General features: G+C 47.1%; 7 protein-coding genes across 10 annotated transcripts; 4 read left to right on the plus strand and 3 right to left on the minus strand.

The window, feature by feature from the left end:
* Positions 1-3911: 3911 nt before the first annotated feature.
* LOC139405768 (protein Wnt-4-like) lies at positions 3912-8649 on the plus strand. Its single transcript, XM_071148192.1, has 8 exons — positions 3912-4000; positions 6487-6640; positions 7117-7201; positions 7363-7494; positions 7664-7806; positions 7918-8058; positions 8192-8354; positions 8480-8649. The coding sequence occupies exons 1-8, from the start codon at positions 3912-3914 to the stop codon at positions 8647-8649; spliced, it is 1077 nt and encodes a 358-aa protein (XP_071004293.1).
* A 1772-nt stretch (positions 8650-10421) lies between these two features.
* Positions 10422-19534, minus strand: LOC139389589 (cell division control protein 42 homolog). The gene is made up of 6 exons (XM_071136426.1): positions 19477-19534; positions 13591-13695; positions 13247-13319; positions 12929-13038; positions 11526-11723; positions 10422-11365 (listed from the first exon to the last, which is right to left on the minus strand). The coding sequence occupies exons 2-6, from the start codon at positions 13693-13695 to the stop codon at positions 11276-11278; spliced, it is 576 nt and encodes a 191-aa protein (XP_070992527.1). The 5' UTR covers positions 19477-19534; the 3' UTR covers positions 10422-11275.
* Positions 19535-21905: 2371 nt separating this feature from the next.
* On the plus strand, positions 21906-25770 carry LOC139389595 (myeloid leukemia factor 2-like). 2 transcript variants are annotated; one of them, XM_071136448.1, is made up of 8 exons: positions 21906-22576; positions 22990-23101; positions 23456-23491; positions 23636-23689; positions 23922-24050; positions 24185-24344; positions 24584-24798; positions 25278-25770. In XM_071136448.1, exons 1-7 carry the CDS (start codon positions 22533-22535, stop codon positions 24793-24795), a joined length of 747 nt encoding a protein of 248 aa, XP_070992549.1. In that variant the 5' UTR covers positions 21906-22532; the 3' UTR covers positions 24796-24798; positions 25278-25770. The 2 variants fall into 2 exon arrangements, with proteins under 2 accessions (XP_070992549.1, XP_070992540.1); XM_071136439.1 differs by having other exon boundaries at positions 22310-22576; positions 24584-24791; positions 25278-25521.
* Positions 25771-28915: 3145 nt separating this feature from the next.
* On the plus strand, positions 28916-43654 carry LOC139405769 (gamma-enolase-like). Its single transcript, XM_071148193.1, has 11 exons — positions 28916-28938; positions 31340-31425; positions 31653-31748; positions 32120-32178; positions 32314-32383; positions 32534-32667; positions 34406-34628; positions 36291-36488; positions 42465-42666; positions 42904-43071; positions 43196-43654. The coding sequence occupies exons 2-11, from the start codon at positions 31341-31343 to the stop codon at positions 43263-43265; spliced, it is 1305 nt and encodes a 434-aa protein (XP_071004294.1). The 5' UTR covers positions 28916-28938; position 31340; the 3' UTR covers positions 43266-43654.
* A 1263-nt stretch (positions 43655-44917) lies between these two features.
* Positions 44918-88863, plus strand: LOC139389609 (atrophin-1-like). 2 transcript variants are annotated; one of them, XM_071136467.1, is made up of 10 exons: positions 44918-44938; positions 49536-49679; positions 50584-50688; positions 52197-52316; positions 52423-55217; positions 59154-59370; positions 59479-60949; positions 61139-61282; positions 87618-87798; positions 87941-88863. In XM_071136467.1, the coding sequence occupies exons 2-10, from the start codon at positions 49653-49655 to the stop codon at positions 87972-87974; spliced, it is 5094 nt and encodes a 1697-aa protein (XP_070992568.1). In that variant the 5' UTR covers positions 44918-44938; positions 49536-49652; the 3' UTR covers positions 87975-88863. The 2 variants fall into 2 exon arrangements, with proteins under 2 accessions (XP_070992568.1, XP_070992560.1); XM_071136459.1 differs by lacking the exon at positions 44918-44938 and adding an exon at positions 45319-45536.
* Positions 88864-91609: 2746 nt separating this feature from the next.
* On the minus strand, positions 91610-95361 carry LOC139389622 (uncharacterized). Of its 2 annotated transcripts, XM_071136480.1 has the most exons (4): positions 94762-95361; positions 94333-94500; positions 93903-94010; positions 91610-93813 (listed from the first exon to the last, which is right to left on the minus strand). In XM_071136480.1, the coding sequence occupies exons 1-4, from the start codon at positions 95317-95319 to the stop codon at positions 93493-93495; spliced, it is 1155 nt and encodes a 384-aa protein (XP_070992581.1). In that variant the 5' UTR covers positions 95320-95361; the 3' UTR covers positions 91610-93492. The 2 variants fall into 2 exon arrangements, with proteins under 2 accessions (XP_070992581.1, XP_070992589.1); XM_071136488.1 differs by lacking the exon at positions 93903-94010 and having other exon boundaries at positions 94714-95361.
* A 7945-nt stretch (positions 95362-103306) lies between these two features.
* Positions 103307-105463, minus strand: LOC139389635 (zinc finger protein 37 homolog). Its single transcript, XM_071136500.1, has 2 exons — positions 105102-105463; positions 103307-104947 (listed from the first exon to the last, which is right to left on the minus strand). Exons 1-2 carry the CDS (start codon positions 105295-105297, stop codon positions 103749-103751), a joined length of 1395 nt encoding a protein of 464 aa, XP_070992601.1. The 5' UTR covers positions 105298-105463; the 3' UTR covers positions 103307-103748.
* Between the last annotated feature and the right edge of the window lie 3774 nt (positions 105464-109237).

The raw sequence follows: 109237 nt of genomic DNA on the forward strand, positions 1-109237 counted from the left end.
CCAGAAGTTCAGTGAGGATCTCTGAATGATCCAATGTTGACCTAAATGACTAATGATGATAAATACAATCCACCTGTGTGTAATCAAGTCTCCGTATAAATGCACCTGCACTGTGATAGTCTCAGAGGTCCGTTAAAAGCGCAGAGAGCATCATGAAGAACAAGGAACACACCAGGCAGGTCCGAGATACTGTTGTGAAGAAGTTTAAAGCCGGATTTGGATACAAAAAGATTTACCAAACTTTAAACATCCCAAGGAGCACTGTGCAAGCGATAATATTGAAATGGAAGGAGTATCAGACCACTGCAAATCTACCAAGACCTGGCCGTCCCTCTAAACTTTCAGCTCATACAAGGAGAAGACTGATCAGAGATGCAGCCAAGAGGCCCATGATCACTCTGGATGAACTGCAGAGATCTACAGCTGAGGTGGGAGACTCTGTCCATAGGACAACAATCAGTCGTATATTGCACAAATCTGGCCTTTATTGAAGAGTGGCAAGAAGAAAGCCATTTCTTAAAGATATCCATAAAAAGTGTCTTTTAAAGTTTGCCACAAGCCACCTGGGAGACACACCAAACATGTGGAAGAAGGTGCTCTGGTCAGATGAAACCAAAATTGAACTTTTTGGCAACAATGCAAAACGTTATGTTTGGCGTAAAAGCAACACAGCTGAACACACCATCCCCACTGTCAAACATGGTGGTGGCAGCATCATGGTTTGGGCCTGCTTTTCTTCAGCAGGGACAGGGAAGATGGTTAAAATTGATGGGAAGATGGATGGAGCCAAATACAGGACCATTCTGGAAGAAAATCTGATGGAGTCTGCAAAAGACCTGAGACTGGGATGGAGATTTGTCTTCCAACAAGACAATGATCCAAAACATAAAGCAAAATCTACAATGGAATGGTTAAAAAATAAACATATCCAGGTGTTAGAATGGCCAAGTCAAAGTCCAGACCTGAATCCAATCGAGAATCTGTGGAAAGAACTGAAAACTGCTGTTCACAAATGCTCTCCATCCAACCTCACTGAGCTCGAGCTGTTTTGCAAGGAGGAATGGGAAAAAATGTCAGTCTCTCGATGTGCAAAACTGATAGAGACATACCCCAAGCGACTTACAGCTGTAATCGCAGCAAAAGGTGGCGCTACAAAGTATTAACTTAAGGGGGCTGAATAATTTTGCACGCCCAATTTTTCAGTTTTTGATTTGTTAAAAAAGTTTGAAATATCCAATAAATGTCGTTCCACTTCATGATTGTGTCCCACTTGTTGTTGATTCTTCACAAAAAAATACAGTTTTATATCTTTATGTTTGAAGCCTGAAATGTGGCAAAAGGTCGCAAAGTTCAAGGGGGCCGAATACTTTCGCAAGGCACTGTATATACACAAAAAACCATAGTGTCGCAATTCCTGGACGAGGGGTGGGTGTAGTCATCTCTATATCAAATCACATTTTATTTGTCACATGCGCCGAATACAACAGGTAGAACCTTACAGTGAAATGCTTACTTAAAGCCCTTAACCAACAATGCAGTTTTAAGAAAATACCCCCAAAAAGTACGAGATAAAAATAATAAATAATTAAAGAGCAGCAGTAAATAACAATAGCGGGGCTATATACAGGTACCAGTACAGAGTCAATGTGTCAATGTGCGGGGGCACCGGTGTCGAGGTAATTGAGGTCATTTTGAACATGTAGGTAGAGTTATTAAAGTTGCTATGCATAAATAATAATAGAGAGTAGCAGCAGCGTGGGGGGGGCAATGCAAATAGTCTGGGTAGCCTTTTGATTAGAAGCTGTTTATAAGCCTCTTGGACCTAGACTTGACGCTCCAGTACTGCTTGCCTTGTGGTAGCAGAGAGAACAGTCTATGACTAGGGTAGATGGAGTCTTTGACAATTTTTAGGGTCTTCCTCTGACATCACTTGGTATAGAGGTCCTGGATGGCAGGAAGCTTGGCCCCGGTGATGTACTGGGCCGTACACACTACCGTCTGTAGTGCCTTGCGGTCGGAAGCCGACCAGTTGCAAAACAAGGCAGTGATGCAACCCGTCAGGATGCTCTCGATGGTGCAGCTGTAAAATCTTTTCAGTTTCCTGAGGGGGAATAGGTTTTATCGTGCCCTCTTCACGACTCTCTTTGTGTGCTTGGACCGTGTTAGTTTGTTGGTGATGTGGACACCAAGTTGAAGCTCTCAACCAGCTCCACTACAGCCCCGTCAATGACAATGGGGGCGTGCTCGGTCCTCCTTTTCCTGTAGTCCACAAACCTTTGTCTTGATCACGTTGAGGGAGAGGTTGTTGTCCTTGCTCCACACATTCAGGTCTCTGACCTCCTACATATAGGCTGTCTCATCGTTGTCGGTGATCAGGCCTACCACTGTTGTGTCATCAGCAAACTTAATGAACATGGTGCTGGAGTCGGGCCTGGCCGTGCAGTCATGAGTGAACAGGGAGTACAGGAGGGGACTGAGCACGCACCCCTGAGGGGCCCCAGTGTTGAGGATCAGCGTGGTGGATGTGTTGTTACCTACCATTACCACCTGGGGGCAGCCTGTCAGAAAGTCAAAGATCTAGTTGCAGAGGGAGGTGTTTAGTCCCAGGGTCCTTCATCTTATGCTGGGTATTTATTACAGGCCACAGTAACCACTGCACGTTTCAGTCAAACACACAATGTAGCATCAGTGAGAACCTGTAGCTAGGACCCCTGAATGACAGGTGCTTTTAATGTTCTTGGAAACTGGTGAAACAAACAAACAAACAAACAAACACACACACACACACACACGCACGCTCTAAATGAACCATTCAGCATAATTCTGTTCAGCTCTCCCTCTCTCCAGGGTCACATATTATATTATGTCTTGTGCTTAACATGCACAATGGAACCCATGCCATTCATCAGTGTTAATGTACTGCAGTGTAACCATTACACAGTGTCCCCTCCCTCTGACTGCCACCCTACATCTCTTCTACCTCCCTCCCTCCTTTATAACCCATCACTGCCATCTCACCATTCTCACTTTGTTTCGGTCTTTTACGGGACTGGACACACATTCGTTTTCTTAAGAGGGGAAGCAACCAAGGGACAAACAGCAGAGAGGAAAAATGCTTTTTTACATATTTACCTATCGAAATCTTAGGGGCTCTTTTGGATGTTGAGTTTCCCTCACTTTTGTTCTTTGTGTTATAATATTAGTCTCTCTCTCTCAAACATTTTCTAGAGAGAGAGAGAGAGAGAGGGGAATCAGACAAACAAAAAGTGTCATCATTTTGATCACTGTCTGCCAAATCATTCTAAAAAGTAATTTTATTTGGTCAAGAACCATACTATTTGGATATGACCTTTTTTATTTTCTAATTTAGTTGTTTTTAGACGTGTACCTGGGTAACTTTACATGACAATACCTTCCTATAGGCATGTTTCTGCTATCACAGAGGTGGAAATTGTTCATCTATAACATTGATACCGTTCACTGAGAAATTGGATTTGATTTTCAATCTGGTCAGACACAGAGAAAAACTACTGGACAGTGCTGGACATGAACTGGTAAGAACCCACGTTTATTACTAAGCTGTACTCATCCAGAGAACTTGTTATGTATTATACATAGCATTTTTCAAAGAAAATGAAATAGCACCCTCATCTACAGTCTTGATCACAGACCTGATGGTTGTGAATAAGTTGTAAGAGGGAGAGATGAGCTTCTCCGACAGAACACATTACTTAACTAACCAGGTCAACCTTCTCCTATCTGCAGATATGAGGGGATCATCCCCAAGCTCGGAACCAGAAAGATATAACTAACTGACACACTGACGGACAACGAGGCTTAACCGTGGAAAAAGGCAGACTGCCGCCCAAGGACACTCATTGACCCACGGAGACGGACAGACAGACAGTCTGATGCCAACTGTCTCCGCTGTCAATCTCACGGCACAACTCCTCCTGCTGTTGCTATGGGCAACCCACCCGACCATGGCAACCAACTGGCTGTAAGTCTGGCGTTCTGGGAGGGAGAGAAAGAGAGAGTTTGTTTGTCATGCTATAACTTTTAAAAGATGGTGACGTGCCTCTAAATCTCTTTCTGTCGCTCCCCTTTCTCTCTTTGTCTCTCCCTTGCTGACCGTTTCTCTCTTGTCCTCTCTCTCTTTCTCCCTCCCTTCACTGTGTCTTCTCTGTCCCTTTGGTCTACTGGTCTCTCTCTTTCTCTCTCCCTTCACTGTGTCTTCTCTGTCCCTTTTGTCTGCTGGTCTTTCTCTTGTCCTCTCTCTCTTTCTCCCTCCCTTCACTGTGTCTTCTCTGTCCCTTTGGTCTACTGGTCTCTCTCTTTCTCCCTCCCTTCACTGTGTCTTCTCTGTCCCTTTTGTCTACTGTTCTTTCTCTTGTCCTCTCTCCCTTCACTGTGTCTTCTCTGTCCCTTTGGTCTGCTGGTCTTTCTCTTGTCCTCTCTCTCTTTCTCCCTCCCTTCACTGTGTCTTCTCTGTCCCTTTGGTCTGCTGGTCTTTCTCTTGTCCTCTCTCTCTCCCTTTACTGTGTCTTCTCTGTCCTCTTGGTCTACTGGTCTTTCTCTTGTCACTGTGTCTTCTCTGTCCCTTTTGTCTGCTGGTCTTTCTCTTGTCTTCTCTGTCCCTTTTGTCTATGGTCTTTCTCTCCTCTCTCCCCTCCCTTCACTGTGTCTTCTCTGTCCCTTTTGTCTACTGGTCTTTCTCTTGTCCTCTCTCTCCCTCCCTTCACTGTGTCTTCTCTGTCCCTTTTGTCTGCTGGTCTTTCTCTTGTCCTCTCTCCCTTCACTGTGTCTTCTCTGTCCCTTTTGTCTGCTGGTCTTTCTCTTGTCCTCTCACTGTGTCTTCTCTGTCCCTTTTGTCTGCTGGTCTTTCTCTTGTCCTCTCTCTCCCTCCCTTCACTGTGTCTTCTCTGTCCCTTTTGTCTGCTGGTCTTTCTCTTGTCCTCTCTCTCCCTCCCTTCACTGTGTCTTCTCTGTCCCTTTTGTCTGCTGGTCTTTCTCTTGTCCTCCCTCCCTTCACTGTGTCTTCTCTGTCCCTTTTGTCTGCTGGTCTTTCTCTTGTCCTCTCTCTCTCCCTCCCTTCACTGTGTCTTCTCTGTCCCTTTTGTCTGCTGGTCTTTCTCTTTCTCCCTCCCTTCACTGTGTCTTCTCTGTCCCGTTGGTCTGCTGGTCTTTATCTTTCTCCCTCCCTTCACTGTGTCTTCTCTGTCCCTTTTGTCTGCTGGTCTTTCTCTTGTCCTCCCTCCCTTCACTGTGTCTTCTCTGTCCCTTTTGTCTGCTGGTCTTTCTCTTGTCCTCTCTCTCTCCCTCCCTTCACTGTGTCTTCTCTGTCCCTTTGGTCTACTGGTCTCTCTCTTTCTCCCTCCCTTCACTGTGTCTTCTCTGTCCCTTTGGTCTGCTGGTCTTTCTCTTGTCCTCTCTCTCTTTCTCCCTTCCTTCACTGTGTCTTCTCTGTCCCTTTTGTCTGCTGGTCTTTCTCTTGTCATCTCTCTCTCTCCCTTCACTGTGTCTTCTCTGTCCTCTTGGTCTACTGGTCTTTCTCTTGTCCTCCCTCCCTTCACTGTGTCTTCTCTGTCCCTTTTGTCTGCTGGTCTTTCTCTTGTCCTCTCTCTCCCTCCCTTCACTGTGTCTTCTCTGTCCCTTTTGTCTACTGGTCTTTCTCTTGTCCTCTCTCTCCCTCCCTTCACTGTGTCTTCTCTGTCCCTTTTGTCTGCTGGTCTTTCTCTTGTCCTCTCTCTCTCCCTCCCTTCACTGTGTCTTCTCTGTCCCTTTTGTCTGCTGGTCTTTCTCTTGTCCTCTCTCTCTCCCTCCCTTCACTGTGTCTTCTCTGTCCCGTTGATCTGCTGGTCTTTCTCTTGTCCTCTCTCTCCCTCCCTTCACTGTGTCTTCTCTGTCCCTTTTGTCTGCTGGTCTTTCTCTTGTCCTCTCTCTCTCCCTCCCTTCACTGTGTCTTCTCTGTCCCTTTGGTCTACTGGTCTTTCTCTTGTCCTCTCTCTCCCTCCCTTCACTGTGTCTTCTCTGTCCCTTTGGTCTACTGGTCTTTCTCTTGTCCTCTCTCTCCCTCCCTTCACTGTGTCTTCTCTGTCCCTTTTGTCTGCTGGTCTTTCTCTTGTCCTCTCTCTCTCTCCCTTCACTGTGTCTTCTCTGTCCCTTTTGTCTGCTGGTCTTTCTCTTGTCCTCTTTCTCCCTCCCTTCACTGTGTCTTCTCTGTCCCTTTTGTCTGCTGGTCTTTCTCTGTCCTTCTCTTTTTCTCTCTGCAACCCTGTCCCCTGTGTTCTCTTCTCTTTCACCCATCATTGGCTCTTTCGCCCCTTCTCTTCCTCTCCCTCTATCCTTAATCACACCCCTTCTCGCCATTTACACCCTCGCTCTCCCTCAATCCCCATCTCCCCACTTTCTCTTCCTCTATCTCCCCCTCTGCCCCTCCCCTCTCTCTCCTGCATCGTCCCCTCTCCCTCTCTTTCTCTCTCTCAGCTCCCTGGCGAGGATGCCGCGCTCGCGGCCCGTGTCGGGTGCTGCCCCCTGTGGGCGGCTGAGGGGACTGTCCGTGGGGCAGGTGGGGGTGTGCAGGGCGCGAGGAGAGGTCATGGAGTCTGTGCGCAAGGCAGCCGAGATGGTCATAGAGGAGGTATGAGCCTGGGGCAGAACTGACATCGGATGTGTTACAAAAGTAGTGAAGTCCATGTGGAAGAGTTTCTTTAAGATCAACCATTGACTTTCTCAAGATCATCTTCAATCAGCATCATCAGCGCTGTTGTTACAGTCATCTTCAACATCATCATCAGCGCTGTTGTTACAGTCATCTTCAACATCATCATCACCAAAATCATCTTCTTCAACCGATATCCATATCAATCAGTGTGGAGGAGTGTCATCATTAACCTCCTCAATCATCCTCATCATTTGTATTTATTATTATTATCTTCTTCTTCCTCTTTAACCAGCATCATTAACATCCCCTCATCTGTACTCAGTAAAGTATTAAACAATTGCACCAGTTTGACCAAAGTTCACTCTCCTCAGCACCTTTGTAAAATGTCTATCTGCCTGTCTATATGAACCCTGAACCCTTGGTCCCATTGGCTTGGCTGTTGGTCGGATCAGTGCCAGCACCAGTTTCGTAATCGCCGTTGGAACTGCTCCACCACCCCACGTGGAGTCAACGTGTTCGGTAGAGTCATGAGCCAAGGTGAGGACAGCAGGGCCTCTCTAGTTACCACTGGAAATCTGTGGTTGTACCACAGTCATTAACATGCTGGTAACCGTTGATTCCACATGGCTGAAATCAGAAGGACATGTGATGACATGGTAAATGACTCAATTGCTGTCTTGAACTCTTCTATAAACCAGGCACCCGTGAGGCAGCCTTTGTGCACGCCCTTTCCTCGGCGGCGGTGGCAGTTGCAGTGACGCGAGGCTGCAGCCGGGGGGAGCTAGAGCGGTGTGGCTGCGACAGGAAGGTCAGAGGGGTCAGTCCCGAGGGTGAGTCTGCGGTGTGGACCTCTGATCCTCTGTCTACGCTTGTGTCTAGACATCAGTCTATAGGTCTGTCTCTCTTTCTGTCTGTCAGTTAAACTTTGTCTCTATTGTCTTGAAATACATAATTGGAAAATGTGCAGATGCTGTCAACATCTTTCTGTCTGTCCTGCAGGTTTCCAGTGGTCTGGGTGCAGTGATAACCTGTCATATGGTGTGGCCTTCTCCCAGACCTTCGTGGATGAGACGGAGCGTGCCAAGGGGATGTCGGCAGGGCGACCCCTCATGAATGTCCATAACAACGAGGCTGGACGGAAGGTTGGTGGCGGTGGGGCACTCTGATGACATCTTCAATCTTCACTTCTATCATCTTTTTTTCCTTGTTTCCTTTGACTTCCTGATTGTTCTTTTACATTCCTCCATCCCCAGGCTATCCTCCATAACATGCAGGTGGAGTGTAAGTGTCATGGTGTCTCGGGATCCTGTGAGCTGAGGACCTGCTGGAAAGTCATGCCCCCATTTCGGCGCGTCGGCGCCGTGCTGAAGGAACGCTTTGATGGAGCCACAGAGGTACAGCCATATATTTGGGATATCATCTTCATTATTCATTTAATAGGTGACAAACCATTGGAAATTAGTGTTTTTTACTGCTTCCAGTCTTTTCAAAATCTCTAACATTCAACAAATACCCCCACTCACCCAGGTGCGTCTGTCCCGTATCGGCTCCAGGACAGCCCTGCTGCCCCGGGACCCCCAGGTCAAACCTCCCGCCGCCAGGGACCTGGTGTACCTCGCTGTCTCTCCAGACTTCTGCCGTCTCGACCCCGACAATGGGATCCCCGGGACAGCCGGCCGACGCTGTAACGGTGAGATTCAGTCACATCAGCAGCACTGGGATAAAGCATTTACGTTTTATTAGGTGATCAGGCTGTTTTGTATGTTCACATCCTTATTTCCTTTCCTCTACCTCGTCTACATACTCCCCTCCCAGGCACCTCCCGGCTGGCCCCAGATGGCTGTGAGCTGGTGTGTTGTGGGCCAGGGTACCGGGCAGGCCGGGCCGAGGTGGTGCAGCGCTGCTCCTGTAAGTTCTCCTGGTGCTGCTCGGTCCGCTGCCAGCAGTGCAAGAACACAGTGATGATCCACACCTGCCGAGAGTGAACCCAGTCTATGCAGAACCCAGAATACTGAGCAGACACGCAAGAACCTTACACCTGTCCAGACACTCTAGAACACAACAGTACCCAGACACTCTAGAACACAACACTACCCAGACATTCTGGAACACTACTACAACGACCAGACAAGTGGAGGCTGCTGAGGGGAGGACGGCTCATAATAACGGCTGGAACAAAGTAAATGGAATGGCATGGGTTTGATACTAGTCCACTAATTCCGCTCCTGCCATTACCACGAGCCCGTCTTCCCCAGTTAAGGTGCCACCAACCTCCTGTGGACCAGACACTCTAGAACCAGGGTTCCCAACCTAGGATGCGCCAACGTTTCTTTGGGGGGGGGGGGGGGGGGGGGGGGGGGGCAGGACCTTCCTTGACTTGAGGGTTATATATTTTTTAATTGTTTATACCTATCTAAAACAACGCATCCATCTGTGAAGCTTTAGGCTAGAAACAAACGGTAAAATGCCCGAGGGAGATGCGAATATAGGAATATCTTTGGTTTGTCTCCATGACATTCAGAATCTGAGCTACAACCTAAAGTCAAGGAGTCAAAGAAATTGGACTTTGCTTGGGAAGTAATCTTATACAATGTGACTCTGTCGCTCTCTATTGATCTATTCACATTCTGTAAAATATAATATGTATAATTAAATTGAGGTTGATATGCATTTTAATAAAACATATTTGGTAGTGGAATAACATTGTGGGAAATCGGTTCAAGACTTTATTTTCCTTATGCTTTATTATTATAATCATTAAATTGCCTACCTAAAATCCTAGATCCCTGAAATTAAACAAAGTTACATTTTTCAAATGAGAAAAGTGGGGCCCTGGGGGAAAAGGTTGGGAACCGCTGCTGTAGAACATTGTCCAGACGTGGTAGAACAACACTTTGATGACATGTTCTACAAAACTGACCTGACATACACTTTAAGACTCTGGCAAGAACCGTGTGGATAGTATAAGCTAGTGCATTATGAGAGTGAGGACCTACGTATGACAGAAACCTCTGCAAGGGAAGGCAGAAAGGGTGGAATGACCTCGCCCATTACCTCTAACGCCAGAAAGTAGCGAGATATACTAACAAGCATGGAGAAAGGAAACTCCCTGCATAGAGCAATATTCACACTCCCATTGAACATATTACACTCATGATGTACTCTTTCAACCTAAAAGGAACTATAATGCAGCATTGCAAGTCAGCGTCCTACACTGTGTAGGTGATTGTCTAGATCATAATAGCACACAGCCTACAGCGAGCACACACACACACAACAATTTAACTGACAAAGCGTTTAAAGCCGAAATTAACCTCAACTAACATGGAAATTATTACAGCCCTTTTCTTAAATGCATTTGATTTCAGTATAGTAGGTAGTTGCAAACTTTATACATTTACTGTATTTATGATTCTTGATTTCACTGTATTAGGTAGTTGCAGTCTTTATACATTTACTGTATTCATGAATCTTTTGCCACTATTCTGTCTTTTATTTATTTGTACATCAATCATCCTGTGGCCCGTCCTCCTACCCCTCAGATTCTACCAGTGAGAATACCTGTCCTCTCCCCCCAGTCCGTCTGCATCCATGTTGCTTTAGTCCAACACTAATAAAACAATTGTGATGCATGTTGCTCGTGTTCTGCAGTCGACTTGATCAAATAAACTTGTTTTGACTACAGTTTCTTCTATGATGTGTGCTGTATAGGTCACGTGAAACATTAAGAATTACACACTAACTCAATGACCAACTGTGTCAGTTAAACTATTTTATTAAAAACATTCTGCAATTACAAACATCCAGAAGTTGACTAGGAAACGGTTATAATCTCACCATCATTGTTATTATCAAGATTAAGATCAGCTATTGAAAATAGTACAGCTTAATGTGTTATACTATCAACCAATCACAATCAAGTTGGTAGTCAAGCAAAAAAAAAAAAGACGTTTTTAATTACTCCCAAAATAATATAATATACGCTAAGAATTTCCCAAAAGAAAATTATAAAATGAATACATCATACATGACACAAAAAGAGATAAAAAATAATATATATTCAGTTCTGTGTTGCCTTCAGAAGGCAGTAAAATCTGAGGCGAAAATGCACTTGGTGTGTCCCAAAATAAAAAGTGACCATTCTAGCATGCTAGCCTGGTCGGGAGTGGAAACAAATCTTGTGTTCTCCCCCTCCCTCCTCAAAGTAGCAACAAAAGAAAATGTCAATTAAGTGTTTCCCCAAGGTATTTATTTCATTTAAGCTAGGCACAAAGGCAACATGACAGGCAGGTAGGAGAGCCCGCCCCACAGAAGTAATGTTAGGGTAAACACTTCAGATGTCTAAAGTGTATCTGGAGAAGGAGACTAGATGAAAGTTCTGTTGATTCCTTCCCCACTTGTATTCTTTACTTGAAAGACCAAATCGCTCTCCTCTCCATTTTTCAATACATATTAAGAAGGCACAGTGCATGAATGTATTGGAGTCTCGATGCCATTTCATCTCCTTCCTTTTCACTCTTTTTTGTCCTTTTTCAAGCTGTTGATCTGCTTCTCTTATTTGTAACCAACTCGCCTATTCTTAGCCCTGCCCCTCTACCACTCCTTCTCCCTTTATAACAGGACACAGCGTTTCTTGGGTTTAGTCTCAGGAGGTTCCAAAGCTGCCAGGATGGCCTCGTCAAACACGTTCTTCAGCCCCCTCTGAGAGAGAGAGAGGAGAGAGGGAGAGATTGCATTGACTTTTCATGGTTTATAAATGTATTCTAACCTATTTTGTGAAGTACAGCACTGTTTCAGCCACCATGGGTCCTTATCAGCTCTTTTCCCCTCTAACCATGTAACATTATCCTTGGCCCCTTACCTGCGTGAGGGCGGAGCACTCCACATATTTGACGGCCCGGAGGTCCCGGGCCAGCTTGTCTCCGCTCTCAGGGGACAGGGGCCGCTGTTTGTTCTTGGCCAGCTTCTCCACAGTGTTGCTGTCGTCCCTCAGATCCACCTGGGTGCCCACCAACAGGAAGGGTGTACGAGGACAGTGATGGGAGATCTCTGGAACCCACTACAGGGGCCAAAGGATACACAGAGGTCAGAGTGTGTACAGAATCAGTTCATATGCTCAATTCAAAATCATTTTTACATGTTAGTCATTCAGCAGACGCTCTTATCCAGACGGAGTTACAGTTAGATTCATCTTAAAATAGCAAGGTGAGACAACCACACACCTCAGTCGTAGTAAATACATTTTTCAGCAAAGTGAGTGCTAGTAGGAAAAGACAAGTGCATGCTCTTTTTTTTTATTACCCTGAGCCCCTAGCCATTCTGTTTGTAGATATCAACAGAGATAGATGTAAGCCAGGAATGGGCAACTGGAGGGCCGCGGATCAATTTCCCCAAATTAGTTTTAAAAATATATATATATATATATATATATATATATATATTTTTTTTTTTTTTAGGAACTCATTCAGGGTCTCAACTTACTGTTGAGAGTTACAATAGTATAATACAATTTGCAATATTGAAATATGGTTGTGAATCAGAAGTTTATTGTGTTATGTTAGTCACTGACAGCCACTGAATTAGCTAAGATTGGTAAATTTAGAATGGTAAATTAGTCTAGCCATCTGTAGTAATCATTGTCGAATTACCGACCGGGAGGCCCCCATTAAATTGTCACGCTCACTCAGATATCATATTAAAAACTGCAAACATTTCTATCCACACTATGGCAAAGTGTGTAGAATTTAAGAACATTTGCTGTAAAGCTACACGTTCTTCTCTCCACCCCATGGCAAAATTAGTAGAATTGCATGAAATGAGTTCTAAAATTGTAAAATCTTCTCTCTGCCCCATGGCAAAATGTATAGAATTGAAGCAAACTTAATTTAAAACTACAACATTTTATCTACACTCCATGGCAAAATGTGTAGAATTTCAGGAAACTAACTAAAACTTCAATCTTTTGCTCGCAAGACAACTTAGGGCCCCCGAAAGGCTATGGCTGGCTCTGAATGCATGTGTTGGAATGGATGTGGGTACACAGACCCGTGTGCCACTGCGGCCCCATCAAAGTTGCCCATTCCTGATGTAAGCAATATGAGGATGACTTCACATAGCCTTCCAATGGGCTTTGGGAGATCTTCTCCCATAACAGAAGGTGAAGTGGCTAAGGAAAGGGTTCAGATCCATCATCTAGAAGTTTCTCTATGGGTAATAATACAAGGTAAAAAGTTGAGGTGTGGTGACTCAGAGACCAACACCGACCTTCTCTCGGACATTCTCAAAGGATGAGGGTGAGACGCAGGAGAAACAGACGAGGAAGACATCCGTCTGCGGGTAGCTGAGAGGTCGCAGCCTATCGTAATCCTCCTGACCTGAGACGACCAATCAGAGGAAGAGAACGCTGTGACAATGAAACTAATGTGATATTGAACGATTCAACTGGTTGAGTTGCATTTACAAGACATCATATGTTCTCAAGAATGAACAAAAGCAGACTAGGATTGAGTTGTAGCACAGCGACTGCTTAACAGAAGGAGGTACAGACATAAAAGCATAAATTGACAGACAAAGACAGATTACCTGCTGTGTCAAAAAGCCCAAGTGTGTAGGGTTCCCCTCCGATCATCACCGTCACTGCATAATTATCAAACACCTGCACACATGAGACACACAAAATAATTAGTAAAAAAGTTCAAGGGATGTTACCCGTCTTTAATTATTTCATGAAGCAAATGTAAATCAATAAGCTAAACGTTAAATAAAAGGTTCAAATCAAACATTAACCCAACTGGCAGGCTGGTTATGTTGTTAAAGCCCATTCTACCCTCCCACTCAGCTCTCTGGACATCACCCCACTGACCTCCACAGTGTTTAGGGTGTGACTTGTTTGCCCCTACTTACACCCTCCCCTGCCCACCTCTTACCGTAGGCACGTATTCTGAGGGGAACTTGTTGGTTGTGTAGGAGATAAGTAGACAGGTCTTTCCTACAGCTCCGTCCCCCACCACTACACACTTTATTGTCTGCATCTACTCGGCGAGAGAGACAGACACAGATAGACAGGACACACATACACCAGTCATAACATAGTAGAGTTAATATCTTATGAAAGATATAATTGAGACCTTGCTTGTAACTCCATACAATAACAGTAACTGGGAAACTAAAAACAACACAACCAGACAGAGAGGAGATGACAACAGCACCGTGATTTGCAATAAGACTGTCTGCCTTGCCTGCAGCCTATTGATGTACAGACAGGTGATGTTTATGGTGTGTTAGGCTAATGCTCAAAACATGGGCATCTACTGATCATCAAACCACAAATGATGCTTGACCGCATTTGAAACATGTTGATTGTCACTAATGGATCCTTTATGGGGGGCGGAACTTCTAATAGCCAACGGAAGGAGGTAGAGACAGACAGGTAAACAGACAGGGGTCCAGGCAAATCAAAATATGCCTGGACTACCCAAAAAGGTGTGTCTCTGTAACAAACTTGGTGTTATGTAACAAAAAGTTATTTCCAGTTACTGCTAGACAACGTTAACTTCCGCATACTTGCATAGCAAAGACATGGCAGGGAAAGGGAAGCGACATGATGTAGTCATGGCTATTTGTTGCGTTTTGCCTGATTTAAGATTCTAATTTCAAATCGTTACTTCTGCTGAATAAGTAGATAAACACATTAGAAACGGGTAGTCTATATCTAGCTGCTTTTAGCAACGCTAGTATTTCCACACTAGTGATGCTAGGAATTATCTTGCAAAAAAATGCTAGTTTCCGGTCACAACTTGTAGACTTGTTTACGTGCGGTTTGTTTTTAATGTTTCTTTGCTACCTGCCAACTTTATGGCTTTTACTTTTTAATTACCGTCTTATATTTTTACCTCGTTTTTTCATTCAACTTTTTCACCCCGGACACTTTATCTGGACATGGTTCTACAGGACCTCCACCAGCCGAAGCTAAGTAAAGGATGAAACATTGTCTGTACCACCAATAAGTATAGATAACGTGAGTAGTATAAATCCCCTAGCACGGTCCCCTCAACCGGACAACTTTCTCAAGGCTTCTGAAAGGAAATGCTGTAGGAACGCTCAACCGGTGTCGCTCATTCAGCAGACAGAAACTTTCAACCGGTTTTCCCCATTAAGCAACGGGTCAGAGGCCGAGCCTTCTCTGGTCTCTACTCCTCCCGTTACGGGGTCTGAGACGCCGAAGCCTCCCACCATTAGCTATGACAAATTGAACACCCTAGTCATTGGCGATTCCATTACCGTAGTATTAGATTTAAAACTAATAATCCAGTGATCATACACTGTTTACCAAGGGGCAGGCTACTGATGCTAAGGCTAATCTGAAAATGGTGCTGGCTAAGGCTAAAACTGGCGAGTGTAGAGCGTATAGGGAGGGATATTAGGATGAAACAGTCAGAGATCACCAAGCGCAACATAGCTTAATCGTTTAAATCAGCTAGAAAGATGTCAGCATCGAGTAATTGTCTCTGCCCCCCACCCAGTCAGGGGGAGTGATGAGCTCTACAGCAGTCTCACACAACTCAATCGCTGGTTGAAACCGTTTTCTGCCCCTCCCAAAATATAGAATTTGTAGATAATTGGACCTCTTTCTGGGACTCACCCACAAACCGGACCAAGTTTGGCCTGCTGAGGAGTGATGGACTCCATCCTAGCTGGAGGGGTGCTCTCATCTGATCTATGAACATAGACAGGGCTCTAACTCCACAATGAGAGAGGGTGCAGGCCAGGCAGCTAGCCACCCTGCCAGCTTAGTGGAGTCTGCCACTAGCATAGTCAGTGTAGTAAGCTCAGCTATCCCCATTGAGACCATATACATACATATATATACATACATTTATGATATATAATGTTATATAGATATATATATATATATATTTTAAATATTCTTTATGTTCGTTCAAAACATAATGTTAACTTTCATTGCTATGCGGAGGTCCTTCACGGTTTTATTTGAGATGACTGTAGAACCATCAAGATTAATTGCCCTCCCTGGAAGCCTGTGTTTCAGACCTAGGAAGTGGATCTCGGTTTTGTTTTAGTTTTAAACTAAAACATTTGCCGCCATCCACTTCCTTGTCTGAAACACAGGCTTCCAAAGAGGGCAATTTTGGGGCTTCACCATGTTTTATCGAAATGTACAGCTGTGTATCGTCCGCATAGCAATGAAAGTAAAATGTTTAGGACCTGACATTACCAAGAGGTAAAATATATATATATACGATCGATACACATAAAGAATATTTAAAAGGACAACTTTCTTCCATCTTCGTAACATTGCAAAAATCAGAAACTTTGTCAAAAAATGATGCAGAAAAATGTATCCATGCTTTTGTCACTTCTAGATTAGACTACTGCAATTCTCAACTTTCCAACCACCCGGATAAAGCACTCAATAAACTTAGTGCTAAACACGGCTGCTAGGATCTTCATTAGAACCAAACCATTTTATCATATTACTCCAGTGCTAGCCTCTCTACACTGGCTTCCTGTTAAGGCAAGGGCTGATTTCAAGATTTTACTGCTAACCTACAAAGCATTACATGTTGGCTTGCTCCTACCTATCTTTCCGTTTTGGTCCTGCCGAACATACCTACACATACGCTACAGTCACAAGATGCAGGCCTCCTTACTGTCCCTAGAATTTCTAAGCAAACAGCTGGAGGCAAGGCTTTCTCCTATAGAGCTCAATTTTTATGGAATGTGAGAGATGCAGACTCGGTCTCGACCTTTAAGGCTTTATTGACTTTAAGACTGATCTCTTCAGTAGGTCCTATGATTGAGTGTAGTCTAGCCCAGGTAAGGCACTGGAGCGACGAACTTCCCTTGCCTGGCCGGTTCCCCTGTCTCCACTGGGATTTTCTGCCTCTAACCGTATTACAGGTGCTGAGTCACTGGCTTACTGGTGCTCTTCCATGCCGTCCCTAGGAGGGGTGCGTCACTTGAGTCATTGACGTGATCTTCCTGTCCGGGTTGGCGCCCCCCTCGGGTTCGTGGGCTACACTCAGCCTTGTCTCAGGGTAGTAGGTTGGTGGTTGAAGATATCTCTCTAGTGATGTGGGGGCTGTGCCTTGGCAAAGCGGGTGAGGTTATATCCTGCCTGTTTGGCCCTGTCCAGTGGTATCGTCTGACAGGGTCACAGTGTCTCCCAACCCCTCCTGTCTCAGTCTCCAGTATTTATGCTGCAATAAGTTTGTGTCAGGGTTATATCTGGAGTATTTCTCATGTCTTATCTGGTGTACTGTGTGAATTTAAATATGCTCGCTCTAATTCTCTCTTCTCAGAGGACCTGAGCACTAGGACCATGCCTCAGGACTACCTGGCCTTTTGACTCCTTGCTGTCCCCAGTTCACCTGGTCATTCTGCTGCTCCAGTTTCAACTGTTCTGCCTATGGCTATGGAACCCTGACCTGTTCACTGGACGTGCTACCTTGTCCCGGACTCTCTCTACCGCACCTGCTGTCTCGAACTCTGAATGCTCTGCTATGAAAAGCCAACTGACATTTACTCCTGAGGTGCTGACCTGTTGCACCCTCTACAACCATTGTGATTATTATTATTATCTGACCCTGCTGGTCATCTATTAACATCTTGGCCATGTTCTGTTATAATCTCCACCTGGCACAGCCAGAAGAAGACTGGCCACCTCTCAGAGCCTGGTTCCTCTAGGTTTCTTCCAAAGTTCTGGCCTTTCTAGGGAGTTTTTCCGAGCCACCATACTTCTACATTTGCATTGCTTGCTGTTTGGGGTTTTAGGCTGGGTTTCTGTACAGCACTTTGTGACATCGGCTGATGTAAAAAGGGCTTTATAAATACATTTGATTGATAGTCCGCTGGAAGCCAGAGGTTAAATAAAATTATATTTAAACTTACCCTGCCGATTGTCCTTAAGGGTAAACCTTATACTGGGGGAAATTGAGAAAAAACATCTAATTGAACAAATTAAACATACTTTCCAAAAGTGGGTCTGTTGTAGACCCACTTCCTCTGCCCTTACTTCATCCTCTGCGCTTACTTCATGTCAAAAGTCCTGCACGTGTGACATACATGCACACAAAAAAAGCAAGATCCTGTTGGGGATTTTTATTTTGACATGTAAGCAGGGAGGAACTGACCTCGCTGAGGAACTGCACGGGTCTGTAACAGACCCACATTTGGAAATGCTGGTTAATTAAACGTTCCAATAGATGTATTTTTTCTCTCACAAATTCACCCCCTGCATAAGGACCAAGCCTACAGACAATCAACAGAGTAAAATGAAATGAATTGTATTTATCTTCTGGCGGACCAGTCAGGTTTTTTGAAAGCTAATTCCCAGCAACGCTAGTGTGTAAATACTAGCGTTGCTAAAAGCAGCTAGTCTATACCTAAATATGTGAAAGGAAATGGCATCACTTATGAATAAACAATCAGCTCTACAGTTATGGCTTAACTAAATTTGGCAGACAGCAAGTGAACTGGACTGGGGGGCACCGGACATAGGCTGCGCTTAGACTGGTTGACTAATTCTGATATTTTCACCAATCAGATCAGCTTATGAAGAAGTTCTGCCTGTGATTATTATTATTTGACCATGCCGGTAATTTTTGAACATCTGTTATAATCTCTACCCGGCACAGCCAGAAGAGGACTGGCCACCCCACATAGCCTTGTACCTCTCTAGGTTTTGGCCTTTCTAGGGAGTTTTTCCTAGCCACCGTGCTTCTACACCTGCATTGCTTGCTGTTTGGGGTTTTAGGCTGGGTTTCTGTACAGCACTTTGAGATATCAGCTGATGTACAAAGGGCTATATAAATACATTTGATTTGATGTGATTGGTCAAACGACCAATTAGTAGAGGAAAAGGTGGACTTGCTTGTCTAAATACACTCATATTTCCCAGAAAAATGCAAGGACAGCAAGCATGCCATTGCATAGCTACAGATTGTTACACCAGATAATGTGATTTAACCATAGATTTTGGGGATCCATTACTGGGAGTTACAGGTTGGGTACTGTTTGGCGTAGCACAGAGAGTTTTCGACCAACCTTAATTTGGCAACACTAAAATGGCGCCATACACATTATTTTAATAACTGAGCATTTTCTAAATTCAAACGCACCTGCAACTGGACACAGTCATTTTAAAATATACATGTTAGACCGAATTGACAACGAAGTTTGTAAAGATTATATCATTAAGGTTGGTCAAATTATCTGCGCTAACGTTACAGCATACAGTAACCTGTAACTCCCAGTAATGGATACCAACAATATTTGGTTTCACACATTATATTGTGTAACAATCTGTAGCTAGTCATTAAAGTCTCAGTCTAAAAATGAATGTGAAAGTTAAACCTTAGAATTTGCTCTACACTGTATGAAGTGTCAGGCAAAAATGTAGCAATACTTTCATACCAAACGTTAGTTACCGGCTTTCGGGAGACACTGACATGAAGCATACAGCTAGCCAAATAATTATGGGTAAAGTTAGATTGTCACAAAACATTGCCGATATTTGGTTATTTTGTACAGTCCAAAACATTCGAGACTGCCCGCATATCATGAAACTTTTCAAAGTTATGACAATGCGGGTTGGCTGGCAAGCATTGCCCCTCGGTTAGCCTGTGATTACTAATTTCCTAAAAAGTCGCTTATGGTCGTTAACGACAATTCAACGTCTCTTACGTGAGTAGGCACTAATGTATAACGATGGACGAATCTATACTACAACTGTGTTCACATTTATTCAACTAAAACAATTTCATTATGCCCGTTTTCAGAAAAGTACTCACCGTTTTTCTCCGGCAATTAGGCGTTGGTTACATCCGGGTTTGACTAGACCACTTCTGCGCAGCTGCGAGCGAGGATTCTCCCCCCCCCCCCGGTCCTTGTGGCAGTGCTGCCATCTACCGACACAATAGAGTAATAAATACAATTCAATCTAATTGTATGATCGCATACATATTTAGCAGATGTTTTTGCGGGTATAGCGAAATGCTTATGTTCCTAGCTCCAACAGTGAAGTAGTATCTAACAATTCACAACAATACACACAAATCTAAAAGTAAATTAATGGAATTATATAAATACTAGGACGAACAATGTCGGAGTGACATTGACTAAAATACAGTACAATACAATATATACATATGAAATGAGTAGAACAATATTCTAAACATATGTCTATGTACATAAGCCTCTAAGGTGCAGGATTGAGTGACCTGGTGGTAAGCTGGCATCTAGCCAGTAGTGTGTATGAGATGACTTGCAAACATAATATCAACAACAAATAAATCAACTTCATAAACGTGACAATCGAAAGGGTGGAATGGACTGGAGTGAAAACTGAACCACGTGAGGATAGGAGTACAGTGGAAATGCACACCATCTAAAACCACAAAAAAACACTACAGCTGCACCATTGAGAGCATCTTGACTGGCTGCATCACCGCTTGGTATGGCAACAGCACCACCCTCGATCACATGGCGCTACAGAGGGTGGTACGGACAGCCCAGTACATCACTGGGTCCGAGCTCCTTGCTATACAGGACCTCTATATCAGCTGGTGTGAAAGGAAGGCCCGGGAAATCGTTAGACTCGAGCCACGTAAGCCATAGACCTCTCTCTCTGCTTCCGCACAGCAAGTGGTACCAGTGCATCACGTCTGACACCAACAGGTTCCTGAACAGCTTCTATCTCCAAGCCATAAGACTGCTAAATAGCTAACAGAATGGCTGCACGGACTATCTGAGTTGAACCTTGTATTTAAAAAAAATAATGTTTTGCACTGTCTCTATGCACAGTCACAGTATTATACACACTAACTGACACTCCAACACACACATAACATGCACACACATTTACACGAACTTTAGACAGTCTTGATACCTATTCACCTTACCCCTATACATACAGTGCATTCAGAAAGTATTCAGACCCCTTCACTTTTTGCCCATTATGTTACGTTACAGCCTTATTCTAAAATTGATAATTAAAACATGTTCCTCATCAATCAATCCGCAAAACAGAGCAATCGGGGGATAAGGGCCTCGGTCAGGGAGGTGACACTGACAGTCTGACAGAGCTCCAGAATTCCTCTTTGGAGATGGGAGAACCTTCTAGAAGGACAACCATCTCTGCAGCACTCCACAAAGGCCTGTATGGTTGTGTTGTTAGACGGAAGCCAATCCTTTGTAAAAGGCACATGATGGCCCGCTTGGAGTTTGCCAAAAGGCACCCAAAAGAACTCTCAGACCATGAGAAACAAGATGCTCTGGTCTGATGAAACCAAGATTGAACTCTGTGGCCTGAATGCCAAGCGTCACGTCTGGAGGAAACCTGGCACCATCCCTGCGGTGACGCATGCTGGTGGCAGCATCATGCTGTGGGGATGTTTTTCAGCAGCAGGGACTAGAAGACTAGTGAAGAATTATTATTCAGATTTTTTAAATCCATATTAGAATAAGGCTGTAATGTAACAACATGTGGAAAAAAGTCAAGGGGTCTGAATACTTTCCGAATGCATTGTGTCTACCTCTATCACTCCAGTATCCCTGCACATTGTAAATATGGTATTGGAACTGACCATGTATATAGCTTATTACCTTGTGTTCTTATTTTTATTTCTTGTGTGTTTTTGTTCTAGCTTGTGTTATCTTTAGTGCTACTTTGATATTGATCAGTGCATTGTTGGGTTTGGTGCTGCAAGAAGGCATTTCACTATGCTTGTGCATGTGACATTAAAACTTAACTTCAAAAACATATTTGACAGTTGGCACAACTTTTGAGCATGCATGCATGCAACAGCAGTTTGATCCTCAAAAGCAAGGCCTGTAGAGAGCAGTGTTCTCACATTTCTGTAACTTCTGGCAATATTTTGATCCCTAAAGCTGTTTCTGAGCCTTGTTTTAAAATGTTCTGTTTTTACAGTCATTTTAAGGCAAATCTTTAGAAAAAAAGATAGTTGATTATGATTTTAAGCTCTATATAATTGATGTCACCCAGTGACATAATGACACCCTCTCACCAGCTCTTTTTAGTGACATTCAATAGAACAATTACATGTTTAATGTAAATAGATACCAAAGAAGTGACATTGGTTGACAGATATTACACATTAGCAAGGGTAAGTAAGTAAGGCATGTTGGCCCTTTTGCATTCTATCCTCATTGACGACGAGCCTGCGTCATTTCCGGATGTTGCCCCCCCCCCCCTTTTTTTATTGACATTTCGCTTAATTCTAGCTTGCGGGCTACAGGCGTTTTGCAGGGTCATTTGTTTTTTATTCGGTGACATTTAGCACCACGGCTTCTGAACGGATAGGTGCTTGTTTTGCACAAAATATAGGCGTTTGTAGGTGTCAGGTTTTTGGAAAATTGTGGAGACATCAACATCTTTCTTCCTTTGGATTCCTGACGTTTTGGCTTCCTTTGTCAGCTTGACTTCCGTTTTCATGTGCAATCAACAGTGGAAAAATAGCTAGTTAGCTATCTTGGTAGGAAAACCCTAGTCAATGTTTTAAGTTGTACTTAGGCGTGAACCATATAAGACTTGCTTCTGCAAATACGTCTGCTTTAAGAGGCTAATTTCCTACGTTGGTTTGCAAGCTAGTTTTCAGGCTAGTTTCCTTACACGGATGCTAGGTGTCTAGCAAGGATAGCTAGCTTGCTAACAATACTGCTGCACATTTCTCACTATTGTCCGTCGGTACGCTGTACTAGAAGTGTCGAAATACCTGAATGAGAGGTCGTAAACTTACTGTCCTCTTACATTATTTTTTGTACTGAGGCCCCAAGAAACGACGTTTTTAGCTAGCCCCAGCTAGCTTAATTAGCTAACCAAAACACCATGTTTCGATATTTAAATGACGTGGATGACAACCCTTACATGATGTGAGTATCGTATTGCCTTTTATCCAAGCGAACTGCATGTCTTGCTTTTATACCCACTTGTATGCATCAACCCAGTCGTCGTTTGTTCTGAGATTTAAAGGCCTAATCTCCTGCCACCATGTGTATTAGTTATTTACATACACCACATAGTGAGTGGACCATGATCCATCCAAGCCATGATATAGTTATCGCTAGCTTATTCTCCCCCCCCCCCCCCCCCTTTAACATAAGTATGTGGTTACACCTTATATCCTCATTCCATGATGAGTAACCATGGTCAAGAGTACTCCTGGAAACAGGTGGATTTCTCACCTAAGTTTTCATAATGTCAGCAATCCCTTTCCTTATTCACTGCTGTGGGTTTTTTTTCATGGTCTGTATCCTCAGTGAGATAAATAATTTCTGTTTTGAAGGGATCCATTTGCAGCCCAGAGGCAACAGATGAGGAGTCTGTTTGGGTCGTTTGGCTACGAACCTTTCCCCCTCAGCCCTCAGATTCAGCCTCCCCGTGCACCCCACCTTCAGGTGTGTGTGTGTTGGAGTGTGTGTGTGAGAGAGAGAGAGAGAGAGAGAGACTACTCTGAGTATCTCTAGTAAGTGTGTGATGTTGGGTTCAATTCCACTTCAAATTTAGGAAGTACAGTACAATTCAAATTCTCTTCAATGAGTAAACATTGGAATTTGAATGGGCTAACTTTTGAATCGACTAATTAAAATGGAATCGACCCAACCCTGGTATGTATACAGCACAACCCACCATAGCTATTTCCCCTTTGATTATATGTAGTGTAGACTCTAATTTTATAGTACTTCATGCCATACTGCATTGTTACTGCATATTTGTTGTCTGCTGTTAAATAACCTCCTACTGCTTTTCAGGCTGGAGCCCTGCAGCCGTTTGGAATGATGGGAATGGTGAGTCCTTGTCCCTGCGTGTTAAGATGTTATCTCTGCCTCTTAGAGCACAGAAAAGCACCCAAGGCCCTGTTCCAATACATTCAAAACTAATTCTCAATTTCAGAATCAGATAACTGACTTCCTCATGTGTTCCTTCCCTAGGGGGGAGGCTTCATGGACATGTTTGGGATGATGGGAGGAATGATGGAGAACATGGTGAGTATTTCCAGAGATATTCCCTCACCTGCTTTCCCAGATCCAGATCAAACATGTTCCTGAGCTAAAAAAACACCCTCAATGGAGATTCTCTGCGTCCAGAAAAAAACACATTTTAGAGTTAACGTTTTGTGACCCAGCAACAACTCTGTCTAAAGCAAAGACCCAACATGAGTTCAGTGGTTGAAACATAATCCAGCTGGACAAGATGTGTTATCTTCTTTCCCTTTAGGACAGAATGTCTGGTTCGCCAAACTGTCAGACGTTCTCTTCCTCCACAGTCATCTCCTACTCCTCCTCAGACATGGGAGCCCCTAAAGTCTACCAGCAGACCAGCGAACTGAGGACTGCACCTGGGGGGGTAAGAGCAGGCCAAATGACATTTACTACTGTGATTGCATGTAAATTTTTTCAGTAGGGTTTTACAATGCCAATCCTCCAGAGCTACTGGCCTCTACTACCAGCTCCCTGCTGAACACTACCTCCTGCCCTCAGATTCGTGAGACGCGCCAATCGATGCGTGACAGCGAGAGCGGCTTGGAGCGCCTGGCCATTGGCCACCACATCTGGGACCGCGGTCACGTGATGGAACGCTCCCGAAACCGCCACACGGGTGACCGCGAAGAACGGCAGGACTACATCAACCTGGAGGAGAGTAAGTCACGGAGCTACATGTGCTACTCACTACGGTTCTACAGAATCAGTATGACCATACCCATGTTTCTAACCCTCAAGTAATAATAAACCATTTGCCTTGAGTAAAAAAGCACATGAATGCTTAATGGCTGTATTTGCAACTGTTTGTTTCCATTGCTAGACTTGCCTGGTTAGAGGTACTTCTGGCCAGGTTTCTGACCCCCCCCCCCCCCCCCCCCCCCCCTGTCCCTCTCTCAGGTGAGGCTACTGCCTTCGATGAGGAGTGGAGGAGCACAGCCGGAAGGTACCCTCCCCCAAACGCACGGGGGATAGACTACGGACGGGACAGGAGGGCAGGGGGCCAACAGCTGGCCCTCGCCGCCCCACCCAGCTCCTCGTCTCCGCCCGCCCCTCGCCATGAGTCTCCCAGACACCTCCCACCCGCAACTCGCCCCCGCTACGACTGGTGAGAGGTAGGAGGAGCATGACCTGTGTATGTCTGTGTTTGTAAAAGTGTGTGTACTGTGGACAGCACAGTTCCAAATCAATTCCTGTACCCTTTCTTGATCTGAAAGTAGTGGATACGCATCAACCCTGATATAGGGTCTTTGCTTACGCCAATACCGATCCAGTCCTTTCAAATCCACTAGGTGAGTCAATAAGGTCCAGGGAACAGATGAGATGAGTCTGGACCTGGGCCTGTCCCAGTTGTTAGCTTGTCTGGGCTCAATAGGTGTATCTCAATAGTCTACAGTGGTTTACGTTACACCACTCCTCCATCTGCTCTGACATTAAACAAGTGGACATGCAAAAGCTCAGTCCCAGTAAGAATCCTCCATATTGCTTTTGACATAACCAGTGTTTTCAGATCAGTGTAGGAGAGGAGACAAGAAGCCACTATGACAGTCGAGCTCCACATCACCCACTGATGTCATGTGTTCTCTCCTGCCAGGGGTCAAGGGTGAAAGGTGAGCAGAAGGATGGAGGAGAGGATACCGAGGGGATCTGCCTGATGCTGTGAATGAAGAAGGGAGAAGAGGGTCACGACTGACCGTCAAGATGTTTGATATGATGGGACTGTCTATATATAAACTATACATTTAACACACACACACACACACACATCAGAACCCAACACACTCAATAACCGCAATTATGGTTCAACCTCTCTGCTGTTACCGTTCACATACACACGTGCGGACACATGTACACACATGATTACACACATTCAAGTTGTATATAGAGCCACCCTCCAACTTTACATGCGTTAATTTCCCACCTCACTATATAAATATATATAAATTGCCACACTACATACTACACATGTGCTGTACAGTCCATATATGTTTGTGTAGACACTAGTGTGTCTGTGAATTGAATTGTATACTGTTGACTAATTAAAATAATTAATGAAAACGAACATTAAATATTGTTAGATAATTGCACACTGTGTTGTTGTTTGTCATGGAATAGTGAGTGGATGGGTTATGTTTTTAGAACAGGTTTTGACCTGACGAGGACTGCCATTACTGAAGGTGGTACAGGAGAAATTGAGTTTGCTGGTGTTTTTCTGTCTTAATACAGTCACTTGTCTGACATCCCATTTCCATGTAGGGAAGTAAACTGACATTCCAACAATTTTCATTGTTGAAAAGCCATGAGAATTGGAATTTAAGTTTAATTCCCAAATAGGCACAATTGAAGTGGAATTGATCCCAATCCTGGTGCATGTGAAAATGTTACTTGGTTGTATTTTATTTTCGCTGTTGAATCTGTTCAATATTCAGCATGTCTTTCCATCCCAACACTTTGTTTCTAAGTGCCACGGTAAATAGTGTGTCCTATGGCACAGTCATCCCTTCATACATACTCCCTCACAAATAAACATTTGCATCCCTACACACACTCTTGTGTGTGTGTAAACTCGTGCTCTCACTATCTAGTGTCAGAATAGCTGCAGATGGTCATATGACATCCAGATGGAACACACCAGAGAAGAAGCCAATCAAAATCCTCCCTGCCCTCTGCCCATTCCGTGGCACATTCCCCCTGGATTTGTCTCTTCCCCCCTCTCTCTTCCATAATTGTCACCTTCATCTCTGAGGTTCCATCTGTATTTTATAGCTGCCTTGTGCTTCATTCTCTATCGTTCTCTATCTTCCATCTCTGTATTCTGTTAAATGCTACCCATCACTAGTTAGTTGGCCCTGGCCTTCATTCACATACAGTGCCTTGCAAAATCATTCAGAGCTTTTGGATTGTTTCACATTGTTACAAATTAGAATTAGAATTGATTAATTTAATTGTCTTTTTTTGTTAATCTACTCAAACTACTCTGTAATGTCAAAGTGGAGAGAAATTCAATTTTTTTTTAAAGATGAATAAAAATGTGATAACTAAAATATGTCCATTGTGTAAGTATTCAGCCTATTTGTTTATGCAAGCCTAAATTAGTTCAGGAGTAAAATGTTGCTTAATAAATCACATAATAATTTACATGAACTCACTGTCTATGAAATACTATGGGTTGACATTTTTTAATGACATACCCTTCTTCTGTCCCCCGTGCATACAATATCTGTAAGTTCCCTCAATCAAATATTGAATAACAAGCACAGATTCAACTACAAAGACCAGGGATCTTTTTGAAAGCCTCAAAGAAGGGTAGTGATTGGTTGATGGATAACAATAACAAATCAGACATTGAATATCTCTTTAAGCATGGTCAAGCTAATAATTATGCTGTGGATTATGTATTAAACCACCCAGACACATCAAGATAGACATCCTTCTGAACTGAGGTGCAGGACAGGAATCAAACTGCTCACTGATGTAATCATGAGGCCATTGGTGATTTTAAAGCAGTTACAATGGATGTGATGGGAGAAAAAGAGGTTAAGATGGTTCAACAACATTGTAGTGACTCCACAATAATGTCTCTAAGTGAAAAGAGAATTGTAAATATTCCAAAACATCCATCTTGTATGCAACAAGGCACTAAAGTAATACACTTTTTGGCCTAAATGCAAAGTCTTATGTTTCGGACAAATCCAACATAACACTTCACTGAGTAACTGCCTCCTTATTTTCATGCATGGTGGTGGCTGCATCAAGGTATGGGTATGCTTGACATCTGCACATACTGGGGAGTTTTTCAGGATAAAAGGAAACAGGATGGAGCTAATCACAGGCAAAATGAAAACCTGGTTCAGTCTGCTTTCCAACAGACACTGGGAGAGGAATTCACCTTTCAGCAGGACAATAACCTACAGGCCAAATCTACACTGGAGTTGCTTACCAATAAGACAGTGAATGTTTCTGAGAGGCCAAGTAACAGTTTTGACTTAAATCTGCTTGAAAATGTATGGCAAGACTTGAAAATTGCTGTCTAGCCATGACCCCCAACATCTTGACAGAGCTTGAAGAATTATGAAATTACATATTGCACAATCCAGGTGTGAAAAGCTATTTAAAAAAAAGGTAAAAACTGCCAAATGTGTCTCGACTCAGGGAGCTGAATACTTATGAATACTTATGCAACAACTATATTATTGAATTTCTATCAATCTTCTATTTTTTTATTATTCCAATTTGACATTACAGAGTATTTTGTGTAGATTGCTGACAAAAAAGTACAATTAAATCCAGTTTAATGCCACTTTGTAGCACAATAAAATGTGCAGAAATCCAAGGGGTATGAATACTTTTGCAAGGCACTGTATCTATTCCATATGGCCATCTAACCTGAACTACAGGGAGTTCAATGTCTCCCCTCCTATACTGTGCATGCAAAGGCTAAGCCAAATACAACCTACAGTTTGGTCACAACAGTCTATACAAGGCCAATCCACGTAGTATCTATACAAAGCTGATAGCCATACTAACAGATTTTTGCAGCCTGCAGTATGTCTTAGAAGATTAATGCTAATGCTAACAAAGTGAATGCATCAACCAGTATGTTCTAGCTAGCAGATACACACAGCAAGCTAAGCCCATGCATCCCACAGTATGTCCCAGCATACACTCCTGCCAACCCTGCCGTCTGTTTCTTCCTGTTCTCTGTGTATGTGAGCTTATCAGGGCTTACATCACTACTGACTAGTACTTATGACATCTGCGGAAATATTGTTCCAACAAATGTATGCATAAATGAATGTGTAATTTTTGTGATTGCCAATATACTGAGCGTCAGTGCCTAGGGCTGTAGCTCTGTTGCTGTGGTGCAGTATGTTGACTGTGTCCATGGGATGGGACAGGGGGGTTGTGGGGGATTGTGTTTTGTATTCCATGTTGTGTTCTCTCCTATACTATTTTGTGACATTTCTCTGGGCTCAAGCCAAAAACCGAACACACACAACCCCTCTTTTTCGGTGCCTACTGCTGCTATGCTGAATCCTTCTCTCCTCTCCTCTTTTTGTCTCCTTGACCCAGTCTCGCTCCCTCCCCTTTCCTCTGCATCTTCCAATAACTTGCTCGTTCCCCCTCCCCCGTCTGTCGCACGTTCTCACCCCCTCCCATTTTCTACCTCCTCCCTGTGCCCCTCTCTCACTCTCCCTCTCTCTCATTTGCTCACATTCTCTCACTTTCCCTACCAGGCTTCACACACACTGCAGGTAATGGAAAACAATATACATCTATTCCTTCCTTCCTCTCACCCTTCTAAGTCTCCTCTCCTCTGTCTCTCTGCTCTCTGCTCTCACCATTTCATCCCTCCACCGGCTCATATCCTCTGATTAGTCCTTGACCTCACAGCACAGATACCATTGCATCAGCTCATGTGTCTGAACTCACTGACGGTGTGTATGTGTCAAGGAATGACAGCGCATTGAACGTGTGTCCTACTAGTCCATGGTTCGGTGTTGAATGTGTTTGATGGTTGGCCTGTCAATTGCGGTATGGTATGTGTTGCTGTATGTGCTTAGAGTGCATCTGCTTCACAGCATTTACTTCCTGACTATGCGTCAGTGTGCTATGTGTGTGTGTGTGTGTGTGTGTGTGTGTGTGTGTGTGTGAGAGAGTGAGTAGAAGTCTGCCTGTGTTAGTCTCTATATTTTCTGTTTATGTCTCCGGCAAAGACATTTAAGAGGTCATTTTTATCTCTCACTCTGTGAATATCACTCACCCCATCTCAGAATATTCATAATTTCTGGCCAAAGGGGGATTTAAAAATTATAGAATCTCTACCACCGTTCCCTTGCTCCTCTCATCTTTCTCCCCCGTCTTCTAAAGCTTGTTTTGATAATGCAGAAATCCCTCTGCTGTGTTAGAACTTGGCTGTGTTAGAACGTGGCTGTGTTAGAACGTGGCTGAGTTAGAACATGGCTGTGTTAGAACGTGGCTGTGTTAGAACATGGCTGTGTTAGAACATGGCTGTGTTAGCACATGGCTGTGTTAGAACATGGCTGTGTTAGAAGGAGGGTTGGTGCATGTACTGTATGTATTTTATTGCATGACATAAGTATTTGATACATCAGAAAAGCAGAACTTAATATTTGGTACAGAAACCTTTGTTTGCAATTACAGAGATCATACGTTTCCTGTAGTTCTTGACCAGGTTTGCACACACTGCAGCAGGGATTTTGGCCCACTCCTCCATACAGACCTTCTCCAGATCCTTCAGGTTTCGGGGCTGTCGCTGGGCAATACGGACTTTCAGCTCCCTCCAAAGATTTTCTATTGGGTTCAGGTCTGGAGACTGGCTAGGCCACTCCAGGACCTTGAGATGCTTCTTACGGAGCCACTCCTTAGTTGCCCTGGCTTTGTGTTTCGGGTCGTTGTCATGCTGGAAGACCCAGCCACAACCCATCTTCAATGCTCTTACTGAGGGAAGGAGGTTGTTGGCCAAGATCTCGCGATACATGGCCCCATCCATTCTCCCCTCAATACGGTGCAGTCGTCCTGTCCCCTTTGCAGAAAAGCATCCCCAAAGAATGATGTTTCCACCTCCATGCTTCACGGCTGGGATGGTGTTCTTGGGGTTGTACTCATCCTTCTTCTTCCTCCAAACACGGCGAGTGGAGTTTAGACCAAAAAGCTCTATTTTTGTCTCATCAGACCACATGACCTTCTCCCATTCCTCATCTGGATCATCCAGATGGTCATTGGCAAACTTCAGACGGGCCTGGACATGCACTGGCTTGAGCAGGGGGACCTTGCATGCGCTGCAGGATTTTAATCCATGATGGCGTAGTGTGTTACTAATGGTTTTCTTTGAGACTGAGGTCCCAGCTCTCTTCAGGTCATTGACCAGGTCCTGCCGTGTAGTTCTGGGCTGATCCCTCACCTTCCTCATGATCATTGATGCCCCACGAGGTGAGATTTTGCATGGAGCCCCAGATCGAGGGTGATTGACCGTCATCTTCAACTTCTTCCATTTTCTAATAATTGCGCCAACAGTTGTTGCCTTCTCACCAAGCTGCTTGCCTAATGTCCTGTAGCCCATCCCAGCCTTGTGCAGGTCTACAATTTTATCCCTGATGTCCTTACACAGCTCTCTGGTCTTGGCCATTGCGGAGAGGTTGTAGCCTGTTTGATTGAGGGTGTGGACAGGTGTCTTTTATACAGGTAACGAGTTCAAACAGGTGCAGTTAATACAGGTAATGAGTGGAGAATAGGAGGGATTCTTAAAGAAAAACTAACAGGTGAGAGCCGGAATTCTTACTGGTTGGTAGGTGATCAAATACTTATGTCATGCAATAAAATGCAAATTAATTACTTAAAAATCATACATTGGGATTTTCTGGATTTTTGTTTTAGATTCCATCTCTCACAGTTGAAGTGTACCTATGATAAAAAATTACAGACCTCTACATGCTTTGTAAGTTGGAAAACCTGCAAAATCGGCAGTGTATCAAATACTTGTTCTCCCCACTGTATGTGTGTGTGTACGTGTGTGTGTGTGTGTGTACATTTGTTTGCGTGCCTGTTAGAGGTGAGAATGAATTGTGTCTGCATTATATTTGACTGTGCACGTCTGTGTGTATGTGTGTGTGTGCGTGTGTGTGTTCCCCACAGGATGTCGATAGTGATCATTGTTGCCAGGGAGATCCTGGACTCCAGGGGGAACCCCACAGTGGAAGTGGACCTGCACACAGACAAAGGTGAGAGACTTGTATTTTTCATCATCACTACATGGTGTGATTATTTGAGATATTCCATTATCAACTGGTTAATGGGTATCTTCCTTTCCCCTCTATCCTTCACCCCTCCATTCCCTCGTTTTCTCAACCCTTCCATTCCCTCCCCCATCTGTCTTCCCCTCCCTCCCCCTCCCTTCCCTCATTCCCTCACCCCTCCATTCCCTCAAATCTCTCCCTCCTCTTTCCAGGTGTCTTCAGGGCAGCTGTGCCTAGCGGAGCGTCTACTGGCATCTATGAAGCCCTGGAGCTGAGAGACGGAGACAAAAGCCGCTACAAGGGCAAAGGTGATTGCCGAGAAAGGTGTGTGTGTGTGTGTGTGTGTGTGTGTGTGTGTGAGTGCGTGCGTGCGTGTGTGTGTGCGTGCGTGCGTGCATGCGTGTGTGTGTGTGTGAGGGGAAGTGAAGGGGGATAGAGAAATGGGCTAGGAGATGGATGGGTACTAGAGAAGGTATGAGCAGTAAGCCATATTGACTTATGGTAGCACTGTGAGGAGGAAAATTAAGATGACTACACTAAGTGAAGTGCAGAATGAACTACTTTTCTGTGTCCTTTTCTTCATTCTTATGTCCTGTCTCTGTATCCTCCTCCTCCTCCTCCACCACCTCTTCTTCATCCTGTTTCTTCTCATCCTTCGCTACATCCCTCCTTCTCCTAGGTGTGCTCAAGGCTGTTGGTCACATCAATGACACCATCGGTCCTGCCCTCATCCAGTCGGTGAGTACGGTGAAGAGCGTGTGTATGTGTGTGTGTTATGTCCTGTGTTGCAGTGTGTTTGTTTGGGCATATTTGTAACTGAGAGAAAGAGAGAAAGATGTCTCATCAGTCTCTCTAAGATGTGCTGTGTTGCAGGGGGTCAGTGTGGTAGAACAGGAGAAACTGGACAAGATGATGATAGAGATGGACGGCACTGAGAACAAGTGTAAGTAACAACCTGTATGAATCACATATGGGACACCAGCTTGGACTAGTCCTGGTCTCAAGAGCTGGCGTCTGAACATTTTATTCTAACCAGTGCTTTTTCAATTTGATCTTTCCCTTAATTCATACCTATTCATTCTGCTCCCTTCAGCTCAGTTTGGGGCCAATGCTATTCTGGGTGTGTCCTTGGCCATATGCAAAGCTGGTGCTGCAGAGAAAGGTGTCCCCCTGTACCGTCACATTGCTGACCTGGCAGGAAACACAGAGCTAGTGCTTCCAGTTCCTGTGAGTTCATTACCGTTACATTTTCACCTGTATTCAGTTGACTGTCATAGAATACATTTGACCAAAAACCATAACCTACTCTGTAAAAAAGATAAGATGAAGGCTTCAGACAGTTATCGCTGTCATTGAATGAACGAATGAATCAATCAATAAATAAAGGAATGAAGGAACTACTGGAAAAGGGAATGAAGGAACAACTAGATAAAGGAATGAAGGAACAACTGGAAAAATGAATGAAGGAACAACTAGATAAAGGAATGAAGGAAACACTAGATAAAGGAATGAAGGAACAACTGGAAAAAGGAATGAAGGAACAACTGGATAAAGAAATGAAGGACCAACTAGATAAAGGAATGAAGGAACAACTGGATAAAGGAATGAAGGAACAACTAGATAAAGGAATGAAGGAACTACTGGAAAAAGGAATGAAGGAACAACTGGATAAAGGAATGAAGGAACAACTAGATAAAGGAATGAAGGACCAACTAGATAAAGGAATGAAGGAACAACTGGATAAAGGAATGAAGGAACAACTGGATAAAGGAATGAAGGACCAACTAGATAAAGGAATGAAGGAACAACTAGATAAAGGAATGAAGGACCAACTAGATAAAGGAATGAAGGAACAACTGGATAAAGGAATGAAGGAACAACTGGATAAAGGAATGAAGGAACTACTGGAAAAATTAATGAAGGAACAACTGGATAAAGGAATGAAGGAACAACTGGATAAAGGAATGAAGGAACAACTGGATAAAGGAATGAAGGAACTACTGGAAAAAGGAATGAAGGAACAACTGGATAAAGGAATGAAGGAACAACTGGATAAAGGAATGAAGGAACTACTGGAAAAAGGAATGAAGGAACAACTGGATAAAGGAATGAAGGAACTACTTGTTAGGCCCTGACCGTAGAGAGCTTTTTATGTCTCTATTTTGGTTTGGTCAGGGTGTGATTTGGGGAGGGCATTCTATGTTCTTGTTTCTATGTTTTGTATTTCTTTGTTTTGGTCTGGTATGGTTGTCAATCAGGGACAGCTGACTATCGTTGTCTCTGATTGGGAACCATACTTAGGTAGCTTTTTCCCACCTATGTTTTGTGGGTAGTTGTTTTCTGTTTTGTGTTTGCACCAGACAGAACTGTTTCGTTTTGTTCCACTTTGTTATTTTGTTTCAGTGTTCAGTTTGAATAAATAATCATGAACACGTAGGAATGAAGGAATGAAGGAATGAAGGAACAACTGGATAAAGGAATGAAGGAACAACTAGATAAAGGAATGAAGGAACAACTGGACAAAGGAATGAAGGAACAACTGGATAAAGGAATGAAGGAACAACTGGATAAAGGAATGAAGGAACAACTGGACAAAGGAATGAAGGAACAACTGGATAAAGGAATGAAGGAACAACTGGATAAAGGAATGAAGGAACTACAGGACAAATGAATGAAGGAACAACTGGATAAAGGAATGAACGAACTACAGGAGAAAGGAATGAAGGAACAACTGGATAAAGGAATGAAGGAACAACTGGATAAAGAAATGAAGGAACAACTGGATAAAGGAATGAAGGAAACACTAGATAAAGGAATGAAGGAACAGCTGGATAAAGGAATGAAGGAACAGCTGGATAAAGGAATGAAGGAACAACTAGATAAATGAATGAATAAATACTGTATATTGACAAATACTGATGTATGTCTCCCTCTCCTCTCCTCCCCTGGTCCATCTTTCCCTCAGGCCTTTAACGTTATCAACGGGGGCTCTCACGCGGGCAACAAGCTGGCCATGCAGGAGTTCATGGTACTTCCTGTAGGGGCGGAGTCTTTCAGGGACGCTGTGCGTGTGGGGGCGGAGCTGTACCAGACGCTGAGGGAAGTGATCAAGGAGAAGTATGGCCAGAACGCCACCAACGTGGGGGACGAGGGGGGGTTCGCCCCAAACATACTGGAGAACACTGAAGGTGAGAGAGACAGGAGGAAAGACATATCAAAGACATTACTGTATGGTCCGGAAACAACTTCTGTAGACCCTCAGCTTTCTGTGTTTTCAGATGTGAAGGAAACAGTCTTCCAATTGGTTTACATTGCCTTCAGAAAGTATTCACACCCCTTGACTTTTTCCACATTTTATTCTGTTACAGCCTGGCCTACACGTTTTCCAATGCCTCGCAAAGAAGGGCACTTACTGCTAGATGGGTAAAAATATAAAAAGCAGACATTGAATATCCCTTTGAGCATTGTGAAGTTATTAATTACACTTTGTATGGTATATCAATACGCCCAGTCACTAAAAAGATAAGGGCATCCTTCCTAAGTAAGTAGTCGGAGAGGAAGGAAACTTTAAAACAGTTACAGAGTTTAATGGCTGTGATAGGAGAAAACTGAGGATGGATCAACAACATTGTAGTTACTCCAAAATACTAATCTAAATGACAGAGTGAAAAGAAGAAAGACTGTACAAAATACAAATATTCCAAAGCATGAATCATTTTTACAATAAGGCACTAAAGTAAAACTGCAAAAAATGTGGCAAAGAAATTAACTTGAATACAACGCATTATGTTTGGGGCAAATCCAACACAACACATCACTGAGTATCACTTCATATTTTCAAGCTTGGTGGTGGCTGCATCAGGATATGGGTATGATTGTCGTTGGCAAGGACTAGGGAGTTAATTATATGAAAAATAAACTAAATAGAGCTAAGCACAGGCAAAATCCTAGAGGAAACCCTGGTTCAGTCTGCTTTTCCACCAGACACTGGGGGACAAATGTACCTTCCAGCAGGACAATAACCTTAAACACCAGGCCAAATATACACTGGAGTTGCTTACCAAGACAACATTGGTTTTTGACTTAATCGGATTGAAAATCTATGGCAAGACTTGAAAATGGCTGTCTAGCAATGATCAACAACCAACCCGATGGAGCTTGAATAGCTTAAAAGAATAAAGTGCAAATATTGTACAATCCAGGTGTGCAAAGCTCTTAGAGACTTACCCAGAAAGACTCACAGCTGTAATTGCTGCCAAATGTGATTCTAACATGTATTGACTCAATACATTTGCAAAAATGTCTATAAACATGTTTTCACTTTGTCATTTTGGGGGTATTGTGTGTAGATGGGTGTGAACAAAAATCTATTTAATCCATTTTGAATTCAGGCTGTAATATAACAAAATGTGGAATAAGTCAAGGGGTATGAATAGTTTCTGAATGCACCGTAGGCAAGATTCCCAATATTACTGTAAATACAGAAGGGGTTGGAGTCCGTGGTTGTTTTTGAACTGGGCTCATAAATTAACACAGCACATTGTCTTTCAGAGTCAGAGCAAGACAAGCACAATACCCCTGCATTGGATTTATCACTCACTGTTTAATAGCAACCCCCTCGCCCTGCTCACCTTTCTTGTCACACTCCCTTTCCCTGTCTCTCTGTCCTATCTCTGTCTTGTCCCTGTGTCGTGTCCCTGTGTCCTGTCCCCCTTTCCCTGTGTCATGTCCCTTTGTCCTGTCTCTCTGTCGTGTCCCTGTGTCCTGTCCCTGTGTCATGTCCATGTGTTGTGTCCCTGTGTCCTGTCCCTCTGTCCTGTCCCTCTGTCCTGTCCCTCTATCCTGTGCAGCCCTGGAGCTGATCAAGACAGCCATTGAGAAGGCAGGTTTCACAGACAAGGTGGTGATCGGGATGGACGTGGCAGCCTCTGAGTTCTACAAAGAGGGCAAGTACGACCTGGACTTCAAGTCTCCGCCCAACGCAGACCGCCACATCAGCGCCCAAGAGCTCTGCGACATGTACCAGGGCTTCGTCAATGACTACCCAGGTGTGTGTGTATGTGTGTGTGTGTGTGTGTGTGTGTGTGTGTGTACCTGTCACCCTAACATGGTTAATTGTTCCATGATATGATTGATTAGGCTACTCCCCTCCTGACAATTAACCCTGATGTCTTGTACTGAAGTTCTCTTTCTCTCTCTCTCTCTCACACACACACACACACACACACACACACACACACACACACACACACACACACACACACACACACGCGCACACACAGCCATAGAGACATAGATAAGCACCAGTGATGGGGGACAGGGTACATCAGTGCAGCTCCCACCTTGCCAAATGTGCACTGTAGCGCATAATTAAAACCTCCTTAACTGGTGTCAGGAAATGAGGGGAGGCCATCCAAGCTCTCTCTCTCTTGCTCTCTTTCTTTCTCTCTCTCTTGCAGTGCATGCTGGAAGTTTTTTTGGAGTTTGAGTGTTTTGTGTGGAGGGCTCTGTCCTAACTTATTTTCTTGATTCTGTCCTTGGTCTTTTCTTTCAATTTTTATTTTATATGGGGGATGGTTATTAATGCACTCTTTGTTTTAGCGGTATCCACAGGTTTTTGCAAAGTTAGGGTGGAAGAGGACAGAGTTAGTTTCCTGGGGTTTGGAAGGTGTGGTGTGCGCAATGGCTTCTCATCCTAGCGCAGAGGAGATGCTGTCAATACGGCATGGATTCAGGTGTGTTCCTGAGAATGGAGTTAAAGTGGAGGAGGATCTGTTTGCAGTCGGTGAACAGGTAGGAGCTGAATTTATACATTCTGCTTCCAGAATGAACAAAGCTGTGATTTTGTTCATGAAAAGAGCAAACTAAATAACAAAATTAACAAAGAGAATGAATGAAAACCGAAACAGTGCAGAACTGAAACCTGTCAGGTGCACAAACACAAAACAGAAAATAACTACCCACAAAACCCATGTGGGAAAAAGCTACCTAAGTATGGTTCCCAATCAGAGACAACGATAGACAGCTGTCCCTGATTGAGAACCATACCCGGCCAAAACAAAGAAATACAAAACATAGAAAAAGGACATAGAATGCCCACCCAAATCACACCCTGACCAAACCAAAATAGAGACATAAAAAGCTTTCTAAGGTCAGGGCGTGACAGTTGGATGCTACCATTCTCCCGGTGGGATATTCGAATCACCACATAACCATGGCTCGGCTGTCTATTTCACCAGGGCCTCAGCAGGCATCCTATAGGAAGTTTAGCGTCACCTGAGTGGGTTGAGTCACTGATGTGGTCATCCTGTCTGGGTTGGCGCCCCCCCTTGGGTTGTGCCGTGGCGGAGGTCTTTGTGGGCTATACTCAGCCTTGTCTCAGGATGGTAAGTTGGTGGTTGAAGATATCCCTCTAGTGGTGTGGGGGCTGTGCTTTGGCAAAGTGGGTGGGGTTATATCCTTCCTGTTTGGCCCTGTCCGGGGGTGTCCTCAGAATGGGCCACAGTGTCTCCTGACCCCTCCTGTCTCAGCCTCCAGTATTTATGCTGCAGTAGTAGTTTATGTGTCGGGGGGCTAGGGTCAGTTTGTTATATCTGGAGTACTTCTCCTGTCCTATTCGGTGTCCTGTGTGAATCTAGGTGTGCGTTCTCTAATTCTCTCCTTCTCTCTTTCTCTCTCTCGGAGGACCTGAGCCCTAGGACCATGCCCCAGGACTACCTGACATGATGACTCCTTGCTGTCCCCAGTCCACCTGGCTGTGCTGCTGCTCCAGTTTCAACTGTTCTGCCTTAATATTATTCGACCATGCTGGTCATTTATGAACATTTGAACATCTTGGCCATGTTCTGTTATAATCTCCACCCGGCACAGCCAGAAGAGGACTGGCCATCCCACATATGCTCTCTCTAATTCTCTCTTTCTTTCTCTCTCTCGGAGGACCTGAGCCCTAGGACCATGCCCCAGGAATACCTGACATGATGACTCCTTGCTGTCCCCAGTCCACCTGACTGTGCTGCTGCTCCAGTTTCAACTGTTCTGCCTTATTATTATTCGACCATACTGGTCATTTATGAACATTTGAACATCTTGACCATGTTTTGTTATAATCTCCACCCGGCACAGCCAGAAGAGGACTGGCCACCCCACATAGCCTGGTTCCTCTCTAGGTTTCTTCCTAGGTTTTGGCCTTTCTAGGGAGTTTTTCCTAGCCACCGTGCTTCTACACCTGCATTGCTTGCTGTTTGGGGTTTTAGGCTGGGTTTCTGTACAGCACTTTGAGATATCAGCTGATGTACGAAGGGCTATATAAATAAATTTGATTTGATTTAATGTAAAGCTCTTTCAAGATGCCACTTTTTGCTCAGGTTTCAAGATTTTTTGGGAAAGGTGGGGGCAGCAAAGAGAGAAATATGAGTCTCTGAGTCAATGGTGGGATGTGGGGAAAGTCCAAATTCTGCTTTTCTTTTCTGTCAACAGTATACAGGTCTCTCATCCTCAGAGGCTAGGAGAGTACTGGGGGAACTCGAGCGTAGTATTAGTGAGATGGAGGTAGAGATGGTGGGGCAAGGCAATGTAGGCCTCCAGGCTAATTTAGCTGAATTACGTAGGGACCTGGGCCGTTTTTTCAAGGTTAAAGCAAAGGGAGCACTTGTAAGAGCTAGATTCTCCATGCTCAAGGAGATGGATGCTCCCAGCTCCTCCTTTTTTGGTTTGGAAAGACAGAGCGGTGAAGCCAAGAGTATACATTGTCTATGGCTGTCTGATGGGCAGGTGACCTCTGTGGTGTGGGAGATGCGGGAGCGGACTGTGGAGTTAAATACTGAGTTGTATAGGGCAGAAATGTGTGATCCTATGTGTGCTCAGGTCTTGTTCGCAGAACTCCCTAAGCTCTCTCTGGCACAGAGGAATGAAATGGACATTCCTCTGTTGTCCCATGAACTGGCAGAGGCTGTAACCCAGATGTACCCCGGTCATGCACAGGGGGTCGATGGACTCCCAGTGAAGTTTTATAAAAAATTCTGGGGAATAATTGGACTGGACTTATTTTGCATGTTGCGTGAATGCGTTGGGGTAGGAGAGTTGCCGATGAGCTGTCGTCAGGCGGCTCTGACTCTCCATCCCAAAAAAGGGGACTTGTGTGAACTTAAGAACTGGAGTGCTGTGGCATTTCTCTGTGCGGACTTCAAGATATTTGCCAAGGTCCTCTCTAACAGACTGAAGTCCCACCTGGACTCGATAGTACATAAGGACCAAACATATTGTGTATTGTGTTGTCTTAATTAGGGACATGTTGGACTTGTCAAGAGGTTCTAATGTGAACTTTGGACGGGTCTCTTTACATCAAGAGAAGGCTTTTGATAGAGTGGACCATGAGTATCTGTTTAATGTGATGTTTGGGGAAAGGTTTTTGACCTTTGTGAAGATGTTGTATGCTGGGGCATCATGTATGGTCAAGGTGGGAGGGGGGCTCAGTAGGACAGTCTGAGTGAGATGAGGCATTAGACAAGGATGCACTCTATCGGGGCAGTTATATACACTAGCCAGTGAGCCTTTTTTTGGGCCTGCTACGCAGGAGACTGCAGGGAGTGTGCTGAACAGACATGGGTGTGGAGACAGGCATAGCAGTGTCAGGGTATGCAGATGACGTTTCTTTGATGGTCAGGATATGCAGGCACTAGAGACTAGTCTGAAGGTGTACGAGGGTGCTTTGTCAGCTAAGGTAAACTGGGGCAAGAGCAAAGCTCTGTTATGTGGGCCATGGGGGGATGTGGCCCCTCCTCTGCTTCCAGGGGGTTTGCAGTGGGGTTGTGAAGGGCTTAAAATGTTGGGGGTGTACCCAGGCCAGGAAGAACTGGGAGGGGCTGTCACAGGCAGTGGTGTCAAGACTGGCCAGGTGAAGGTGGCTCCTGTCCCAAGTGTCATATAGAGGGATGGTGCTGATAATCAACAACCTGGTGGCATCTTCCCTGTGGCATAAACTGGCTGTCCTCGCAAGCTGGTGGACTTTTTCTGGTCGGGCCATCACTGGATGAGGGCGGCAGTGTTGTACATGACTGTCCACCAAGGAGGACAGAGCCGGGTGGAACTGGAGAGCAGGGTGGCTGCCTTCCGACTATAGGCGGTGCAGAGACTGCTGTACCATACTGATGTTGGCTGGAGGGAACCAGCATGCACGTTGCTGAGGAGAGATGGCGGATTAGGGTTGGACCGGTAGCTGTTCCTCATGAAGCTGGAGGGGCTGAGTACAGCAGGTCTCTCAGATATTTACTATGCAGTGCTGAGGGACGGAAGCTGCTAAGGCCCACACAAGAAGGGGGTGGGGAGCCTGGGCTGTGGGTGTGGGAGGAGCCTATCTTCCACAACCCAGCCATCCCTTTGAGATCGGTACAGTCGGCCACCCTGCAGAGGCAACTGATGGCAGCGGGTTTACAAAGGCTGGGTGACCTGAGACTGCTGGGAGAGGAGGGGTGGAAAACCGCAGAAGCCTTGGTACAACAAACAGGAATAATGTCTCTTAGGCTGATTCCTGGAGGAGGTCCAGGAGGCACTGTCTGAGCCGGTAAGGGGGGGTGTTTGAGCAGCCGAAGGGGGAGTGGCCACCCATGTTTCCACCACTGCAGGTGACGGCAGAGACTGGGGACTGGGGAATGGAAAGGGGGTCTGGAGGACTTGTTAGATTTTAACACTCTGAGCCTGGGGGAGTTTGAGGGGGTGGGAGGTAAAGGATGCTACAACCTCTTCATTAAGGTAAGGAACATTAGGAGCCTAACAGGAGTGAAGGCACATCAGTGGCAGGGGGTACGTGGGGAGGAGAGTATGGTGGGTTTTAGATGGAGGGGGCTCTACAAACCCCCAGTACCAAAGAGGTCAGGGGACCTACAGTAAAGGGTTCTACATGGAGCCCTGGCCACTAACAGCTGGTTGGCTCGGGTTGAACCTGGAGTCGGGCAGGGGCGTCCTTTCTGTGTTATGAGAGAAACCGTGATTCATGTGTTTTCTGTGTGCGCCAGGTTAATGCCATTAATGTCTCTGTTGGAATATCTGTGTGAGAGGTTGGGGGTGGTTTTTACTGTTGGGATGTTTATAATGGGGTACAGGTATTCAAATAAGGAAAAGGCCAAATGTGTTTTGTTTAAATTTCTATTTGCTCAAGCAAACTTGGCTATTTGGCTAACAAGGAGGAAAAGGGTCAAAGGTGGGGAGATAACAGACCCTTTACTATTACTTAATATGATGGTCTCTGCCCACCTTAGGGTGGAATTTGAATTCTATGAAATAATGAAAAGTGTGGAGATGTTTCAGGAGATATGGTGTGTTGGGGGGGGGGGGGGGGGGGGGGGAAGATATTTTGGATATACGGTTGTAGAAGTGTTGAGGGTTTGGTTATTGTGATGTGTTGTTTTGTATCGTGGGGTAGAGGGCAAGGTGAGTATGGTACGTTTATGCAGTACAGGATATATTTTGGTGTTTTATTTTAAGGGGGGGGGGTGAGGTTTTAATGAAATGAGCATGTTTCATTAAAGAAAGGCCAAAAGTCAAAGTCTCTCTCTGTCTCTCTGAGGAGTGTAGAGTGTAATGGGTGATAGTATAGGGTGTCCAGTCAGAGGCAGTAATTGAAATCCCCATTAAGACTGACACGCTGTACCTCTGAGCCCGTCCACCGTGGGCCATGAGTGGGTCTTGAGCTAATCAACCAACTCCCATCACACACCCCTTAATACGCTAGAGTAGGCACACACATATATACACACACACACACACACACTCCTTAACATGGTATAGTAATTTCCTTCACTCTAGGTAGATATTTCCTTTAGGGACAGATGTAGGAATATCTACTGCTCAGAAATTGTAACATTAACCATTAGGCGTTTAAATGAAAAACTGTCCTTAGATCAGTGTCTAGAGGCATGGCCCCAGGTCATCCTTAGCCTACCCTCATTCTCCCCCTGTCCTTATTATCCATTATGGCTGCAGCACACACAAACACTCACTAACATTCCTCCTGGCCCTCTCTCCTCCAGTGGTGTCCATTGAGGATCCGTTTGACCAGGATGACTGGCCGGCCTGGTCCCAGATGACAGCCTCCGTGGGTATCCAGGTGGTGGGGGACGACCTGACCGTCACCAACCCCAAGAGGATAGAGCGCGCCCTGGAGGAGAGGGCCTGCAACTGCCTGCTGCTCAAAGTCAACCAGATCGGCTCTGTCACCGAAGCCATCCAGGCGTGAGTCAGGGAAGGGAGTGTGTAGCGGATTCGCATTTTAGAATGTGTCCAAAATGGCACCCTTTTCCTGATATAGTGCTATATGGGCCCTGGACAAAAGTAATGCACTATAGGTGAGAACTCACCTCATCCACCAGGCTCTCTCTCTCTCTCTCTCTCTCTCTCTCTCTCTCTCTCTCTCTCTGTATCTCTTCCTCTGTCTGTCTCTCTGTGTATGTCTCTCTGTCTGTCCTCCAGGTGTAAGCTGGCTCAGGAGAATGGCTGGGGGGTGATGGTGAGCCACCGCTCAGGTGAGACAGAAGACACCTTCATTGCTGATCTGGTGGTGGGCCTCTGCACTGGACAAATCAAGACTGGAGCTCCCTGTCGATCAGAGCGGCTGGCCAAATACAATCAACTCATGAGGTTGGTACCCTACTCACTGTGTGTGGTTGTTGCTGTATGACTCTGTATAACTGTCTCTCTGTCTGTTCCTCTCTGAATTCTTCTCTGTCGTTCTCTTTCTCTTTTTGTCTTTATCCTCTCTTAGGATTGAGGAGGAGTTAGGGGATCAGGCTCGCTTCGCAGGGCACAACTTCCGGAACCCCGCCGCCCTCTAAGACTCCTCTGGGCTGACGGACACGGACACAGAATCACAGACACACATCACATCACTGCAGGGCACAGATGGACTGACAGATGTCCACAGACAGATATACATAACTACCTACAATGAATCCTTCAGACAGATCGGTCAGACAGACATATGTTTGTAAGGACAGAGAGACAGACAGACTGAATAAGACGTTTTTTTCCATCCCTCTCTTTTCTCCTCCCCTTTACCTCAGTTTTCTCATCTCAATTTCCTCAATTGCCCAACCCTTCCCCTTTCCTCCCACCCTTCCAGGTTAGGCAACCTTTCAGTTACCACTTCATTTAAAAGCCTGCCACATAATTGTCTGTTACCACCTACATGTAAAAGCCACAGAAACCCTCCAATCAATAAAGATATGAACACTTATGATGTAAACATCAGCCACAATTGTGTCTGTGTTTTGTATGGGATATATATATATAATGCCATTAATGTCTCTGTTGGAATATATGTGTGAGAGGTTGGGGGTGGTTTTTACTGTTGGGATGTATATAATGGGGTACAGGTATTCAAATAAGGAAAAGGCCAATGCATTTCTACCTGCAAAGTTCTTAACGTTCCATCCCATTGAATGTGCCCCATGTGAAAGTAGTGACATAGAGAAGATACAGTAGCCAATATAGCCAGTCTAAAGTAGAGCTTTCATTTTAATTATTAAAACATATATATATATATATACATATATATATATATATATATATATATATACACATATATATATATATACACACATATATATTATATATATGTGTGTGTATATATATATGTATATATGTATATGTTTTAATAATTAAAATGGAAGCTCTACTTTAGACTGGCTATATTGGCTACTGTATCTTCTCTATGTCACTACTTTCACATGGGGCACATTCAATGGGATGGAACGTTAAGAACTTTGCAGGTAGAAATGCATTGGGCTGCCACATTTACCCATTCTTAATTAAATATATCATTTTGTTCAATATCTGAAAGCTCTGTAAAATTGCATCCTCCTAAATAAGCCCCTGGCGTGGCTGACACGTGTAATGCGCACTATATGCAGTCACAAGCTGCATCATATTAACAATGTATCAACTGTACCTACACTGTTATATAAATTGTTGCAGGTATATCCATTGCATGTTCTAAATGTAGCAGCAGAGGGAGCGCGAGACGTGGCCTTTTCACGTGAAGGTAAAAGGCGCGCAAGCGCAGTAGGTCTCTCTTTCACATGGTTACTATGGTTACTACACAATAGGGGACGGGATAGGGGGCTGTGTAAAGGGGGAAGAAAAAACGAAAGGAGAGAGTAGGGAGGTGGTTTGCAGAACCGCTTGACTGATCACACTGTAGCTTGCTCCCCCGACTCTGTGCAGAGTAAAAGAGAGAGGTAGACCGGGAGAGGGAGAGAGAGGTGGAAGGAGAAGAAACGGGGTAGGCCTCGGCCTAGGTTTTATGGGAAAGGTTTATACACTCAAAGAAGAACTCCGTTCTAGGCATGAATAGAATGGACACGGAAACTTTGAGAATGCACTATTATCTAGGCTATAATGGCATTATTCAGTTCGATGCTGTTTGACTACACGTTGGGCTGCATGCTGTAGCCATTTGCCTATCAATACAATGACGGGGAGAAGTTTTAGAACAAAGGGAGAAAAGGTAAGATTCTGTAAGCTGAGTTATTGTGTGTATAAAGGATCCATGCAAATTAGCATATAGTAGGCTAATGCACAGTGATCCTACATTGGAGTGGGGGAAGATAAAACTGAAAAAGGGACTTCTCTCCTTCCCTCCCCTCTTCTGAGTGTTGGCCCTCTGCGCCTCTTCCTTCTCCCTGCCTCCCTTTCTTCTCGCTCCCCCATTCCCTAAGAATATGCAAATCACGCCCTCCTCTTCCTCGAAGTGCATCCCTTGCTCGCCCTCAGTAGATTGTGTGACTGTACCGACGGCAAAAAGTGCAAGTCGTCTTGACGGAGGAAGGGGGAGAAAGAGAAGGGGGAGAAGGGGGTGGGGAAGAGGCAAACGTACGCATCAATTCGTACAGTCTTCAGCGGCACCCCGTTTTTTCCTGCAACGATTTGGGAAGGAGAGAGAAATTTCTGCATTATTTGCGGAACCGTTGCAATATGATCCAGCAGCCTCTGTTTATAGGTGCGCGTGCTGCCCCTATGTGTGCATGTCAACGTACAGTATAAACCGAGAGAGACGGTTAAAGAAAGGGAGAGTGAAAGGGGACACGCATCGCTGGATATCATAGGTAAGGAGAAGGGAAAATGGATGCTTATATATTTTTGCAATTCTTGTTGGCCACGTTTGTGTCTTCCCTCCCCTTTCTTTGTGCGTTAACGATCATGCGTTATGTGTAATTCATGCCCGGGTAAAATGTGTGTTAGGTTACAACGCACAACAGACGCACTCACATTCTAACGAGAAAAGGCGTCTCGGTGAAGAATGGCATTCGCCATTCTATTCCGAATGATTTTTTCAAGACATGAAGAAAAAAAACAGTACGCTATGGGAGAAACACAACAGGCATAGATAGACACAGGACCCATTCTATTCTGCATTATCAGTGTTAGCCAATATGTGCTATTACACATAGCGTCTACATCGTCGGTCTAGTCTATTCCGATGTAGCTCGCTTGCTGTACAGAATAGCAGAGCCGGTGTATCAATAACAGTAGCGGGAGAAGAAAGGAGAAAGAGAACCGTTGCGGTGCCTGCTTGTCGGTGCCTGCGTGTCGGTGTCTGTCGGTGTTGTGAGCTGTGTAACTGCATACTTACACGGGCTAAAGACATGCTGCGATGCATCACATATTTCATTTGAATGCATTCATGTGTGTGAGAGCGATAAACAGGTCATGTGCACATATGTGTGTGTCTGTTTGACCATTGCTATACATTGTTTGATTATTATAAGCTATGGTAAATGCTATGTTTGCTTTTAGTGTTGATGGACCACAGCCAGGGACCAGCAAATTAAACCATGAATAGTAGCAGCCAGCCAGCCACCTGTGACTAAGATATACACTGACTGTATACAGTATCTATGTGTCATTGGGATCCATAGCTTCCCTCCTCTGCTTTACATTGGGCCCATAGGCCTACACTCCCCAAATATTGATTTCATAGCACAAGTGATGGCTCAATGTTTATCATTGACTGTGTGGAATTGTGAATTCTTTAACTACTGCAATATAGTAGACAACATGTCTATGGGAAAAGTCACTGTAGAGCCATGCACATTGCACATGTAAAGGAGGGGGTTCTGTGAACCAAGATAGCTTGACGACTGACCAGTAGCCTAGTCTGAGACGTGGACTTGTGTTAGCTCTCCAGGCTAATGCCTAGGCTTTAGCTCAGCAGGATAACACAGTCTTGTGGAGCTTAGTCCAGGTTCAAAGCCAGTTGGTGACACACACTCCCCTGATGTTGAATTCATAGTGACTATACACTACTATTCAATGTGTGTGAATCTGTAACTAACAGCTGTAACTGTTTGTATAAAGTGTGTGAGTGTATGAATAAGTCAACATATGCAGTATGCACTAATAATTAATATATGTAGTAATGGTGCCACCACACACTGAATCTGTGTGTTTACTGCTCGATGGGTTGAACACAAGGACCTCCATTGTCAGTGCTAACTACCTGGCTAAATATATCCCTTCATTTCACCCACTGTGCCACTGTTCTATTTATATCCTCATTCAGTATACATGAGCTTGACTGGGTGAATGGGTGAATGAGTTGGACATGTAAAACCTGTGTCATATTTCATAATCTACTACCCTAATGAATGAAGGGGTGAATGAGTTGGACATGTAAAACCTGTGTCATATTTCATAGTCTACTACCCTAATGAATGAATGGGTGAATGAGTTGGACATATATGTTGCATGTCATGGTCAATTACCTGTATCTATTAGTGATGGGGGGAAAATCAGTTACATATTGGGATATTGTTTTTGATGATATATCGTATCGCATCGTTTTGACAATATTTCCCATGACTGATCAAAACTCGCTTTCTCATGCTCTCTTGTCTCTTTGCAGCAGAGATGTGATGAGCAATATTTTTGGAACATCAAATCGCAATAAAATCACAGTATCGATACACAAAACATAGAATTGTGAGAATCGCAATACATATTGTATTGGCACCTAAGTATGATGATAATATTGTATAGTGAGGTCCCTGGCAATTCCCAGCTCTAGATCTATGAATGAATGAATTATCAGACTATTAACCCCATGCAGGTTTGGGTCTGGGGCTGGGCTATTTTTAACCTCATGCAGGTTTGGGTCTGGGGCTGGGCTCTTTTTAACCCCATGCAGGTTTGGGTCTGGGGCTGGGCTCTTTTTAACCCCATGCAGGTTTGGGTCTGGGGCTGGGCTCTTTTTAACCCCATGCAGGTTTGGGTCTGGGCTCTTTTTAACCCCATGCAGGTTTGGGTCTGGGGCTGGGCTCTTTTTAACCCCATGCAGGTTTGGGTCTGGGGCTGGGCTCTTTTTAACCCCATGCAGGTTTGGGGCTGGGCTCTTTTTAACCCCATGCAGGTTTGGGTCTGGGCTGGGCTCCTGTAGGGTAGGTAAGGGGCTAATGTGGCTCTGGGATAGCCCTGGAGATGGCTATAACAGCTTAAACTCTTTCTGACCCAGGTTTAAACAACACCTTAGTGGGTTCTGATAGGCTGATAAAGACTAGAACACATACACGCATCCAATTGCTTTGGGAAGGTGCTGTACAGTATTCAATGTTCATCAGCATAAGGGAATAATCTGTGCACACTATTTTCTTCCAAATGTGTTTATTGTCATACACAACAGTATCTATACATCTGTGAACAGATTCCATGTCCTTAAAGGAAAACTCCACCCAAAACGATATTTTGGTATTTTTTTCACTAATGAAACAAATACCAAAATAGGCTGAAGAAATTCGGCTTGTCACCAAAAGCACTCACAAACTTCTACAGATGCACAATCGAGAGCATCCTGGCGGGCTGTATCACCGCCTGGTATGGCAACTGCACCGCCCTCAACCGTAAGGCTCTCCAGAGGGTAGTGAGGTCTGCACAACGCATCACCGGGGGCAAACTACCTTCCCTCCAGGACACCTACACCACCCGATGTCACAGGAAGGCCATAAAGATCATCAAGGACATCAACCACCCGAGCCACTGCCTGTTCACCCCGCTATCATCCAGAAGGCGAGGTCAGTACAGGTGCATCAAAGCTGGGACCGAGAGACTGAAAAACAGCTTCTATCTCAAGGCCATGAGACTGTTAAACAGCCACCACTAACACTGAGTGGCTGCTGCCAACACACTGACACTGACTCAACTCCAGCCACTTTAATAATGGGAATTGATGGGAATTGATGTAAATATATCACTAGCCACTTTAAACAATGCTACCTTATATAATGTTACTTAGCCTACATTATTCATCTCATATGCATACGTATATACTGTACTCTATATCATCGACTGTATCCTTATGTAATACATGTATCACTAGCCACTTTAAACTATGCCACTTTGTTTACATACTCATCTCATTTGTACATACTGTACTCGATACCATCTACTGTATCTTGCCTATGCTGCTCTGTACCATCACTCATTCATATATCCTTATGTACATATTCTTTATCCCCTTACACTGTGTACAAGACAGTAGTTTTGGAATTGTTAGTTAGATTACTTGTTATTACTGCATTGTCGGAACTAGAAGCACAAGCATTTCGCTACACTCGCATTAACATCTGCTAACCATGTGTATGTGACAAATAAATTTGATTTGAAAATATCGTTTTCGGGTGGAGTTTTCCTTTAACTGTGATTCTTCTGAATGAACTGAACTGTGGTGTATTACTCATCAATGCATCCATTCAGTATTTAAGTGTGATATGAGTCAGATATCAGTTTTCCTGTAGCATCGTTGTGTTGAGGATCCTTGACTTGTACATGCACTCAAAGCCATGCCAGGTTAATCAGTCCACCATTGCAATGAATTGCCTATAACCGTAGTTGTAATGTTGATGTTATTGTTCGATATTTATCCTTCGATATGTGTACAGCATTTGTTATTATGATTGATGGTGCTCTGTAACGTGTCCTGTAAAATAATGTGTTGTTTTATTGTTGTTGTATCACTGTATTTGATTTGTATGGGGTTTTCTGATGCTACCTAATTCAATGGGACTGGCCTGGTTAGGTAGACAATTCATCATTGTGGTGTTTTTTTCCAGGTTGTAGAAGCTCAGATGGTGGTGAGGTGATTTTCAGTCCTACAGAGAAAGACAAGGACACCACTTCATTCACTGCTATGGCCTGTGGGGAGGGATGGACATCATAAAGGAGTTACGATGAAAACTCGAACTCACAAAGAATCGGTATGAACTGTTTCAATGGCTTCCTTCATCTCTACCATGTTCCCCTGTGTAGCTGAGTGTGCATGTGTGGGTCAGATTGCAGATGTGTTTATTGTTAATATGTTGTATTATATTGCACGGAGATGGATTGTGATGTTACATTTTACATCATTTAAGATGAATAAGACTTTTGAAGTTAAGATATTCTGTGTGTGTATTCTGTGTGTATATTCTGTGTGTATATTCTTTGTGGACATTGATGTCATAATTATTCCTCTCTCTGTTCTCTTCTCACCTTGTCGTTCTTGCTGTTTTCTACCCTCCCAATTCCTCTTCTCTCTCCTTTCCCTCCTCATGCTCTTACCCCTCCCCACCCATCACTGATGCTCTATCCTTTCTCCCTCATTCCTGCCCCCTCCCTATTTCATCATCCTTCGTTCCGCCTTACCCTTCCCTGATCCCCTCTCCCTTCCTTTCTGCCCCCTTCTATCCCCCACTTTTTTCTTTCCCCCTTTCCCCCTCTCTCACTCCTTGGTTTTGTCCTCTACTGTTCTCTTTACTTATTGTTTTGACCCCTTTACCACCCCGACCCCCATTTACCTCCATCTACACCCCTTTACCTCTCACTACCCCCCTCGACCCCCATTTACCTCCCTCTACACCCCTCAACCCCCCTTTACCTCCCTCTACCCCCCTTTACCCACCTCTACCCCCCTTTACCCACCTCTACCCCCTTTACCCACCTCTACCTCCCTCTACCCCCCTTTACCCACCTCTACCCCCCTTTACCCACCTCTACCCCCCTTACCCACCTCTACCCCCTTTTACCTACCTCATAACCCATTTCCCCTTCTCTCTCTTCATTTGTTCCATCTCTCTCCTTTTCTCCTCCTTCTTCTTGCCCCTTCCACCCCTGGCGGTTCAGATGCCAATGCGCAGTGGGCGGAGGCGGGGGGGAAGCAACGAGGAGAGGAGGGGTAGACGCCCGCATCCCAGCCCTTCTCGTGCAGAACGAAGCGACAGGCAGACGGTGAGAACCTATCATGTTTTATGTCTGTTCTTTCCCGTGTTCTCTCTAAGAAACTCTTGTAATGTTGTCCCTCTGTGTCTCTAGTAATGGCAGTCTCTTTCTCCTTTTGGCTTTGTTTGTCATGTAGTCTTTCCATCTAGATTTGTCTATAGTAAAGTGTGTGTGTGGACGTGTTTAACTATTCTTGTGGGGACCAACTGGGGACAAATGCTATTTCTAGGGGGTTTAGGGTTAAGGTTGGAATTATTGTTAGGGTTAGAATTGCGTTAAGGGTTAGGAGCTAGTGTTAGGTTTAGGGTTAGGTTTTTGGGTTAAGGTTAGGGTAAGAGTACGGGTTAGGGCTAGGGTTTAGGGAAAATAGGATTTTGAATGGGACTGAATTGTGTGGCCCCACAAGGTTAGCTGTACAGTTGTGGCCAAAAGTTTTGAGAATGACACACATATTAAGTCTGTTGCCTTAGTGTCTTTAGATATTTTTTGTTACTATGGAATACTGAAGTATAATTACAAAAATTCCATAAGTGTCAAAGGCATTTATTGACAATTACAAGTTGCATTACAAGTTGATGCAAAGAGTCAATATTTGCAGTGTTGACCCTTCTTTTTCAAGACCTCTGCAATCCGCCCTGGCATGCTGTCAATTAACTTCTGGCAGCCCATTCTTGCAAAGTCAATGCTTGGAGTTTGTCAGAATTTGTGGATTTTTGTTTGTCCACGCGCCTCTTGAGGATTGACCACAAGTTCTCAATGGGATTAAGGTCTGGGGATTTTCCTGGCCATGGACCCAAAATATCGATGTTTTATTCCCCGAGCCACTTAGTTATCACTTTTGCCTTATGGCAAGGTGCTCCATCATGCTGGAAAAGGCATTATTTTTCACCAAACTGTTCCTGGATGGTTGGGAGAAGTTTCTCTCGGAGGATGTGTTGGTACCATTCCTTATTCATGGCTGTGTTTTTAGGCAAAATTGTGAGTGAGCCCACTCCCTTGGCTGAGAAGCAACCCCACACATGAATTGTCTCAGGATGTTTTACCGTTGGCATGACACAGGACTGATGGTAGCGCTCACCTTGTCTTCTCCGGACAAGCTTTTTTCCGGATTGCTATTCGTCTGATCACTCTTCATAACATTCTGGAGTATATGCAAATTGCCATCATACAAACTGAGGCAGCAGACTTTGTGAAAATTAATATTTGTGTCATTCTCAAAACTTTTGGCCACGACTATACAAGAGTGTGTGTGTGTCTGTGTGTCTGTGTCTGTGTGTACATGTGTGTGTGAGTGAGAGAAGAGGCTGTCAGTTATTAGATATTGATCTACATGTAAGCCTTAATGAAGCCGTGTGTCTGTATGCCTGTATGAGTCATCACCACCATGATTACCTTATATTTACAATTGTGGTGCCAATGTGGTGTGTTTTATACTGCTTTTACCTGCAGTGACATCTCTCGTTGAGTTTGTCTTTCTTACTTAAAAAAATTATATGCATGCATATTCTGTATCTTAGCAAAGAGCTGCTGGCGAGGAATTGGCTGTCAGTCGCTTCAATCACAGATCGCAAGGCCATGATTCGTCAGAGAGTGAAGGGGAGGAACTTGTGCCTCCGCCAAAGAGGCAGAAAGTCCAGGTTAGTGTAATGTGATGTTGAACTGCACCACTAGGTTGAATTAGGATGTTTTAATGTCAACATTTAATTAATATATACTTTCCTCATATTCACCTTATGTCATCAGGATTCTTCCTCTGTCATCAACCCACCGACTTCAACTCATTCAACTGACAGTACTCCCCCCACTATACCGCCCCCACCCTCGGCTCCCAGACAGTCACGTGACAGTGACAACGAGGATGGTCAATCCCAGGGCAGCAGGAGCTCAGTTGTAGGGAGCTTGGCCAATAGTCTGAGCAGTGGGCGGGACATCGACCAGGACAATCGATCTTCCTCCCCGAGTCTCTCTGCCTCGCCTCCAGCCAGTTTAGACTCTGACTCTGATGGTCCAGACTCACCAAAGCAAGGAGAGGGGGAACGGGAGAAAAGGAACGAGGGAGGAGTGGGGAAGACAGGAGGAGAGGAAAGGAGAGCAGCCAGAGAGGGGAGAGGGGATGAGTCTTGCGGGGATGGAGAAAGGAAGGATGGAGGAATAGAGGACAGCCCTTCTCTGAAGCTGCCATCCTCCTCCATCTCTTCCTCTGCTCCTGTTCCCTCTCTCCGCGGAGCAGGGGATTCAGCCAATGACAGCAATAGTGGCAGGAAGTCCTATTTCTCACAGGACTCCAAGCTGGTAAGCAAGATGGAGTATGGACCGGCCAGCGCTGACACTGTGCACAGTGGCAATCGAATGAACTCCAAAGCTAAAGCTCAGTGCGTGACCAAGGCAACTGTCGCCGGGGGAGACTATCCCCTCGGCAACCCCAACATTCCACACCCCCCTCCACCACCCCTTCCTCCTCCACCAGCACTGAAACCCTTAGAACTAGGGGGGCAGAACCTGCCCTCAGAAGTCAAGGTAGAGAGAGAGAAAATGGAGAAAGGTGAGAAACTGATGGACAACAAGACGGCTCCTCCCTCTCTGTTACCCCAAACCAGCCCATTACCCCCCTCCCAGCCCCCGCCCCACCCCCACCACTACAGCCCCACCGGATGGCAGGGAGGCACCGCAACCGGTTGCCAGGGGAGCTGGGGCTACACCCGTTACTCTGGTAACCACCACGCTCACCAGCCGCAGCACCAACCCCCAGTGCAGCAACAGCAACTGCCATCCGTCTACAACCCCCCTTCCTCCCGTCATTCGTCCTCCTCCCACCCCCCTTACCTTCCCCACCCCCACAAGGAGTACCTCCCCAGGTACGCTTCCGGGGGAGGGGAAAGGGAGAGGGGGGCGGCCGGCGAGAGGGAGAGGGGGGGAGTGAGGGTGGAGTATGGGGGGAGGGAGATAGGTAGGGATTTCTCGGCTAGTAGTGGTAGTAACAGCAGCACTTCTGGTGGGATGGGGGGTCCTAATGGGGTCCAAGGGAGGGAGTTTGTGGGTCAGAACCGGGAGTACCCAGGCCTGGGACCTCAGGGCTCTGTGAGAGACCCCCCCATGGGTCCTGGGGGAAGAGAATTTGGACCGGGGGTGTTCAGAGAAAGAGAGAGGGAGAGGGAGGGAGAGAGGGATGTAGGAGGAAGGGAGTTTCCTTTACAGAATCGTAATGAGAATCAGAACAGAGAGTTTGGACCCACCGGTGCTGGGGGAGGAAGGGGGCACCCGAGAGACAAAGAGGGGGGGCGGTGGGGCGAGTTTGGAGGCCAGATGAGAGAGGTGGGGGGCAATGGTAACCCCAATAATAACCCCCTCCCCCTAGGAAACCCCTCAAGCTCGACCAGTGGGTTACCTGCAGCCCCCATGCTAAACCGCGACCCCCCTTCCTCACCCCAAAACAACCCCAGCCACCCTACCCTACCCCCCCACCCACATCCTCAAAGCGCCTCCAAACGAGACTACCCCCCATCGATGGACCAGGGACAGACAAGGCACAGTCCCCCCTCTGGACCAGAACACTTCCACAGAGAGTACCCTCCTGGGGCCAAGGACTATCCCCCTGGTGGCCCACCCTCCACCGGCCCGGCCCGTGAGTACCCCAGTCCTCCTGGAATGACTCCAAACCTGGGCCGAGACTACCCAGGTGGACCTCAGATCCCCCTCTTGCCCCACCCCCACTTTCCAGCCCAGCAGCCCAGAGACAGGGACCGAGAGAGGGACACCAACCAGCGAGAGTCGTCTCTCTACCAAAACCGTGGCGGTCCCCCCCAACCCCCATCTCTTTCTCCCTCCTCTTCCTCCTCCACTCCTCATGGACACCCTCCGAATGCTCCTTACCCTCCTCCGCCACCTCCTCCCCCTCTCCCCCCTCCCCAAACCTCCCTTGCTCAGCCCCAACCCCCCTCCGGCCTGGGACCCAATCACGTTCGTCCGGCAAATTATTCTTCCTCCAATCAGACTCCTACAACACCCCTCTCTCCTTTACTAAGCCCCTCGACCAATCAGATGGGAGGGTTTCCTTCCTACCCGCCAGGCTCCTCCTCCGGGGCCAACATGTCACTTCCTGGTTCAGGTGTGTCACCTGGCTGTCGGCCCTCACCTTTTCACAGCACTTTGAACAGCCACGCCCCCTTCAGCAGCCCCTACCACTCCAATGGGAACAGTGGGAACAACCTGGTCCCGACTAACAGCAATAGTAACAGTAGCAGTGGCAGCAGCCATACCAACTCTCTCTCTCAGTCCCTCTCACCTCAAAACGCCTCAAAAGGACCCCAACCTCTTAGTAACCCCGGCAACAACAATGGTACTTCGGCCCCTGGCTGTAGCTCCTCACTTCCTAGAGATGGGCATTCTGATTCGTCCACAGGTCCACCTCCCCCACCTGTCATCAAGGAGGAACCAATAGAGGAGAGGGAGGAGAGTGAAAGCCCACCTCCTGTTTTGAGAAGCCCCTCCCCTGAGCCCAAGCTGGTGGACATTCCGATCCACGCTAGCCAATCAGCACGGTGAGATGGGACAGGCGTCATAGCAACAGAAGGGCTCCATCATATGTCACTCTAACAAGTTCTAACAACTGATTTATGTGGTTTTATCTCTGTTTTGTCACTGGCACTTATCATAATATGTCAGCTATTATTTATAGATAAAGGGGCTGAGAAATGTATTCCTGTCACAGAAGATGTTTTGTAGACAGGTCTACAGTATATCAAAGACAACAACACCATCACAGAAGACGTTTTGTAGACAGGCCTACAGTATATCAAAGACAACAACACCCATCACGGAATATGTTTTGTAGACAGGCCTACAGTATATCAAAGACAACAACACCCATCACAGAATATGTTTTGTAGACAGGCCTACAGTATATCAAAGACAACAACACCCATCACAGAATATGTTTTGTAGACAGGCCTACAGTATATCAAAGACAACAACACCCATCACAGAATATGTTTTGTAGACAGGCCTACAGTATATCAAAGACAACAACACCCATCACAGAATATGTTTTGTAGACAGGCCTACAGTATATCAAAGACAACAACACCCATCACAGAAGACGTTTTGTAGACAGGCCTACAGTATATCAAAGACAACAACACCCATCACGGAATATGTTTTGTAGACAGGCCTACAGTATATCAAAGACAACAACACCCATCACAGAATATGTTTTGTAGACAGGCCTACAGTATATCAAAGACAACAACACCCATCACAGAATATGTTTTGTAGACAGGCCTACAGTATATCAAAGACAACAACACCCATCACAGAATATGTTTTGTAGACAGGCCTACAGTATATCAAAGACAACAACACCCATCACAGAAGAGGTGTTGTAGACAGGCCTACAGTATATCAAAGACAACAACACCCATCACAGAATATGTTTTGTAGACAGGCCTACAGTATATCAAAGACAACAACACCCGTCACAGAATATGTTTTGTAGACAGGCCTACAGTATATCAAAGACAACAACACCATCACAGAAGAGGTGTTGTAGACAGGCCTACAGTATATCAAAGACAACAACACCCATCACAGAAGAGGTGTTGTAGACAGGCCTACAGTATATCAAAGACAACAACACCCATCACAGAATATGTTTTGTAGACAGGCCTACAGTATATCAAAGACAACAACACCCATCACAGAATATGTTTTGTAGACAGGCCTACAGTATATCAAAGACAACAACACCCATCACAGAATATGTTTTGTAGACAGGCCTACAGTATATCAAAGACAACAACACCCATCACAGAATATGTTTTGTAGACAGGCCTACATTATATCAAAGACAACAACACCCATCACAGAAGAGGTGTTGTAGACAGGCCTACAGTATATCAAAGACAACAACACCCATCACAGAATATGTTTTGTAGACAGGCCTACATTATATCAAAGACAACAACACCCATCACAGAAGAGGTGTTGTAGACAGGCCTACAGTATATCAAAGACAACAACACCCATCACAGAATATGTTTTGTAGACAGGCCTACAGTATATCAAAGACAACAACACCCATCACAGAAGAGGTGTTGTAGACAGGCCTACAGTATATCAAAGACAACAACACCCATCACAGAAGAGGTGTTGTAGACAGGCCTACAGTATATCAAAGACAACAACACCCATCACAGAATATGTTTTGTAGACAGGCCTACAGTATATCAAAGACAACAACACCCATCACAGAATATGTTTTGTAGACAGGCCTACAGTATATCAAAGACAACAACACCCATCACAGAATATGTTTTGTAGACAGGCCTACAGTATATCAAAGACAACAACACCCATCACAGAATATGTTTTGTAGACAGGCCTACAGTATATCAAAGACAACAACACCCATCACAGAATATGTTTTGTAGACAGGCCTACAGTATATCAAAGACAACAACACCCATCACAGAATATGTTTTGTAGACAGGCCTACAGTATATCAAAGACAACAACACCATCACAGAATATGTTTTGTAGACAGGCCTACAGTATATCAAAGACAACAACACCATCACAGAAGAGGTGTTGTAGACAGGCCTACAGTATATCAAAGACAACAACACCCATCACAGAATATGTTTTGTAGACAGGCCTACAGTATATCAAAGACAACAACACCATCACAGAATATGTTTTGTAGACAGGCCTACAGTATATCAAAGACAACAACACCCGTCACAGAAGAGGTGTTGTAGACAGGCCTACAGTATATCAAAGACAACACCACCCATCACAGAATATGTTTTGTAGACAGGCCTACAGTATATCAAAGACAACAACACCCATCACAGAATATGTTTTGTAGACAGGCCTACAGTATATCAAAGACAACAACACCCATCACAGAATATGTTTTGTAGACAGGCCTACAGTGTATCAAAGACAACAACACCATCACAGAATATGTTTTGTAGACAGGCCTACATTATATCAAAGACAACAACACCCATCACAGAAGAGGTGTTGTAGACAGGCCTACAGTATATCAAAGACAACAACACCCATCACAGAATATGTTTTGTAGACAGGCCTACATTATATCAAAGACAACAACACCCATCACAGAAGAGGTGTTGTAGACAGGCCTACAGTATATCAAAGACAACAACACCCATCACAGAATATGTTTTGTAGACAGGCCTACAGTATATCAAAGACAACAACACCCATCACAGAATATGTTTTGTAGACAGGCCTACATTATATCAAAGACAACAACACCCATCACAGAAGAGGTGTTGTAGACAGGCCTACAGTATATCAAAGACAACAACACCCATCACAGAAGAGGTGTTGTAGACAGGCCTACAGTATATCAAAGACAACAACACCCATCACAGAAGAGGTGTTGTAGACAGGCCTACAGTATATCAAAGACAACAACACCATCACAGAATATGTTTTGTAGACAGGCCTACAGTATATCAAAGACAACAACACCATCACAGAAGAGGTGTTGTAGACAGGCCTACAGTATATCAAAGACAACAACACCCATCACAGAAGAGGTGTTGTAGACAGGCCTACAGTATATCAAAGACAACAACACCATCACAGAAGAGGTGTTGTAGACAGGCCTACAGTATATCAAAGACAACAACACCCATCACAGAATATGTTTTGTAGACAGGCCTACAGTATATCAAAGACAACACCACCCATCACAGAATATGTTTTGTAGACAGGCCTACATTATATCAAAGACAACAACACCCATCACAGAATATGTTTTGTAGACAGGCCTACAGTATATCAAAGACAACAACACCCATCACAGAATATGTTTTGTAGACAGGCCTACAGTATATCAAAGACAACAACACCCATCACAGAAGAGGTGTTGTAGACAGGCCTACAGTATATCAAAGACAACAACACCCATCACAGAAGAGGTGTTGTAGACAGGCCTACAGTATATCAAAGACAACACCACCATCACAGAAGAGGTGTTGTAGACAGGCCTACAGTATATCAAAGACAACAACACCCATCACAGAAGAGGTGTTGTAGACAGGCCTACAGTATATCAAAGACAACAACACCATCACAGAAGAGGTGTTGTAGACAGGCCTACAGTATATCAAAGACAACACCACCATCACAGAAGACGTTGCCAGATAATAAAGATAGTATCATCATATGGGAACACCACCATCACAGAAGACATTGCCAGATAATAAAGATAGTATCATCATATGGGAACACCACCATCACAGAAGACATTGCCAGATAATAAAGATAGTATCATCATATGGGAACACCACCATCACAGAAGACGTTGCCAGATAATAAAGATAGTATCATCATGTGGGAACACCACCATCACAGAAGACGTTGCCAGATAATAAAGATAGTATCATCATGTGGGAACAAAATCCGATGCATAAATTGGTTATATTTTGCTGATGTGGTTCTAGGTTCCACAGGGTTCTAGATCGGGGCAGTGGAAACTCCTGCGCCCGCAGCGACGTTCTCTTTGTGCCCCTGGACGGCTCCAAACTGTGGAAGAAGAGGAACGAGGTGATCGAGAGAGCCCGGAGAGAGGTGGAGCAGAGGGCCAGAGACCTGAGGGAGAAAGAGCGGGAACGAGAGAGGGAGAGAGAGAGGGAGCGGGACCTGGAGAGGCATCTACAAGTGAGTATAATGAGGCAAGGAGGGGGAGGCGATGAGCGAGGGAGAGGGACACAATGCTCAATTTCCTTCTCCATTTTGTCTCTTTAAATGCTCCCTCTTTCCCTGCAGCAACAGAAGGACAATAACAATGGAAATATACAACGCCAGGGATCCTCTCTCTTCTTCCCCTCCTCTTCCTCCATCCTCCTCGACCCTAACTCCTCTTCTTCTAACCCTGGGTCTCACCCTCAACCTCACCCCCAGCAGCACCACTCCCACCCTCACCCCCACGCTCACCTCCACCACTCCCACCTCCACCCCTCCCTCTCTCAACACATCCCACACTCCCTCCTCATGCAGTCAATGGGGGGTTCAACGGTGGTTGGCCCACAGGGGGCTCTGGGGATCGGGTTAGGAGGGCCGTACCTGGGCCCTGACACCCCCGCACTGCGGACCCTGAGCGAGTACGCCCGGCCCCACGCCATGTCCCCCCTCGGGGCTAGTCGCCAACACCAACACCCACATGTCCACCATCATGGCCACCCTCATGGCCACCCCCATGTCCACCCCTCCTTCTTCCTCCCCCAGTTCCAGAACCATGCTCTGGCCCACCCACATCACATGCCTGCTGATGCAGCCACAGCGGCAGCCATCTTGGGTTTCCTCTATGGGGGCAGTATGGAGGGAGGGCCAGGGGGACATGGAGGAGGACATGGGGGGATGGGGGGTGCAGGGTTAGGGGGGATGGGGTTTCCCCATGCAGTGGCAGCCCACCGGGAGCGCATGAAGCCGGGGTTTGAGTTTAAGAGTGAGGACAGGGTGTACCAGCCGGGCTCCTTGGGAGATCCTACGGCTCTCGCCCTCGCCCACTCCCACTCGCATGCCCACGCACACGCTCATGCACATGCTCACTCCCTACTGCTGGGGGGAGGGGGTGGAGGTGAGGTGGCCATTTATGGCACCCCCCCTCCCCAGGCTCCTCCACCCCCACCACCGCCCCTCCAGAACCCAGCGTTAGCCCCAGTGAGTCGCCTCCCTAACCCTCCTCCCGCCCCTCAGTCCCTCTCCAACCCTCCCCCCTTCTCCCTGCTTCCTCCCTCGCTACCCTCTCACCCTACACCTGCACCAGCCCCTCCACCCCCAGTCCCCGTAGCTGCACCTCTGCCCACTCCTCCTCCACCCTCCTCTAACCCTGTTTCATCCCTCCATCACCCCGCAACGCACTCCTTTCCCAGCTCCCTCCCCCCATCTCACCCCCCACCTGCCCCGGCCCCGGTGACCGCCCCTCCCGAGACCTACCCCCCTCTCACTCGCTCCCCCACCACATCTGAGAGAGAGAGGAGTGGAGAGAGGGAGAGAGAAAGAGAGCGAGACAGAGCGGGGCTGCCAGCTGGTGGAGAGAGGGGACGAGAGAGGGAGAGGGAGCGAGAGAGAGAAAGAGAAAGAGGTGGAAGCAATGGAAGTGGAGGAAGTGGTGGAAGTGGAGGAGGAGGAACAGGAGGAGAGATTCCGGGGCGTCTTCAGATGTTGAACGTCACGCCTCATCATCACCAGCACTCACACATCCACTCCCACCTGCACCTGCACCAGCAAGACACAGGTACCCACTGCTGCTAAACACAGTTGTGATCTTGTACTATGATCTACACACTACTATTTAGTGCTCTTTTGAGCTGGACCTGAGAAAGCTCTTCCTGTCTGATACAGATGTTGATGTTAACGTGGTTGTTGATGCTGTGACTCTTATTAAATATCTCCTTGTGTTTCCTGTTACATCATTGGCCCCTAGCGGCGGGCGGGGTGCACCCCCTGATGGACCCGTTGGCGTCGGGGTCTCCCCTGGCCCGCCTGCCCTACCCAGGGGCAGCGCTGGGCACCCCCATCCTGGCACACCCCCTCACTGAAAGCGAGGTGCTACGACAACAACTCTTCGGTGAGGAAAGGCTTGTTTTTTCAGTCTGTTTGTTTATTTTTCTGTCTGCCTGTCTGTCTGTGTTTTATCATGAATATGATACCTACTGTAACTATCTTTCTGTCACTATCTACCTCACCTGTCTCTCCACTCCTCCTCTCACCTGTCTCTCTCTTCTCCACTCCTCCTCTCACCTGTCTCTCTCTTCTCCACTCCTTCTCTCACCTGTCTATCTCTTCTACACTCCTCCTCTCACCTGTCTGTCTCTTCTACACTCCTCCTCTCACCTGTCTCTCTCTTCTCCACTCCTCTCACCTGTCTCTCTCTTCTCCACTCCTCTCACCTGTCTCTCCCTTCTCCACTCCTCCTCTCACCTGTCTATATCCTTCTCCACTCCTCCTCTCACCTGTCTCTCTCTTCTCCACTCCTCCTCTCACCTGTCTCTCCCTTCTCCACTCCTCCTCTCACCTGTCTATATCCTTCTCCACTCCTCCTCTCACCTGTCTCTCCTCTTCTCCACTCCTCCTCTCACCTGTCTATCTCCTTCTCCACTCCTCCTCTCACCTGTCTCTCTCCTTCTCCACTCCTCCTCTCACCTGTCAATCTCCTTCTCCACTCCTCCTCTCACCTGTCTACCTCCTTCTCCACTCCTCCTCTCACCTGTCTCTCTCTTCTCCACTCCTCCTCTCACCTGTCTCTCCTCTTCTCCACTCCTCCTCTCACCTGTCTCTCCTCTTCTCCTCCTCTTACCTGTCTCTCCCCTTCTCCACTCTTCCTCTTACCTGTCTCTCCCCTTCTCCACTCCTCCTCTCACCTGTCTCTCTCTTCTCCACTCCTCCTCTCACCTGTCTCTCTCTTCTCCACTCCTCCTCTTACCCGTCTCTCCCCTTCTCCACTCTTCCTCTTACCTGTCTCTCCCCTTCTCCACTCCTCCTCTCACCTGTCTCTCCCCTTCTCCACTCCTCCTCTCACCTGTCTCTCTCTTCTCCACTCCTCCTCTCACCTGTCTCTCTCTTCTCCACTCCTCCTCTCACCTGTCTCTCTCTTCTCCACTCCTTCTCTTACCTGTCTCTCTCTTCTCCACTCCTCCTCTCACCTGTCTCTCTCTTCTCCACTCCTCCTCTTACCTGTCTCTCCCCTTCTCCACTCCTCCTCTTACCTGTCTCTCCCCTTCTCCACTCCTCCTCTTACCTGTTTCTCCCCTTCTCTGCTTCTCCTCTCACCTGTTTCTCCCCTTCTCCAATCCTCCTCTTATCTGTCTCTCCCCTTCTCCACTCTTCCTCTTACCTGTCTCTCCCCTTCTCTACTCCTCCTCTCACCTGTCTCTCCCCTTCTCCACTCTTCCTCTTACCTGTCTCTCCCCTTCTCCATTCTTCCTCTTACCTGTCTCTCTCTTCTACACTCCTCCTCTCACCTGTCTCTCCCCTTCTCCACTCTTCCACTTACCTGTCTCTCCCCTTCTCCACTCTTCCTCTTACCTGTCTCTCTCTTCTACACTCCTACTCTCACCTGTCTCTCTCCTTCTCCACTCTTCCTATTACCTGTCTCTCTCTTCTTCACTCCTCTCACCTCTCTCCTCTTCCCCACTCCTCCTCTCACCTGTCTCGCTCTTCTCCACTCTTCCTCTTACCTGTCTCTCTCTTGCCCACTCCTCCTCTCACCTGTCTTGCTCTTCTCCACTCTTCCTCTTACCTGTGTCTCTTTTCTACACTTCTCCTCTCACCTGTCTCCCCTTCTCCACTCTTCCTCTTACCTGTCTCTCATCTAAACTCCTCTTCCCACCTGTCTCTCCCTTCTCCACTCCTCCTCTCACTTGTCTATCTCCTTCTCCACTCCTCCTCTCACTTGTCTATCTCCTTCTCCACTCCTCCTCTCACCTGTCTCTCCCCTTCTCAACTCCTCTCACTTGCCTCTCCCTTCTCCACTCCTCCTCTCACCTGTCTCTCCTCCACTCCTCCTCTCACCTGTCTCCTCTTCTCCACTCCTTCTCTCACCTGTCTCTTCCGTTCTCCACTCCACTCACTTGTCTATCTCCTTCTCCACTCTTCCTCTTACCTGTCTCTCCCCTTCTCCACTCTTCCTCTTACCTGTCTCTCTCCTTCTCCACTCCTCCCCTCACCTGTCTCCCCCTTCTCCACTCTTCCTCTTACCTGTCTCTCTCTTCTTCACTCCTCTCACCTCTCTCCTCTTCCCCACTCCTCCTCTCACCTGTCTCGCTCTTCTCCACTCTTCCTCTTACCTGTGTCTCTCTTCTACACTTCTCCTCTCACCTGTCTCCCCTTCTCCACTCTTCCTCTTACCTGTCTCTCTTCTACACTCCTCTTCTCACCTGTCTATCTCCTTCAACACTCCTCCTCTCACCTGTCTCTCCCTTCTCCACTCCTCCTCTCACCCGTCTATCTCCTTCTCCACTCCTCCTCTCACCTGTCTCTCTCTTCTCCACTCCTCCTCTCACTTGTCTACCTCCTTCTCCACTCCTCCTCTCACCTCTCTCCTCTTCTCCACTCCTCCTCTCACCTGTCTCTCCCTTATCCACTCCTCCCCTCACCTGTCTCTCCCTTTTCCACTCCTCCTCTCACTTGTCTATCTCCTTCTCCACTCCTCCTCTCACTTGTCTACCTCCTTCTCCACTCCTCCTCTCACCTGTCTCTCTCTTCTCTACTCCTCCTCTCACCTGTCTCTCCCTTCTCCACTCCTCCCCTCGCCTATCTCTCCCTTCTCCACTCCTCCCCTCGCCTGCCTCTCCCTTCTCCACTTCTCCCCTCACCTGTCTCTCCCTTCTCCACTCCTCCTCTCACTTGTCTATCTCCTTCTCCACTCTACCTCTTACCTGTCTCTCTATTCTCCACTCCTCCTCTCACCCGTCTATCTCCTTCTCTCACCTGTCTCTCCCTTCTCCACTCCTCCCCTCACCTGTCTCTCCCTTCTCCACTTCTCCCATCACCTGTCTCTCCCTTCTCCACTCCTCCCCTCGCCTATCTCTCCCTTCTCCACTCCTCCTCTCACTTGTCTATCTCCTTCTCCACTCCTCCTCTCACCTGTCTATCCCCTTCTTCACTCTTCCTCTCACCTGTCTATCCCCTTCTTCACTCTTCCTCTCACCTGTCTATCTCCTTCTCCACTCCTCCCATCACCTGTCTCTCCCTTCTCCACTCCTCCTCTCACATGTCTATCTCCTTCTCCACTCCTCCTCTCACCTGTCTATCTCCTTCTCCACTCCTCCCATCACCTGTCTCTCCCTTCTCCACTCCTCCTCTCACTTGTCTATCTCCTTCTCCACTCCTCCTCTTACCTGTCTCTCTCTTCTCCACTTCTCCTCTCACCTGTCTCTCTCTTCTCCACTCCTCCTCTCACCTGTCTCTCTCTTCTCCACTCCTCCTCTCACCTGCCTCTCCCTTCTCCACTCCTCCCCTCGCCTATCTCTCCCTTCTCCACTCCTCCCCTCGCCTGCCTCTCCCTTCTCCACTTCTCCCCTCACCTGTCTCTCCCTTCTCCACTCCTCCTCTCACTTGTCTATCTCCTTCTCCACTCTACCTCTTACCTGTCTCTCTATTCTCCACTCCTCCTCTCACCCGTCTATCTCCTTCTCTCACCTGTCTCTCCCTTCTCCACTCCTCCCCTCACCTCTCTCTCCCTTCTCCACTCCTCCCAACACCTATCTCTCCCTTCTCCACTCCTCCTCTCACTTGTCTATCTCCTTCTCCACTCCTCCTCTCACCTGTCTCTCCCTTCTCCACTTCTCCCATCAACTGTCTCTCCCTTCTCCTCTCCTCCTCTCACTTGTCTATCTCCTTCTCCACTCCTCTCACCTGTCTCTCCCCTTCTCAACTCCTCTCACTTGCTTCTCCCTTCTCCACTCCTCCTCTCACCTGTCTCTCCTCCACTCCTCCTCTCACCTGTCTCCCCTTCTCCACTCCTCCTCTCACTTGTCTACCTCCTTCTCCACTCCTCCTCTCACTTGTCTATCTCCTTCTCCACTCCTCCTCTCACTTGTCTACCTCCTTCTCCACTCCTCCTCTTACCTGTCTCTCTCTTCTCCACTTCTCCTCTCACCTGTCTCTCTCTTCTCCACTCCTCCTCTCACCTATCTCTCCCTTCTCCACTCCTCCTCTCACTTGTCTATCTCCTTCTCCACTCCTCCTCTCACCTGTCTATCCCCTTCTTCACTCTTCCTCTCACCTGTCTCTCCCTTTTCCACTCCTCCTCTCACTTGTCTATCTCCTTCTCCACTCCTCCTCTCACTTGTCTACCTCCTTCTCCACTCCTCCTCTCACCTGTCTCTCTCTTCTCTACTCCTCCTCTCACCTGTCTCTCCCTTCTCCACTCCTCCCCTCGCCTATCTCTCCCTTCTCCACTCGTCCCCTCGCCTATCTCTCCCTTCTCCACTCCTCCTCTCACTTGTCTATCTCCTTCTCCACTCCTCCTCTCACCTGTCTATCCCCTTCTTCACTCTTCCTCTCACCTGTCTATCTCCTTCTCCACTCCTCCCAACACCTATCTCTCCCTTCTCCACTCCTCCTCTCACTTGTCTATCTCCTTCTCCACTCCTCCTCTCACCTGTCTATCCCCTTCTTCACTCACCCGCTCACCTGTCTATCTCCTTCTCCACTCCTCCCAACACCTGTCTCTCCCTTCTCCACTCCTCCTCTCACATGTCTATCTCCTTCTCCACTCCTCCTCTCACCTGTCTATCTCCTTCTCCACTCGTCCCATCACCTGTCTCTCCCTTCTCCACTCCTCCTCTCACCTGTCTCTCTCTTCTCCACTCCTCCTCTCACCTGTCTCTCTCTTCTCCACTCCTCCTCTCACCTGCCTCTCCCTTCTCCACTTCTCCCCTCACCTGTCTCTCCCTTCTCCACTCCTCCTCTCACTTGTCTATCTCCTTCTCCACTCCTCCTCTTACCTGTCTCTCTCTTCTCCACTTCTCCTCTCACCTGTCTCTCTCTTCTCCACTCCTCCTCTCACCTGTCTCTCTCTTCTCCACTCCTCCTCTCACCTGTCTCTCCCTTCTCCACTCCTCCTCTCACTTGTCTATCTCCTTCTCCACTCTACCTCTTACCTGTCTCTCTATTCTCCACTCCTCCTCTCACCCGTCTATCTCCTTCTCTCACCTGTCTCTCCCTTCTCCACTCCTCCCCTCACCTGTCTCTCCCTTCTCCACTTCTCCCATCACCTGTCTCTCCCTTCTCCACTCCTCCTCTCACTTGTTTATCTCCTTCTCCACTCCTCTCACCTGTCTCTCCCCTTCTCAACTGCTCTCACTTGCTTCTCCCTTCTCCACTCCTCCTCTCACCTGTCTCTCCTCCACTCCTCCTCTCACCTGTCTCCTCTTCTCCACTCCTTCTCTCACCTTTCTCTTCCGTTCTCTACTCCTCTCACTTGTCTACCTCCTTCTCCACTCCTCCTCTTACCTGTCTCTCTCTTCTCCACTTCTCCTCTCACCTGTCTCTCTCTTCTCCACTCCTCCTCTCACCTGTCTCTGTCTTCTCCACTCCTCCTCTCACCTGTCTCTCTCTTCTCTACTCCTCCTCTCACCTGTCTCTCCCTTCTCCACTCCTCCACTCGCCTATCTCTCCCTTCTCCACTCCTCCTCTCACTTGTCTATCTCCTTCTCCACTCCTCCTCTCACCTGTCTATCCCCTTCTTCACTCTTCCTCTCACCTGTCTATCCCCTTCTTCACTCTTCCTCTCACCTGTCTATCTCCTTCTCCACTCCTCCCATCACCTGTCTCTCCCTTCTCCACTCCTCCTCTCACATGTCTATCTCCTTCTCCACTCTACCTCTTACCTGTCTCTCTATTCTCCACTCCTCCTCTCACCCGTCTATCTCCTTCTCTCACCTGTCTCTCCCTTCTCCACTTCTCCCCTCACCTGTCTCTCCCTTCTCCACTTCTCCCATCACCTGTCTCTCCCTTCTCCACTCCTCCTCTCACTTGTTTATCTCCTTCTCCACTCCTCTCACCTGTCTCTCCCCTTCTCAACTGCTCTCACTTGCTTCTCCCTTCTCCACTCCTCCTCTCACCTGTCTCTCCTCCACTCCTCCTCTCACCTGTCTCCTCTTCTCCACTCCTTCTCTCACCTTTCTCTTCCGTTCTCTACTCCTCTCACTTGTCTACCTCCTTCTCCACTCCTCCTCTTACCTGTCTCTCTCTTCTCCACTTCTCCTCTCACCTGTCTCTCTCTTCTCCACTCCTCCTCTCACCTGTCTCTCTCTTCCCCACTCCTCCTCTCACCTGTCTCTCTCTTCTCTACTCCTCCTCTCACCTGTCTCTCCCTTCTCCACTCCTCCACTCGCCTATCTCTCCCTTCTCCACTCCTCCTCTCACTTGTCTATCTCCTTCTCCACTCCTCCTCTCACCTGTCTATCCCCTTCTTCACTCTTCCTCTCACCTGTCTATCCCCTTCTTCACTCTTCCTATCACCTGTCTATCTCCTTCTCCACTCCTCCCATCACCTGTCTCTCCCTTCTCCACTCCTCCTCTCACATGTCTATCTCCTTCTCCACTCCTCCTCTCACCTGTCTATCTCCTTCTCCACTCGTCCCATCACCTGTCTCTCCCTTCTCCACTCCTCCTCTCACTTGTCTATCTCCTTCTCCACTCCTCCTCTTACCTGTCTCTCTCTTCTCCACTTCTCCTCTCACCTGTCTCTCTCTTCTCCACTCCTCCTCTCACCTGTCTCTCTCTTCTCCACTCCTCCTCTCACCTGCCTCTCCCTTCTCCACTCCTCCTCTCACTTGTCTATCTCCTTCTCCACTCTACCTCTTACCTGTCTCTCTATTCTCCACTCCTCCTCTCACCTGTCTCTCCCCTTCTCAACTCCTCTCACTTGCCTCTCCCTTCTCCACTCCTCCTCTCACCTGTCTCTCATCCACTCCTCCTCTCACCTGTCTCCTCTTCTCCACTCCTTCTCTCACCTGTCTCTTCCGTTCTCCACTTCTCTCACCTGCTTCTCTCTTCTCCACTCCTCCTCTCACCTGTCTATCTCCTTCTCCACTCCTCCTCTCACCTGTCTCTTGTCTTCTCCACTCCTCTTCTCACTTGTCTATCTCCTTCTCCACTCTACCTCTTACCTGTCTCTCTATTCTCCACTCCTCCTCTCACCCGTCTATCTCCTTCTCTCACCTGTCTCTCCCTTCTCCACTCCTCCCCTCACCTGTCTCTCCCTTCTCCACTTCTCCCATCACCTGTCTCTCCCTTCTACACTCCTTCTCTCACCTGTCTCTTCCGTTCTCTCCCTTCTCCACTCCTCCCCTCACCTGTCTCTCCCTTCTCCACTCCTCCTCTCACTTGTCTATCTCCTTCTCCACTCTGCCTCTCACCTGTCTCTCCTTCTCCACTCCTCCTCTCACCTGTCTACCTCCTTCTCCACTCCTCCTCTCACCTGTCTCTTGTCTTCTCCACTCCTCCTCTCACCTGTCTCTTGTCTTCTCCACTCCTCCTCTCACCTGTCTACCTCCTTCTCCACTCCTCCTCTCACCTGTCTCTTGTCTTCTCCACTCCTCCTCTCACCTGTCTATCTCCTTCTCCACTCCTCCTCTCACCTGTCTCTTGTCTTCTCCACTCCTCTTCTCACCTGTCAATGTCCTTCTCCACTCCTCCTCTCACCTGTCTACCTCCTTCTCCACTCCTCCTCTCACCTGTTTACCTCCTTCTCCACTTCTCCTCTCACGTGTCTCTCCCTTCTCCACTCCTCCTCACCTCTTTCCCTTCTCCACTCCTCCTCTCACTTGTCTATCTCCTTCTCCACTCCTCCTCTCACTTTCTTCACTCTTCCTCTCACCTGTCTATCACTCCTTCTCCACTCTTCCTCTTACCTGTCTCTCTCTTCTCCACTCCTCCTCTCACCTGTGTCTCCACTCCCTTCTCCACTCCTCCCCTCACCTCTTTCCCTTCTCCACTCCTCCTCTCACTTGTCTATCTCCTTCTCCACTCCTCCTCTCACCTGTCTATCCCCTTCTTCACTCTTCCTCTCACCTGTCTATCTCCTTCTCCACTCCTCTACCTCCTTCTCCACTCCTCTCTCTCACATGTCTATCTCCTTCTCCACTCCTCCTCTCACCTGTCTATCTCCTTCTCCACTCCTCCCATCACCTGTCTCTCCCTTCTCCACTCCTCCTCTCACTTGTCTATCTGCTTCTCCACTCCTCCTCTCACCTGTCTCTCTCTTCTCTCCACTCCTCCTCTCACCTGTCTCTCCTCCACTCCTCCTCTCACCTCTCACTTGTCTATCTCCTTCTCCACTCCTCCTCTTACCTGTCTCTCTCTTCTCCACTTCTCCTCTCACCTGTCTCTCTCTTCTCCACTCCTCCTCTCACCTGTCTCTCTCTTCTCCACTCCTCCTCTCACCTGTCTCTCCCTTCTCCACTCCTCCTCTCACTTGTCTATCTCCTTCTCCACTCTACCTCTTACCTGTCTCTCTATTCTCCACTCCTCCTCTCACCCGTCTATCTCCTTCTCTCACCTGTCTCTCCCTTCTCCACTCCTCCCCTCACCTGTCTACCTCCTTCTCCACTCCTCCTCTCACATGTCTATCTCCTTCTCCACTCTTCCTCTTACCTGTCTATCTCTTCTCCACTTCTCCTCTCACCTGCCTCTCCCTTCTCCACTTCTCCCCTCACCTGTCTCTCCCTTCTCCACTCCTCCTCTCACTTGTCTATCTCCTTCTCCACTCCTCCTCTTACCTGTCTCTCTCTTCTCCACTTCTCCTCTCACCTGTCTCTCTCTTCTCCACTCCTCCTCTCACCTGTCTCTCTCTTCTCCACTCCTCCTCTCACCTGTCTCTCCCTTCTCCACTCCTCCTCTCACTTGTCTATCTCCTTCTCCACTCTACCTCTTACCTGTCTCTCTATTCTCCACTCCTCCTCTCACCCGTCTATCTCCTTCTCTCACCTGTCTCTCCCTTCTCCACTCCTCCCCTCACCTGTCTCTCCCTTCTCCACTTCTCCCATCACCTGTCTCTCCCTTCTCCACTCCTCCTCTCACCTCCTTCTCCACTCCTCTCACCTGTCTCTCCCCTTCTCAACTGCTCTCTCTCCCTCCTCCTCTCACCTGTCTCTCCTCCACTCCTCCTCTCACTTCTCCTCTTCTCCACTCCTTCTCTCACCTTTCTCTTCCGTTCTCTACTCCTCTCACATGTTCTCCCTTCTCTCACTCGTCCCATCTCTCACCTGTCTCCTCCTTCTCAACTGCTCTCACTTGCTTCTCCCTTCCTCCACTCCTCCTCTCACCTGTCTCTCCTCCACTCCTCCTCTCACCTGTCTCCTCTTCTCCACTCCTTCTCTCACCTTTCTCTTCCGTTCTCTACTCCTCTCACATGTCTATCTCCTTCTCCACTCCTCCTCTCACCTGTCTCTCTCTTCTCCACTCGTCCCATCACCTGTCTCTCCCTTCTCCACTCCTCCTCTCACTTGTCTATCTCCTTCTCCACTCCTCCTCTTACCTGTCTCTCTCTTCTCCACTTCTCCTCTCACCTGTCTCTCTCTTCTCCACTCCTCCTCTCACCTGTCTCTCTCTTCTCCACTCCTCCTCTCACCTGCCTCTCCCTTCTCCACTCCTCCTCTCACTTGTCTATCTCCTTCTCCACTCTACCTCTTACCTGTCTCTCTATTCTCCACTCCTCCTCTCACCTCTCTCCCCTTCTCCTCCTCTCACTTGCCTCTCCCTCTCCACTCCTCCTCTCACCTGTCTCTCATCCACTCCTCCTCTCACCTGTCTCCTCTTCTCTCCTTCTCTCACCTGTCTCTTCCGTTCTCCACTTCTCCACTCCTCCTCTCACCTGTCTCACCTGTCTATCTCCTTCTCCACTCCTCCTCTCACCTGTCTCTCCTTCTCCACTCCTCCACTCCTTGTCTCACCTGTCTCTTCCGTTCTCCACTTCTCTCACTCCTGTCTCTCTTCTCCTTCTCCACTCCTCCTCTCACCTGTCTATCTCCTTCTCCACTCCTCCTCTCACCTGTCTCTCCTTCTCCACTCCTCCTCTCACCTGTCTCTTGTCTTCTCCACTCCTCTTCTCACTTGTCTATCTCCTTCTCCACTCTACCTCTTACCTGTCTCTCTATTCTCCACTCCTCCTCTCACCCGTCTATCTCCTTCTCTCACCTGTCTCTCCCTTCTCCACTCCTCCCCTCACCTGTCTCTCCCTTCTCCACTTCTCCCCTCACCTCTTTCCCTTCTCCGCTCCTCCTCTCACTTGTCTATCTCCTTATCCCCTTCTTCCACTCCTCCTCTCACCTGTCTATCCCCTTCTTCCTCCTCTCACTTGTCTACCTCCTTCTCCACTCCTCCCCTCACTTGTCTATCTCCTTCTCCACTCTTCCTCTTACCTGTCTCTCTCTTCTCCACTCCTCCTCTCACCTGTCTCTCCTCCACTCCTCCTCTCACCTGTCTCCTCTTCTCCACTCCTTCTCTCACCTGTCTCTTCCGTTCTCCACTCCTCTCACTTGTCTATCTCCTTCTCCAATCTTCCTCTTACCTGTCTCTCTCTACTACACTCCTCCTCTCACCTGTCTCTCCCTTTCTCCACTCCTCCTCTCACTTGTCTACCTCCTTCTCCACTCCTCCTCTCACCTGTCTCTCTCTTCTCCACTCCTCCTCTCATCTGTCTCTCCCTTCTCCACTCCTCCCCTCACCTATCTCTCCCTTCTCCACTCCTCCTCTCACCTGTCTCTCCCTTCTCCACTCCTCCTCTCACCTGTCTCTCTCTTCTCCACTCCTCCTCTCACTTGTCTACCTCTTTCTCCACTCCTCCTTTCACCTGTCTACCTCCTTCTCCACTCCTCCTCTCACCTGTCTATCTCCTTCTCCACTCCTCCTCTCACCTGTCTCTCTCTTCTCCACTCCTCCTCTCAACTGTCTATCTCCTTCTCCACTCCTCCTCTCACCTGTCTCTTGTCTTCTCCACTCCTCTTCTCACTTGTCTATCTCCTTCTCCACTCCTCATCTCACCTGTCAATCTCCTTCTCCACTCCTCCTCTCACCTGTCTACCTCCTTCTCCACTCCTCCTCTCATCTGTCTCTCCCTTCTCCACTCCTCCCCTCACCTATCTCTCCCTTCTCCACTCCTCCTCTCACCTGTCTCTCCCTTCTCCACTCCTCCTCTCACCTGTCTCTTCCGTTCTCCACTCCTCCTCTCACCTGTCTCTCCCTTCTCCACTCCTCCTCTCACCTGTCTCTCTCTTCTCCACTCCTCCTCTCACTTGTCTACCTCTTTCTCCACTCCTCCTTTCACCTGTCTACCTCCTTCTCCACTCCTCCTCTCACCTGTCTATCTCCTTCTCCACTCCTCCTCTCACCTGTCTATCTCCTTCTCAACTCCTCCTCTCACCTGTCTCTTGTCTTCTCCACTCCTCTTCTCACTTGTCTATCTCCTTCTCCACTCCTCATCTCACCTGTCCATCTCCTTCTCCACTCCTCCTCTCACCCGTCTACCTCCTTCTCCACTCCTCCTCTCACCTGTCTCTCTCTTCTCCACTCCTCCTCTCACCTGTCTCTTGTCTTCTCCACTCCTCTTCTCACCTTTCAATGTCCTTCTCCACTCCTCCTCTCATCTGTCTCTCCCTTCTCCACTCCTCCCCTCACCTATCTCTCCCTTCTCCACTCCTCCTCTCACCTGTCTCTCCCTTCTCCACTCCTCCTCTCACCTGTCTCTTCCGTTCTCCACTCCTCCTCTCACCTGTCTCTCTCTTCTCCACTCCTCCTCTCACCTGTCTCTCTCTTCTCCACTCCTCCTCTCACCTGCCTCTCCCTTCTCCACTCCTCCCCTCACCTGTCTCTCCCTTCTCCACTCCTCCTCTCACTTGTCTATCTCCTTCTCCACTCCTCCACTCACCTGTCTCTCCCTTCTCCACTCCTCCTCTCACTTTTCTATCTCCTTCTCCACTCTTCCTCTAACCTGACTCTCTATTCTCCACTCCTCCTCTCACCTGTCTCTCCCCTTCTCAACTCCTCTCACTTGCCTCTCCCTTCTCCACTCCTCCTCTCACCTGTCTCTCCTCCACTCCTCCTATCACCTGTCTCCTCTTCTCCACTTCTTCTCTCACCTGTCTCTTCCGTTCTCCACTCCTCTCACCTGTCTCTCCCTTTCTCCACTCCTCCTCTCACTTGTCTACCTCCTTCTCCACTCCTCCTCTCATCTGTCTCTCCCTTCTCCACTCCTCCCCTCACCTATCTCTCCCTTCTCCACTCCTCCTCTCACCTGTCTCTCTCTTCTCCACTCCTCCTCTCACTTGTCTATCTCCTTCTCCACTCCTCCTCTCACTTGCCTACCTCTTTCTCCACTCCTCCTCTCACCTGTCTACCTCCTTCTCCACTCCTCCTCTCACCTGTCTCTCCCCTTCTCCACTCCTCTCACTTGTCTCTCTCCCTCTCCACTCCTCCTCTCACCTGTCTCTCCCTCTCCACTCACCTGTCTCTCCCTTCTCCACTCCTCTCACCTGTCTCTCCCCTTCTCCACTCCTCCTCTCACTTGTCTATCTCCTTCTCCACTCCTCCTCTCACCTGTCTCTCCCTCTCCACTCCTCCTCTCACCTGTCTCTCCCTTCTCCACTTCTCCTCTCACCGGTCTCTCCTCTTCTCCACTCCTCCTCTCACCTGTCTCCTCTTCTCCACTCCTCCTCTCACCTGTCTCTCCCCTTCTCCACTCCTCTCACTTGTCTCTCTCCCTCTCCACTCCTCCTCTCACCTGTCTCTCCCTCTCCACTCCTCCTCTCACTTGTCTATCTCCTTCTCCACTCTACCTCTTACCTGTCTCTCTATTCACCACTCTTCCTCTTACCTGTCTTTCTCTACTACACTCCTCCTCTCATCTGTCTCTCCCTTCTCCACTCCTCCTCTCACTTGTCTATCTCCTTCTCCACTCCTCCTCTCACCTGTCTCTCCCTCTCCACTCCTCCTCTCACCTGTCTCTCCCTTCTCCACTTCTCCTCTCACCGGTCTCTCCTCTTCTCCACTCCTCCTCTCACCTGTCTCCTCTTCTCCACTCCTCCTCTCACCTGTCTCTCCCCTTCTCCACTCCTCTCACTTGTCTCTCTCCCTCTCCACTCCTCCTCTCACCTGTCTCTCCCTCTCCACTCCTCCTCTCACTTGTCTATCTCCTTCTCCACTCTACCTCTTACCTGTCTCTCTATTCACCACTCTTCCTCTTACCTGTCTTTCTCTACTACACTCCTCCTCTCATCTGTCTCTCCCTTCTCCACTCCTCCTCTCACTTGTCTATCTCCTTCTCCACTCCTCCACTCACCTGTCTCTCCCTTCTCCACTCCTCCTCTCACTTTTCTATCTCCTTCTCCACTCTTCCTCTTACCTGTCTCTCTATTCTCCACTCCTCCTCTCACCTGTCTCTCCCCTTCTCAACTCCTCTCACTTGCCTCTCCCTTCTCCACTCCTCCTCTCACCTGTCTCTCCTCCACTCCTCCTATCACCTGTCTCCTCTTCTCCACTTCTTCTCTCACCTGTCTCTTCCGTTCTCCACTCCTCTCACCTGTCTCTCCCTTTCTCCACTCTTCCTCTCACATGTCTCTCTCTTCTCCACTCCTCCTCTCACTTGTCTACCTCCTTCTCCACTCCTCCTCTCATCTGTCTCTCCCTTCTCCACTCCTCCCCTCACCTATCTCTCCCTTCTCCACTCCTCCTCTCACCTGTCTCTCTCTTCTCCACTCCTCCTCTCACCTGTCTATCTCCTTCTCCACTCCTCCTCTCACTTGCCTACCTCTTTCTCCACTCCTCCTCTCACCTGTCTACCTCCTTCTCCACTCCTCCTCTCACCTGTCTATCTCCTTCTCCACTCCTCCTCTCACCTATCTCTCCCTTCTCCACTTCTCCTCTCACCTGTCTCTCTCTTCTCCACTCCTCCTCTCACCTGTCTCTTGTCTTCTCCACTCCTCTTCTCACCTTTCAATGTCCTTCTCCACTCCTCCTCTCATCTGTCTCTCTCTTCTCCACTCCTCCTCTCACTTGTCTATCTCCTTCTCCACTCCTCCTCTCACTTGCCTACCTCTTTCTCCACTCCTCCTCTCACCTGTCTACCTCCTTCTCCACTCCTCCTCTCACCTGTCTCTCCCCTTCTCCACTCCTCTCACTTGTCTCTCTCCCTCTCCACTCCTCCTCTCACCTGTCTCTCCCTCTCCACTCACCTGTCTCTCCCTTCTCCACTCCTCTCACCTGTCTCTCCCCTTCTCCACTCCTCCTCTCACTTGTCTATCTCCTTCTCCACTCCTCCTCTCACCTGTCTCTCCCTCTCCACTCCTCCTCTCACCTGTCTCTCCCTTCTCCACTTCTCCTCTCACCGGTCTCTCCTCTTCTCCACTCCTCCTCTCACCTGTCTCCTCTTCTCCACTCCTCCTCTCACCTGTCTCTCCCCTTCTCCACTCCTCTCACTTGTCTCTCTCCCTCTCCACTCCTCCTCTCACCTGTCTCTCCCTCTCCACTCCTCCTCTCACTTGTCTATCTCCTTCTCCACTCTACCTCTTACCTTTCTCTCTATTCACCACTCTTCCTCTTACCTGTCTTTCTCTACTACACTCCTCCTCTCATCTGTCTCTCCCTTCTCCACTCCTCCTCTCACTTGTCTATCTCCTTCTCCACTCCTCCACTCACCTGTCTCTCCCTTCTCCACTCCTCCTCTCACTTTTCTATCTCCTTCTCCACTCTTCCTCTTACCTGTCTCTCTATTCTCCACTCCTCCTCTCACCTGTCTCTCCCCTTCTCAACTCCTCTCACTTGCCTCTCCCTTCTCCACTCCTCCTCTCACCTGTCTCTCCTCCTATCACCTGTCTCCTCTTCTCCACTTCTTCTCTCACCTGTCTCTTCCGTTCTCCACTCCTCTCACCTGTCTCTCCCTTTCTCCACTCTTCCTCTCACATGTCTCTCTCTTCTCCACTCCTCCTCTCACTTGTCTACCTCCTTCTCCACTCCTCCTCTCATCTGTCTCTCCCTTCTCCACTCCTCCCCTCACCTATCTCTCCCTTCTCCACTCCTCCTCTCACCTGTCTCTCTCTTCTCCACTCCTCCTCTCACCTGTCTACCTCCTTCTCCACTCCTCCTCTCACCTGTCTATCTCCTTCTCCACTCCTCCTCTCACCTGTCTCTCTCTCTCCACTTCTCCTCTCACCTGTCTACTCTCCTTCTCCACTCTCTCCTCTCACCTGTCTACCTCCTTCTCCACTCCTCCTCTCACCTGTCAACCTCCTTCTCCACTCCTCCTCTCACCTGTCTATCTCCTTCTCCACTCCTCCTCTCACCTGTCTCTCTCTTCTCCACTTCTCCTCTCACCTGTCTCTCTCTTCTCCACTCCTCCTCTCACCTGTCTACCTCCTTCTCCACTCCTCCTCTCACCTGTCTCTTGTCTACTCCACTCCTCTTCTCACCTGTCAATCTCCTTCTCCACTCCTCCTCTCACCTGTCTCTTGTCTTCTCCACTCCTATTCTCACCTGTCAATGTCCTTCTCCACTCCTCCTCTCACCTGTCTATCTCCTTCTCCACTCCTCTTCTCACCTGTCTCTTGTCTTCTCCACTCCTCTTCTCACCTGTCAATGTCCTTCTCCACTCCTCCTCTCACCTGTCTACCTCCTTCTCCACTCCTCCTCTCACCTGTCTATCCCCTTCTTCACTCTTCCTCTCACCTGTCTATCTCCTTCTCCACTCCTCCCCTCACCTGTCTATCTCCTTCTCCACTCTTCCTCTTACCTGTCTCTCTCTACTACACTCCTCCTCTCACCTGTCTCTCCCTTTGTCCACTCATCCTCTCACGTCTCTCTCTTCTCCACTCCTCCTCTCACTTGTCTACCTCCTTCTCCACTCCTCCTCTCACCTGTCTCTCTCTTCTCCACTCCTCCTCTCATCTGTCTCTCCCTTCTCCACTCCTCCCCTCACCTATCTCTCCCTTCTCCACTCCTCCTCTCACCTGTCTCTCCCTTCTCCACTCCTCCTCTCACCTGTCTCTCTCTTCTCCACTCCTCCTCTCACTTGTCTACCTCTTTCTCCACTCCTCCTTTCACCTGTCTACCTCCTTCTCCACTCCTCCTCTCACCTGTCTATCTCCTTCTCCACTCCTCCTCTCACCTGTCTATCTCCTTCTCCACTCCTCCTCTCACCTGTCTCTTGTCTTCTCCACTCCTCTTCTCACTTGTCTATCTCCTTCTCCACTCCTCATCTCACCTGTCCATCTCCTTCTCCACTCCTACTCTCACCTGTCTACCTCCTTCTCCACTCCTCCTCTCACCTGTCTCTCTCTTCTCCACTCCTCCTCTCACCTGTCTCTTGTCTTCTCCACTCCTCTTCTCACCTTTCAATGTCCTTCTCCACTCCTCCTCTCATCTGTCTCTCCCTTCTCCACTCCTCCCCTCACCTATCTCTCCCTTCTCCACTCCTCCTCTCACCTGTCTCTCCCTTCTCCACTCCTCCTCTCACCTGTCTCTTCCGTTCTCCACTCCTCCTCTCACCTGTCTCTCTCTTCTCCACTCCTCCTCTCACCTGTCTCTCTCTTCTCCACTCCTCCTCTCACCTGCCTCTCCCTTCTCCACTCCTCCCCTCACCTGTCTCTCCCTTCTCCACTCCTCCTCTCACTTGTCTATCTCCTTCTCCACTCCTCCACTCACCTGTCTCTCCCTTCTCCACTCCTCCTCTCACTTTTCTATCTCCTTCTCCACTCTTCCTCTTACCTGTCTCTCTATTCTCCACTCCTCCTCTCACCTGTCTCTCCCCTTCTCAACTCCTCTCACTTGCCTCTCCCTTCTCCACTCCTCCTCTCACTTTTCTATCTCCTTCTCCACTCCTCCTCTCACCTGTCTCTCCTCCACTCCTCCTATCACCTGTCTCCTCTTCTCCACTTCTTCTCTCACCTGTCTCTTCCGTTCTCCACTCCTCTCACCTGTCTCTCCCTTTCTCCACTCTTCCTCTCACATGTCTCTCTCTTCTCCACTCCTCCTCTCACTTGTCTACCTCCTTCTCCACTCCTCCTCTCATCTGTCTCTCCCTTCTCCACTCCTCCCCTCACCTATCTCTCCCTTCTCCACTCCTCCTCTCACCTGTCTCTCTCTTCTCCACTCCTCCTCTCACTTGTCTATCTCCTTCTCCACTCCTCCTCTCACTTGCCTACCTCTTTCTCCACTCCTCCTCTCACCTGTCTACCTCCTTCTCCACTCCTCCTCTCACCTGTCTCTCCCCTTCTCCACTCCTCTCACTTGTCTCTCTCCCTCTCCACTCCTCCTCTCACCTGTCTCTCCCTCTCCACTCACCTGTCTCTCCCTTCTCCACTCCTCTCACCTGTCTCTCCCCTTCTCCACTCCTCCTCTCACTTGTCTATCTCCTTCTCCACTCCTCCTCTCACCTGTCTCTCCCTCTCCACTCCTCCTCTCACCTGTCTCTCCCTTCTCCACTTCTCCTCTCACCGGTCTCTCCTCATCTCCACTCCTCCTCTCACCTGTCTCCTCTTCTCCACTCCTCCTCTCACCTGTCTCTCCCCTTCTCCACTCCTCTCACTTGTCTCTCTCCCTCTCCACTCCTCCTCTCACCTGTCTCTCCCTCTCCACTCCTCCTCTCACCTGTCTCTCCCTTCTCCACTTCTCCTCTCACCGGTCTCTCCTCTTCTCCACTCCTCCTCTCACCTGTCTCTCTCTTCTCCACTCCTCCTCTCACCTGCCTCTCCCTTCTCCACTCCTCCTCTCACTTGTCTATCTCCTTCTCCACTCCTCCTCTCACCTGTCTCTCCCCTTCTCCACTCCTCTCACTTTTCTATCTCCTTCTCCACTCTTCCTCTTACCTGTCTCTCTATTCTCCACTCCTCCTCTCACCTGTCTCTCCCTTCTCCACTCCTCCCCTCACCTATCTCTCCCTTCTCCACTCCTCCTCTCACCTGTCTCTCCCTTCTCCACTCCTCCTCTCACCTGTCTCTTCCGTTCTCCACTCCTCCTCTCACCTGTCTCTCTCTTCTCCACTCCTCCTCTCACCTGTCTCTCTCTTCTCCACTCCTCCTCTCACCTGCCTCTCCCTTCTCCACTCCTCCCCTCACCTGTCTCTCCCTTCTCCACTCCTCCTCTCACTTGTCTATCTCCTTCTCCACTCCTCCACTCACCTGTCTCTCCCTTCTCCACTCCTCCTCTCACTTTTCTATCTCCTTCTCCACTCTTCCTCTTACCTGTCTCTCTATTCTCCACTCCTCCTCTCACCTGTCTCTCCCCTTCTCAACTCCTCTCACTTGCCTCTCCCTTCTCCACTCCTCCTCTCACCTGTCTCTCCTCCACTCCTCCTATCACCTGTCTCCTCTTCTCCACTTCTTCTCTCACTTGTCTATCTCCTTCTCCACTCCTCCTCTCACTTGCCTACCTCTTTCTCCACTCCTCCTCTCACCTGTCTACCTCCTTCTCCACTCCTCCTCTCACCTGTCTCTCCCCTTCTCCACTCCTCTCACTTGTCTCTCTCCCTCTCCACTCCTCCTCTCACCTGTCTCTCCCTTCTCCACTCCTCTCACCTGTCTCTCCCCTTCTCCACTCCTCCTCTCACTTGTCTATCTCCTTCTCCACTCCTCCTCTCACCTGTCTCTCCCTCTCCACTCCTCCTCTCACCTGTCTCTCCCTTCTCCACTTCTCCTCTCACCGGTCTCTCCTCTTCTCCACTCCTCCTCTCACCTGTCTCCTCTTCTCCACTCCTCCTCTCACCTGTCTCTCCCCTTCTCCACTCCTCTCACTTGTCTCTCTCCCTCTCCACTCCTCCTCTCACCTGTCTCTCCCTCTCCACTCCTCCTCTCACTTGTCTATCTCCTTCTCCACTCTACCTCTTACCTGTCTCTCTATTCTCCACTCCTCCTCTCACCTGTCTCTCTCTTCTCCACTCCTCCTCTCACCTGCCTCTCCCTTCTCCACTCCTCCTCTCACTTGTCTATCTCCTTCTCCACTCCTCCTCTCACCTGTCTCTCCCCTTCTCCACTCCTCTCACTTTTCTATCTCCTTCTCCACTCTTCCTCTTACCTGTCTCTCTATTCTCCACTCCTCCTCTCACCTGTCTCTCCCCTTCTCAACTCCTCTCACTTGCCTCTCCCTTCTCCACTCCTCCTCTCACCTGTCTCTCCTCCACTCCTCCTATCACCTGTCTCCTATTCTCCACTTCTTCTCTCACCTGTCTCTTCCGTTCTCCTCTCCTCTCACTTGTCTATCTCCTTCACCACTCTTCCTCTTACCTGTCTTTCTCTACTACACTCCTCCTCTCATCTGTCTCTCCCTTCTCCACTCCTCCTCTCACTTGTCTATCTCCTTCTCCACTCCTCCACTCACCTGTCTCTCCCTTCTCCTCTCCTCCTCTCACTTTTCTATCTCCTTCTCCACTCTTCCTCTTACCTGTCTCTCTATTCTCCACTCCTCCTCTCACCTGTCTCTCCCCTTCTCAACTCCTCTCACTTGCCTCTCCCTTCTCCACTCCTCCTCTCACCTGTCTCTCCTCCACTCCTCCTATCACCTGTCTCCTCTTCTCCACTTCTTCTCTCACCTGTCTCTTCCGTTCTCCACTCCTCTCACCTGTCTCTCCCTTTCTCCACTCTTCCTCTCACATGTCTCTCTCTTCTCCACTCCTCCTCTCACTTGTCTACCTCCTTCTCCACTCCTCCTCTCATCTGTCTCTCCCTTCTCCACTCCTCCCCTCACCTATCTCTCCCTTCTCCACTCCTCCTCTCACCTGTCTCTCTCTTCTCCACTCCTCCTCTCACTTGTCTATCTCCTTCTCCACTCCTCCTCTCACTTGCCTACCTCTTTCTCCACTCCTCCTCTCACCTGTCTACCTCCTTCTCCACTCCTCCTCTCACCTGTCTATCTCCTTCTCCACTCCTCCTCTCACCTGTCTCTCTCTTCTCCTCTTCTCCTCTCACCTGTCTCTCTCTTCTCCACTCCTCCTCTCACCTGTCTACCTCCTTCTCCACTCCTCCTCTCACCTGTCTACCTCCTTCTCCACTCCTCCTCTCACCTGTCTATCTCCTTCTCCACTCCTCTCACCTGTCTCTCTCTTCTCCACTTCTCCTCTCACCTGTCTCTCTCTTCTCCACTACTCCTCTCACCTGTCTACCTCCTTCTCCACTCCTCCTCTCACCTGTCTCTTGTCTACTCCACTCCTCTTCTCACCTGTCAATCTCCTTCTCCACTCCTCCTCTCACCTGTCTCTTGTCTTCTCCACTCCTATTCTCACCTGTCAATGTCCTTCTCCACTCCTCCTCTCACCTGTCTATCTCCTTCTCCACTCCTCTTCTCACCTGTCTCTTGTCTTCTCCACTCCTCTTCTCACCTGTCAATGTCCTTCTCCACTCCTCCTCTCACCTGTCTACCTCCTTCTCCACTCCTCCTCTCACCTGTCTATCCCCTTCTTCACTCTTCCTCTCACCTGTCTATCTCCTTCTCCACTCCTCCCCTCACCTGTCTATCTCCTTCTCCACTCTTCCTCTTACCTGTCTCTCTCTACTACACTCCTCCTCTCACCTGTCTCTCCCTTTCTCCACTCATCCTCTCACGTCTCTCTCTTCTCCACTCCTCCTCTCACTTGTCTACCTCCTTCTCCACTCCTCCTCTCACCTGTCTCTCTCTTCTCCACTCCTCCTCTCATCTGTCTCTCCCTTCTCCACTCCTCCCCTCACCTATCTCTCCCTTCTCCACTCCTCCTCTCACCTGTCTCTCCCTTCTCCACTCCTCCTCTCACCTGTCTCTCTCTTCTCCACTCCTCCTCTCACTTGTCTACCTCTTTCTCCACTCCTCCTTTCACCTGTCTACCTCCTTCTCCACTCCTCCTCTCACCTGTCTATCTCCTTCTCCACTCCTCCTCTCACCTGTCTATCTCCTTCTCCACTCCTCCTCTCACCTGTCTCTTGTCTTCTCCACTCCTCTTCTCACTTGTCTATCTCCTTCTCCACTCCTCATCTCACCTGTCCATCTCCTTCTCCACTCCTCCTCTCACCTGTCTACCTCCTTCTCCACTCCTCCTCTCACCTGTCTCTCTCTTCCCCACTCCTCCTCTCACCTGTCTCTTGTCTTCTCCACTCCTCTTCTCACCTTTCAATGTCATTCTCCACTCCTCCTCTCATCTGTCTCTCCCTTCTCCACTCCTCCCCTCACCTATCTCTCCCTTCTCCACTCCTCCTCTCACCTGTCTCTTCCTTCTCCACTCCTCCTCTCACCTGTCTCTCTCTTCTCCACTCCTCCTCTCACCTGTCTCTCTCTTCTCCACTCCTCCTCTCACCTGCCTCTCCCTTCTCCACTCCTCCCCTCACCTGTCTCTCCCTTCTCCACTCCTCCTCTCACTTGTCTATCTCCTTCTCCACTCCTCCACTCACCTGTCTCTCCCTTCTCCACTCCTCCTCTCACTTTTCTATCTCCTTCTCCACTCCTCCACTCACCTGTCTCTCTATTCTCCACTCCTCCTCTCACCTGTCTCTCCCCTTCTCAACTCCTCTCACTTGCCTCTCCCTTCTCCACTCCTCCTCTCACCTGTCTCTCCTCCACTCCTCCTATCACCTGTCTCCTCTTCTCCACTTCTTCTCTCACCTGTCTCTTCCGTTCTCCACTCCTCTCACCTGTCTCTCCCTTTCTCCACTCTTCCTCTCACATGTCTCTCTCTTCTCCACTCCTCCTCTCACTTGTCTACCTCCTTCTCCACTCCTCCTCTCATCTGTCTCTCCCTTCTCCACTCCTCCCCTCACCTATCTCTCCCTTCTCCACTCCTCCTCTCACCTGTCTCTCTCTTCTCCACTCCTCCTCTCACTTGTCTATCTCCTTCTCCACTCCTCCTCTCACTTGCCTACCTCTTTCTCCACTCCTCCTCTCACCTGTCTACCTCCTTCTCCACTCCTCCTCTCACCTGTCTCTCCCCTTCTCCACTCCTCTCACTTGTCTCTCTCCCTCTCCACTCCTCCTCTCACCTGTCTCTCCCTCTCCACTCACCTGTCTCTCCCTTCTCCACTCCTCTCACCTGTCTCTCCCCTTCTCCACTCCTCTCACTTGTCTCTCTCCCTCTCCACTCCTCCTCTCACCTGTCTCTCCCTCTCCACTCCTCCTCTCACCTGTCTCTCCCTTCTCCACTTCTCCTCTCACCGGTCTCTCCTCTTCTCCACTCCTTCTCTCACCTGTCTCTCTCTTCTCCACTCCTCCTCTCACCTGCCTCTCCCTTCTCCACTCCTCCTCTCATCTTGTCTATCTCCTTCTCCACTCCTCCTCCTCTCACCTCACTCCTCCTCTCACCTGCCTCTCCCTTCTCCACTCCTCCTCTCACTCTCTCTCCTTCTCCACTCCTCCTCTCACCTGTCTCTCCCTTCTCCACTCCTCCTCTCACTTGTCTATCTCCTTCTCCACTCCTCCACTCACCTGTCTCTCCCTTCTCCACTCCTCCTCTCACTTTTCTATCTCCTTCTCCACTCTTCCTCTTACCTGTCTCTCTATTCTCCACTCCTCCTCTCACCTGTCTCTCCCCTTCTCAACTCCTCTCACTTGCCTCTCCCTTCTCCACTCCTCCTCTCACCTGTCTCTCCTCCACTCCTCCTATCACCTGTCTCCTCTTCTCCACTTCTTCTCTCACCTGTCTCTTCCGTTCTCCACTCCTCTCACCTGTCTCTCCCTTTCTCCACTCTTCCTCTCACATGTCTCTCTCTTCTCCACTCCTCCTCTCACTTGTCTACCTCCTTCTCCACTCCTCCTCTCATCTGTCTCTCCCTTCTCCACTCCTCCCCTCACCTATCTCTCCCTTCTCCACTCCTCCTCTCACCTGTCTCTCTCTTCTCCACTCCTCCTCTCACTTGTCTATCTCCTTCTCCACTCCTCCTCTCACTTGCCTACCTCTTTCTCCACTCCTCCTCTCACCTGTCTACCTCCTTCTCCACTCCTCCTCTCACCTGTCTCTCCCCTTCTCCACTCCTCTCACTTGTCTCTCTCCCTCTCCACTCCTCCTCTCACCTGTCTCTCCCTCTCCACTCACCTGTCTCTCCCTTCTCCACTCCTCTCACCTGTCTCTCCCCTTCTCCACTCCTCCTCTCACTTGTCTATCTCCTTCTCCACTCCTCCTCTCACCTGTCTCTCCCTCTCCACTCCTCCTCTCACCTGTCTCTCCCTTCTCCACTTCTCCTCTCACCGGTCTCTCCTCTTCTCCACTCCTCCTCTCACCTGTCTCCTCTTCTCCACTCCTCCTCTCACCTGTCTCTCCCCTTCTCCACTCCTCTCACTTGTCTCTCTCCCTCTCCACTCCTCCTCTCACCTGTCTCTCCCTCTCCACTCCTCCTCTCACCTGTCTCTCCCTTCTCCACTTCTCCTCTCACCGGTCTCTCCTCTTCTCCACTCCTCCTCTCACCTGTCTCTCTCTTCTCCACTCCTCCTCTCACCTGCCTCTCCCTTCTCCACTCCTCCTCTCACTTGTCTATCTCCTTCTCCACTCCTCCTCTCACCTGTCTCTCCCCTTCTCCACTCCTCTCACTTTTCTATCTCCTTCTCCACTCTTCCTCTTACCTGTCTCTCTATTCTCCACTCCTCCTCTCACCTGTCTCTCCCCTTCTCAACTCCTCTCACTTGCCTCTCCCTTCTCCACTCCTCCTATCACCTGTCTCCTATTCTCCACTTCTTCTCTCACCTGTCTCTTCCGTTCTCCTCTCCTCTCACTTGTCTATCTCCTTTACCACTCTTCCTCTTACCTGTCTTTCTCTACTACACTCCTCCTCTCATCTGTCTCTCCCTTCTCCACTCCTCCCCTCACCTATCTCTCACTTCTCCACTCCTCCTCTCACCTGTCTCTCTCTTCTCCACTCCTCCTCTCACTTGTCTATCTCCTTCTCCACTCCTCCTCTCACTTGTCTACCTCTTTCTCCACTCCTCCTCTCACCTGTCTACCTCCTTCTCCACTCCTCCTCTCACCTGTCTATCTCCTTCTCCACTCCTCCTCTCACCTGTCTCTCTCTTCTCCACTTCTCCTCTCACCTGTCTCTCTCTTCTCCACTCCTCCTCTCACCTGTCTACCTCCTTCTCCACTCCTCCACTCCTCCTCTCACCTGTCTCTTGTCTTCTCCACTCCTCTTCTCACCTGTCAATCTCCTTCTCCACTCCTCCTCTCACCTGTCTACCTCCTTCTCCACTCCTCCTCTCACCTGTCTCTTGTCTTTTCCACTCCTCCTCTCACCTCTCTCTTGTCTTCTCCACTCCTCTTCTCACCTGTCAATCTCCTTCTCCACTCCTCCTCTCACCTGTCTACCTCCTTCTCCACTCCTCTCACCTGTCTCTTGTCTTCTCCACTCCTCCTCTTACCTGTCTCTTGTCTTCTCCACTCCTCTTCTCACCTGTCCATCTCCTTCTCCACTCCTCTTCTCACTTGTCTATCTCCTTCTCCACTCCTCCTCTCACCTGTCTACCTCCTTCTCCACTCCTCCTCTCACCTGTCTCTTGTCTTCTCCACTCCTCTTCTCACCTGTCAATCTCCTTCTCCACTTCTCCTCTCACCTGTCAATCTCCTTCTCCACTCTTCCTCTCACCTGTCTACCTCCTTCTCCACTCCTCTCACCTGTCTCTTGTCTTCTCCACTCCTCCTCTCACCTGTCTCTTGTCTTTTCCACTCCTCTTCTCACTTGTCTATCTCCTTCTCCACTCCTCTTCTCACTTGTCTATCTCCTTCTCCACTCCTCCTCTCACCTGTGTATCTCCTTCTACACTCCTCCTCTCACCTGTCTCACCTCTTCTCCACTCCTCCCCTCTCTTGTCTCTCCCTTATCCACTCCTCCTCTTACCTGTCTCTCTCTTCTCCACTCCTCTCACCTCTCTCCTCTTCTCCACTCCTCCTCTCACCTGTCTCACTCTTCTACACTCCTCCTCTCACCTGTCTCTCCCCTTCCTCTTACCTCTCTCCCCTTCTCCACTCCTCCTCTCACCTGTCTCTCCCCTTCTCCTCTTACCTGTCTCTCCCCTTCGCCACTCTTCCTCTTACCTGTCTCTCCCCTTCTCCACTCCTCCTCTCACCCGTCTCTCTCTTCTATACTCCTCCTCTCATCTGTCTCACCCCTTCTCCACTCTTCCTCTTACCTGTCTCTCTCTTCTCCACTCCTCTCACCTCTCTCCTCTTCTCCACTCCTCCTCTCACCTGTCTCGTTCTTCTCCACTCCTCCTCTCACCTGTCTCGTTCGTCTCCACTCCTCCTCTCACCTGTCTCGTTCTTCTCCACTCTTCCTCTTACCTGTCTCTCCCCTTCTCCACTCTTCATCTTACCTGTCTCTCTCTTCTCCACTCCTCTCACCTCTCTCCTCTTCTCCACTCCTCCTCTCACCTGTCTCGTTGTTCTCCACTCCTCCTCTTACCCGTCTCTCTCTTCTCCAATCCTCCCCTCACCTGTCTCCCCTTCTACACTCCTCCTCTCATATGTCCCTCCTCTTCTCCACTTCTCTCCCTTCTCCACTCCTCCTCTCACCTGTCTCTCCCCTTCTCCACTCCTCTCACTTGCCTCTCCCTTCTCTGCTCCTCCTCTCACCTGTCTCTCCCCTTCTCCACTCCTCCTCTCACTTGTCTATCTCCTTCTCCACTCCTCCTCTCACCTGTCTCTCCCCTTCTCCACTCCTCTCACTTGTCTCTCCCTTCTCCACTCCTCCTCTCACCGGTCTCTCCTCTTCTCCACTCCTCCTCTCACCTGTCTCCTCTTCTCCACTCCTCCTCTCACCTGTCTCTCCCCTTCTCCACTCCTCTCACTTGTCTCTCTCGCTCTCCACTCACCTGTCTCTCCCTCTCCACTCACCTGTCTCTCCCTTCTCCACTCCTCTCACCTGTCTCTCCCCTTCTCCACTCCTCCTCTCACTTGTCTATCTCCTTCTCCACTCCTCCTCTCACCTGTCTCTCCCTCTCCACTCCTCCTCTCACCTGTCTCTCACTTCTCCTCTCACCGGTCTCTCCTCTTCTCCACTCCTCCTCTCACCTGTCTCCTCTTCTCCACTCCTCCTCTCACCTGTCTCTCCCCTTCTCCACTCCTCTCACTTGTCTCTCTCCCTCTCCACTCCTCCTCTCACTTGTCTATCTCCTTCTCCACTCCTCCTCTCACCTGTCTCTCCCCTTCTCCACTCCTCCTCTCACCGGTCTCTCCTCTTCTCCACTCCTCCTCTCACCTGTCTCCTCTTCTCCACTCCTCCTCTCACCTGTCTCTCCCCTTCTCCACTCCTCTCACTTGTCTCTCTCCCTCTCCACTCCTCCTCTCACCTGTCTCTCCCTCTCCACTCACCTGTCTCTCCCTTCTCCACTTCTCCTCTCACCGATCTCTCCTCTTCTCCACTCCTCCTCTCACCTGCCTCTCTCTTCTCCACACCTCCTCTTACCTGTCTCCTCTTCTCACCTGTCTCTGCTCTTCTCCCTTTCCTCTTCCCTTTTCTTTCCCCCTCCAGGAGCTCCGTTCCGTGAGCTGCCCCAGCCCTCCTCTCTGACAGGTTCCATGTCAGCGGCCCACCAGCTCCAGGCCATGCAGCAGGCCCAGAGCGCAGAGCTGCAGATCCAGAGACTGGCCCTGGAACAGCAGTGGATCCACCACCACCACCATCACTCCCTCACCCAGGACGAGTACTACAGGTAGCCTACTAATGGGACCAGGGGAGCTGGGTGAGGTGTGGGGAGACTGTGTCTGGTAGAGGTGGGGGAGAGAGCGAGAGAGAGAGTGTGTGTGTGTATCATCCCTGACCCTGTCTCATACAGTATCTTCTCTCTTCCTCAGCCACTTAAAGAAGGAAAGCGACAAGACCCTGTAAGGGAGGAAACAGAGAGGGGGAACAAGCCCACGGAAGACAAAGAAATATCTGCAAAGGAAGAAGAAAACAACAAGACAGAAGCACTAAGAACAATGAAGGAAGCATCAAACCATAGGAACCTGAGGAGAAATGAACTGATTGGGAAACCAGATGAAAAAGGGGAGAGAGGGATGAGAGGAGTGAAAACGTTGCTCACAGTCTGTGTTGTCTGTACTATACCATAGCCCCAGACTCTGGGCGCATCACAGCGTATGTGTTTCAACTCCAGTTTTGTATTGTGCCCTGTACAGTATACTAGGTGGGAGCAGCAATATAACGCAGTACAGTCTGGTGTAAATGACCTTATGCCAGGAAGAATGTGTACATGAGGCTCTCTTTTATGTCATTGCATGTAGCTAGGCGCTTATTCTGAACTGGTTGAACTCCTGGTTGTATTTTTAGAGATCGCCCTCTCTTTCCTAACGAACGGGTGGTGTATGAGTATGCATGAGACCAGCGATTAAGAAGTGTCATATTATGTTAACGATTAGTTGTATTGTTATTATTATTCATGTCTGTTTGTTGATAATTGTATAATTCTATATACATATTATTTGTATTGTTATTTTATTACATTTTCATGGTATGGCGGTTTCTTTCGTTTTTTTTATTGTGAAACGAGATGCAAATGAAGGAAAAAGACAGAAGATAAACTACATCACTTTTGGGGGGAAATATGTGGGTCTCTGATGTGGTTGTGTACAGTATGTTCTCTCCTCTCTCTCTCTCTCTCTACACAAACACGTGCATCTCTGTCTTGGTGTTTATATAAAACACACATAAAACATACAGTACCAGTCAAAAGTTTGGACTCACCTAATCATTCAAGGGTTTTTCTTTATTTGTACTATTTTCTACATTGTAGAATAATAGTGAAGACATCAAAACAATGAAATAACACATATGGAATCATGTAGTAACCAAAAAAGTGGTAAACAAATGAAAACATATGTTATATTTGAGATTCTTCAAAGTAGCCACTCTTTGCCTTGATGACAGCTTTGCACACTCTTGGCATTCTCTCAACCAGCTTCATGAGGTAGTCACCTGGAATGTGCTTCAATTAACAGGTGTGCCTTGTTAAAAGTTAATTTGTGGAATTTCATTCCTTCTTAATGCGTTTGAGCCAATCAGTTGTGTTGTGACAAGGTAGGGGTGGTAGACAGAAGATAGCCCTATTTAGTTAAAGACCAAGTCCATATTATGGCAAGGACAGCTCAAATAAGCAAAGAAAAATGACAGTCCATCATTACTTTAAGAAATGAAGGTCAGTCAATCCAAAAAATTTCAATAACTTTGAAAGTTTCTTCAAGTGCAGTCGTAAAAACTATCAAGTGCTATGATGAAACTGGCTCTTATGAGGACCAGGAAAGGAAGGGAAGACCCAGAGTTACCTCTGCTACAGAGGATAAGTTCATTAGAGCTAACTGCACCTCAGATTGATCAGCATGGCTACCACAGCATTCTGCAGCGATACGCCATCCCATCTGGTTTGCGCTTAGTGGGATTATCATTTTTGTTTCATCAGGACAATGACTCAAAACACACCTCCAGACTGTGTAGGGGCTATTTGACCAAGAAGGAGAGCTGCATCAGATGACTACAATCACCTGACCTCAACCCAATTGAGAGGGTTTGGGATGAGTTGGACCCCAGAGTGAAGGAAAAGCAGCCAACAAATGCTCAGCATATGTGGTGAACTCCTTTAAGGCAAAGCATTCCAGATTAAGCTGGTTGAGAGAATGCCAAGTGTACAAAGCAGTCATCAAGGAAAAGGGTGGCTACTTTGTAGAAATCTAAAATATATTTTGATTTGTTTAACACTTTTTTGGTTACTACATGATTTCATATGTTTTATTTCATAGTTTTGATGTCTTCACTATTTTTCTACAATGTAGAAAATATTTTTTTAAATAAAGATAAAAACTTGAATGACTAGGTGTGTTCAAACTTTTGACTGTTACTTTATATCAAATTCCTCTCTTCTCCCTCACCCAACCTCTATCTCCCTTCTCTCTCCTTCCCTCTCACCCCACCTTTCCCTCCCTCCCTCTCTCTCTCCTTCCCTCTTCCCTTCTCCTATCTCCTTCCCTCTCTCCTCCTGCCCTCTTCCTCTCCTCTCTCTCCTTCTCTCTCACCCCTCCTTTCCCTTTCTCCCTCTCTCTTCTCCTCTCCTCATCTCTCATCTTTCCTTCCCTCTCCTCTCTCCCCTCCCTCTCTCTTCCCCTCTCCTCTCGTCTATCCCTCCCTGTCTCCTTCCTTCTCATCTCTCCTACACTCTCCCCCACCCTCTCTCCTTCCCTTTCCTCCCTCTCTCTCTCTGGGCGAGTGTAGCTAATAGTATACATATGTATGGGATGAGTGTGAAACATGAAAGTTGTGTAGCACCAGTGAGCACCATCCCTGTACAGCCAACATTCCAGACCCCACTGTAAAAGAAAGAAGGTAACTAATAGGAGGAGCTGGAAGCGTATGATTTATCGATGCAGTTAGAAGCTTAGGGCTGAATTTTTTTGTAGGCTAAATGTGACAAATGCCTCTGTGCTGTTTAGACTACATGCTCCTATACTTTGTTTTAATAATGTTTCAATCACAGAGGCAACTTCATCCTCTTCATACAGTGCATGTGATGGTGTGACTTACGATTCCCTCTTTATACCAAGTGAAGTTAAAAGCATACAGTATTTACATGGTAATTGCATATGCAGCTGGACAGTGTGTTAACATGCTACGGTCTGACTGTTCACATAAAACTGTTTTACTTTGATCTCTATTTACAGTTAGGAACTGACAGTGTGGGTCTTTGCCTTATAGTCTGTTTATAGCGCTGTATAGTCAGCCATGTTGCCATTCAGAACAGCTACTGTACTCTGCATTAACCATAGGAATAACATGCATTCAACAAGAGTTCATTAGTAGTAAAGAAGTAAACAGAGGTATATTAGTGTCACAAGTGCTATTAGCCTTCTCCTGCCCTCATGTTGAGCGGAGATATTCCATGGTAAATTGGTTGTGTGGCGTTTAAAGTCACCTTAGATAAGTATGTCAGCAGCATTCTGTATTGCAGCATCTACAGGACGATCCTGACATTCCATTCTGATGACATCACATCAGGGAGATATTCTTAGAGCCATCCTTCACCAGTGCTAGTGAGAAGGATGATGTCAAAGACATAGAAATAGGTTGCATAGAGTAAATAGATGTCATGGCCTGTCCATCATTGCAGCTTGGGTAACACACAGAAGTTCTGCCAAACAAATTGTTACAGTGTAATTACCATTTTATCATGTAATTTCTAAGTAAATGGACATTTCTGTACCAGGCTTCCCTCGGCTTTCAATCAGGCAAGACTTTCTGTCAATGGTGCTGTCTGTTCTACTGGTAAGTGAACTATTTCTGTGATCACAGAGCCATGGACTGACTGACAGGCTGCCTTGATTATATACTAATTGGAGTCACGGGCGTTTCAATGTTTCTTGTTTTTGCCAATCTGGTGAAGTATTCTCAGTGTCAGTCAAAGGGGGAGGGCTCAGGCTGCATGACACTGAAATCTAATAACTACTCCCTTAGTCGTAGGAAAACACACAACCCTCACTCATTAACTCACACAAGCTGAGAAATATGCTGACATGGTGCTCCATGTAATTAAGAACACAGACTCACTTGCACGTGCGCACACATAAAAACACACACACACACAGAGCGTCTGAGAGAACCCGGAAGGCGACCAACACTACCTCCCAGACCAGCGACAGACACACATACCAGCGACAGACACACATACCAGTGATAGGCACACATACCAGCGACAGGCAGACATACCAGCGACAGGCAGACATACCAGCGACAGGCAGACATACCAGCGAGAGACACACATACCAGTGACAGGCACACATACCAGCGACAAACACACAGACCAGCGACAGGCAGACAGACACACATACCCGCGACAGACACATATACCAGCGACAGGCAGACAGACCAATGACACAGACAAACCAGTGAGCTGTCTTGACAGAGAAACCGCCTCACAGATACCAGTGCACATCGAGTTGACATGGAGCTGTGCAACAAGGCAAGAATCTGTGTCCCCCCTGCTGCCTCACTCTCCATTGAGTGTTAAGAACAAACATGCTGGGACCTTTTCAAATGTTCTACTTGTAACCCTGGACTGATGTACATAATGCCAAAGTTGCTTTACTGTGATCAGTGTGATTTTGACGGTTGTATGAAGGGTATTATCTGTGTTACATCGTTATGCTATGTGAAGGCTATAGTGTTCCATCATAATGCATTCTATATGAAGTCTTTATGTATGGTCTATGAAGGCTATTTTAAGTCTGTATGTATGCTCTGTGAAGGCTATATGGAGTGTATTGTGTGTATTCTCCTCCCAGGGCTCAGTGGCAGATGGAGCTCTACTTCTCCTACATTGAGACCAGTTACAGCGTCTCTGGTGATGTGGTGTGCCCTCCTACTGACCGCCATCACAGCCCTGGCTCTCCACTGTTTGCATTACTACAAATCAAAATCAAATCTAAGTTTATTGGTCGCATACAGATTTGAATATGGTATCAAAGGTGCAGCAAAATGCTTGTGTTTTTGGCTCCAACAGTGCAATTTAAAAAAAATGTTTTAAACTATAGGATGCGAGTGTACAAATCATTAGTAACACCTGCTCTTTCCATGGCAGACTGACCAGGTGAAAGCTATGATCCCTTATTGTCACTTGTTAAATCCACTTCAATCAGCATAGATGAAGGGGAGGAGACAGGTTAAAGAAGTTTGAATGTGTCAAGCACTGCAACACTGCTGGGTTTTTCCCGCTCAACAGTTTCCTGTGTGTATCAAGAATAGTCCACCACCTAATTGACATCGTGCCAACTGTGGGACACATTGGAGTCAACATGGGCCAGCATCCCTGTGAAACGCTTTGACATCTTGTAGAGTCCATGCCCCGACAAATTGAGGCTGCAAAAGGGGGTGCAACACAATAATGTACACTCAGCGTATATTCAGTGTGTTACAACAGTTAAGACATAGTCCTGTGTCTTGGTGAGCATTTAGAATTCAGATAGAAGGCCAGGATCACGCAACACTGCCAAAGAAGAGAGACAATAGCAGGTAAAGACACTTTCATAAACATCTTATCAACATGTATTTTGTGCCAGTCGGAATGTCTGCAAAGGTGAAATCTTCTAGAAAACGTTTGGGGGTTTTCTGCAGCTGTATAACAAAGGTAGGGAACTGGGTCGCAGATCGACTGTATGTGGCAAGTTAATGTGTTGACTGACCTGTGTCTTCTTTTCACATAAAAGGGTTATAAGTTAATTGAAATACAATATGAAATCCATTACCTTCACAAAAATGGTACAACAATATAAAAAGTAAAGTAAATAAAAATAACCATTGTTTTCAAACCACTCACTCCGCATATAGGAGGTCACTCAAAGTAAAATTCCATCTCATCACTACAGAATTATGCCAACAGTTCATTTTTCAGCGCTAGCAGCTTGGGCTTCAGTTTTCCATCGTCGAGGTTCAGGAAGACTTTCTGCATGAACTCAAAGGTGCTGCCCAGGGCTTTGGGGTAGTTCAGATGGAGGGAGTAGAGTAGCCCAAAAACAACCACGAGAGCGTCTGGCCAGGAGCGGGAGTTAGTCATGACGATCTTATCCTCAAGGACAATGGATACATGGGCTGGTCTGATGGGTATACCACCCACCACCTCATTGTGCTGGCCCACCACTGAGAGAATGGCAACTCCATCCAGAATACCAGGGTTGCTGAGTTCTCCCACCTTAATGATCGAGGAAAAAACTAAGTTTAAAAAACAGAATAGGAAAGAATGCGTTGATAATGGTATAGGCTGTAAAACCAGGTGGCTACCTCGCAGATTTTGAAGACATCAGAACTATCCTTTCGTAACAACAAAGGGAGACCAGCCAGGACTGCAGAACGGGCCACGGTGATGTTATTTTCTCCCTGTGAAGTGAACTAAAGAGAGCACATTTCACAATGTCATTTAGCATTTAAATAATCCAGCAAGTTGAGCTCGTCAACCCCAACATAGGAGTAATCAAATCTGGTTCCAGTCACAGCCAATATCTGATGCACATGTCCATGTAGCACACGGGTGGCCAATCTTATGCACAAAAAGCAGGTGTGGGTGCAGGCTTTTGTTCCAACCAAGCAGTAAACAAAGTATTGGTTGAATATTAGTTGATCAAGTTGAATCAGGTGTGTCACTGCTTGGTTGAAACAAGAGTCTTCAACCACACCAAGATTGTCCATCCCTGATCAAGTGAATCCCACTCACCTGCTCGTTGTATACTCTCAGGATGCTTGAGAACTTCCCTCCATGGGTGGTGGACTTCCCCTCCTTCTCCCTGAACAGGGTCAGCAGGCGGGGCGTGTGGTGGTCCAAGGCAGAGTAGAACGTCTGCTGCAGGCTCTGGTTGGTGATTCTCTGAAACTCAGCATGTACCTAAAGGAAAAGACAAAGCACACAGAACATCCCAATTTATGTCAGTCAGGCAAGTTGAGCCTGCCCTGAGAATGTTGTTACTGATAACCATGACTTGTGAGTACAACCAGAAGCCCATGTGACATGCATCAAAAAAGGTCTGAACTGCAATGGAAATGTAGATTGTTATGAGCACATGACTGGACAAAGACAACTTTTTTTAGTCTGCTTAACCTGAGCTTCAAGGAAGAGTGCTGGCCAGCGTGTTCTGAGATGCTCTACCGTGGGACTGGATTGAACTATTTCTTGGCGTCGGAGAGCAAATGTCTTCTGCATGTGTTGATTGATGAGTGGCAGGTCTCTGTTTTCTTTCGTCATCTCGTGGACCATCTCCAGTCTCTGTTTCTCCAGGCTGGCCTCATCTTCTCCTTGAGGGAAGTTGGGCAGGAAGTTCACCTCTGCCCGGCGTGCTCGTTTAATGTTGCTCCGAGCGTGCTCATTGTCAGGACAATGCTTGCTCCTCTTCCCCCCGTTCACAGCAACCTCTGGGAACCCAACACGGCGTAACTTCTGCCTGTAGTTTCCCATTTTGAATGTCAGGCTGTTCTTCCAGTCATCACAGCCTGTTTTTGAGCCAGGCTCTTTCAAACACAGGTGCTTGGTTACAAGGGCCTCAGCTGCCTTGGCAAACTGCCTGTCACTTGGGTACGCTTTGGAATTGAAGATTGTCCAAGCCATCCTATCAAGAATGTTGTGTTTTTGATCCCTTGTTATTTTCAGCACAGTTTCATGTATCAGATATGCACAATAGCCCTCTCTCAGAGCAAACTCAACTTCCATCGAGAAAGTGGGTATGACAAATACCTCAGGCCACCTGCCTAGCCGCTCGGTGGCTGAGAGTCCGGTTAAACCGAGGTCTGTATCACGTCGTATTCGCAAAACTTTCCCCGTAGCCCTAGGAGAAGGCAAGTCTTCAATGGTCTCTAAGTTGAAGAGCTTGTTGTTGAAATCAGGGTCTTCATAAAAAAGACGAAAATCAAAATTCAGATGCAGTTTCTCCTTGAGCGTTGATATCAGCTCATTCAGTGAGTCAGGTTGAGAGGGCAGAATCACTTTTTCTATTCTGTTGTCGTTGAGGATAACTTTCAGTTTGATGGCTTCATTTACTGACCCTCGTCTCCATTTGGAATGTGAAATCTGAAGGAAAAGAAAGGACACAGCGTCACCAGGGCCTAAAGCCATAGACTGTACGATTTCCATATAATTTCCACTAATAAAATGCCCCTTGATTTGGAAGAGTATTACCTACAAATACAACAGCACGACTGTGTTATAATAAATGATTTGCTGGGGCCTCCCGGGTGGCGCAGTGGTTAAGGGCGCCAGCTGTGCCATCAGAGTCCCTGGGTTCGCGCCCAGGCTCTGTCGTAACCGGCCGCGACCGGGAGGTCCGTGGGGCGACGCACAATTGGCCTAGCGTCGTCCGGGTTAGGGAGGGATTGGTCGGTAGGGATCTCCTTGTCTCATCGCGCACCAGCGACTCCTGTGGCGGGCCGGGCGCAGTGCACGGTGTAGCCGCCGACACATTGGTGCTGCTGGCTTCCGGGTTGGATGCGCGTTGTGTTAAGAAGCAGTACGGCTGGTTGGGTTGTGTATCGGAGGACGCATGACATTCAGCCTTCGTCTCTCCCGAGCCCGTACGGGAGTTGTAGCAATGAGACAAGATAGTAGCTACTACAACAATTGGATATCACGAAATTGGGGAGAAAAAAGGAGTAATAAATAAAAAATAAATAAAAAAATAATAATAATAATCATAATAAATTGTTGGCCCACTGACCAACGCTATGGCTTGGTGCTATGTGTTGAGAGCTTGTCAGTGAACCCACCTTCAGAAGTGGAAGTGGATCAGACTCCAGCCTTTGAATGTGCTCAACCTCACTGATCCAGTGGCTCTTTACATAGTGACACTCTGGGTGTCTTGAGCCCCACTCTTGAGTACATAACTGCTGCTGCTCTGGGGCAACCTGCACCAAAGTGATTCGTTCCAGTCATTCCTCAGCAGAGAACTGGAAGGAAAGGAAGGCCAGGGGAGGAATTGGCTTTGGGGGTGGAGCGTGTGCTACGGGTGGGTGCCGCGATGGTGACCAGTGAGCTGACCATATGATTCCAAGATGGCGTAGCAGTCAGACGTCTTTGTCATCGTCTTTGTCGTGTCCCATGTATATATCTTTTATCTTCGCATATATTTTATATTTTTCTAAACCTCAACTTCAAAATACTCTCCTGCAACCCGCCTCACCCAATGTGGTGTGGATTTGCTTTTTTCTAAAGTATTTTTCATTACTTCGGAATCGGGACCCCCAGCAGAAGCTAGCCAGCTGACTAGATTCTAGCTAGTAGTCAGCTAACCACTGCTAGCGGTCATCAGCTAACCTTTAGCTCTGAAAACTCTCGGCAGTTTGCACAATGCGATTCTAACCAGAGCATACCGGACCCATTTTCTCTCCATATCCCCGGATTCCCACCGCAAGTGAACATTTTCACTTGGATCATCGCAGCTAGCTAGCTGCAATCCGAGTGTCTACTCCTGTCTTATTGTCTCTGTCCTGAAGCAAGCACCAATTAGCCAGGAGCTAGCCCATGTTAGGTCCATCTCCCGGCTGGCTGAAGAGTTCCATCAGCCACTCCTGGGCTACAATACATATTTTGCCAATTGGCCTTGACCCATTTTACTCCGCCAGTGCGGAGCCCCGCCGGTCCTTCACGACTGGACTACCGACGTAATCTGCCCGAGGGGGTTATTCAACTGGCCCCTCCGTCGCGACGTCCCCTGAATGCCCATCTGCTAGCCTGCTAGCCGCAGCCCGCTAGCTGTCTAGAGCATATTGGCTGTTAGTTGAATAGGTCCATCTGACAATTTCTTGGGCCACTATACCTATTTTTGCCAATTAGACTGGTCCCCTTTACCACACGGAACCCTACTAATCCATCACGACTGGTCTACCGACGTAAACGCACGAAGAGGCTATAAACAGACTTTCTCCGACACGACGTCCCTCTGAGACCCTTCTGCTAGCTTGCTAGTCCCGGCCCGCTAGCTGTCTGAATCACAGTGTCTCCAACCAGCCTCATTACTCACTGGACTCTTATGATCAATCGGCTACGCATTCCTCTCCTTAATGTCAATATGCCTTGTCCTTAGCTGTTCTGGTTAGTGATTGTCTTATTTCACTGTAGAGCCTCTGGCCCTGCTCAATATACCTTATCCAACCCTTTAGTTCCACCTCCCACACATGTGATGACATCACCTGGTTTAAATGATGTTTCTAGAGACAATATCTCTCTCATCATCACTCAATGCCTAGGTTTACCTCCACTGTATTCAAATCCTACCATACCTTTGTTTGTACATTATGCCTTGAATCTATTCTATCGCGCTCAGAAACCTGCTCCCTTTACTCTCTTTTCCGGACGTACTCGACAACCAGTTCTTATAGCCTTTAGTCGCACCCTTATCCTACTCCTCCTCTGGTGATGTAGAGGTTAACTTCTTATGGCTGGGTGGCAGTATTGAGTAGCTTGGATGAATAAGGTGTCTAAAGTAAACGGCCTGCTCCTTAGTCTCAGTTGCTAATATATGCATATTATTAGTAGTATTGGATAGAAAACAATCTAAAGTTTCTAAAACTGTTTGAATGATGTCTGTGAGTATAACAGAACTCATTTGGCAGGCAAAATCCTGAGTTGAAATCAAAACAGGAAGTCAGAAATCTGAGCTTTGTATGTATTCACCAGTCCCCAATAAAATCCCCTTGAGATATTAATGATGTTGCACTGCCTAGGGGTTCCACTAGATGTCAACCATCAATAGAAATTATAATGAGACTTTATGGTGTTGTGGGAGTGAATGATAGCAGAATCAGTCAGGTCAGCCATTTTCAGATCATGGTAGTCACTTGCGTTCCATTGCTCACGAAGACAAGGAGGAGTACTCCGGTTGGAACTTTATTGAAGCTATATGTTAACAACATCCTAATGATTGATTCTGTACTTAGTTTGAAATGTTTCTTCGGCTGGTAATATAACTTTTTGAAGTTTTTGTCCGATATAACTCTGACCAGAATGAGCGTTTGGATATGTATATCAAACGCGCTAACAAAAGAAGGTATTTGGACATAAATAACAGACATTTTTGAACAAAACAAACATGTACTGTGGACCTGGGATTCCTGGAGTGCTTTCTGATGTCAATCATCAAAGGTAAGGGAACATTTATCGTAATTTCTTGTTTATGTTGACGTCAACATGGCGGCTACTGTGACAAATATTTCTGAGCGCCGTGTCAGATTATTGCATGGCTGGCTTATTCAGTAAAGTTTAAAAAAAAATCAGACACAGCGGTTGCATTAAGGAGAAGTATATCTATAATTCCATGTGTATAACTTGTATTATCATCTACATTTATGATGAGTATTTCTGTTGAATCGATGTGGCTATGAAAAATCACTGGATGTTTTTGGAACTAGTGAATGTAACACGCCAATGTAAACTCATATTTGGATAAATATGAACTTTATCAAACAAAACATACATGTATTGTGTAACATGAAGTCCTATTAGTGTCATCTGAGGAAGATCATCAAAGGTTAGTGATGAATTTTATCTCTTTTCTGCTTTTTGAAACTCCTCTTTTTGGCTGAAAAAAAATGGCTGTGTTTTTCTGTGGCTATGCGGTGACCTAACAATCGTTTGTGGTGCTTTTGCTGTAAAGCATATTTGAAATCGGACACTGTGGTGGGATTAGCAACGAGAATAGCTTTAAAATGGAAGAGCTAGGCACTACAGGGCCTGGGTTAACTTCTTATGGCTGCAATCCCGTTAACGGGAGCGATTTGAGGAATGTTTGAGGAATGTTAATTATGAGATTTTTGATGTTTTGAAAATGGCGCTTTGACTGGCTGTTGTCAAATCGCTCCCGTTAACGGGATTGCAGCCATAAGAAGTTAACCCAGGCCCTGCAGTGCCTAGCTCCACTCCTATTCCCCAGGTGCTCTCATTTGTTGACTTCTGTAACTGTAAAAGCCTTGGTTTCATGCATGTTAACATTAGAAGCCTCCTCCCTAAGTTTGTTTTATTCACTGCTTTAGCACACTCTGCCAACCCGGATGTCCTAGCCATATCTGAATCCTGGCATATGAAATTTCCATCCCTAACTATAACGTTTTCCGACAAGATAGAACTGCCAAAGGGGGCGGTGTTGCAATCTACTGCAGAGATAGCCTGCAGAGTTCTGTCTTACTATCCAGGTCTGTACCCAAACAATTCGAGCTTCTACTTTTAAAAATCCACCTTTCCAGAAACAAGTCTCATCGCTGCCGCTTGATATGGACAACCCTCTGCCCCCAGCTGTGCTCTGGACACCATATGTGAACTGATTGAAGATAGATGGGGGGCAGAGCTCGTGCTGCTAGGTGACTTAAACTGGGACATGCTTAACACCCCGGCCATCCTACAATCTATGCTTGATGCCCTCAATCTCGCACAAATTATCAATGAATCTACCAGGCACAACCCCAAAGCCGTAAACACGGGCACCCTCATAGATATCATCCTAACCAACTTACCCTCCAAATACACCTCTGCTGTTTTCAACCAATATTTCAGCGATCTCTGCCTAATTTCCTGCATCCGTAATGGGTCTGCGGTCAAACAACCAGGCATTATCACTGTCAAACGCTCCCTAAAACACTTCAGCGAGCAGGCCTTTCTAATCGACCTGGCCCAGGTATCCTGGAAGGATATTGACCTCATCCCGTTAGTAGAGGACATCTGGTTATTCTTTAAAAGTGCCTTCCTCACCATCTTAAATAAGCATGCCCCACAACAGGAACAGATATAGCCCTTGGTTCTCTCCAGACCTGACTGCCCTTGACCAGCGCAAAAACATCCTGTGGTGTTCTGCATTAGCATCGAATAGTCCCCGTGATATGCAACTTTTCAGGGAAGTCAGGAACAAATAAACACAGCAAGTTAGGAAAGCTAAGGCTAGCTTTTTCAAGCAGAAATTTGCATCCTGTAGCACAAACTCAAAAAAGTTCTGGGGCACTAAAGTCCATGGCGAATAAGAGAACCTCCTCCAGGCTGCCCACTGTACTGAGGCTAGGTAACACTGTCACCACCAATACATTCACTAAAATTGAGAATTTCAATAAGCATTTTTCTACGGCTGGCCATGCTTTCCACCTGGCTACCCCTAACCTGTTCAACAGCCCTGCACTCCCTACAGCAACTCGCCCAAGCCTCCCCATTTCTCCTTCACCCAAATCCAGATGGCTGATGTTCTGAAAGTGCTGCAAAATCTGGACCCTACAAATCAGCCAGGCTAGACAATCTGGACCCTCTCTTTCTAAAATTATCTGCCGAAATTGTTGCAACCCCTAATACTAGCCTGTTAAACCTCTCTCTCATATCATCTGAGATTCCCAAAGATTGGGAAGCAGCCGCGGCCATCACCCTCTTCAAAAGGGGGAGACACTCCAGACCCAAACTGCTACAGACATATATATATATATCTTACCCTGCCTTTCTAAGGTCTTCGAAAGCCAAGTTCACAAACACATTACCGACCATTTCGAATCCCACCGTACCTTCTCCGCTATGCAATCTGGTCTCTATGGGGGTGCCACAGGGTTAAATTCTCAGGCCGACTCTCTTCTCTGTATACATCAATGATGTCGCTCTTGCTGCTGGTGATTCCCTGATCCACCTCTACGCAGACGACACCATTCTGTATACTTCTGGCCCTTCTTTGGACACTGTGTTAACTATCCTCCAGACAAGCTTCAATGCCATACAACTCTCCTTCTCTGGCCTCCAACTGCTCTTAAATGCAAGTAAAACTAAATGCATGCTTTTCAACCGATCGCTGCCCGCACCTGCCCGCCCGTCCAGCATCACTGCTCTGGACGGTTCTGACTTAGAATATGTGGACAACTACAAATACCTAGGTGTCTGGTTTGACTGTAAACTCTCCTTCCAGACTCACATTAAACATCTCCAATCCAAAATTAAATCTAGAATTGGCTTCCTATTTCGCAACAAAGCATTTTTCACTCATGCTGCCAAACATACCCTCGTAAAACTGATCATCCTACCGATCCTCGACTATGTAATTTATAACATAGCCTCCAACACTCTACTCAACAAATTGGATGCAGTCTATCACAGTGCCATCCGTTTTGTCACCAAAGCCCCATATACTACCCACCACTGCAACCTGCATGTTCTCGTTGGCTGGCCCTCGCTTCATATTTTTGTCGCCAAACCCACTGGCTCCAGGTCATCTACAAGTCATTGCTAGGTAAAGCCACGCAGCCAGAGAGCAGTGTCCCGAGGAGGGCTATGTCCTGATTCTCCTCTCACATCTCTGTCTGCTGTCCTGACTTCGCTCCCCCCACACAGGGCACAGTCATTTGTTCTCCTTCCTGCACCCCCCCCCCCCCCCCCCAAGAATTACCTTCACATTGCTCTCACGTTTACCGTAATCATGTTCCCCACATATTTTCTTTCCTTTACCCTGAGCACCTACATGTTCTATTCTTCTGCATTTAAAACACAGCAATGGGGATGGGACAAATTCTCTGACATTGAAACTGATGAATCCTTTCTGTACTTGTCTAGGTAAAACCTTCTCAAACGTCAACAGCACTGATAAGCTTTCACTTCTTTGACCCTCTTTCCTACTGATTAACTTTTTGGCCTCAAATCACTACTTCCTGTCACATTTCTGAAATATCATCTATGGACATAGATATTGGGACCCCATTGATGACTACTCTCTACCTAGCATAAGCACCAGGGATATTACTTCTAGTATTCATCCCATTAAGCTTTTCTATCAGGCTACCACAAAATATGAACAATCTACCATTTCCAATGAACTGGGCTAATCTGACTTCAACCATCTCTTTCTCTACTGCATTGGTTAGTTGGATAGGGTGTAAATGAGGCCCTGTGGTCTCATGAAACATCATCACCACTTCCCACTCATTATTACTCTTGCTTCTTACCTTGGCCCTCTTTATGCTTTCTTTACTAGACCATCCACTGCTTTCAGTGTCATTATCTTTATTCTTCCTGTCTTTCCACTACCAACCATTCCTTGACCCTCATCCACCTGCTCCAGACCATCAGAACTGACACCCATTCTGTTTGCATTCCAGCACAGCTGTTGCTTCTCCAACCTTTTCTCCATTTCGTCCACACTACTCGCCTCCATTTTGGCTGTCAGACTTCCAAACTTCTCACGCATCAGCAACTCATTCACCCAGTTCTGACTCCACACAGTTCTCCAGGCACGAAGTCATTCAAACAAACCTCAAATCTTGTGCATCACAACACAACCTCCAAGCAAGCGCTTCCTCCTCTAACTGACCAAACTCCTCTTACGACGTCCCTACCCCATGGAAGTTCTTTGTTTCGTGCAACAGGGTCTGTGTCCACACCATTAAGTCACTAAATGATTAGTGTGTAGATGCAGCCATTTGATATACTGGTGTGGACACAGACCCTGTCTAATTCACTAAATGATGTGTGTACATGCAGCCATTTGATAGAGAGCTCAGAGATATTTCCACTGCTTTTACAGAGACTTAAAATAGATTGTATTTAAAGATTGGAGCCTGTGCCCTTTTCCTAAAACTTGTATTGATTTCATCAGATAATGGTTGCATGGTTGGTGTTCCCAACATGATTCTGCAACGCTGCCATAGAAGAGCAAAGCTGGAAAAAAGACAATTCAATGAACACATTATCAGCCATTTATTCTGTAGTACTTAATGTATGTCTGGGAATGTACAATATCTGGGTTGGTTGAAAGAAGCAGCTCTCATTTCAGGTGGTATATTTAGATCCCATTGAACATAGCATAACTGTATCATACCAATTCTCTATACATGTAAATACACATTAAATTTATTTTTCCCCCTTGGTGGATTTTGGCATTAGGCTCAGAGGTAAGTAGGACATTTGGTGTACGGAAGATCTTGACACATTAAACAGAAGGGAACAAACATTCTGAAAACTAGTCTGTTTGCAACATCAGGGCAGATATATTGTGACATATTACTCTCAAGACCAATGCAAGGTTTATATACAGACAGAACAGTGGATCACACCATGTCCTCTATGTCATCCTATAACTAATGGGCAGGGACTCCTGTTACTCAGAAACCCACTAACTGCTCTCTGTTAGAACATGATATTAATCAGAGAGCAGTGTCCCGAGGAGGGCTATGTCCTGATTCTCCTCTCACATCTCTGTCTGCTGTCCGATTCGCTCCCCCCACACAGGGCACAGTCATTTGTTCTCCTTCCTGTAAACCCTCTTCACGTGGCTCTGTATGGTCTGAATCTATTGTGGCATTGGCCACATTCATGGCACCTATATGTTTGTGAGCTGTCTGATGCTTCTTCAACATACTTGATGTGGTAAAGCATTTTCTACACACAGGACACATGTATGGCTTCTCCCCTGTGTGAGTCCTCATGTGCACTATCAGAGATGTATTCTGGCTGAAACATTTGCCACAATCCTGGCATTGATGTGGTTTCTCCCCTGTGTGGCTCCTCATATGTAAGTTTAGGTGTCCACGCTGAGTAAATCCTTTGCCACAATCTTGACAGTTAAACGGCTTCTCCCCTGTATGACTCCTCAAATGCCTTTTCAGGAAAGTATCCCAAGCAAAATATTTACCGCAAATATGACAACACTTTGCTCCAATGTGAGTTTGTAGGTGATCCATCATACTTTCTGTGGACTGACAGAATTTTCCACACACACCACAAAGATGTTCTTTATCCTGTGTGTGCGCTTGCACATGATTTAATAAAGACGCCATGGAGTCAAATTGCTTTCCACATACCTTACAACTAGGAGCAGCATCCCAGCTTACACTGGGTCTCGAGTGTGATTTTAGATGGTTCAATTTCCTGTCCTTAACACTATGAGAACTTTGTCCTTTCACTGTCTTTGTTCTCTTTGATTTGAGTGGCTTTAACATTAGACCTGACAGAGGTCCTCCACACTCCATCCTGTCAATATGTCCTCTGTTTTCACTCTGAGCTGCAGAACACTCCGTATCTACTGCAGAGAAGGGCTGGGGCTCTCTGAATGGTTCTGATACACCATAGTCTTCTACATAAGGTTCTGTTTTGATCTGTTCAGTTGATGTGCTGGGTAGAGAGTATCTCTCTCCATGTGAGGACTGAGTTGGGTCCTGATAATAGCCACTTGATACACAGCCGTAAGAATTGATAAACTCATTGAAATTATTCTCATCCTCCTGACTGGTCCTCGGTTCACCCTGTTCATCTTTCATCCTTGTGGGTTCTGGGTCCTTCTGCCCCAGGCTGGGGCTCCACTCCTGCTGCTCATCAGACACAGCGACAGTGAGCTGCTGGAGGTCTGGAGATAATGGAGAAAAAAAAATATTAGCTGACTTGAGACGTAGCTAGGATTACAATTATCTTTTCACAGACCTTGGTTTTGTAAATAGACCCTACAAAATTAATTACATTGAAAGCTAATCGTGAAATTAACGTTATTAAAACAAACACACCTGCTCGTCTATGTAACTTGATCTGTGGCTTAGAACGAATATCCAGCATGCTCCGTAGACGCCTGTTCTCCTCCTTTGTGTGAGAAACCTCTTCCTGGTACTCTGCTATCGTTTCTTCAACGACACCAAATATCTCCTCCGCTGCAGCTATCAATTTTTGGTTGAGAAACACTCTCAAGAAATCCATTTTAGACATTTTTTAATTAGGAAAGCTGTCAGCCAGCTAAGTCAGCCAGCTAGCTACCAACGTAAACAAAGTCAAGAAGACAAAGAGCGCTGTCAGTATTCGTGCGTGCACGGCATAGTACATTTTGCATTGTCGCCCCCTGCTGGAGCGGAAGACAGGTCCTCGCAATCCTACAGATAAGGGAAATATTTATCCAATCTATTCTTGGAGGTCCTCCAGTGTCTGTATATTTTTTATTCTAGCCCAGCACATAGGCCTACATGTAGTAGACTGCAGAGCTGGTGGCGCTGCTACAGCACTACTGGTGCAAATCTGAAGTTTAGATCAATCATTGCCTCCCTAGATCACTAAAGTAAACCAAAAATAGAATACACCATACTGCTATCACTAATCCAACATTGTCATGTCTGCAATTAATTAAAGGAGGAGGAGAGTAATGTACCATGCCTTCAGAAAGTATTCATACCCCTTGACTAATTCCACATTTTGTTAGCCTGAATTCAAAATGTATATTTTTTAAAAACATTTATTATCCCACCCATCTACACACAGTACCTCATAATGACAAAGTGAAAATATGTTTTTAGAAATACATAAATATATAATTTAAATAAGTATTCACACCACTGAGTCAATACGTTGTAGAAGCACCTTTGGAGGCGATTACAGATTTTTTGGATTTGGGGAGTTTCTCAAGCTCTGTTAAGTTAGATAGTGAGCAGAGATGAACAGCAATCTTAAATTCTTTCCACAGATTTTCAATGGGATTCAAGTTTGTGCTTCGGCTGGGTGACTCAGTAACTTTTATTGTTCTGAAGCCATTCCAATGTTGTTTTGGCTGTATGCTTAGGTTCACTGTCCTGTTGGAATGCAAATCTCACCCCAGTCCAAGGTCATTCACACTCTGATCAGGTTCTCATGAAGCATTTGCCTCTATTCATTGTTCCCTCTATCCTTACCAGTCTTCCAGTCCCTGCTCCTGAAAAGCATCCCCATAGCATGATGCTGCCTCCACCATGCTTCACGGTAGGGATGGTTTTTGACAGGTGATGAGCTGTGTCTGGTTTTCTCCAGACAAAGCACTTTGCATTCAGGCCAAAGTGTTCAATTTGTCTCATCAGACCACAATCATTTGCCTTATGATCTCAGTCTGTCACATGCCTTCTTGCAAACTCCAGGCATGCTGTCATGTGCCTTTCTCTCAGGAGTGGCTTCCATCTGCCCACTCTCCCATAAATCCCAGATTGGTGAAGTGCTGTAGAGACTTGTCTTTTTGGCAGGTTCTCCCATCACAGCCAAGGAACTCGGGAGTGTTCATTGCATTCTTGGTCACCTCCCTGACCAAGGCCCTTCTTGCCCGGTTGCGCAGTTTGGTTGGACGGCAAGCTCTAGGCAGAGTCTGGGTCGTTCCACATTTTTTCAATTTCCCAACGATGGAGACCACTGAGCTCTGGGAAACTTTCAACACTCTAGACATTGTTCTATACCCTTCCCCAGCTATATGCCTCATCACAATTTTATCTCAGATCTAGAGAGTTCCTTGGACTTCATGGTATAGATTCTGCTCTGACACACACTTCTACCTTAAATTTTATTGGCGAATCGCAACCAACTGGCAGGTGCATACACCACCACCTACTGTTCTGGAGTGAGGCCGGTCACGACCTATATATACACACCACTATATTCTCTCAACTAACCCTGAACTTCTAATAAAATATAATAATTCCCTACAAACCTCACTACTCCCGTTATCCCCACATAAAATACCACCTACTCTCCATTTCCGTCCAACCTCTCTGAACCTGTCAAACATCCTCTCCCTTTCTACATCACACGTCCCATACAGCCATTACACATTCCAGTATCATGCTTCCCTATCAATTTCCAAGAGGGATTAAATCCCATATGCCCTGAACTCATCCTACACAACATAACTTCCTCCCTTCTGTTCCCATTATAACACTATCTCCCGTACAGATTTCCTTGTACTATAAAAATGTCTTCCCTTACTACTTTCATCCCATTGTTTCTGCCAGCAATCTAACCCATTTTTCCAAATCAATGTTTTAATTCTCTCAACCCAACTGCACCTGTATATCCACAATATTATTTTCACTGCTTTTTTGGCTATTATATCTACTATATAATTTCCATTAACTCCTTTATGAGCTGGAATCCAACAGAACTTAATGTCAATACCATTTCTTTGTAAGCACAACAGCAGCATTTTCTACCCATAAATCCTCATGTTCTGACTTTCAAAACAAAATCTAATTTTAGGTCTCATACAGGTTTAGCACATGTTATTGCAGGTATAGCTAAATGCTTTCCAGATCTTGAACTAAATAAAACTGATGCAGAGTCTGAACATATTGCTACTCTTCTTGGTTGCACCTCCTCTATCCATTGCAATCCAACAACTAATGCAACCATTTGTTAAAGACAGATAAATAATTTGTTAGTCTCTTCCATAGATTAACATCGAACTCAGGAATAAATGCACCTGCTGCCGTCTTCCCATTCATCTGTATGCACTGCAAGACAAGAATAAAACTGATTAGTAATATATTGATCCACTATTGTTGCGACATGATCTTCACACCACTTTCTTTTCCTCGATCAGGCTAAAATCGACATGTGGTCTTGTATAAAACCAGTGACACATTTCCTATTTCCACAGATGGCCCTATAAAAAGGTCCCGGAGTCCATCTTTATAAACCCCTTTTCCAAATATCTCTTGATATTTCATATTCCCAGCAGTCTTCCAATACTGTCAGTGTAGGATGATCTACCGTACTAACCTTCAGTCTTGCCCAGTACGCCAGGGCTAGCTTAACTCATCTAAGGGACAGTGGCATTTCCCCAGTGTCTACTTGTAAAGCCCCAACCGGTGTAGTTTTAAATGCACAATCACATATCCTGAGTGCCCTCGCTTGCATCCTATCAAGGGGGAAAAAAAAACAATATAAAAGCCACAGAACCATAAACAAAGCACCCATAATCTATGGACAATCGCATCAAAGTAGGATAAATATTCAGTAAAGATTGCCTATCTGCCCCCTCTGACATGCACTGTCAACCGTGGGACCTTATATAGACAGGTGTGTTTCTAAATCATGTCTGAACAATTGAATTTGCCACAGGTGGACTCCAATCAAGTTGAGGCGACATCAAGAATGATCAAAGGAAATTGGATGCACCTTGTAACTTGAGATTATTGTTTATAGGGGTGCCAGGTAGGTTGTGCCTACCAGATAAAATATTGGTTTCTCCTTTTGGTTTGGGAGGGAATGAGTCCCATCTGGTCCGTCAAGTCTACAACAATACAAAGGACTCATGTAAAAGTCAGGATGGACATACACTTTTCATAAACCCGTAAAACACTGGAAATAACCTCAACTGTATTTATTTTGCGTGAGTTGTAATACCAACAAATCACACACACACACACACACACACACACAATAATGAGTAATGGTTCCTCCAGAAAAGTCCTGTACCTCGGGCCTAAAAGACCGGTAAAGGAGTTCAGGGAACTCAAGTGACCTTAGTCACGCAATGTTTGTCCGTTCCTACAAGTGTAGCGTAAACCCAGTATCAATCATACAATCAAAATAACAATTATTTTACAACACCTATAAAACGTATAAAATCTTAAGTCCTCAACTACAACTAACTACATAAATCATCACGGTATACATCACACCAAAACAAATTAAATACCTTATACAAAAAGGTTGTGGTCAGTCAGACAATCCAATCCGCCAACAGATCCCCAGCGGAGAAAGGCCACGAAGAACAACGGAAAGGTGTAGTCCAACAGAAGCAAAGAGTGGATCCGATCCTGGTTAAACTTACTAATAGGCTACAAAAGCACACTTTTAAAGGCAACAAAACAAACGGAAACGTAACTGAGGGTTGAACACATCCTCGTTCGTGTCTCCA

The sequence above is a fragment of the Oncorhynchus clarkii genome, chromosome 3, assembly GCF_045791955.1.
Source record: "Oncorhynchus clarkii lewisi isolate Uvic-CL-2024 chromosome 3, UVic_Ocla_1.0, whole genome shotgun sequence".
Classification (NCBI taxonomy): domain Eukaryota; kingdom Metazoa; phylum Chordata; class Actinopteri; order Salmoniformes; family Salmonidae; genus Oncorhynchus; species Oncorhynchus clarkii.

Bases quoted from the DNA above. Each gene is read 5' to 3' on its own strand.
- LOC139405768 (XM_071148192.1), top strand. From the start codon at position 3,912: ATGCCAACTGTCTCCGCTGTCAATCTCACGGCACAACTCCTCCTGCTG. The intron at 6,641-7,116 runs GTATGAGCCTGG...TGGTCGGATCAG, and splicing joins CCGAGATGGTCATAGAGGAG to TGCCAGCACCAGTTTCGTAA. The intron at 8,059-8,191 runs GTACAGCCATAT...CCACTCACCCAG, and splicing joins GCTTTGATGGAGCCACAGAG to GTGCGTCTGTCCCGTATCGG.
- LOC139389589 (XM_071136426.1), bottom strand. From the start codon at position 13,695: ATGCAGACAATAAAGTGTGTAGTGGTGGGGGACGGAGCTGTAGGAAAG. The intron at 13,039-13,246 runs GTAATCTGTCTT...TGGTCGTCTCAG, and splicing joins TGGGCTTTTTGACACAGCAG to GTCAGGAGGATTACGATAGG. The intron at 11,366-11,525 runs GTAAGGGGCCAA...TCTCTCTCTCAG, and splicing joins AGTGCTCCGCCCTCACGCAG to AGGGGGCTGAAGAACGTGTT.
- LOC139389595 (XM_071136439.1), top strand. From the start codon at position 22,533: ATGTTTCGATATTTAAATGACGTGGATGACAACCCTTACATGAT. The intron at 23,102-23,455 runs GTGTGTGTGTGT...ACTGCTTTTCAG, and splicing joins CCCGTGCACCCCACCTTCAG to GCTGGAGCCCTGCAGCCGTT. The intron at 23,690-23,921 runs GTGAGTATTTCC...CTTTCCCTTTAG, and splicing joins GAGGAATGATGGAGAACATG to GACAGAATGTCTGGTTCGCC.
- LOC139405769 (XM_071148193.1), top strand. From the start codon at position 31,341: ATGTCGATAGTGATCATTGTTGCCAGGGAGATCCTGGACTCCAGGGGG. The intron at 36,489-42,464 runs GTGTGTGTGTAT...TCTCTCCTCCAG, and splicing joins CTTCGTCAATGACTACCCAG to TGGTGTCCATTGAGGATCCG. The intron at 43,072-43,195 runs GTTGGTACCCTA...ATCCTCTCTTAG, and splicing joins AAATACAATCAACTCATGAG to GATTGAGGAGGAGTTAGGGG.
- LOC139389609 (XM_071136467.1), top strand. From the start codon at position 49,653: ATGAAAACTCGAACTCACAAAGAATCG. The intron at 49,680-50,583 runs GTATGAACTGTT...CTGGCGGTTCAG, and splicing joins CTCGAACTCACAAAGAATCG to ATGCCAATGCGCAGTGGGCG. The intron at 55,218-59,153 runs GTGAGATGGGAC...ATGTGGTTCTAG, and splicing joins CACGCTAGCCAATCAGCACG to GTTCCACAGGGTTCTAGATC.
- LOC139389622 (XM_071136480.1), bottom strand. From the start codon at position 95,319: ATGGAAGTTGAGTTTGCTCTGAGAGAGGGCTATTGTGCATATCTGATA. The intron at 94,501-94,761 runs GTAGAGCATCTC...CTTTTCCTTTAG, and splicing joins TAGTTCAATCCAGTCCCACG to GTACATGCTGAGTTTCAGAG. The intron at 93,814-93,902 runs GTAGCCACCTGG...TCGATCATTAAG, and splicing joins ATGTCTTCAAAATCTGCGAG to GTGGGAGAACTCAGCAACCC.
- LOC139389635 (XM_071136500.1), bottom strand. From the start codon at position 105,297: ATGTCTAAAATGGATTTCTTGAGAGTGTTTCTCAACCAAAAATTGATA. The intron at 104,948-105,101 runs GTGTGTTTGTTT...CATTATCTCCAG, and splicing joins CAAGTTACATAGACGAGCAG to ACCTCCAGCAGCTCACTGTC.